This window comes from Syzygium oleosum, unplaced genomic scaffold (genome assembly GCF_021117445.2).
Source record: "Syzygium oleosum isolate NSW1041296 unplaced genomic scaffold, Sole_v2.1 Sole_v2.16, whole genome shotgun sequence".
Taxonomy (NCBI): domain Eukaryota; kingdom Viridiplantae; phylum Streptophyta; class Magnoliopsida; order Myrtales; family Myrtaceae; genus Syzygium; species Syzygium oleosum.
The window spans coordinates 3,889,469-4,033,647 of record NW_026607500.1 but is presented as its reverse complement, the minus strand read 5'-3'; the positions used below and the strand labels follow the sequence as shown (position 1 = coordinate 4,033,647).

The 144,179-nt window shown below is 40.4% G+C and overlaps 5 protein-coding genes, 1 long non-coding RNA gene and 2 pseudogenes across 7 annotated transcripts; 7 read left to right on the top strand and 1 right to left on the bottom strand.

Moving 5' to 3' along the window:
* Positions 1-39,765: 39,765 nt before the first annotated feature.
* LOC130140118 (TMV resistance protein N-like) lies at positions 39,766-41,522 on the top strand (the record flags this gene model as incomplete). Its single annotated transcript, XM_056318663.1, has 2 exons — positions 39,766-40,350; positions 40,997-41,522. Coding segments are annotated over exons 1-2 (1,014 nt in total), but the record flags the coding sequence as incomplete, so codon positions are not given.
* On the top strand, positions 41,509-70,854 carry LOC115663376 (serine/threonine-protein kinase/endoribonuclease IRE1a-like). The gene is made up of 9 exons (XM_056318884.1): positions 41,509-42,074; positions 42,727-43,011; positions 43,094-43,474; positions 44,124-44,190; positions 45,972-46,473; positions 47,274-47,446; positions 69,106-69,358; positions 70,149-70,452; positions 70,544-70,854. The coding sequence occupies exons 1-9, from the start codon at positions 41,541-41,543 to the stop codon at positions 70,733-70,735; spliced, it is 2,691 nt and encodes an 896-aa protein (XP_056174859.1). The 5' UTR covers positions 41,509-41,540; the 3' UTR covers positions 70,736-70,854.
* On the top strand, positions 61,082-61,945 carry LOC130140186 (disease resistance protein Roq1-like). Its single transcript, XM_056318883.1, has one exon. The coding sequence runs from the start codon at positions 61,184-61,186 to the stop codon at positions 61,670-61,672; it is 489 nt and encodes a 162-aa protein (XP_056174858.1). The 5' UTR covers positions 61,082-61,183; the 3' UTR covers positions 61,673-61,945.
* Positions 64,046-67,119, top strand: LOC130140185 (disease resistance protein Roq1-like). Of its 2 annotated transcripts, none has more exons than XM_056318881.1 (4): positions 64,046-64,328; positions 64,411-64,791; positions 65,438-65,503; positions 66,872-67,119. In XM_056318881.1, the coding sequence occupies exons 1-4, from the start codon at positions 64,125-64,127 to the stop codon at positions 66,923-66,925; spliced, it is 705 nt and encodes a 234-aa protein (XP_056174856.1). In that variant the 5' UTR covers positions 64,046-64,124; the 3' UTR covers positions 66,926-67,119. The 2 variants fall into 2 exon arrangements, with proteins under 2 accessions (XP_056174856.1, XP_056174857.1); XM_056318882.1 differs by lacking the exon at positions 66,872-67,119 and adding an exon at positions 66,441-66,861.
* Positions 70,855-83,585: 12,731 nt separating the features above from the next.
* On the top strand, positions 83,586-106,135 carry LOC115666282 (disease resistance protein RPV1-like; annotated as a pseudogene).
* A 7,436-nt stretch (positions 106,136-113,571) lies between these two features.
* Positions 113,572-118,038, top strand: LOC115671578 (disease resistance protein RPV1-like). The gene is made up of 4 exons (XM_030593210.2): positions 113,572-114,153; positions 114,506-115,598; positions 115,754-116,065; positions 116,150-118,038. Exons 1-4 carry the CDS (start codon positions 113,639-113,641, stop codon positions 117,623-117,625), a joined length of 3,396 nt encoding a protein of 1,131 aa, XP_030449070.1. The 5' UTR covers positions 113,572-113,638; the 3' UTR covers positions 117,626-118,038.
* A 3,536-nt stretch (positions 118,039-121,574) lies between these two features.
* Positions 121,575-122,427, bottom strand: LOC115671552 (uncharacterized). The gene is made up of 2 exons (XR_004004618.2): positions 122,291-122,427; positions 121,575-122,035 (listed from the first exon to the last, which is right to left on the bottom strand). It is a non-coding gene; the product is annotated as an uncharacterized LOC115671552 (long non-coding RNA).
* Positions 122,428-135,982: 13,555 nt separating this feature from the next.
* LOC115665831 (disease resistance protein RPV1-like) lies at positions 135,983-142,119 on the top strand (annotated as a pseudogene).
* Positions 142,120-144,179: the final 2,060 nt, after the last annotated feature.

Here is a 144,179-nt window from a genome sequence, read left to right as displayed (position 1 = left end):
ATTGTTCCAGTGATTGTCCTCGTCGTAGAATGGCCAATATCGTTGAACATGACGAAGATGTGTATGAGGAAGATTGGGAAAATGAAGAAGAAGTGGGAGTGGAAGATGAAGTGGGTGAGCAAGTTAATTGTGCTGTGCGTCGTCTATTGCTTGCTTTGCGGATAGAAGATACCCAGCGGAATCAGCTTTTCCGCGCTCGCTGTACTGTCAACGGCAAAGTATGCGATATCATTATTGACAGCGGAAGTTGCGAGAACATAGTGTCAAAGGCCTTGGTGGATCACTTGCAACTAAAGACGGAGCCGCATCCCGCGCCCTACACGATCGGGTGGATACGCAAGGGAGCAGAACTTAAGGTAAACCAATTATGCCGTTTACCTATTTCGATCGGAAAATCATATCAAGATATTATTGTCTGTGATGTTGTGGATGTGACATCCTGAAAAATAGTCCATTTGGGATTTATAAAATACTGAGTTTTACGAATGTACTCGCAGTTAGTTCTCGCCCGGAACTGATCATTCCTGGGATGCTAACCATTAGGGAAAGGCTAATCGGGGAATTAAATTCGTACGACTAAAGAAAATTCGATCTTGGATTGACTTTCAACCATTAAATCGTCGAGGTGATTTTTTGAGCCAGCGTTGGCCGACCTAAGGATAGTCAGAGGTCAGTTCGCCACTGTCATAGTAGTGGATCGCGGGTGATACCGCTGGACCACGAAATGAATTGACGAACGATCCTGAACCTATACCGAACGATCGTGCCCCACGGATCTAGTAATTGATCCTTGCGATTTTATTGACAACTGAAGTCGTGACGGTCTGAATAAATTGCACGTGACTCGATTTAGTGTCAGTCACGGGTCGAATAAGCGAATTTCCCCAACAAGCCGCCCGTTAGTTTGAGAAACGCTCGAGTTACGTTTAATAGAATTTAATTATTTAATTTAGCCCAAATCGGACACCGGAAAAATTTGGAAGTCACAACGGGACGTTAGGACGACGTTGCGGTTGTAACGTGCAATTTTTGTTGTGCCCGAATCCTTCAGAAAAACTTGATTTTGATGTGAAACGGAGAAACGGACCATTTTACCCTTGAGAATTATCAAAGGGCATGTTTTAGGGGTAAAGGGCATTTTGGTAATTTTGCCCTAAAAGTTGGAAAAGACAATTTTGCCCTTGGACTTTTTGAGAAATTACAAGAGTACCCTTGGATATTTTTGGTAAGATTCGATCTGGACCGTCGATTTCAAGATTAGATCGAATCTGGACAGTCGGATCAAAAATGTGAGAGAGGGGCATTTTGGTAAATTGCCAAAAAGGGGTCAATTGCACTATTTAGGTCAAGAAGACCCTTTCTCTCTCCTCCATTTCTCTCCCTCTCCATCGTGAATTCCCCCCTTTGGCCGTGAAGCCCCCCACCGTATACTCTCTCTCTCTCTCTCTCTCCCTTGCCGTCGCCGCCGCCGGACCGCCGATCGCCGGTCACGCCCGCAAGCCGCCGCCGTCCGCTCGCCGAACCACACCACGCCACCCCCCATCCCGCCGTTTTCTCTCTCTCTCTCCCGATCTCTTCTCTCCCTGGCCGTGAGCCCCACCGGCCACCGCCCAAGCCGCGTTGTCGCCACCCAAGCGGATCGCCGCCACCCGGGAGCCGTACACCGTCGCCGCCGTTCCCGATTAAGTACCGCCGCTTTCCGTTCTAGCCGCGATAGTCTAGAACGCGGGTAAGTCGCGCTCTAAACCCAACTTAGGACTTCGGGTATCGGCGGGCGATTTTTGGGCGAAATCTGGTAAAAGTTAGGTGCGGAATTACATGATTTAGGAGTGGAAATTTTGTGGTGGGCCTTAGGATTTAATTCGAGCAATATTTATTGGAAATTCGAGAATAACAGTGGCTGTGGTCTACTGTTCATGGGGCCATGATGGGCCGATCAGGACGCAATTTTGGATTTTTAGAACCGAGAAATTATGGTGAAAAAGTCCCGTGAAGGACCGGAATCGATTTGGCGTCGTTTGGTGGGAGAAAAATAATGATTTCTGTGTTTTACGTGCGTTTGAAAATAATTAGACTGTGGTGGTGAAATTAAATGTGTGATTGTGCAATTGGTTGAGTTAATTATGTTTGTTGGGTGCACGCGTGGGCCAGATTATTTTAATTACTATTATTGGCCGTGTTGACTGCTGGGTGAGCATGGTTTGTGTATAATTGATGCGTGCACGGGCCATGTGTGATTGGCCAGTTGTGTGTGGTAAATGCTTGTTGAGCATGCGCCTGAGTGGGAAGGAAATGTGGCGTGATATGTATTCGTGGAAATTGTGCCGTCCTGAGGCGTGTACGTTTACGCGGGACGATGCCCGGTTTTACCGGAAGACTGCCAGCCTGAGGCGTGTACTTCAACGCGGGTTGCGCAGTGGGTGGTAGATGTTGAGCCTGAGGCATGTACGTTTACGCGGGCAAGAAACATGGCCTGAGGCGTGTACGTTTACGCGGGCCTGGAAGTGTTGTGGAAAGAGGTCGCAGTGTACCTGAGGCGTGTACGTGTACGCGGGTCACTGGCGAGGAATGTGGATGAGATATGATGAGAACGGAACGAGTGTATGACATGAGAATTGTGCGTGCTTGCGATTGTGTTGATGTGCCTGCTGTGTGACAATGGTATGTGTGTGATTGCGTGTTTGGGTGATTGTCTGGAGGTACGTGATAGCCTAGGTGGGGTTTAGGGGTGAACTTGCTGAGAAGTGTTCTCATGGTTGTTTCAACCAACAAATTTCAGAACCCCGACTGGATCCATGAATCCTCCGCCACCGCCACCAGAACGTTTTGGAGTACCTGTGCACACCGAGCTAGAAGTCTTAGAGTTTCCGATGGGAGATGGTATGACCTGGATTAAGCACACTACTACCGTTTTCGTAGACGTAGGTTTACCCCTTTGGGAGGAGCAGAAGTACACTGCCTGGTTCTTCCGGGATGCTGACGGGGCTGAGTTCGGGCCCGTTAGAGGATTCGATGTTCCTTTTGATCTTGTTGGGGATTGGGACCCGACTGCCGTACCCCCGATTGATGGAGAGTTGACCAGTACGGAGGTTAGCGTAGCGCAGTCTGGGATGCATTCAGCACCCGCCGCTCAGGGATCTTCGGAGGCTGAGTATGAGCCCGAGCCTGAAGCATCGCAAGCTGAGGATGACCCGATGGGCATAGATTTAGAACCAATCCCCGAAGAGGAACCAGAGGAAGAGGAACCGGAGGAGGAGGAACCAGAAGAGGTGGAGCCCGAGGTAGAGCCTAATGACGAGTCTGAGGAGTCGGATGAGCCGGCAGGAGACCCGGAGTATATACTCCCGTTTGAGGAATACATGGATCCCAATTTCGTGCTAGAATATAATTTCTTTGATTTCCTAGCCGAGGAGTACCAGAACGCTGTTCCAGCTGAGTCGGGTGACATTGATCATCCGATTGTGATTGAGGCGGAGCCGGAGTCTTCGGAGGAGCAATCGGATCAGGGGAGCTCAGACTCCGGTGATGATGAATCAGACTCTGAATGGACGCCTAGCAAGGGGCGTAGGGGTTAGTTCAGGGGTTCCTAGTAGGTTTTTGGAAAGTATCATTTTTGGGGATAGAAAGCCAGGTCATCGATCTTTTTGGTATATCGATGGTTTGTAATGCGGTGTGCAAGTGTATGCGATGGTTGTAAATTGTGGTGGTTGTAAGTTGTGAATATTTTATAAGTGGGTAATGAAAAGAAATATGTGTATTCTTCTTGAATATTCTTCCCAGTTTAATTGTCCGGGTTAATTGTGGTTTCCGTTGTGAATTTAAATATCTGATGATTATAATTGAGGTCGGCGATAATTCCTGGGTTGTTGCATAAATCGACCAGAGGTGGATGTCGCGAGCTCGATAGGGTTCGGGGCGTGACAGTGGAGATGGATGCGTGTCATGTTTTACTGGGTCGGCCATGGCAATATGATGTTGATGCTACACATCGAGCTAGGGAGAATACGTATTCTTTTGTATGGAAAAGGACTAAAATTACTTTGAGACCGAAGAGTAATTCCCCTCAGATTGTGAAGAAGCAGAATGCAGGAGTTGTGATGAACATCTGAAAGCGTGAAGGGATGTATATGATTGTGGACAAAGGCGACCAGCAAGTTGTGATTCGTGTTCCCGACATTCTTAAGCCCTTATTAAAAGTATTCAGTGATGTTATGCCTGAGGATTTACCTGACGGATTACCTCCTTTGAGGGATATCCAGCATGAGATTGATTTTCTTCTAGGTGCTAGTCTTCCTAATTTGCCGCATTATCGGATGAATCCGAAGGAGAATCAGATTCTATAGGAGCAGGTGGGAGAGCTCCTTCGAAAGGGCTTCTTGCTTGAAAGCAAAAGTCCATGTGCAGTTCCTGTGCTTCTCACCCCAAAGAAAGATGGCACCATGTGTATGTGTGTAGACAGTCGTGCCATTAACCGGATTACTGTCAAGTATAGGTTTCCGATTCCACGACTTGATGATATGCTAGACAGACTTGCTGGATCACAGGTTTTTACGAAGATCGACCTTCGAAGCAGATACCACCAAGTTCGCATCCGTCCTGGCGACGAATGGAAAACGGCCTTCAAGAAAAGTGCAGGTTTGTATGAATGGCTTGTCATGCCGTTTGGACTCACTAACGCGCCTAGTACTTTCATGCGTTTGATGACTCAGGTTCTCAAACCTTTTATTGGCAAGTTTGTGGTAGTTTTCTTTGATGATATACTCATATATAGTCCGGATGGTTGTCAACACGTGGAGCACTTGAGGGATGTCCTACTAACCTTGCAGCAAAATAAATTGTTCATTAATCTGAAAAAGTGCAGCTTCATGACAGAATGCCTCTTGTTTTTGGGTTTTGTTGTTGGCGCGGATGGACTTCACGTTGATGCAGATAAGGTGGCCGTAATTCGCAATTGGCCAGTTCCGAAGAATGTTGGCGAGGCTCGAAGTTTCCATGGCCTTGCAACATTCTATAGGCTTTTCATTCGAGATTTCAGTACTATTATGGCCTCGATCACTGACTGTTTAAAAAAGGGCAAATTCCATTGGGGAGATGAAGTTTCGGAAAGCTCTCCACGGCACCGATATTGATGCTCCCTAATTTTGAGAAAGTGTTCGACCTGGACTGTGATGCTTCCGGCGTCGGGATTGGCGCCGTCCTTTCCCAAGGAGGTAAGCCTATAGCCTTCTTTAGTGAAAAACTTAATGAAGTTCACTAGCGTTGGTCGATGTATGAGCAGGAATATTATGCTGTCGTGCGAGCTATAAAGCATTGGCAGTCCTATCTTTATCAGCAGGAATTTGTTCTTAACACCGATCATCAGGCTCTTAAATATATCAAGAGTCAGAAGCACTTAAATCGAATGCATGCACGATGGGTTTCTTTTCTGGAGCAATTTAATTTTGTGCTTCGTCACAAAGCAGGCCATTTAAATAAAGTGGCAGATGCGCTGAGTCGACGTGCTGCGACATTCGTGACCATGCACACTGATGTTGTCGGTTTTGATCACTTATGTTCTCTTTATCCTGAGGATGATGATTTTGGTGAGATATGGGAGAAGTGTTCTGAAACAGGTTGTCATGGCGATATGATAATTCAAGAAAAATTCTTGCTCTTTGGCAATAGATTATGCATTCCTCGTGGTTCCTTGCGTGAACAACTCATTCGAGAGATTCATGGTGGTACTCTCGGCGGACATTTGGGGCGAGATAAAACTGTAGCCTTGATGGAGGAGCGGTACTATTGGCCTCAACTGAAGCGAGACGTGGGGCGATTTGTCAATAAATGTTACATTTGTCAGACCGCTAAGGGCCACTCTCAGAACACTGGTCTTTATACTCCATTGCCTATTCCTTCATGTCCTTGGGTAGACATATCGATGGACTTTGTGTTGGGACTTCCTCGCACTCAACGGAGTTTAGATTCTGTTTTCGTGATGGTTGACCGGTTTTCGAAGATAGCGTACTTCATCCCTTGTAAGAAATCTTCGGATGCTTCGCATGTGGCAAGTTTATTCTTTCGTGAAGTAGTCCGTCTCCATGGTGTGCCGAAGACAATCACTTCCGATCGTGACACGAAATTTCTGAGCCATTTTTGGCGTACTTTATGGCATTTTTTTGGGACTGATTTATAGTATAGTAGTTCTTTTCATCCCCAAACAAATGGTCAGACGGAAGTTGTGAATCGTACTATGGCGGATATCATTCGATGCCTCTGCAGTGATATGCCCAAGCAGTGGGACCGGTATCTTGCTCCTGCTAAGTTCTCCTTCAACAACTCGGTTAACCGCTCTACCGGTACATCTCCCTTTCAGGTTGTTTATGGGCGTACACCACAGCATACTCTGGATTTGGTTCCCTTGCCCAAGATTCCTGGTTATAGTGTCGCGGCGGAGAATTTGGCGATCGGAATTAATGAAGTCCAAGCTGCTGTTGCTAGTCAATTGGCTGCTTCTAATTCAAAGTATAAGGATGATGCTGACAAACGGCGACGTTCGAAAATTTTTGAGGTAGGCGATAAGGTAATGGTTTTCCTGCGAAAGGAGCGTTTTCCTGTAGGTACCTATAATAAACTGAAGCACAAGAAGATTGGTTCTTGCCGCATCCTGAAGAAGATCAACGACAATGCCTATGTAGTTGACCTTCCTGGTGATCTCAACATTTCCCCTACATTTAATGTGGCAGACTTATTTGAGTATCATGCTCCCGATACACCCCTCTATCCTAATCATAACTCGAGGGCGAGTTTTCCCGAAGAGGGAGGGAATGATGTAGAACAGCTAGTATGTGATTATCTTGAAAAATGTGATCGCCGTAATCGCCGGAAATCTCGGTAGTTTTTCTGTTTAGGCAGTTTTTTTTTTTTTTTACTTTAGGCAATTTCGAATTATCAATATTTCGTTTGATTTTATTAGATAAGATTAGATTTAATTTTATTAGATAAGATTAGATTTGATTTTATTAGATAAGATTAGATTTGATTTGCTTTGATGTTATCTTCATTAATTCGGATATCTTTAGGAGTCCTATCATTATAAAAGGACGTCCAGCTTTGTATTCAGGGATTATGAAATTGAATTGAATTCCAGTCGAATCGTGGAAGAGTTTCCCAAGTTATCGCTTCTATCTGCGTCAATTTTATATAAGCTTTCACATTCTTGAACTTGCTACGGATACTTCAATTGAGAAAGGTCCAACTATCCAACACTTCCAAGAAATCCACTTTATCAAGGCCTTGAATTTCAAGTAAATTTTCGCATTCTTTAGCATTTAATTGCTTCAGACAATCCAACTATGAAAGATCCAGCCTAATAATAAAATTGCACTAAGAGATATCCAACACTTTTGACCACTTCAACGTGGCAATTGCTTGAATTTCAACTAGGTTTTCGCAATTTTCCATAGCCAACCTCCTTATACCATTGACTTGTATAAAATATCTAGCCTTTTGATAGATATGCATGAAAATATCCAACTCTTACGAGAACCCGGACTTATCATGGCCTCGAATTCCAACAAGTTTTGCACAAGAGCATGCCTTCAATAGCTTCGAATAATCTAATTGTGAAAGGTCTAGCCCTTCAATGGACTTGCATTACGACTCATCTAACGTTTCCAAGAACCCCATAGGACCTCAGATTTCAGCTAGATTTTCGCAAGAAGAAGCCTTCAATTGCTTTAGATAATAAAATTGTGAAAGGTCTAGCCTTTTAATGGATTTGCATAAGGAGATATCCGACTCTTTCAAGAACTCTAACCTATGAAAGCCTCGAATTTCAACTAGATTTTCGCGACGGCTAGTGTTTACTTTGTTCAAATATTTCAATTGAGAAAGATCCAGCACTTTAATGTAATAGCGTCAGTCGATGCTCAACTCGTCCAAGAACTTGGATCAATCAAGACCTCGAACTTCAATAAGATCATCGTTTTTTTCTTTCTTAATTTCGATGGAGCATTCATTCCATCTAAATATTCAGGGTCATCAAGACCAGGCGAATTTGTACACCCTGCTCCGTCTAGTTTTATTGTTTCACGTATTTCATGGGTTCATATTGGGAATCTAGAGATGCCTTCAAATTTTTACTAAAAAATTGATTGTTAATTGACTAAAAACAAATCTCGAGTGGTTGCCTTCTCGTGGTCCTCGATGTATGTTTCCTAGTGGCCTTAACAACAATACCCACTATTACAACTAACCCACTATTAGAGAAGTAATTAGAGTGAACTCAAATAATTGATGCAATAAAGAAATTAGAGTTAACAACAATACCCACTATTATTGACTTACGGACTTTAATAAAGAAAATAACAATAGAATTAATTATGGGACGCTCATGTTCTTACTTATTTTCTTTAATTATGCTTTAGTTTTACTTTATAGTGTATATTTCCCATTAAGGTAAAGAAGAGTACTAAGTACATTTTGTTCAATTAATCGAATAAGCCATAATATTCAATTGTTAGAACTACAAAATTTTCATCCATTGTTTGAAGTATGTGCAAATTTTCCATCCAATGAACTTTTTTTTTTAAATCAACGTTTTTTGAAAAGAAAAAGGAAAGAATTTCTCTTACCATCGAATTAATGGGAATGCATAAAATCATCTTCACAATAAGAGTGTTTTACTGTTAATCTATGTATAAATGTAATTTGGCTTCTAATCTTTCTAACTAATTAGTCTAAGGATTGACGTTGGCTTTTTAATCAGGATATATACATTTGTAGCGATACTAAAATTCCAAATGTCAATTTGAACTATGATGAATAGAGTAATACGAATGCCGATTGCAAATATTTAGTTTATTTTGCATGTGTTGCGCGGGGTGATGGATTTTTTGGTCACCGACCCACTTTCAAGACAAATAATTTTGAGAAAAATCCATATGAGCGTTTTCCAAATGCATATTGCTTTTTGCCTCATTAGCTTTCGGAGGCTCTTACAAATGCAGATTTCCTATGTCTCACATCTGCTTTAAAAATGTCCACATCAGAGCCGGCCGTGCCACGTCGGACGATCGGCGTCCACGTCAGTAATTTCTAGTTAAAATTGGTCGGATGGATTCAATGGGTAAGAAGTGAAAAGGTTTAGAACTCAATTGGCAAAACTGAAAGATTTAGAACTGAATTGGTAAAAGTACAATAAGTTCAGGGTTTTTTGGACAATTTTCTCTAATTAAGCAGAGTTAAGACTTGAAGTTTTGGTTTTCGATATTTTGTTTTGGACTGAACTCGCGCTTGAATTCACCTACTCACCTTTTTTCCATTTCTCCTTTTTTTTTTCAATTTTTCCCCTCAATTTTCTTCTGTTTCGCCCTCTTTTTAATGCATGAATAGATACCATTGTATACTCAGAGCAGTTGACTTTCAACAAACACATTTCCAGATTGGTTATAATAGAGCCCATTGCTCATTTGTTTCTATTTTTTTCTTACGTGGGACTCTTTTTTTTTTGGCTAGAAATTAAACTATATATTGCAAAGAAAGCAATTACAAAAAGGAAGCATTACCTACATTAGAGCGAAATATAAAAGAAGACTCTATTAGTACAATATTTTTAACTCTAGAAGGGAGATCATGATAAAGAAAAGAGGATGTGGTGCCTATATGATTAGAGGCCCAATTTGCAAGTGCATGAGCAGCTCCATTCTTGGATCTACGGGTCCAGTCCAAGCTCCAACCTGGATTGTGCTGAAATTGAAAGCAAGAATCTGTAACGAAACGTTGAATACTCCAAGGGCAAAGACCCTTTTGTTGGATGGCATCAATTAAGATCTTACAAGCGCTTTCAAAGATCGCTTTTTGAATGCCCAGGGACTGGGCATAATTACAGGCGAGAAGGAGAGCTACTGCTTCCACTTCCATAGGCGAGTTCCAACGACCTCTCCTTGTCCAAGCTTGGACTACTAATCTGCTAGCCGATCATGCAATGATACGTATAGTTCCTTTGTTATCTTTCCACGCACCATCTACATTAAATTTGAGCTCTTGATCTAATGGTGGGAGCTAGGTGTCTATTCCTACTCCAATTGAATCGGCTTCTGGACTTGGTGCGACTGTGTTTTCTTCCTTGAACTTGTTCGAGAATTCCATGAACTCCTGTAAAACCAACTTAATTGCCTGGGAAGGATTTGGCATAGCTTGATCATGTAAAATGGAATTCCTATAAAACCACATTCTAGTACATAGAATCGCTACATAGAGAGTGAAGAGTTTGCAATCGAATCCCATTATCTCTGCAATTTGTCCTGGGTCAAGGAAGTGGTTTATCATTTCCTTTGGTGATGTGAAGTTCCAAACAGATGAGATGATATCCCATGGGCTCTGTCTCCATAAAATCTAGGCCAAAGGACATGCTGTGAATAGATGGACCGGAGTTTCTTCTGAATTTCCACACAACGGGCATGAAGGGTCTGGAATGTGAAATAACCTACCCAGGTTAGCTCTATAGGGCAAGACATTGGCCGTTGTCCTCCAAAACATCATCTTGTGCCTCTCATGAACTCTAGCTTTCCAAATTTTGGTCCAAATTCCAAAGTTAGAGCCATTTGCTGTAGGCTCTTTGATGAGCTTATAAGCGGATTTAACGGTAAAAATTCCATCAATAGCTGGCTGCCAAATCGGTTTATCCATCCAAATGGAGGATGGAACTTGAATATGAAGAATGTTTTGGACCGAGGTTGGGCAAAACACCTGAGTTAGACTGTTTACATCCCAAGATTTTGTCCCTAGGATAAAGAAGCTTGCTACTTTCCTTTGCTTTAATATCGGATCAGGATCAATAAAAGAAGGGACATGGTTTGGTACGTGTGGAATCCAAGGGTGATTACCAACCTCAATTGACTTACCATCTCCTACCTGATAAAGAGTGCCAAGTTTGAGTATTTCTCTAGTGTCCATGATTGCCTTCCATAACCGAGATGCCGATGCCGTAACCTCATGGTTCCAAAAATTGGATCTCCGTAAATATTTTCCTTCAAGAAGTCGAACCCATAACTTGCCTCTATCTTGTATCAGTCCCCAGCCGAGTTTGAGGATCAAAGCATTGTTGAAATCCCTGATATGTCTAAAACCCAGTCCACCACTTTTCTTGTTTCTACACAAAGAGTACGTGGGACTCTTTTTCCATTACAAATTCTCCAACAATCCCCGCAAGTTTGGGGGGGCAACTTGTTCTTGGCAATGGTACTTCATTTAAAACAAAATCATGAAAAAGACTATTTCTTCGAGCCTTTGTTTGGTTGCATCATTTAATTCTTTTTTTGAATGAAATGGGCGTCCCTCACCTTGGTGGAGGAATCATGGTTCCATTCCCCTTTTTTACCCTAACTTGATGCTTTAAATGCTATAAATATATGAATAATGAATAAATATTCTACTACTAAATGTAAATAATTATTAGATGCTGAACTAAAAATAAAAACCACATTAACATATACTTATAGATTAACGTAAAGTTAAACCAATATACCATAAAAAATGATAAACTAATATAATATGACATCAAACTAATTATGGATATTAAATCTAAAGCAGGTTATACAATTAAAAATGCTTTATAACTGTGCTTTTCGTTCATCAATCTAAAATAATGACAATAATAAGTATTCTATAATATAACAGTGATTTTTAACAACTTAGTCAATGATATTTTTAATTATTATCATGACTTTTGATTAGTTTGCCGTGATTTTATAATATTTTTTAAAATCAACTAGTTGATCACCAAATAGCTTCAAACGAGTCGATTGAGGAAGGTCCAAGCCTTGAGGGGACTTGCACCGAGAGATATCTGATAACTACAGCTTACAAGGCCTTGACATATAGGCTTTCGCATTCTCGAACCATCACTTGCTTTAGACATTTTGATTATGAAAGGTTCAACCTTTCAAGGTTTTTGACCAAAGAGATATCCAACACTTCCAAGTGATGTAGCTAGCAAGGATCACTTAGAGGGGGTGAATAGGTGATCTTAAACAATTTTGATAAATTTAAGCGGAAATGATTGACCACAGTTGAGTCTGAATAAAATTCAGATTCAAAACAATTTATATAGACAGTGCTCTTAATGTGCAGTATGTAAAATGACATATAAGGGATAGAAAAACTGCACATAAGTTTATAGTGGTTCGGCTTATAGCAAGCCTACGTCCACTCTCCCATGCTAACAGCCTACTGGCTGGATTTCACTATGTAATCAAGAGGAATTACAGATTCTGAGTGACAACACTCTTGTGTATGATAGGACTCTCTATCTCACACAATCATTCTTACAAAGTGTCCCTCAAGATCTTAATATTTAGCTCAGAAAGACAAGAAAAAGGATCAGAATATGCTCAGACTTTGGACTTGTTAATTCTCGATTTCATTCTTATTTTCTGCTCCTCGTAGATCTCCTTTTATACTCCTCCACTACCAAACTAGCCGTTGGTCAGTCTTCAGAGGATCATCTTCCAATCTTCATCTTGGACAGATTTGTATAAAATGGATTGAGTAGCCGTTGGTCAACAAAATCTAAATCCCGCTGATTCTAGTTGCCCATACAATCAGAATCTTATTTTTCATAAATAGAGCTTTATCCATTATAATGCATACTTGTCATAATATTTGATTGTCAATCAATTGATTAAGATTGAGTCAATCAAAACTTCCCTTTTGTGAAATCCATGCCAGATCACTAACTGTTGTGATTCGTTCTGAATGAGTTTTGCTTCTGCATCTAAAAAACTTCTGCGTCTGCATCTGCAAAACTTCTGCATTTGAAGAATTTCTGATTCTTGCTTGACATTCAGAACCTGAGTCTACGTAGGTCTTTAGTAAAATTTGTGTCTTTCAAAATTAGAGTCTGAATGACTTTTATGGTAAAGTTTCAACTTTTAGTTCTAAAAACTTGTAAAGTCTGATATTTCCTTCTGAACTTCCAGAATGTATTAACCTGAAATGGAATGCATGTCAGATTCATAAAAAGTTTTGTCAGCTTCAAAATTCATTAGGAGTTTTTCTCAACAATCTCTCCCTTTTTTATGGTGACAAAACTTCCATGCAAATTCAATCAATGTCAAATAAATTTGAAGAAAATAATCATATTAGGCGCATGAAACACAGATAAGAAAATAAACGTGCAAGCTCTTAAGATCTGTGTATTTCTCTTTTTTTGAATATAACCTACATATTGAAAAATTAGTACGATAATATCTGCATAATCTCTTTCCCTTTTTGTCATCATAAAAAAGAATAATAAATTAATAATAAGAGGAATAATGTATTGATATAAGCCATCCAAACAGTCTAACAAAGGCAAATGTTAAGAATACAGAACCAGTTTGGAAATAAGAATGGTTTAAAAGAGGGTATGAAAAGCAGGTTATTTCTTTGATGGGGTTCGAACAAGTTGAAAGTTCTCCAGGATAAAAGCAGCTTCCTCAATCTTGATAGAACATTGATCCATAGCTTTCTCCATATTTGTTGAACATAGAGCAATAGCTTCCCCAATCTCTGTTTTGTCTTTTTTTGCCTAAAGACGTTGAGTCTGATTGTTTACCTCAATAATTTTTTGAAGATTCTTCACGTCCTTTTTAAGTGCATCTTGTTTTTCTTTTATTTCTAGTAGAAGGGTCAGAATGGTCATATTTTCTGAAGTTTGTCCGTAAACATTTTCCGGTGCATGCTGTTCAAACTTATCCCCTGTCTCTGTTGGAATCTCCCCCTGAAAATCTGTCTATCCAGCATTATTATTTTCATTCAAAGTCTCTTTAGGATTAAGTGGAGATTGACTTACATCTATCCTCTGTGGAATATCATACTGTTGATGCAGATGTGAGTCTCCATATACTGGTTCTGAAACCTTTTCAGTAGGTTCTGAAACATGTTTTGGACCAACATTCTATCCTGTTTCAAGGTGTTCTGATTCATCATCTTCATCTCGGAGAAGAATTCTTCTCGTCTTACTGTACACTTGAATGGACTTGAAGACATAGTTTGCTTTCTTGCTTTTTCTTTTCCTTTTCTTTCTTCTTTGTCTTTGTTGTTTTTCTTGCCAACAGATTTTGCTCCTGACTGCTGAGCACCCTTTCCTCTGTCTGTACTTGCTCTTTCCTTTTTATCATCAAAATGCTTAAGATTCATCTTGGTAAGCATCTTTTCTCCAACAAACATCAAAGGAATAAAGGTTTTGCACAAATCATCAGGAATAGTTATGTGTAAAAAGATAAAGATTTGAGAGATGAGTGTACCATATGGAAGTTGACCCTTGTCCTTTTGGAGAGTTCTGTACATGTGGAAAATGATGATGTGTGGAAGAGAGAAAGACTTTCCATTGAAAATGACCCAAATAAACTTGATTGCAGACTTGGACAAGTCAATTTTGGAAGCAGCTTTAGGCCTCAAGCAATTGATAATGATCTTATGCAAGATCATAGTTCTTCTGGTCAGATCAGAATATGAAATATGGCGTTTAGAGCCTCTAGCAAAATTCTGATTTTCTGAAGCCGCTTTTGAAGCATCTTCTAGGCTCACTTCTAATGGAGTAAACTTGTAATTTTTCGCTCCAATAATCAGAGCCAGATCTTCCACTTTCAAATCATTCTTTTTATCATTAATAGTGAATTGAAGCCAATTTGGCGACAGAATTAAAAGATTTGAGTAAAAATAAGCGGTCAGTTCTGTATATACATGTGCAGATTGCAGACAGAATTCATAAATGCCTAATCTTTCAAAAAGATGTTTCGCAGAAATACCAGCGTTTTCCAGATAGTCGAAATCCATACTACGATAATTCATAATCCTTCTAGCAAGTAGAGACTGATAGTATACATTGTGCTCTGTATTTCTGAATAAACTGTCATTACCTTGAACACCAGATGCAATTCCAACCTTTATCTCAAAGTTATGAAACAGCCTAGCATCATTATCAGGAATTGTAAATTTAGATGCACTGGTAAACTTAGGGCTTATGCGAATAGATTTCTTGTCAGAGGGAGTGGATGGTTCCCCGACTTTTTTTTTCCCATTCTGGAAGCAGTCCCCTTTGGAGTAGAACTAGCCTGATCATGATCAATTCTGGAGGAAAATTGAGAATAACTTCACACAAGGCTTTCTTCAGTGTGAAAGTTGTTATCTTTCAAAATTGACGAAGAACCGATGCAGAAGCATTGCTGCGTTTCAACCTTTCATATGCTTTCCACACAAGCTTGATATTACTGAAATGAAAATCAGTTTTACCCATAGTTTTTGGTAGAGACGAAGGTTGTGGTTCATGTCGTGTCGCTTCTGAAGGATTTTGGTGGTGGTCCGATTCTGTGTTTGATATCTCCATGAATTCTGCTGGTCCTGCTTTGCTTCCAAAAGTAACATGTACGAAAATATCCTACCAGAAATGCCAAAAATATACCTGCCAAAATTTGAATTAAGGATGTACCTTTCTTTTGAGTCTGAAATGGACATTCAGACGGAACATTTGAGTCTAAAAAATTCCTGTCTAACAAATACTTCAAGAAAATGGGTAAGTAATGCATAGTTTATTTCTAATATATTCAAATGAAGACTTATCAAGAGATTTTGTGAATATATCAGCTAATTGATTCTTAGAATCTATAAATTGAATATTACATCACCATTATAAACATGGTCTCTAATAAAGTGATGCTTGATTTCAATGTGCTTAGTTCGTGAATGAAGAATTGGGTTCTTGGTCAAATTGATAGCACTTGTGTTGTCACATTTGATTACAACACTTGAATCTTCAATAGCAAAGTCTTGCAACTATTGTTTCATCCACAAAATATGTGCACAACAACTTCCCAAAGCTACATATTCTCTACTGTCGAAAGTGCAACTGTGTTTTATTTCTTTGAGTACGAGGACACCAACATATTTCTAAGTAGTTGACATATTCCTGTAGTACTTTTCCTATCCACTTTACATCCAGCAAAATCAGCATCAGAATAACTATTAAGAGTAAAATCTGATTCTTTGGAATACCAAAGATCTAACATTGGATAAGTTCCAATGTATTTGATTATTCTTTTAACTGTAGAGAGATGTGATTCCTTTGGGTTAATTGAAATCTTGCACACATACAGACACTAAACAATATGTCGGTCGAGATGCAGTAAGATATAACAATGATCCTATCATGCTTCTATATACCTTCTGATCAACATTTTTACCGTTTTCATCTTTGTCCAGTTTGGATGAATAAGACATAGGAATGTCTGTTTTCTTGCAGTTCTGCAATCCAAACTTCTTGACAATCTCCTTTGCATATTTTTCTTGGCAAATGAAGGTTGTATCCTTGGTTTGTTTCACTTGTAGTCTAAGAAAGAATGTCAATTCACCCATCATACTCATCTCGAACTCATTCTGCATATTTTTAGAAAATTCTTTGCAAAGTAGTTCATTAGATGATCCAAAATGATATCATCAACATAAATTTAAACAAGAAAAAAATCCTTGCCTTTTCTTTTAATAAACAAGGTTGTATCAACCTTACCTTTTGTGAAGTCATTTTGCAGAAGAAAATTACTTAACCTTTCATACCAGGCACGAGGTGCTTATTTTAGACCATAAAAGGCCTTTTTGAGTTTATAGACATAATCAGTCTTCCTTGGTTCTTCAAAACTAGGTGGTTGTTCCACATATACTTCTTCTTTGATATAGCTATTCAAGAAAACACTTTTCACATCCACCTGAAATAATTTAAAGTCATGAAAATAAGCATAAGCTAATAGTAGCCTAATGGCTTCTAACCTGGCAATCGGTGCATAGGTTTCATCATAATCTATGCCTTCTTCTTGTGAGTAGCCTTTTGCTACAAGTCTTGTTTTATTTCTTGTAACTTTCCCTTTATAATCTAGTTTGTTTCTGAATACTCATTTTGTTCCAATTACTAGATGATTTTTGAGTCTTGGCACAAGTTCCCATACTTTATTGATTCTGAGTTGCTGAAGTTCCTCCTACATAGCTTCAATCCAGCTTTCATCTGATAATGCTTCTCCAATATTTTTGATATCAACGCTAAGTTGCTAATATTTTTCTTGTGTTTAGATATAGTCTTGATGCCATCTTCTATTTCTCCAATGATGAGGTTCTTCGGATGACTGGATTTATGCTTCCAGTTTCTATCGAATCTCTCCTTCTAAATATTATTAGATTCTAAAAGTTCTGATTGAGTCTGGATTGAATCTTCTTTTCCTTCTTCTACAGATTCAACGATTTTTGGAAATTCTTGTTGAGCTTCAGATAACTCTTGAATATTGGGAGATGATTTAGAGTCATCTTTGTGAGTCTGAATATTTTCATCAAACCTCATATTCATTGTTTCTTCCATAGTCTGAGAATTCTTGTTGAAGACTCTGTATGCTTTACTTGCAGTAGAATATCCAAAGAAAAATCCTCTATCTGCTTTCTCATCAAACTTACCAGAGCGGTCATTTGGATTTTTGAGTGTAAAGCATTTACAACCAAATACACGAAAATATGAAATACTGGATTTTCTACCTTTGTAAAGCTCATAGGGGGTTTTCTCAAGAATGAGCCTGAGAAAAACTCTGTTAATGATATAACAAGTTGTAAAAACTGCTTTTGCCCAAAAATGAAAAGGAATCTTGCTTTCAATTAAAATAATTCTTGCCATTTCTTGCAAAGAACGATTTTTCCTTTCCACAACACCATTTTGTTTTGGTGTATAAGGAGTAGAAAAATTGTGTTGAAAGCCATTTTCCTCACAAAAATCTGAAAAACTTTGATTTTCAAATTCTTCCCCATGATCAATTTTAATGCAAGAAATGGTATAACCCTTTTCATTCTAAACTCTTCTTGCAAATCTTGAAAAATATGAAAATGCTTCATTTTTATGAGCAAGGAAGAACACCCAAGTAAATCTTGTAAAGTCATCAACAATAACTAAACAATATTTCTTACCACCAATACTTTATGTTCTGATTGATCCAAATAGATCCATATGAAGAAGCTGTAAAGCACGATTAGTGAAAACATGATGTATAGACTTAAAAGAGCTTCTTACTTGTTTTCCTAGAGTGCAGGCATTGCATATACTCTGTTTTTTTGTACTTCAAGTCTAGCAGACCTTGAACCAATTTCTTGTTTGAGATTTTTGAGATTTGTTTCATACTAATATGCCCCAATCTTTTGTGCCATAGATATCCATCCTCTTTGATTGAGATCAAGCAATGAGTGGAGTTTGGATTGACATCTAAAAGATAAATATTGCCATGTATTCTTCCTGTGAATATTTGAGAAGAATCTTTGCTCGTTCCTGAGCATGTATTTTCTTGAAAGTTGATTCTAAAACCTATATCACATAGTTGACTTATGCTTATTAAGTTGTAGTTGAGTCCTTTTATCAATGATACATCATTGATTGTGAGACCTCCAATTTTAACTGTTCCTTTGCCAACTATTTTTCCTTTGTTATTTCCTCCAAAAGAAATTTTTCCACTATTCAGACTTTGTAGTTTAACGAATATGCTTGAATCTCCTGTCATGTGTCTAGAATATCCACTGTTTAGGTACCACTTTCTTGTTCTTTTTGTGGAAACCTGCAAAAATTACAACCACTCAAGTTTTCTTTGGTACCCAAATTTGTTTGGATCTTTGAGAATTAGTATAGGCTGTCTTAATAAAGTCTCTTTGAATTGGTCTCAAGACCTTAGGACATTCATTCTCAAAGTGCTGTGGATTTTCACATTTTGAGCACTTGAGTGCACTTCGGCCAACAGGTTTGACAAAATTCATTTTGAAATGATTTTTATAAACTTGTCGAGGAGGTCTTTGCTTTAATCTCTCCTTGACTTTTGGAAAATCAATTAAATTGTCACTTTCCTTCACAAATCCAAGACTAGATTTGTTGTAGTAAGGAATTTATATAGAAAGAATATGCTTCAACGTTTCTGAACCTTTTGAAAATTTGGAAGTAATTTTTGAAAATTTCTTTTTCAAAATAGCATTTTCTTTGGAAAGTAAATCTCGATTTTCCTTGACTTGATGAAATTCTTTTTGAAGGAAATCGATTTTTTCTTTTTGTGAAACATCATGTTGCCTCAGTGATGAATTTTTCTTTTTTAATGAAGAGATTCTTTCAAGAGCAGCCTTAAATTCAAAGCATAATTCATCAATGTAATTTGACACTTCAATTGGCATTTTAGGATACTTTACCTCAATCTCAACTTTAGCATCAGAATCAGAATCTGAGTCTGAGTCTGACTTGGCCATCAGACAGAAGTTTAAGATATCTTCATCACTGTCTTCACACTCTGTATCACTCCAAGTTTATGCTTTTAAGGCTTTCTTTGCTTTCTCAAATTTGGTCTTCTTTTTCAGAAGTGGACAATTTGGCTTGATATGTCCACGTTTCCTACAATGAAAGCATATTACTTCCTTTGATTTTTCTGTTTCATCAAGAGTCTTCTTCTTCTCAAAAGGCTTCTTCCCTTTGAGATTTCTTCCTTTGATTTTCATCTTCTTGTACTTCTTTATGAAGAGAGCAAGTTCTTCATCGTCAACATCTTCATCTTCAGAATCTGCATCATCAGAATCAATATTAGACTTTAATGCAATTGACTTTTTACCTCTGGATTCATTCTCCTTATTCAGTTGTTCAGTCTCATATGATTGAAGAGTTCCGATTAGCTCATTCACTGATAGAGGCATGATCTTTTGAGTCTCTCGAAGAGATGTTTTGATATTATCCCACTGCTTTGATAGTCCTCTCAAAAGTTTGTTGACTTTCATCGCATCTAAGATTGGTTGTCTTTGATATGCAAGATCGTTTACTATGTCAGCAAATTTGTCATACATATCAGCAACTGATTCTCTAGACTTCATTATGAAGGATTCATATTGACCAAGCAGTAGATTGATTTGAGTTTCCTTGGCTTAATCTGTTCCTTCATAAGTAGTGTAGAGAGTATCCTAGATATCCTTAGCTGATTCACAAGAAGCAATTTTTTTATATTCAATAGGTGTTAAGGCATAATAGAAAGAATAAATTGCTTTGGAATATAAGGCTTCTCTTTTTGATATCTTAGTTTGAGATAATGGAGGATCTGCTGGTATGCTTCCTTCTGTCTTTTCTTTTGAATCAGAAGGTCTTGGTTTGACTCCTCTGATGATGACATCCCATTGCATGTGATTAATTGACTTTATAAATGCCTTCATTTTATTCTTCCAGACACTATATTCCTTGCCATCGAAATATGGTGGTCTGTTGTTGCTTTGTCTTTCAATGAGACCTAAAACACTCAAGCTAGCCATATAGATCGTTAGCTCAGAAGTAATACACTTCAATAAATGAGCAACCTGCTCTGATACCAATTGATGTAGCTAGCAAGGATCACCTAGAGGGGATGAATAGGTAATCTTAAACAATTTTGATCAATTCAAGCGAAAATGATTGACCACAGTTGAGTCTGAATAAAATTCAGATTCAAAACAGTTTATATAAACGGTGCTCTTGATGTGTAGTATATAAAGTAAGAGATAAGAGATAGAAAAACTACACACAAGTTTATAGTGGGTCGGCTTATAGCAAGCCTACGTCCACTCTCCCACGCTAACAGCCTACTGGCTGGATTTCACTATGTAATCAAGAGGAATTATAGATTCTGAGTGATAGCACTCTTGTGTATGATAGGACTCTCTATCTCACACAATCACTCTTACAAAGTGTCCCTCAAGATCTTAATGTTAGCTTAGAAAGACAAAAAAAAGGATCAGAGTATGCTCAGACTTTGAACTTGTTGATTCTCGATTTCGTTCTTGTCTTCTACTCCTCGTAGATCTCCTTTTATACTCCTCTACTACCAAACTAGCCGTTAGTCAGTCTTCAGAGGATCATCTTCCAATCTTCATCTTGGACAAATTTGTATAAAATGCATTGAGTAGTCGTTGGTCAACAAAATCTGAATCCCGCTGATTTTGGTCGCCCATACAATCAGAATCTTGATTTCCATAAGTAGAGCTTTATCCGTTATAATGCATACTTGTCATAATATTTGATTGTCAATCAATTTGATTAAGATTGAGTCAATCAAAATTGTTCTTTTTGTGAAATTCGTGCCAGATTACTAGCTGTTATGATTTGTTCTGAATGAGTTTTACTTCCACATCTGAAAAACTTCTGCGTCTGTATCTGTAAAACTTCTGCGTCTGAAGAATTTTTTATTCTTGCTTTACATTCAGAACCTGAGTCTGGGTAGGTCTTCAGTAAAATTCGAGTCTTTCAAATTAGAGTCTGAATGACTTTTATGGTAAAGTCTGAACTTTTAGTTCTGAGTCTGAGCTTTTAGTTCTGAAAACTTGTAAAGTCTGATATTTCCTTATGAATTTCCAGAATGTATTAACCTGGAATGGAATGCATGTCAGATTTATAGAAAGTTTTGTCAGCTTCAAAATTCATTAGGAGTTTTCCTCAACACCAAGAACTCCAAGGTCTTGACTTTCAAAGTAAAATTTTTCATTCTTTAGTATTTAATTGCTTCAGACAATCTTAACAATGAAAAATCCAGCCTTATAATAGAATTGCACTAAGAGATATCCGACAGTTTTGACCACTTCAATCTAACAATTGTTTGAATTTCAAGTAGGTTTTTGCAATTTGCAATAGCCAACCTCCTTATACCATTGATTTGTGGGATCACTAGCCTTTTGATGGATATGCATGAAAATATCCAACTCTTCCAAGACCCCGGACTTATCATGGCCTCGAATTCCAACAAGATAGGCACAAGAGCATGCCTTCAATAGCTTCAAATGATCTAATTGTGAAAGATCCAGCCCTTCAATGGACTTGCATTACGACACATCTAACATTTCCAAGAATCCCATATGGTCTTAGATTTCAACTAGATTTTCGCAAGAAGTTGCCTTCAACTGCTTTAGATAATTAATTTGTGAAAGGTCTAGCCTTTTAATGGATTTGCACTAGGAGATATCCAATTCTTTCAAGAACTCTGACCTATGAAGGCCTTGAATTTCAACTACATTTTCACTACAGCTAGCATTTACTTTCTTCAAATTTTTCAATTGAGAAAGATCTAGCATTTCAATGCAATTGCAATCGATTCTCAACTCTTCCAAGCACTTGGATCTATCAAGACCTTAAACTTCAACATGATCATCATTTTTTTAAATTTCGATGGAGCATTTATTCCATCTAATATTCAAGGTTATCAAGACCAGATGAATTTGTACCCCTTACTCTGTCCATTGTTATCATTTCATATATTTCATACGTTCACATGGATGGGAATTTAGAGATGCCTTCAAATTTTTACTAAAAAATTGATTGTTGATCGACTAAAAACAAATGTTTAGTCGTTCCCAAGGGGATAACAACTAACGCACTAATATTTCTTTATTGAGAAGTAATGACAGTGAACTCATATAATTGATGTAATAAAATAGACTGGTTAATAGACCTTGACTTAGAAAAGTGATGAGCCGTTGCCTTCCAGCTGTAGGCATTATCCGGTGAATGTCTCTTCATTCCCAGCTCCAAGAGAGCCTTTCTTTTTCATTTCTAGTAGAAGTCTTCCTCTGCGTGTGTTTAGCCGTTGCCTGTTTGGCGTTATCCTATGGCGGTTCTATCTTGGTGCCGAATGGGGTCAGACCAACATGAGCTGATTTTATTGTCATTTATACACTTGCAACTTGGTTAGCCTGTGCTATGCATAGGAGGATCGTTTAACGTTTATGTTGTTTTCCTCCTTGGCCACGACATTAATATTGTATCTAAAAGCAAGGAGAAAAAGAGAAAGAAAAGGACTTAATAGTTACGTTTTCACTATAATTAAATTACCATTATACCATTATCTAGACCTGCGCTATGCACGCGAAAAAAACATGTGAAATAGATTACAGGAAATAATAATTCTAGAAGTATACTTGATCATCATGAGAATAAGAAAATTTTGAAATATTGAAAAAAAAGAAGGGTTAATATCACGAAAAACCCCAAAGTGGTACACCTGTGATAATGTTACCCCAAACTATTTTTTTTTACCACCAAAAATCTTAAATTGGTACACATGTGATAAATTTATCCAGAACTATTTTTTTGATCATCAAAAGCCCCATACTGGTATATCAGTGATAATTTTAACCTGAACTAATTTTTTGATCATTAAAAACCTCAAACTGGTACACCTGTGATAATTTTACTCAAAATTAATTTTTTGACCACTAAAAACCCCAAACTGGTATATTTGTGATAAATTTACCCTCAGTTAGTGTCCATTAAATTGGATTAATATCATGAAAAATCACAAATTGGTAAACTTGTGACAAACAGAGGGGTAAAACCCCAAATTGGTACATCCGTAAACTACCACGTGTCATCAAACTTAGCAATTTGATAATAAAATTTAACGGAAACTAACGGAGGGTAAATTTGTCACAGGTGTACCAGTTTGGGATTTTTGGTGATAAAAAAATTAGTTCAGAGTAAAATTATTACAGATGTATCAGTGTGGGATTTTTTATGGTCAAAAAAATAGTTCGGGGCAAAATTATCACAGGTGTACCAGTTTGGGGTTTTTTATGATTAAAAAAATAGTTCGGGGTAAAATTGTCATAGGTGTACTAGTTTGGAATTTTTGGTGGTATTAATCCAAAAGGAATTATATGTCTCTTAAACTCAAACGGTAAAAATTTTAGTTCGATTAAAGAGGAAAAATAAAAGAAATTTTTTTCAATAGAATGGGAAGATAAATGTCACTCGTGGATAATGTCACATGTCAGCCATCCATTCAAAATGCTTTAGTGCACCACTTTACATTTATCAAATAAGATAGATTTAGTATATTGATTTAGGTCGATAATGAGACATGTAATTTTATAAGTGTAACGTCCTGAATTCGACCCACTTTCGTAATCAATAAAATAGATGGTTATTTCTCATTTCGTTTTAGTAAGTCTCGTCCGCAACTGATCATTCTCGGGATACTGACCAATAGGGAATGGTTAACTAGGAAAACGGTACGTGGACCCGAGAATTCGACCGTGAATTGAGTCCGATCCCGAGAAACGACGAGGAAATATTTTATGCCAATGTGGACCGATTCGAGGAGAGTGACAGATTTATTTTAGCCAACGACGTACGATCGGATCGCGGGTGATTCCGTACAACCGAGAGTGCGCGTGGCGAACGATTCCAAAATTAATCCGAACGATCGTGACCATCAGAACTAGCGATAAATCCTCGTGTTCTCTGGGAGATCGACATCGTCACGACTCGAGTGACCCTAGGTCGATACGCGTAACCCCTAAACAGCCGCCCGTTAGTGAGAGACGCTAAAATCGCAAATTGAGCGAAATCGATCGTGGAATTGAGTCCGGACTTCAGTGTCGAATTTCGTGGGCGTACGCGACTATTTTGCAAGGACGACGTCATTTTTATGTGGCCAATTATATTTGGGATCAATAGAGCCGAAAATTGGAAATTTGACCCGGGACCGGAAAATTACCGTTTTGCCCTTGTGCCCTAAGCTTGTATTCCGAATTTTGGGATTATTTGGGGAATATTTTAGGGTTTTATATTAGTTTGTTTCAGCTCAATAATGCTGATAATAGAGGTCCATAATGCCCCCAAGTTATTTAGCAAGTCTTGATCATGGCCATTGAAATAAGGACTTGATAGTCATTTGTTGGATAGTTTGGTCACCAACCCCACTCATCAATTTGGTTAAGCTCTCCACTCACTCTCTCTCCTCTCATTTTTCTCACCATTTCATCCGGCCATTTCCTCTCCCCCACGACAACTCCCTCCTCTTCATCTTCCTTCTTGCTCGGCCGTGAAGCCCCTCGCTGGAGCAAGTCGCCGCTCGCCGGAGCCGGAGCCATCGCCGTCCGCCCATTCTCGCCTAGCACCACCACCATCCAGCCGTCCCATTCTCTCTCTCCCTCCCTTTCCCAGCCGTGTGAGCAGTCCCCGCCGTGGACCGCCGTCCGCAAGGCGCCGCCACTCGCGCCGCCGTGAAGGCCGCTCGTCGCCGCCGCTTGCACCGCTGTGGAACCAGCTTGATCCGCCCACTTCCCCAGCCCTGTTCAGCTTAGTTTGGAGCTTAGGAATCCAAGTGAGTACAACCCTAAACCATAATTAGGCTAATGTACATTTCTAGATGAGTTTTAGGGGTTAATTAGGGTAATTTAGGGGTTAACTTATGGAGGATGTTAGGGGCTAATATTGTGGCTGATTTGGTGGCTTAGCATGAAACTTTTAATGAGGTATAGCGGCCTAGAATGTGCTGTGTGATGGCTGGAAATGTCGATTGAATTCGCCCGAGTTCGGTTAAGTTCGGGTTCAATTGTGGAATCTCGAGCGTGCCTCGCATTGTCCTCTTGGTGACTTATTTGGGTGACATCTTGGGGAGCCTAATGGAGTATTTTGAGGATATTTATTGGCCTAGAGTGACCTGTTTGGTGGCTGTCCATACCGGGACTGAATTGGACTAAGATTGATCAATTTGGGGTTTAATTGTGTAATTACCGGGAAGGTTTAGATTGACTGGTTGGGTCGCTGAATTGTCCTTGGTTGTGATCAATTTTGTGATGCCATGTCATATGCCTAGTGTGACCAAGAATGGAGTAGCTTGGCGGGCCTCGAGTGCGCGAATTCATGTTGATCTAATTGTGTGATTTATATGTGTGGATTATGTACCATGCAAGAGTGATTTGAATTGCTTAAATGGGCGTGCTATTATGTTGGTTGGGCATATTGAAATGTGAATTGAGTATGTGGTGGCGTTATTGAATAAATAGCCGAATCATGTTGAGTGCCCAGTGTGAATTTCACAAATGCCGAGTGTGGATATGGTGACCATGAGCGTGCATACTGAGTATGGGCATAACATGTGCATTATGCGTGTGTGCACGAAAGGCATGAGCATGTGATCACCTAATCACCCTGATGCATTTTACGCGGGGTACAGATAATAACTGGTGTATGTGAACGTGTGATCACATAAATCCCTGATGCGTTTTATGCGGGGTATTGAACCCGTCCTAATGCGTTTTACGCGGGACGATGCCCGGACTACCGGAAGATGACAAACCTGATGCGTTTTACGCGGGTTGTGTCATGAGCCTGATGCGTTTTGCGCGGGCCAGAGATCGATCTCAAAGTGATAGACTTGATGCGTTTTACGCGGGTCGGACCTGATGCGTTTTATGCGAGTCGGTGAATTTGGTAAATTGCAAGTGTGCAAGAGTGCAAGTGTGCGAAAGTGCATTGATGAGACATGAGCACGAGTATGAGCACGAGCATATGCATGACATGCGTTGTGACCAAGTGATGTGTGCATGTGCCACAATTGGGTTCTGTGTTATTATTGTGATTTATAAAGTGCCTAACCTGCAGGGCCAAGTAAGTATTGGATTTGGGTCTAAGGGCCTAAGTCTTTTATATTCTAGATTGTGTGTTGTTTGGTGCTCGTCAGGAGGTGCATGTTAGCCTAGTTTAGGTTTAGGGGGCCTACTCGCTGAGATTTATTCTCACTGTTGTATAAACCAAAATTTTCAGACCCCCGGCCTTGAGATGTCCGCAATACCGATTCGTTTTGGGATCCCTTACCGGATAGATTGGGAGGAAACAGAGTACCCCGCAGGGAATGGGGATACATATGTTAGATATTTGATTACAGTTTGGGTTGATGCGGGCGAGCAGCTGAACCAGGCCCACATGTACATAGGGTGGTGTATCGGGGACCTTACCGGGACTTACGGGCCCCTTCGATCTTTTGAGGTCCTGTATAACGAGTTAGGGGATGTCGACCCTCAGTGTCCCGATGGGGACTTGGTGAGTCCTGACCGTGCGCCTGAGGAGAGCTCTAGTGTGAACTTAGGGCACGGGCCGGATGTTTGGGAGATGGACGAACCAGAGCATATGGAGGAGGAGCCGGAGGATGGGCACTCAAACTCGGAGCCGATGGATTCGGAGGATGAGCCAGAATCGATGGAGCAGGATCTCGAGCTGGAGGTAGCACCAGAGGAGGACGGTTCAGACGAAGAGTCATCCGGGATCGATACCGAGTTGGAGTCCATGGGGTCCGAGCCGGAGTCGTCCGAGAGTTTTTCTGACTCGTCGAGTTCTGACCCTGACTGGGAGCCCTAGAGTAGACCTTAGACCCTAATTAGGTCGGGCCAGTACCTTTTTGACCGGAGCCCCACCTAGTACTAGTACCCCTGACCGCCCGGGCCACTTACCCATTTTTGTCAGCAGTGACCATTGACCCGCTTTTGATTTTTGAGCGTATGCTGTATATGAATATTGTATATGTTCTCCCTATCAATGCAAGTGTATATTTGTTCATGTTGGTTGTTGGGTGGCTATCCTTGGTTATGTGGTTTTAGATTGTTCGGGTGTTGTATTGCTTCCACATGTGCCTGGTACTCTGTTTGGGCGTTGGGTCGGCGACGCGTCCTGGGACGTTGCACTCGAATCGACCGCGGTAGGGATGTGGCGCGCCGTAGGGTGCAGGGCGTGACATCTCCGTTTGATTTGGTATTAGAGCAAGGTCAGCTCGGTCCAATTCGGCCGAAGCCTGGAGTAATAAAGACTGATGACCTTGGGTAGCCAGTAGGGTGACCTCGTGTCCTACGTGTACCTCCTGACTGTTTGTGTATTGATTGACTGGTTGTCGAACTGACCCGGAAAGTGCAGGTGCGGCAGGACCCGAGGTAAGTACGTGTATCTCCTTGGTTGAGGTCTTGTGCTATTTATGCTTAATCGCATGCTGAGTGATTGACTGCTATAGTGTTAAGTTCCCTGCCTAGGACCTTAGACCGGTTTAGCTTGGTTTAGGTCTCTGATTTCTGTATGGGATTATAGCAGGTATGTGAGCGTGCGAGTTGAAAAGATGAGTAGCCATGGAAGAGGTAGAGGACGAGGCCGTGGTAGAGATAGAGGTAGAGGTCGAGGTCGTGAGCAGGACCGTGTAGAACCGCAAGTAAGGGTTGCCGAGGATACAAGGGTAGATGGAATTTTAAGGGCTCTCGAGGAAGCTGGAATTCTGGGAGGTAGGTTAGCCCAAGAGAGAGATGCCACTATTGCCGCTACTATTGAGGTTGCCGTTGCTGCTGCCAATAGGGCCAATGGGAACAACGGAAATAATGGAAATCAGGGGAATTAGGAGAATCCAATTCCAGGACCGGCGAATGTGATCAAGCCGATGTCTAAGTTGGTAGAGCAGTTCTTGAAATTGAAACCGCCGAAGTTCAACGGGAAGGGTGACCCCGAGGTTGCACCACGTTGGGTGGAGGAGTTGGAGAAAGCCTTTGATGTGCTGGGGTGAACCGATACTGAAAGGGTAACTTTAGCGGTGTATCAGCTGTAGGAGAATGCAAATGACTGGTGGAAGGCCACCAAGGGCAGGGTGTTTCCAGAAGGTACCGCCCAGACTTGGGCCATGTTTACCGAAAATTTCTATGGAAAGTACTTCTCAGAGAGCGCCTAGGAAAGAAAACTGGCTGAATTTATGCGACTCCGCCAAAGGGCAGATGACCGTGGATCAGTACGAAGTGGAGTTCGCCAGATTATCGAGATTTGCACCGAGAATGGTGGAGAACCCGCAAGACAAGGTTCGGAGATTTCGAGATGGGCTAAAGCCGGACCTTAGGAGTCAGATGATATCGCTCAATATTCGAGATTATGGTGAGATGTACGAGCGGGCGCAGGCTATTGAGCGGGATCAAGTAGACAGGGCAGCCGCTTCTGGATCGCGGTTCGCCCCGGCTAGGGACAACCACCGTCTGGGGAAGAAGCCGATGGCGGGAAACAGGCGATTTGTCCTACCGATCAAGAAGAATATCAGAAAACCGAGCCACCGGCAGAACAGATTTAGGGCTTGCTTCAAATGCGGGAGTATGGACCATCAAATCAGGAATTGCCCCCAGCAACGCCCAGTAGGTCCCCCGATGCAACAACAACCCCGAGTTGGGAATCAGGCTGGGAATCCCCCGCCGGCTAATCTGAACAGGCCGCCGGCACAAGGACAGGTGTATGCCATGGCGCGAAAAGAAGTAGAGAATGCGCTAGGCGTGGTCACAGGTATGGTTTCTCTGTGTCATCATGTAGCATATGCTTTGTTTGATCCGGGGGCGTCGCACTCCTTTGTGTCTCCTCAGTTTGTTGAATTGGCTGGATTAAAACCTGTCTTGTTAGAAGTGCGGTTGTGTGTGACTACGCCATTAATGGATAAGATATGTATATCGTTAGGATGCCCGGATTGTGAGATAGTAATCGGTGGCGTAGAAAGCAGGATAGACCTAGCGGTTTTGCCAATGTATGATTTTGATTTGATTATAGGCATAGATTGGTTAGTCAAGCATAATGCCGTAACGTATTGCAGTAGCAGGGTGATCCAGTTTAGCCTGACTGGACACCCTAGATTCGAGTTTGTAGGGAGTCGAGGAGGAATCTCGATCACTTGGGTTTCATCTGTAGAAGCAACTAAGTTGTTGGATGAGGGCTATCAAGGTTATCTGGCAAGTGTGGTTGATTCAACGGCGGGAGAAGTGCGGCTAGAAGATATAGCTGTGGTGTGCAACTTTCCCGATGTCTTTCCCCAGGAATTGCAGGGATTGCCACCAAAAAGAGAAGTGGAATTCGTTATCGAGTTGGCACCTGGGACTGAGCCAATCTCGAAGCCGCCTTATAGGATGTTATTGTCAGAGTTGAAAGAATTAAAGGTTCAGATGCAGGAACTACTAGACAAAGGTTTTATCCGACCGAGTGCGTCTCCGTGGGGAGCGCCGGTATTATTTGTCAGGAAGAAGGATGGGTCGTTGAGGCTGTGTATCGACTACCGTCAACTAAATCAAGTGACAATCAAGAATAAGTATCCTCTCCCAAGGATCGACGACCTATTCGATCAGCTACAAGGAGCCTCGGTATTTTCTAAGATTGATCTGAGGACAGGGTATCACCAGTTAAGAGTCTAAAAGGAGGATATCCCAAAGACGGCATTCAAGACGAGGGCGGTGATGGATTGGCCGAGACCGACGACAGTTATTGAGGTTCGGAGCTTCTTAGGACTGGCAGGTTATTATCGACGATTCGTGGAAGGATTCTCAGCGATAGCCACTTCATTGACAAGGTTGCTTAAGAAGGAAACGAAGTTTGAATGGACGGGAAAGTGCGAAGAGAGTTTTCAGGAATTGAAGCAGAAATTGACGACTGTGCCAGTGCTGACGATCCCTTCAGGACCGGGAGGATATGAGATTTATAGTGATGCTTCGCTTAAGGGATTGGGATGCGTGCTAATGCAACATGGGAGAGTAGTTGCTTATGCATTGCGACAGTTAAGGCCTCATGAAATGAACTACCCGACCCACGACTTGGAACTGGTAGCAATCATTTTTGCGCTCAAGATTTGGAGGTATTAATTATGTGGAGAAAGATTCCAGATCTACACAGACCATCAGAGCCTCAAGTATCTATTCTCGCAGAAGGAATTGAATATGAGGTAAAGGCGTTGGATGGAGTTGCTGAAGGACTATGACTGTGACATTTTGTATCATCCCGGGAAAGCCAACCGGGTAGCGGATGCCGTAAGTCGAAAATCGAGCATTGCGCATTTAATGGTCAAAGAGTGGATTTTATTGGAAAGAGCGCAAGATTCAGAATTTAAGTTCGAGGTAGGATACCTCTCCCGTCTGATGGCGACGTTGAGGGTTGAACCAGAAGTGCAAACCAAGATTAAGGCGTTGCAGTCTATGGACCCTGAGATTCAAAAGATTCTGGAGATGGATAGTACTAAGAGGAAACCGGACTTCCAAGTGTCCGAGGATAGAATTCTTAAGTTTCGAGGACGGTTGTGCGTGCCCGATGATTTAGAGCTTAAGGAGGAGATTTTGTTGGAGGCTCATAGAAGCAATTATAGCATTCACCCGGGCAGCACGAAGATATACCAGAACCTTCGACAGCACTATTGGTGAAACGGAATGAAAGGGGATGTAGCCAAGCATGTGGCCAAGTGCTTGACGTGCCAACAAGTGAAGGCACAGCATTGTAAACCTGGTGGAATGTTGCAGCCGTTGGAAATCCCAGAATGGAAATGGGAGCATATTACAATGGATTTTGTAACGGGATTGCCAAGAAGCCAGAGGGGACACGACTCTATTTGGGTGATAGTGGACAGATTGACCAAGTCAGCGCACTTCCTGGCAGTGCGAAAGGACTTCGAGCTAGAAAGGTACGCAGAGTTGTATGTGCGGTAGATAGTCCGTCTTCATGGAGTACTGGTATCAATCACTTCGGACCGTGATCCCCGGTTTACTGCGAATTTTTGGAAAAGTCTGCAATCAGCCATGGGAACTAAGTTGCAATTCAGTACGACCTATCATCCGCAGACGGATGGCCAATCTGAGAGGACTATTCAGACTTTAGAGGATATGCTGAGAGCGTGTGTACTAGATTTTCAAGGCAAGTGGGAAGAGCAGTTACATTTGGTGGAATTTGCCTACAATAACAGCTTTCAGCAGAGTATTGGAATGGCACCGTTTGAAGCACTGTATGGCAGAGCATGTAGGACACCTTTGTGTTGGGATGAAGTGGGAGAAAGAAGTATAACGGGTCCAGAGCTAGTTCAGCAGTTGATGGAAACGGTAAGGATTATCCGGGAAAGGCTAAGAACAGCTCAGAGCCGTCAGAAGAGTTACGCGGACCGAAGGCGTAGACCGTTGGAGTTTTAGGTTGGCGACCATGTATTCCTTAAGATCTCACCGATGATAGGACTGTCTCGGTTTGGCAAGAAAGGAAAGCTGAGTCTAAGGTATATAGGCCCGTTCGAGATTTTGGAAAGGATTAGAACGTTGGCTTATCGTCTTGCCTTGCCGCCGAACTTGTCGCAGGTTCATAACGTCTTCCACGTGTCAATGTTAAGGAAGTACGAACCGAATCCGATCCACATGCTGAATCATGAAGTAATAGACGTGGACGACAGGGTGTCGTACATGGAGAGACCGGTGCGAATAGAGGACAGGAAGGAGCAGGTTTTGAGGACTAAGATGATCCCGTTAGTCAAAGTTATTTGGGAACATCACGGGACAGAAAGCGCCACCTAGGAAAGCGAGGAAGTAATGCGACGTCAGCACCCCCTTTTATTTGAGTAGTCGGAATTTGGATTGTAAATTTCGAGGACGAAATTTTTGTAAGGGGGGCAGAGTTGTAACGTCCTGAATTCGACTCACTTTCGTAATCAATAAAATAGATGGTTATTTCTCATTTCGTTTTAGTAAGTCTCACCCGGAACTGATCGTTCTCGGGATACTGACCAATAGGGAATAGCTAACTAGGAAAACGGTACGTGGACCCAAGAACTCGACCGTGAATTGAGTCCGATCTCGAGAAACGATGAGGAAATATTTTATGCCAATGTGGACCGATCCGAGGAGAGTGACGGATTTATTTTAGCCAACGACATACGATCGGATCGCGGGTGATTCCGTACAACCGAGAGTGCGAGTGGCGAATGATTCCGAAATTAATCCGAATGATCGCGACCCCCGGAACTAGCAATAAATCCTCGTGTTATCTGGGAGATCGACATCGTCACGACTGGAGTGACCCTAGGTCGATACGCGTAACCCCTAAACAGCCGCATGTTAGTGAGAGACGCTAAAATCACAAATTGAGCGAAATTGATCGTGGAATTGAGTCCGGACTTCGGTGTCGAATTTCATGGGCGTACGCAACTATTTTGCAAGGACGACGTCATTTTTATGTGGCCAATTATATTTGGGATCAATAGAGCCGAAAATTGGAAATTTGATCCGGGACCGGAGAATTACCGTTTTGCCCTTGTGCCCTAAGCTTGTATCCCAAATTTTGGGATTATTTGGGGAATACTTTAGAGTTTTATATTAGTTTGTTTCAGCTCAATAATGCTGAAAATAGAGGTCCATAATGCCCCCAAGTTATTTAGCAAGTCTTGATCATGGCCATTGAAATAAGGACTTAATAGTCATTTGTTGGATAGTTTGGTCACCAACCCCACTCACCAATTTGGTTAAGCTCTCCACTCACTCTCTCTCCTCTCATTTTTCTCACCATTTCATCCGGCCATTTCCTCTCCCCCACGACAACCCCCTCCTCTTCATCTTCCTTTTTGCTCGGCCGTGAGGCCCCTCGCCGAAGCAAGCCACCACTCGCCGGAGCCGGAGCCATCGCCGTCCGCCTATTCTCGCCTAGCACCACCACCATCCAGCCGTCCCATTCTTTCTCTCCCTCCCTTTCCCAGGCGCGTGAGCGGCCCCCGCCGTGGACCGCCGTCCGCAAGCTGCCGCCGCTCGCGCCGCCGTGAAGGCCGCCCGTCGCCGCCGCTTGCGCCGCTGTGGAACCAGCTTGGTCCGCCCACTTCCCCAGCCCTGTTCAGCTTAGTTTGGAGCTTAGGAATCCAAGTGAGTACAACCCTAAACCCTAATTAGGCTAATGTACATTTCTAGATGAGTTTTAGGGGTTAATTAGGGTAACTTAGGGGTTAACTTATGGAGGATGTTAGGGGCTAATATTGTGGCTGATTTGATGGCTTAGCGTGAAAATTTTAATGAGGTTTAGCGGCCTAGAATGTGCTGTGTGATGGCTGGAAATGTTGGATTGAATTGGCCCGAGTTCGGTTAAGTTCGGGTTCAATTGTGGAATCTCGAGCATGCCTCGCATTGTCCTCTTGGTGACTGATTTGGGTGACGTCTTGGGGAGCCTAATGGAGTATTTTGAGGATATTTATTGGCCTAGAGTGACCTGTTTGGTGGCTGTCCATACCGGGACTGAATTGGACTAAGAGCGATCAATTTGGTGTTTAATTGTGTAATTACCGGGAAGGTTTAGATTGACTGGTTGGGTGGCTGAATTGTCCTTGGTTGTGATCAATTTTGTGATGCCATGTCATATGCCTAGTGTGACCAAGAATGGAGTAGCTTGGCGGGCCTCGAGTGCGCGAATTCATGTTGATCTAATTGTGTGATTTATATGTGTGGATTATGTACCATGCAAGAGTGATTTGAATTGCTTAAATGGGCGTGCTATTATGTTGGTTGGGCATATTGAAATGTGAATTGAGTATGTGGTGGCGTTATTGAATAAATAGCCGAATCATGTTGAGTGCCCAGTGTGAATTTCATGAATGCCGAGTGTGGATATGGTGACCATGAGCGTGCATACTGAGTATGGACATAAAATGTGCATTATGCGTGTGTGCACAAAAGACATGAGCATGTGATCACCTAATCGCCCTGATGCGTTTTATGCGGGGTACAGATAATAACTGGTGTATGTGAACGTGTGATCACATAAAGCCTTGATGCGTTTTATGCGGGGTATTGAATCCATCCTGATGCGTTTTACGCGGGACGATGCCCGGACTATCGGAAGATGACAAACCTTATGCGTTTAATCGGGGTTGTGTCATGAGCCTGATGCGTTTTACGCGGGCCGGAGATCGATCTCAAAGTGATAGACCTGATGCGTTTTACGCGGGTCGGACCTGATGCGTTTTACGCGGGTCGGTGAATTTGGTAAATTGCAAGTGTGCAAGAGTGCAAGTGTGCGAAAGTGCATTGATGAGACATGAGCACGAGTATGAGCACGAGTATGAGCACGAGCATATGCATGACATGCGTTGTGACCAAGTGATGTGTGCATGTGCCACAATTGGGTTCTGTGTTATTATTGTGATTTATAAAGTGCCTAACCTGCAGGGCCAAGTAAGTATTGGATTTGGGCCTAAGGGCCTAAGTCTTTTATATTCTAGATTGTGTGTTGTTTGGTGCTCGTCAGGAGGTGCATGTTAGCCTAGTTTAGGTTTAGGGGGCCTACTCGCTGAGATTTATTCTCACTGTTGTATAAACCAAAATTTTCAGACCCCCGGCCTTGAGATGTCCGCAATACCGATTCGTTTTGGGATCCCTTACCGGATAGATTGGGAGGAAACAGAGTACCCCGCAGGGAATGGGGATACATATGTTAGATATTTGATTACAGTTTGGGTTGATGCGGGCGAGCAGCTGAACCAGGCCCACATGTACATAGGGTGGTGTATCAGGGACCTTACCGTGACTTACGGGCCCCTTCGATCTTTTGAGGTCCCGTATAACGAGTCGGGAGATGTCGACCCTCAGTGTCCCGATGGGGACTTGGTGAGTCCTGACCGTGCGCCCGAGGGGAGCTCTAGTGCGGACTTAGGGCATGAGCCGGATGTTTGGGAGATGGACGAACCAGAGCATATGGAGGAGGAGCCGGAGGATGGGCACTCAAACTCGGAGCCGATGGATTCGGAGGATGAGCCAGAATCGATGGAGCAGGATCTCGAGCTGGAGGTAGCACCAGAGGAGGACGGTTCAGACGAAGAGTCATCCGGGATCGATACCGAGTTGGAGTCCATGGGGTCCGAGCCGGAGTCGTCCGAGAGTTCTTCTGACTCGTCGAGTTCTGACCTTGACTGGGAGCTCTAGAGTAGACCTTAGACCCTAATTAGATCGGGCTAGTACCTTTTTGACCGGAGCCCCACCTAGAACTAGTACCCCTGACCGCTCGGGCTACTTACCCCTTTTTGTCAGTAGTGACCATTGATCCGCTTTTGATTTTTGAGCGTATGCTGTATATGAATATTGTATATGTTCTCCCTATCAATGCAAGTGTATATTTGTTCATGTTGGTTGTTGGGTGGCTATCCTTGGTTATGTGGTTTTAGATTGTTCAGGTGTTGTATTGCTTCCGCATGTGCCTGGTACTCTGTTTGGGCGTTGGGTCGGCGACGCGTCCTGGGACGTCGCACTCGCATCAACCGCGGCAGGGATGTGGTGTGCCGTAGGGTGCGGGGCGTGACAATAAGCTTAACTCTAAGCTCTAAGAAATTATGCTTTCTCTAAAGTCCTAAATTTATTCACTTGTGTTAATTTAGTCCCAAACCTTTTACTTGTGCCAATTGTCCTAAACCTTTTCATATTTTGCCAATTGAGTTCATCTGGCCAATTTAACTAGAAATTGCTGACATGGATGCCGACCGTCCTACATGGTACAGCCAGCTGACATGAACAATTTTAATATTATTTTTTCGAATATTTATTTAATTTTTTCCTTTTCCTTCCTTTTTTTTCCTCACATGGGCCATGCAGCACGGCCAGTCGTTGGCCACGAGGGCTAGCCTGGCTTGGGCAAGGCCAAGCGCCAACAAGGGCCCCCTAGCCAGATTTGCCGAGGCCGACCCTTGCCCAGGCCAAGGCGGCCTCACTGGACATCGCTTGGGTAGGGTTGGCCTCGTCGGGCCTTGCCTAGGGAAGGGCAAGGCCGAGCAAGGCCTGGCGAGCCTTTCCTTGGCCAAGTTGAGGGCCACCCTTGCCGGCGATGGTCATCAATTGTCATCACCCTAGGACTTGAGGCCAACGATGGTCGCTACCTTATATCGTAGTTGAGCGACATGTTTAGGAACAAATCGAGCCTTGTCTTCCATGGCCGCTACCATGGGAGATCTGCGAGCCTTGTGATAGAGCTCCCATGATTGTTGTGAACTGTATCACAAAACTTGCCGAGCTCGCCTTGTAGCTCGTCTGTGAAACAGGTCATAAATATATTTTCTCTATGAAAAAATTAAAAATAAAAAACCATTGATACCGAATAGAAACGCCGACCTTTATTGTCGTGACAATCTCAGCATGAACTTTCAAATGTCCCTAATAAAAACACAAACTTTCATCTACGTGACAAATATAGCATCCGCTAGACTCCGTCCAAAAACTATCTTTTAATTACCCTTTAGAATTTCAACAATATTCACAGAATTGCTATTAAGGCTATATTTTGTTGAAGGGCTTAGTTTTTTATTCTTTCTTCTTATAGAAAATAAACAAACATTTCTAACAAATGAAAATGGTTGATAAAAAGGTGGATATATCTTCACCTTTGTTTTGTATATATGTTAGTGGATTACAAAGTGAAGTAATTAAGCTCTTGACAAAATTATTTTTCCAAGGAAGTGATTATCCGGAAACAAGAGAAGCGAGAGATGCTCTTGGGAGAGAGGTGGCCTCATTGGCCGATGAAAGGGTTGACGTTATTAAAGAAGAGAATCGTTAGAAAAAAAAATTAAGGGAAAAGCTTCAAATCAAGTCCCTGGAGTTCAAAAGATTGTAGCAAGAAAAGTAGTACCACTGATATTATATCTTGTAAAAAGGGGCAGACAATCTTAATGGATGATACTGGTAAATTAGCCCAAGATCCTAGGCAATCTTTACGGTTAATTGACGGAGCCCCAATGCATAGATAATAGAACATTTAATGAGCTTCTATCAGCGAAAAGAACTCTCTATATAAAGCCCTGTTTGGCAGACGAGCTACAGGGCTCCAAACAACTTTTTGCCATTTTCCCCCTTTCCTTTTAATTTTTTTCTCAAAATTTTCTGCAATTTTCTTCTGTTTCACCTTTTTTTTTTGGAGACAAATACACTACAAGTCCTAAAACTTATCACAAAAATGCATTTTCGTCCTAAAACTTACAAAAGGTGCAATTGAGTCCTAAAACTTGAATTTACGATTCTCTCGGGTAAAATCCACATAAGTCTCACAGAATCAAGGTTTGTGATTGATCCCGTATAGCTGACTTCATTTTAGGGAACAAATATCGCAACCCTAGAGTAGCTGAGCAAGGCGAGTCACTTTATTTTTCAACTCCAACAGGCCTCAATCACTCGGTAATAGACCTGTTAAACGGGTGGGTCGGGTCGGGTTTGGGTCGGGTCATAAATGGTCCGACCCAAATTGACCCATTAACCCGTTTATGACCCATTTATTCATAGTGTAAATATCTCGACCCATACCCGACCCAACCCATACCCGACCCATACCCAGCCCGACCCATATTGCTAAAACACTTTTATATTTAACCTAATCTAGGAATACTTGTTTCTTATGATTTTTTTTTTAAAATTATATTGCTAAAACATTTTATGCAATACAAAGTTAGTGAAAAAATTTTATAATTTTTTTAAAATTGAGGTTCTGTTTGTTTTACGAAAAATGCGACATTTCTAAAAAATATTTTCCATAAAGTCATTATCCAAGAAAATAAAAAAAATAATATTTTTTTATTTTTTAAATCGAATTTTTAATTATTTTTTTTTTATTTTTTTCTTTTTCCTTTATTTTTGGCCGATCGCCGGCCGCCGTGGCCGGCGACCGACCACAGGCGAGGCCTCGGCCTCGCCGGCCTCAGGCGAGCTCGAGTCTCGCCAGATCGGCGAGGCTGGAGCCTCGCCACAGGTCGGCGAGGCTCCAGCCTCGCCGGGATCGGGCGAGCCTCGAGGTCGCCGGGATCGGGCGAGCCTCGAGGTCGCCGGAATCGGGCGAGCTTGCGGCTCGCCAGATCGGCGAGGCTCGAGCCTCGCCCGAGGCCGGCGAGCTCGAGCTTCGTTGGCCTCCGGCGAGGTCGTCCCACCCCGATGGCCGGTCGCCGTGGCCGACCAGTGGCCGGAATAAAAAAAAAAGAAAAAGAAAGAAGAGAAAAGAAAAAAGAAAAAGCAAAAGAAAAAGAGAAAAAAAAATTAAATTTCGATTTTTTTAAACATTTTTGTAAAGAAGGAGAAAGTGTGTGGATGAGTCTAGTAGGTGGGATGGATATGGGTTCCAAACTCAACCCATTTAGACCCATTTATCTTTAAGTTTTAAAATTTAAAACCCATTTAAGGTTGACTCTTTAAAATTAAAGTGACACATATATGACCCATTTATTTTTAAATGGGTCATATATGAGTTTAAGACCCATTTTGACACCTCTACTCAGTAATGACAAAGTGCTGATTGTATCCATGGTGCCTTTCGAGTAAAGAACTGGGAAAGGTTTCTTGTTTTATGACAAAACTAATTGGTTACTCGTCAAGATCCACTTGTAACCCAGTAAATTACTTTTATAGACGTTGTTACCATTTATCATGATCCAGTTTTCCCCAAGTTTTGTAATATCACCAAAAACTCATAAATTGGTACACTCGTACCACATTTACTTTTGTGATATAAAAATTAGGTTAGGGTAAATATTACGGATATACTAGTTTGAGATTTTTGATGGCATTGGCCCAAAAAATTTAATTTTTAGTTTATATTTTGAAATAGCTGTCTAGGGCCGCACAGATTAATGGCATGTTTGTTAACCATCTTTTTTTTTAATTATTTTTCTATACTTTTGTTCCCTAGAACAGAAAAAATACAAAAATCCGTTTGATAACATCAGTTAATTTTTCTATTCCCCTGAATAGAAAAGGAGCTAGGGAATAGATTTGGAACAGAAATAAGAAGTAAAAAAATTTTTAGAGTTATACCAAACGCTTTTATGTTATTTTTTTATTTCGAGATTAGAAATTTTGTACAGTTATCGAACGCGTTCTTTTGTTCAGAAACTCATTCAGAATATAGAAATAGAAAATACTAATTTTGTAAATAAATTATTTTCGAGAACAAAAATGTTACTGAGCGCACACCCTAAATGACCATGTGAGCATTTCCAGATCAGTTCGAACAAAAAAAAACATTTAATTCGAAGACTGAATTGGTAAGGAAAAGTCTAAGCACGCGGTCGTACATATTGCAAAAGTCAAAGGTCATTGGTGTTTTCGTTTTCGTTTTTAATTTTCTTTTTATATTTTTACAACCGTCTTGCAATAATGGTCGGCCGGTTAAAGAGGCCCCTGTCCGCCTACTCCCGCACTTTGAAACTGGGAGGTGGATCTTTGAAATAAGAGTGAGGAAGAGAGACGAAACTGAGAGAAGGCGGCCCCCCAACACGAAAACCGATTTCATTTTGAGAGTAAGAAGGAGGCGGTGGACATGGAGAATTCTCACAACCGTGGAGGAGGATCCACCGAAACAAGAGAAACGAGTTTCGATGTGTGTTTGAGCTTCAGAGGATCAGATACTCGCCGCGGCTCTGTGGATCATCTCTACCGTAGCCTCCACCAAGCGGGGATCCGCGTGTTCACGGATGAAGAGAGTCTCACCCCGGGAGAGAGTTTTGAGCAGTCGCTTACCGCGATCAGGCATTTCACGATCGCCATTCCGATCCTGTCAGAGAACTATGCGTCGAGCACAAGGTGCCTCCGAGAGCTGGCTGTGATTGTGGATTGCCACAGGACGATGGGCCTGCTCATCATGCCCGTCTTCCTCGACGTCACGCCATCAGTCGTGAGGGACAGATCCCACGTTTATGCCGGGGCTTTCGCCGCGCATAGATGGAGAAGAGAAAACACAAACACCCTCCGGGAATGGGAGGAAGCTCTCATCCGTGTGGGATCCATCCCAGGGCTGGAGAGTGATGGGTAAGTGTAATTGAGTAAGTTCGATTGAGTAACCTAGCATCCAAATGCCAAGTAGCGCTTAGTTCAATTTAGTTAATCTAATTAGACTAACGCTAGGTGTATCAATACCTGATGTAGCTCGCTCTGATCTGGTTCTCAATATGATCCACTTGTTTACATTCTTGCTCCCAGCTCGCCACATTACTTAATGTTTTGGTTTTGTTGATAAATTTCAGTATTCCTATGTTACACACATCTTTGCAAGCACATGACTCAGTTTTTCGGTTAACTTAGAGGCAGCAATTATGGTTGTGATTTTATATTAAGATGGGTCCAGGAAAATGTTCTTCCTCTTGGAATCTGCATCTACAGGAAATCTACCTCTTGCGAGAAAATGCCAGTGTAGAGCGATACCGATTTGCTTAATTTCTGTCGATGCAACTGACAACCTTTGCATCTCATCCTACCGTGCTTTGTCTCTGCTGATTCAGTACAAATATGTGCCACTAATTGCGTGGCCTGTTTGTCTAAAGCTGATTGCTGTTTGATAGTTTTTGAAAGGAGAGCGTGAATTTTTTTCTTGCAAACTACTTCAGAGTTCAGACATTGTTGGACTTACGTTAATCTTTGTGCATGTGCCTCGTGCACACGTGCACGCATGATATAGCCCACGCACACATGCTTCAATCATCGAAGTACTTGTCGCAAATGTGTTGAGGGTATTGAACAGATACTTCGTTGGCATCGAGCATCATGTGGAAAGAGTTATGAAATTACTAAATATGGAATCTAGCGAAGTTCGTGGAGTTGGAATACATGGCATAGGGGGCACCGGGAAGACAACAATTGGAAAGTTAATTTACAAAAGAATATTTCGTCTCTTTGATGGCTGTAGCTTTCTGGAAAGCGTTACAGAAAATGCCAAAAAACCCGGAGGCTTAGTAAATTTGCGACGTCAGTTGATTTCTGACCTTCTAGGTAAAATGCATGGACAAATTGATTCTGTTGATGATGGGATTAGATCCATCAGAAGCAGATTCTTTCACAAGAAAGTTCTCATTGTTCTCGATGATATTGAACCAAGCTTTGGACTTACATCAATTTTAGGAAATCTTGATTGGTTAGGCTCTGGAAGCAGGATCGTAATTACCACCAGAGATGAACGAGCTTCAAATGAGTTTAAAGTGTTCCTGAAATATAAGGTCGGGGGAATGGAACGAGATGAAGCCCTTAAACTTTTCCACGTCCATGCCTTCAGGGAGAAACCTGCTCCAGATGACTTTGCTACTCTGTCCGAAAATATAGTATCAACTATTGACCGGCTTCCTTTGACTATTGAGGTTGTCGGGTCGTATCTATTTTCTAAAAGCAAGGACGTGTGGAAGAAAACCTTGGACGAGTTGGAAAAAGTACCTGAGCTACATGTTAAACAGAATTTGATGGTAATCATCAAAGCATTACCTGACAAGCAAAGAAAGATATTTCTGGACATTGCTTGTTTCTTCATCGGAGAGGACGAAAGTGTTGCATGCTACCTGTGGTCCGACTGTGATGCCACAAGCCAATTGGAATTAAAAGTGCTCGTCCTCTCATCTATTGTTAAGATTGAGAACAACAAACTGTGGATGCATGATCAACTTCGAGACCTAGGTAGGGATATCGTCAAATTGGAACATCGTGAACTTGGAAAGCGCAGTAGATTGTGGATGCACGAGGATGCCTTGGATGTGCTGACAAATGAAAAAGTAAGATACAAGTTCATCACTGTTTTTTACCTATTGATTGTATGCCTTACAACTTGTTTTCCTTTTTTCATAGAGGAAAGACACTTATGGTCAACCCACCCATCGGTGGCCGCGTTGGTTTGTGCTCAGTTCCTTTCACGAGAGGTCCTGGGTTCAAACTCGCCCATCGGTGATTTAAGTGAGGGGTCGTGGCGGTGGGATGCTGCGCTAGCCCCCCTCGAGGACTAGTCGGGCATCACCGCCGGTTTGAGCCCTAGCTCGCCGGCCGCGCGGACACCTCGATTGTCAAAAAAAAAAAAAGACACTTATGGTCCGTTTGTTTCGCGGAAAATGACTGATTTAAAACATTTTCTCAAAAATGATCACTTTTATATCTTGGAATAATTAGTTGATTAAAATTTTTCTTTATTGATAACAATTGATGTTTACATATTTTTATGGACGATGAAAATATTTTTTGTTCATTTATTTTTGTAAGAGATACGAGCGATCATATTTAGGAAGTTATTTTCCAAATCATTCACTTTCCACGAAACAAAAGACCCGTAATAAAAATGACTTCTTTAGTTTGAAGTCTCTAAGCATTTATCATCTTCACATATTTTTCCGGGGAAATGCTAAGTCCCTTGGCAATCCTATATTTCACGTGTAGGGAACGAAACGCGTTGAAGGTGTTCTTCTCAAATTTGACAGTGGGTCAGAATGGAGTTTTGGACCAGCACATTTTGAGAATATGTCGAACATAAGATTCCTTCGATTGGATCAGGCGAACCTCGAAGGAAATTTTAAGGGGCTTCTGTCAAGTTTAAGATGGCTCCATTGGCAAGGTTGTCCTCGGAATCTTGGTGCTCAAAATTTGGATTTGGAAAAGTTGGTTATTCTAGATCTTTCCTGGAGCAAGGTCCATGAAAAATGGAATGGTTGGAGTGAAATCGAGGTAGAGAAGTATATTATTTTTAATTTCATTTTTCAAATTGTTGCGGAAAAATTAACTCTTTTGTTATTCTACCCTTTGACAGAAAGCCGGGAATTTGAAAGTTTTGAACCTCACCGGTTGTGTTGACTTGATCAGAACTCCAGACTTATCTCATTACAAACGTCTAGAGAGATTGATTCTTGAAAAGTGCAATCGATTGGTTGAAATCGGTTCAGTAAAAAGTCTGGAGAGCTTGGTTTCACTGAACTTGAGGTTTTGCACTGAACTCAATAAGTTGCCTGAAGAGCTGGGTTTCCTCATGTCCTTGGAAGAGATTCTTATAGATGGAACTGCTGTTCAAGAAATTCCTGCCTCCGTCGGTCATTTGAAAAATCTTACAAGATTCAGTGCCCGCAACTGTCTTTCATCGATCCAGCTGCCCGATTCAATTAGCCGTTTAATTGAAGCGGAAAGCTCATCCGAGGTAACCAACACTACTGATTTTCCTACTGGACCGCATAGATGGAGGATGGCACTTGATAAGCACGTGTCATGTCTCCCATTAACGCATTCAGAATATTTTTTTCTTTTGGTCTGTTATAATTTTTCCTCTTTCAAAAGGGCCTTCTTTTTTTTTTTTTAAACTGTTTTCAGTATTTTTCTGCGATATACAAGCAAAGAACTTTTATTTGTGCCAGTTAGTTTAATCATGCTTTCCAGAGGTGTTGTTACATATTCAATCCAGAGCGTTGAACGTTGTATTGGTATCTTAAATCTATGATGTGGTGCGAAAAAGTGCTGACCGCCGTACCGATATCTTAAATTTCTGATGTGGTGCTTCCTTCATGTTCAAGTTAATTCTTAATCCAAAGTGCTGTGAATAAATTGGGATGAGTGGCTCATAGAAGGTATTCCATTCTCCAAACTGTTCTCTTGTAATTCAGACTCGTTTGACAAGCTACTCATACAAGGCCATACTCTGATCAATACTGTAAATGAAATCTCAAAACTCGTTTGGTCTCTTTTCACGTTCAGTCAGTTTGAATCTAAGCATCAACCTCTATAACCGTTTGACACATGGTAGAAATCTTATTTGATGCACTGAATACATGCTTACACAAGTTTTGTCACAGGTGGAGGTTAGCAAACCAGATAATACCGAACATTCTTCCTCTAAGGGTGTCGACCGCAAATACGAAGGTATGCTCTCTACATTGAGATTGTCAAATCTGAGTTGTTCTATAAGATAAAGTATGAGTTCAACCTTGAAATGTAGAACACTGAAAGGGGTCATGGCTAGAAAGCTGCCAGACCATAAGGATAGGTGGTTAAGGGATTATTTCAAGCTATGCTGTATTGTTGGAACTGGTTAGATTTTTTACCAACTTTTTTGGGCCATATAGAAAATCTTACACATTAGCTATTGCTCCTCTTGCTATAGTAAGCACATACGATCCTTAAGAATATAGTCTACAAGCACTGAAAAACGTCATCAGCCTCATTTATTCTTGTTTCGCAAAAAATGGTCGCCGAAGAAAGACCTTTCACCAAAGGTTGAATCTTTGGTTCTTAAAGTAAATTGGATTCTGTGGCGATTCGGACAAGAAACAATGAATATGAGACAAACTATGAATGCTAAATAAAAGATAAAGAACAAAGAATTGCAAGTACGAATATATAATCGATGAATTAAAACTGCAGAAAAATTTGATAAGTGTTGTTGATCGCGGATGCTTTACATTGATTCTGCTCCGCCTTATATAGCCTTGTACAAAGTGTAACCATCGAAAGCGGTTATCTTCTAAGTCAAGAACTTCAATTGCCTCTGACATTCTTGGCTCCGCTCTCGCGATCTTTAACTGCATATTCTTGTCCACAAGCAGTTGTGATCTTTTGGCTTCCTCTCGATTTGACTTCCTTCAAACGTGGTTTACCGGTCGTTGTTGTACGTCGACAACTGCCTCAATCTCCCTTTCATCAATGGCATCATTAATTGTCCGATGCCAATCTTGCAATGGGTGCTCACCGATTTGACCACATAACTTAATTCTTTGTTGATGATAGGTTGTTTTTGGATGTCAACGTATGTCCTCTTCTAAACGAATTAAAAGTTCTTCTAATTCTTTGAAATTTATAGGAATGTTATAAGTCAACCCTTTCACGATCCCGGCAGAACGCCGGTATAGCTGCTCCATTATCCAGACAATCGCTTTACCTTCTCCAGTCTAATTTGGACACGTAGAGAGATTGGCGGGATTTGCCTTCCACCACTATCACCTGCCAGCCTTATAGAGCCACTACTCGGGATCTGCTCCTTCCTTCTTAAGATTGTATTTTTACCTCTCTTCTTCACCACAATCCTCTGGAGAACATTTACCTATTCCTGGACTTGGATCTCCTTCTGCTCGTTGAACTTGCAATTCGCCCAAGAATCAATCTCCAACGTATTCACCTTCCGCGTTTCTATCTGGCTTTGATAAACTCCGGGAAGATGAGGATAACGGCAATTATCCTTGCTTAATGCTGACTAATTATGGATGATATTTTTAATCGGCATGTTATCAAAGAGTTTCGACCCCATCCCGGAGTTACCAGCGAATTCACCAACCAGTGGGTTTTTTACCAAGCGGACATGTTCATGGAGGACTTCAGCTCCGTCATCAAAAGAGTGAAAGTTAACAACCTTTTACTCCCTGCCTTCGTGGAATTGAGTTATTACAAGACCACTTGCTTCCGTGTGGTTCGTCCTCGAACCACACACCTACTAGAGGGGGTCTCGCTTTGTTATTGCCCCTTAATTAGCTCACTTGAGGTATTAGCTTCCGTGTGGTTTGTCATTTGAGGAATTGCTTGTTTTAGCACGTTCCATACCAAGTCTCACGGTTTTGTCTTTCGATGTACACGTAGGCACTTTCTCAAGAGATTATAAAAGAAAATCAATTATAGAGTTTTTGACAGATAAGTGGAATATGTCTTTTCAGAAAATGAAGGCAGGATTGTCAATATCAGGAGCAACGATGACGAATTGATGAAGCTCAATAGCCTTCCTGATGGTGGCATTGGATGGCGTAAAATTGGTAAAATCTTCGTATCAAGGAATGAAATCGCTAAGGGAAGTAATGGGACCATTGTCTTCGAGGGCATGTATGAAGATCGACATGTTGCAGTGAAACGCCTTGTCCGGGCTCATCGTGAGTTTGCCTCCAACGAGATTCGGATTTTGATAGCATCTGACCGACATGAAAATATTGTTCGGTATTATGGAGTGGAGTACGACGAGGATTTCGTGTATCTTGCACTGGAGCACTGTACTTGTAGCTTAGATGATTTAATGCAAGCACATTCAGATTCTTTAAATAACCATGGTCCAGCATCATTGGATAATTATAAAATCAAATTGGATTCCGTTAGGGGTATGATGCAGGATGTTAACTTGTGGAGGGCAGATGGTTATCCCTCGCCTCAGTTGCTGAAACTAATGAGGTAATTTTTACGTTTTGACGTGCCAAAAGGGTATGATTTGAGAGATCATTGCAGTATCTTGCTTATTGCCACACTCCTAAAATCAATTGTCACATATTTGTAGTTGTAGCAAGCTTGTTTACATATATTTTACATGACTCAGAAGCATCTCATAGAGATCACTACCTTCATGTACTCCTCTTTGCTGGCCCAAGTGGGTATCAGGTGCTAGTCGAAGGACTTAATAGCTCTCCTGCAAAAACTTCAAAGTGATGTATGTTACAGGGAATTATTAGGCCACTACCTTGACTATGGTGAGCCTAATGCAATCAACATCATGGGCTGAGTTTTGAACCTTGCAACTTCGTTTCTAGAGTTATAGGCTATGTTCAGTCTCACTATCAAGGCTAAACTCTTAGTTTTCTTCTCATGGAAATCAATTAGGTATTATCGATTACATAGTGATAAATCCATTGATTTTTCCATTTTGGTAAAATCAGTATACCTTCTTCTTTTTGATTCGTGAATGCTGCAGAATCCTCATGCACTCAAATTGGTAAATGTTGATGTGATTGATTCGGCAATCAAATTATGTACCGAGTTTTTCATTGTAGAGTTTACGTAAACAACCTGTAACAGTTTTTTTCTCTAGTGTACTTCTGGCATCCTTACTAGGTCTTAGTGTGTTAGAGAAATTCCTTAATTTCCAACAGGATATGGCTTAGTATATGTATCCGATGCCTTCGAGTGGCCGGGATACTATTTGGTTCCAGCTACATTGTTGATTTAATTCATGATGTCTTCTCTATATTATAATACAGGGATGTGGTATTAGGACTCGGCCAATTGCATGACTTGGGAATAATCCATCGGGACTTAAAACCTCAAAATGTCTTGATTACTAAGAATCGATTGTTTGGTGCTCAGCTATGTGATATGGGCATTAGTGAATACCTTCCTGAAGATAGATCTTCCTTGGGATATCATGCCACTGGTAAGTGCTCATGATAGCTTTCTCCAAACCTTTGATCTTCTTTTCGTCAAGATTGATCCATGCATAATCTGAATCTATACAGTGGTAATCACTTTAGATTCCCGGCTAAAAAATTCAGAACTGTAATTTTACTTGTTAGAGCAATCTCCTCTTTCAAAGAAGACTGTTATGTTGGAAGTAAGGTTGCTTTGTATTGCTTCTTATGCTGTGGTATAGTTTGTGGAGATTTAATAGTCTTTGCCATGGTCTTCCTTCGTTGATTGGTGAATCTATCATATCCGTCTATACATTGTCCTAGTGATGAGGGCTCTTCTGTTGATCTTCGATGTTTATCTTACAGGTTGTGGAACTTCAGGATGGCGAGCACGTGAATTGCTTCTTCATGGTGGGCGCCAAACACGGCAAATGGATTTGTTTAGTTTAGGTTGTGTCTTGTTCTTTTGCATCACTCGTGGACGACATCCATTTGGTGAAAATGTAGAACGTGACTACAATGTTGTTAACAACAAAATGGACCTATCCTTGGTGGAATTCATAACAGAAGCTCACGATCTATTTAAGCGTTTGCTAAACCAAGATTCCAAGTTGAGGTGAGTGTACTGTAATCCTTAATTTGAATCACTACCGTTTTCATTCTGCCATTTGATAGATTTTGTAACCATTGTTAGTTTCCATTTTACTGCATCACTTAATGTCATGAGTATTAAAGGTGGCCTGAAATTCGTTGAACATGGCTTAAATATTTGTCCTGCTCGTGGGGCTCTACTTGATAAGCAAAATATGTGTAGATCAAACTCCTTTCTTTTGGCAATTGACAATAAAAGTCGGAGAAAAGGTTGACCATGTGATAGCCTAAATGCATTTGACAATTGCGATATTCCAATGGAAGATGATCATTGTCCAGAAGCCTAGTATTAGGGCTATAAGTTTGTTACCCACCCACAAACATACAAATTCCAATCATTCCTGGCACGGTATTAAGAGAAGATTTGTTATACATACACCGAAGAGGATTTCATATGAAGATTCAGAGGGTTTAGCATATGGTGCTTACAATGAAAGAAGAATCCTAGGGACTAAATGATTAAATTGCTAATTTAAGGTAGTTAGGAGTAAATAATTCATGGGTTCTTATTGTAGTAAATAATTTGATTAAATGCTAACTATTGTAGCCTAAATGATTAAATTGCTAATCCGAGGATCTCCTGCCTTCATATGAAGGTTCTTGTTGTGAAGTGTATCAAAGTTTTCAGACATTTTGGTTTTCTCTTTTGTTGAGCTAATGCAATTTTAATTGTTTTAGAGATTGCACGAATGCCAAACTTGTGATGCTTTTAAACTTGGGAAATCGGTGTATCTCAGTGTTGTTCGTGTAATTAATTTCTTTGAGCATGTTGGATCAATAGTAAATTGCTTTTAATGACTAGCAGGCCAAAGGCATCGGAGGTGCTTCACCATCCATTTTTTTGGAATTCAGAGATGAGACTGTCCTTTCTTGGTGATGTCAGCGATAAAGTAGAATTGGAAGCTAGGGCACCCAATTCAGATCTTCTGAAAGCATTGAAGAACACTGCACAACTGGTTTTTGATGGGAATTGGGGCGACAAAATAGAGCCTGAAGTTATGGCCGACCTACGCAAACGTAGGAAATATGATGGTAGCCGTGTCAAAGACTTATTGAGAGCCGTGCGAAATAAGTGTAGCCACTACATAGAAGCTCCAAAAGAAATTAAGGTACTCTCTCGCTCTCTCTCTGGAATTGTGATGATATTTGCAGCTGCATGCATACAAGGCTCATGTTTGTTGTTGCTGTGATGATTCTGGCAGGCGATCCTCGGATCGGTTCCTGATGGTTTGGACACTTACTTCGCTAGACGATTTCCGAGACTCTTGATTGAGTCATACCGAGTGGTGTCCCGGATCTGCAAAGAGGAGGAATGCTTTCAGAAGTACTCGCTTTTCCCCCCCTGGCCAACTCCCACGGAGATTCCTTCTTCAAGCCAGCAGGATCGGCCATGAAACAGAGATTCATTGAATACTACAGAACATTCCACCTGTCTTTTTCTTTTTAAATGTTTAATGTATTGTTCTTGATATTTCGTAAACAAGTATTATATTTCAATTTCATGCAATCTTTTTCAATATCGCAATTTTTAAAAGTACCTTTCATTCCGTTGGTAGTTTAACAGCTTCTTCGCCTAGCTTGTAGTTCTTTTCAATATGCAATCTAAATATCTAAAGAAAAATATTTAGGTTGAGTAAATCTCAATGGAGTAGGTAACATTCTCAGTTATGAAAGAAATGTCACTCTACTTGCAAGTATTTACCTATGAAATAAACATCACTCTATTCTTTTAAAGTATTTATCCACACTGTTAATGATTTTTCTGTGTGATTTCTAACACATCTCGTATAGTTGATAAATTTCTCTCATTGGAGCTAGTGGCTTTGGGTATTAAAAGTATGGATCTACCTGTAATTAAAATATAAAAAAATAACATTCACGTATTTCAAAACCTCAAAAAAAAAAAATGGCAAGAAACTGCATTAACAGTTCTAAACCTCATATAAAGTGGGCGAAAAATCTTATGTATCCTCTACATACTCCAGGCTTTTTACTTATCAAATTTATGTACATTTAGTTTGTCCAATCAAGTTGTTCTAGCTTCACAAACTTTCGGATCAAGTCTATCCGACACAAAATCAGACCAAATTCGGTTGACGTGGAATCAAATGACCCCAAAGTATGATGTGAAAAAAATGTATGAATGCACACATGGGTGTGTGCGTGAAAAAATAGCCGACATAGACAGTATTGAAGTTTGACTTGTTACCCAATGTTGACGCTCATGTGGACGATATCACTCGACAGTCATGTTAGCTGGATTTGGCAGAATTTGATGTCGAAGGAACTTGATTAAAAAATTTGTGAAAAAGTAGAAGGAGCTCATTAGACAAATTAAAAGTATAAGGAATTGATTAGAAAATAAAGCAAAACTGAAAGTATAGGGATGGCAAGTAGAACTTTTTGTAAAATAATATTCATCAGTGTGGTGATCTTTTTCTACGGACACTTATATGCTACTATTTTTCACCTCCGACATACAATGATCGCTTTCGTGCCAAAAGTTGCGTACGATGCTCACTTTAGTGCCAAAAGTTTTTTTTTTAGATCACTTAAATGACACTTTTTTTAATAAAACGATCACTTAAGTGCTAACTCCGATCTGAATCGACGGAAATCCGACGTGGCCATATTTTATTAGTTTCTCAGTCCTACGTGGCTCGTCGGCATGCCCAATCAGTATATAACTCCTAAACGACGTTGTTGTTTAAAGTGATTACTTCAGTGCCAATCGTTGTTGAAAAAGGATCACTTCAGTGTTAGTCGGATTGTGCGATGTCGTTTTGGAAGTCTACGTGGACTGAATTTTTTAAAAATATGCCAAGTCATATTACAAATTTTAATTATAAATGCTACGTAATCAATTTAACCGGAATTGGCACTTAAGCGATCATTTTTTCTCCAATTTGGCACTTAAGCGATCATTTTTCTCCGATTTGACACATAAGTGATCCAAAAAAAAACTTGTGGCACTAAAGTGAGTGTCGTACACAACTTTTAGCACTTCTAGCGTTCTTCTCCTGGCTTTATACTTTCTTTTCTTTTATTGGTATTTGGCTTTATAATTTTACTTCACGGTAAGAGTGGAGATTTCGATATGTTGGAATCTATGGGGCCATAGGACCTCTCCGCCGTAATTTTCCAGCAATGTAATAACATTTTTGTATTTGTCTTTTTCATGTCTTGTGAACAATTACTTATTCTGGCTTGTTAGAAATTATAGTATTTGTCCGGCAATCTGGAAATGTTAATTCTTTATCTTACCTGAACAAGTTCAGCTTTTTGTTTCATCTTTATAAGCAGGATCCACCTCATACATAGCTAATGCTATTGTATTGACAGAAGGTCACATTCTTCTTTCTTTTCCCTCCAACGTGTACGGCGACGTTGTGTGGATTCAAATTATACAAAAGCACAGACATCAGATGAAAATTTCACTTTCACAAATTCGATTCTGTCCCAACAAATTGTAAAAAGTGAAAGATCAACCTCAACCCGCAACAGAAAGGAGGACTTATTCCATCACATAGTGGTAGTCACATTTCAACGGGGAGGCAAGCTCTAGTCCATGCAAAATATCATCTGGTGTTCAAAAAGAATTTTTATTTCGTTCATTGCAAGTAGAGAAATCACTTTCACATATTGTGTTTGCATATTATCATGCGTGTGCATCCATTAAAAGTCTGTTTTTTTTCGTCATAAATAGAATTTCCTTAGACTACAGTTACACACACAATAGTACGCTAGCTCTGCTCCACCAGCGTTGCATATAAGCTCTTCAAGAAAGTCAGGCCCATGAAATAATATATGAATATCATGGACCAGGTATAGTGCGAACCAACACCCGAGTGAGTTCCCGGAAAACAAGAAAATCAATCATGAAAATAGTTAGAGAAGAATGAAGGTCACTTAATAACAAGAAAAATTTTCATGATCAGACACTCGATAACAAGATTTAAAATTGCTATACCATGGATTATGCTCTTCTTGTGATTGAGGTGAGTCCATTTTGGCATGTAATATTAGCTGTCATCACCAAGCAGGACCAGTTTAAAAAGCAGAAACAAGAGCTGCAATAACCATCCTGATCCGTAGCTTCTGAAGCTCATGATTGAAGATTACTTGAGAACTCTAGATGAGCAAATCGAGTCCCAGTGAGCTACTTCCACGTTGAACAGACTCCGTCTTATCACATTCCAAGTCACTCTGGTATATAATTCGGAGGCGTTTCAATGGGAGCTTTCAGCACCAACCTGTATCTGGTGTTTGGTTAAGTGCGAGTTTTTATTGCAGTTGTTGCATCTGCTTGTGCTTAAGTGACATTGTTCGCAACATTGCAGTTCCCCCTGCTTGTGAAGATGATTACGGCAGTAGCATTTTTAGGAAGCAAAGCAAACGTCCTTTGTTCTACATGCAATTTTTGATGATTTTTGTTTTCAGCGATTTAAATTGGTAGGCATTGTAGATATGAGTATTCTCCTCTTTATCATGAATGTTTTCTGCTACTTCGAAGAGAAATTAACCTTCCCTTTCTTTCTGCCTTTTCTGGATAAGTATTGTGAAGGTTTTCTATCAATTTCAAAGTCACTGACAGTAGACTTGCTTCCTCGATGTCTTAATGAGGATATTGGTGTTCTCTCCTTGATGTCTAAATCGAGACCCATCTCTTCGACCAAAAAAAGTTTTGAGACCCATCTCCATTATCGTCATCGTCCTCTCTGCTTAGCCCAGTTTTCTCTTGCCTGTTTTTTCAATGCCTTCACGCTAACATCAATGGCCCGAAACTTCAGCATAATATCCCAGTGAGGATTTCAGTTTAGGGGGCAGATTCGCCAACCACACTTCTACACAGACACACGAGTCCCTTCTACATTATCTCCTTCATTAGGATCACATGCTCAGTGTGGTGTCCATACATCACCCATTGGAAACATTTTAGCCTTATTCCTTCCTGTGACACCCTTCTAATTCTTGGTGTCAACCCGACCAGTTAAATTAACCTTTCACACACATCATCATGCACAGGTCCCCCTCTCAGTGACGAGCACGATTATGTGACTTGTGTCTGCTCGCAGAGTTCTTGCCAACACCAAACCAAGTTCCATCAAGAAAAAGAAAGAAAGCTGCTGAAAGATTGTCTCACATCGCATGACAATGGGTCTTAAAGGCTTTTCATATTCATGTTGTCTTCCACCACCTATCCGCTTAAGCTTATGGGTTGGACTTTCTAACATAGTATCAGAGCTAGTGTTATCCCTTTCGCGAATGTGCATGGTCAATATTTAAAATTCCATGTGAACGTGCATAGTCAAATTTTCACAAATGTGAAAATGATACAATTGAAATTATCAAGGCCTCGAGGGGCATGTTTATGTTCCAGGAATATATATTATCATCACATTTCTAGTTTATCTAAACCTGAGTGAATTCATCCTATCTATACTTGCTCTTGCAAATTGATTTGCTGAAATTGCATAAAATGAATCTGCCTCTGCTCTCTCAAAACTCAGAGAAACATTTCAATGAGTTCCACAATATCATCGTCTTATCTTAAACAGACCACTCCCTGAGAATCGACCACGACGAGATGGCAGCGTTTAAAGTTCGCCCTCTCATCATTATTAAGGATTTAGGAACCTTGACTATGTCGTTGCCAGAACGACCACAATCCATAAATGATTCTTGATCCAATGGTTTCCCAAAATTCTTAGATCTATTAAAAGAATATTCACTAGAGCAACTACAAGACAATCCCATCAGATTCATCCCCAAAAAATTGGGGAAAAATACCAACAGCCCTACAGTATTGTTGAATGGAATTAGCCAAACCCAATCTTCGGAATTTGACTTGATTATGCCTCATGTAAAGCATATAACATTGGGAACCAAACCAGATTCACTGATTAACATGCGTATGGCAACCTATGGAAGCAGAAGTTCTTGTAAAAGAGCCCCTGGCAGGCATTGAACCGATCAAATGAAAAATCTATAAACCAGATTCACTGATATAACAGTGGTTTCCATTGTCCTAAAAAATGAAAGCTCCATATGCTTATTCGTCACCATCTTAAGACTCCTTTCCATTTCTCACAATATAATCCCCTCTGCTTTAAATGCAACGCCTTTCAAAATCTGTAATGTTGCTGAATGGAATCGATGCCCAAGCCTTTCAGCTTGACCACTGATTCAACATGCCCTTTCAGAGTATGCGACTCGCCAAGCCTGCAACGACAGAGTCTATTTGCCTTACCATCACATGTAGGACTAAAATAGCATAAACGAACTGCTGGCAGCAAATGTTTTAGACTTTGTATTTACTATTTAGGAATATGCTCCTATGCCTCGTAATACACAGCATGGCCTTTAAACATCAATTACCAGGCCAACCTCAGCATGTTGTTTGGCTTATTGTGCAATCTTGGAAAGCTTCCTGTAACTACTCTTGTCAGGAGAAAAGATCGCTGGTCTCAGGAAGCTGAGGCCCTGCAGAGTCCTCTGCGCACTTGCTCACTGAGCTTCTCCCTTTCTTTTCTGTGGTGCATTTTGGTAGCGAAGGCGGTCTGTGTGATAAAATTGGCCAAATTACACAACGTAAATATTTCTTAACAAAATTCAAGGTGTTGCCTCTTGCTCAAAGGAAATATCAGTTTGCAAAGGCATGTTACCTTGTTTTCCAAAAAGAGTATTCCATGCTCTCCTGCTCAGAATGTAGCCGGAGTTTCAGAAAATCAACAGAACATATGCCACTACGCTGTTATGCCAAATGACACTGGCCCGCCCCCATCCAGTTCCATTGATCCTCGCAAAGGCTCAATTTGCATAAACTGCTACAAGCAATGCGACCTGCTCATCAAATATTTTTGCATCAGGGAAGAATATTGGTGATTGTTGACTGATTTATTTATTGTCCAAATTTTTCTGTGGACTTTTGACCATTCACCATTGGTGAAAAGCTAGTGGATTTGCAGTTCTTACTTTGAACCTGACTCTGGTGAAATTAGTCAGTAGAAAGTGCCATGGCAAACTTGACCTCCTAGCTGAGCAACTACGAATGCGCTGACCGAAAGAAGTACAGGGCTAACCATACTCACTAAACAAAGATTAGGGCCTGGCAAACTATACTCACTTGCAAGTACAGGGCTGCCATCATTTCACCAGGGTTATTTCTAACTATATTACTTCTTTCCAACAGTTTTAAGAATGCTATATAGGAGAGGCATAAAATTAGAAAACCACACAAGAAACAGATTCTCACTGAGTCAGCATCTTTCATGGCCCAAAAGAATGTTACAGTCATCAGTGCCAAGGTGAGAACAATTCTGGCAGCAAAAGTTTCTTTCAACTGCCAGCTATCTGGCCTGGGAGATGGCTCACTCAATCTTTGGAGCTTGTCATGATCGTTCCTGAGATTGGTATAAAAAATTAGTCAAACTGATCTTTCTTGACCTGCTATGTTCAAAAGGGGGAGTACAAGAATCAAAAACTATCATCTTACCATTGTTTAATATGGCAATGATCAAAACCATAAAGGATGCAAGGTCAAACTTCCAGTTCAAAGCAATGAACATAAAGCCAAACTGCAAAAGCAAAATGATGCGACTGGATGCATGAAATTTCATCAGCGAATTCTTTTTATAATCTTGAGTCTACATTTAAGGGAGGACACTTACCACAATACGGATCGTAATGGAGATGGCATATATCTGCAAAGTTTCAGTCAACTCCTACTAAGCTAGGAACACAATTGGCAATATGCAGAGATTTGGTGCATAATTAATTGGAAAAACAATCCAAATCACTAGCGGTGCAATCCCTCTTTCTTAGAAATACAGCCCAGCTGATAAGCACAGCGCCTATAATGACACTCAAGCTTGTTTCAGTGAGGACAATGTCCAAGCACTTCTAGCTGCATCAGTGGCATCAGCAACTGCAATCCAACGTCTGCCTTCTTCAAAGCAGAGGCTTCATTCATGCCATTTCCAGTCATACCACACAAGTGCTTGCTCTCCTGTAGCTTCTTTTCAATTTTGTACTTGTGTCATGACGTGTGCCATTCACAACTTCAGTGAATAAAATAATGTGGATCTCTTTAAGCATGATTTCACGAATCCATAAGGTGAACCAAAATAGTTGCAGTTCTTGATTGATCTGAGTAACTTTTCAATTGTCTCTGCTTGGGTTTTTTCTTGATGTACTCACAACTATGCCACATGAAGAAGACAATTCTGGAACAGTAAATTGTGTTGTACACAATGGTCCGTCAAGGAATTCTCGCCTCAGAGGACATGTATGCTCCGTCATAGTATGATTAGGTCTATGTTTCGTTGATCAAGAGGACCAAAGTATTATCAAGTATAACATGAAATGATAACTTGCTAATTGGGATATCCAAATTGAGCACCAATGGAACAAATCTACCTTGCCTGGAATAAAATTTCCACGCTTGAATAATCATGACAAAAAAGAATATGATTGTCTGAAACAGGTAGAACTGAATCAACATTCTTCTACTGGTCCAATTTGACACAGAAAAACCTTGCTAAGGAATTAAAAGTTCCCCCGGAATAATGTGAAGAGAATTTTGAGTCGTGCTTCTTTCAATATCCTTTCTCGAAAAAAGTGTGGCAGAGAATTTTATGTCTCCTGAAAATACAAAGACAAGCTGAAGACTAGGATCAAGAGTTTTCATGGACCCTGCAGACGATGAAATGGAAAAGCTTGAAAGTTGCTCTGTTGAAACTTGGGTGGAATGCTACAATAGGCAACATCTGGAAGGAGAGAAATAAGTGGATACACGAGCTAGTTAACCCCCAAATGAATAGAGTTGTTGCTGCTATACTCTTCTCAGTGAAAACTATGTTCGAGTCATTAATTCAGGAAGGGAAAAAAGAAGTTCCTGATGAGGTCAAAAGCATCTGTAACAGATGGAGGATTGCTTGTTCGTTGTATGTTCTTGCTCGACCAAGACTGCTTTGAAGCCATGATTGAGGACCGGGTGCTCGATAGTGAGTTACTGGTTTTTACTTGTATGATTCATTCTGTTCTAATGTTTGTTTCCAATGTAAGAGTGGGCTTTGTTGTCACATGCTAAGTAGCACGGACACGTTATTTGTGCTTCCGAATCGGTGTCCGACACGTGTCGCGTGTCCGACACGCTCCAACAAGCCGCCGACACGCACTCAACGCGTGTCGGAGATCCGACACGCGGTCAACGCGCCGGACACGCCGGCGACACGCGAGTCCGGAGCAAAAGGGAGATAGAAGAAAGAAAAGCCCCCTCTCGTCAGATCTCTCGATCGCCAAATCGAGGCTCGGATGCTGCGAACCCCACCACGAATCCTCTCGGAGAAATGGGGAACGGGGAGGTGGGGGATCTGAGAATCGGTCAGGATGGGGGGAGAGAATTTGCCCGGGGGGAGGGAGGATCTGGAAATCTAGGTCGGGAAGGGTCTTGAGAACTCACCAACGACCCCCGATCCTCCCGAGCCGAGCGTCATGGATGAGCGAGCTGAGCGAATCGGAGTATTCGCGGCGAGAACTGCCGGAGATCTGATCGGAGAAGAGGGAGGGAGAGAGAGAGAGAGCGCGAGAGATTGATACAGAAATGAGAGATAGAGAGATAGAGTCAAAAGACGAGAAAATTTAGGGAAAGAAAAGGAAAGTGGGCTGGCTGCTTTTTTTTATTTTTTATCTTGTACTTTCCTTTTTTCAAATTTAATTATTTACTTTTAGTTTCTTAACTAATATATTTATTTATATATAATTATTTTTTGAAAACTTTTTTTTAAAAAACCTGGCTTTTTATTATTATTTATTTATTTATTTGAATCAAATTTAAAAATAACAATTTATCATATATATTTAATATACGTGTCCCAACGTGTCGGAATTCTCTATTTTTGAGAAATGACGTGTCGCGTGTCGTGTTGTGTCGTGTCGCATGTTGCATGTCGCGTGTCCGTGCTACTTAGGTCACATGGGTCATTGAGATTAAGGAGAGGTCTCAAACTAGGTTAAAGATCCACTTTTTAACTCATATTTAATATAAAAAAAAACTCATATTAAATGGGGGTATCGTAATTAGGTTAGCCAAAATTTAAAGAATGGGTTGTTGTAGGTTTAGAGTAGCAAAGCCCAACTAAATATGGATTTTAATTGGTTTGAACTAAACCCACATGCCACCTACCAAACAATGCCTCCTCTTGTTTGGGCTGACTGATGCAGTTTGGGCTGTTATTGGGCAGAGCTTACAAATTCACACGTGACTTACAGATTTCGGACAACATCGATCATGCGCATCACATTGTCGGGGGATCTCGCAAAGTGTGCACCTAGAGATATCAAACTCTTCCAAGAATCCAATCTATCAAGTCCTTATTTCAACTAGATCTTGGCAAACTCCAGCAATCAATAGCTCCAGAGATTAAATCTGAAAGATCTAGCCGCTCAATGGACTTGCATCCAGCCATATTCCACTTTTCCACGCATGCCTCTACCTATTATGGCCATGAATTTTCTAACAAGATATTGCAATTCGTAGCAGTCAAAAGCTTCATACAACTAAATTATGGTTAACGCCTTTCAACGGACTTGCACTAAGAGATATCGAACTCTTCTAAGAACTAGGATCAAATTGCGACTAGATAATGACAACCTGCAACATCCAACAGCTTCCTTCATATGATCACCACGGCCTCCAATTTCAACTAGTTGATGGCCAAATAGCTTCAAAAGAGTTGATTGCGGAAGGTCCAGCCTTCGAGGGTCTTGCACCGAGAGACATCCGATAACTCCAACATACCAAGCCCCTGAATTTCATGTAGGCTTTCGCATTCTCAAACCATCACTTGCTTCAGACATTTTAATTGACAAAGGTCCACCCTTTCAAGGGACTTGCTCAATGAGATATCCAACATTTCCAAGAACTCCAGTTTATCAATGCCTTGAATTTCAAGTAAATTTTTGCATTCTTTAACAGCTCCCATCTAACAACCGCTTGAATTTCGACCACATTTTGGGAATATGCAATAGTCAATCTCCTTAGACCATTGACTTGTGGGATCTTTAGCCTTTTGATGGCTATGCAAGAAATATCCAACTCTTCCAAGAACCCAAACTTATCATGGCCTCGAATGCCCACAAGATTTGCACAAGAGTATGCCTTCAATAGCTTCAAACGATCTAATTGTGAAGGATCCAGTCCTTCAATGGACTTGCATTACGACACATCTAACGTTTCCAAGAAACTCATATACCCTTGGATTTCGACAAGATTTTCCCAAGCAAAAGCTTTCAATTGCTTTAGATAATGAAATTGTGAAAGGTCTAGCCTTTCAATGAATTTGGATTAGGAGATATCCAGATCTAGCCTTTCAATGATTTTAGACTAGGAGATATCTGACTCTTTCAAGAACTCTGACCTATGAAGGCCTTGAACTTCAATTAGATTTTCGCAACGATTAGCATTTACTTTCTTCAAATGTTTCAATTGAGAAAGATCCATCGTTTCAATGGAATTGCATGAGTTGATGCTCAACTTGTCCAAGAACTTGGATCTACCAAGACCTCGAACTTCAACAAGATCATCATTTTTTTTAGTTTCGATGGAGTATTCATTCCCTCTAAATATTCAAGGTCATCAAGAACAAAATCTGTACCCCCTTCTCCGTCCAATGTTGTTGTTTCATATATTTCATATGCTCATATGGGGAATTTAGAGATGCCTTTAAATATTGACTAAAAATTTAATTGTTAATTGACTAAAAACAAATCCCGAGTCGTCGCCTTCTTGTGCTCCTTGATGTATGCTCCCTAGTGTCCTTAACAAGTGAGAAAATATTGGGTATGACTGTGATTCCAGGTCAGCAAAAAACAAGTCCATTCTTCGTGCGCCACGTGTCCCTTGCAGGCCCACCTACTAGAAAAATCTCTCTCTTCTGCACTTGCTTTCTCCCCTCTCTTCTCTCTCTTTACTGCGGTTTCTTCTCGGCTATGGCCGTTAGCTCAAGTTCGAACTCCACGTCCATGGCCGCTGCAAGTTTTCAAATCAAGTATCCATGGCCACGAGACTCTGGGTCTAACTGCCATAGCCGCAAGCTCGAAGCTCCATCTACACGGCTTTTGTGAGCTTGAGCATCCATGGCCGCCAGCTCAATATATGGCAGCCATGGTCGAAAGGTTGTGCTAGAGCTCACGCTCTAGGCTCGAATCCGAGCTCTGCGGCTATGGCGATGGCTAGACTACGGATTGAGCATCTTTGGCCATAAGTCTCTGGATCTAGCAGTTATGGACGGGATTCAAAACTCGAGTGACCATGGCCAGCTAGCCATGGCCGCGAGCTTGAAGCTCAAACATGCTTGCAACCGCGAGCCCGAGCTATATGGCCATGGAGGCTGAGATGTTGGGCTCAAGCTCAAGCTCTAGAGCAATGGTGAACGCAAAGAAGAGAGACGAAAAGTAAGTGCAGAAGAGAGAAATTTTTCTGACAAGTGGACCTGCGAGGGACACGTGACGCACGAAGAATGGATTTTTTTTTTTCTGACCTGGAATCACAGTGATACCCAATATTTTCTCACCCACTATCACTTCTTTATTGAAAAGTAATTACAGTCAACTCATATATAATTGATGTATTCAAATAGACTGGTTAATTGACCTTGACTTAGAAAAGTACTGAGCCATTGGCTTCTAGCCCTAGACTTTATCCTGTGAATGTCCGCTCCATTCACAGATCCAAGAGGGCCTTTCCTTTTCACTTCTAGAAGTCTTCCTCTGTACGTGTCGAACAAAAAATAAAAAAAATAAAGGCATTTAATTCGAAGACTGAATTGGTAAGGAAAAGTTTAAGCACGCGGTTGTCCATATTGCAAAAGTCAAAGGTCATTGGTGTTTTTGTTTTTTATTTTTTTTAAATTTTTCTTTTTATATTTTTACATCCGTCTTGCAATAATGGTCGGCCGGTTAAAGACCCCCTTATGCACCTAACTCCCGTACTATGAAACTGGTAGGTGGATCTTTGAAATAAGAGTAAGGAAGAGAGACGTAACTGAGAGAAGCAGGCCCCCCAACACGAAAACCGATTTCATTTTGAGAGTAAGAAGGAGGCGCTGGAAATGGAGAATTCTCACAACCGTGGAGGAGGATCCTCCGAAACAAGAGAAACGAGTTTCGATGTTGTTTTGAGCTTCGGATCGGATACTCGCCGCGACTTTGTGGATCATCTCTACCGTAGCCTCCACCAAGCGGGGATCCGCGTGTTCACGGATGAAGAGGGTCTCACCCTGGGAGAGAGTTTTGAGCGGTCGCTTACCGCGATCAGGCATTCCAAGATCGCCATTCCGATCCTGTCAGAGAAATCTGCGTCGAGCACAAGGTGCCTCCGACAGCTGGCTCTGATTGTGGATTGCCATAAGACGATGGGCCTGCTCATCATGCCCGTCTTCCTCGACGTCACGCCATCGGTCGTGAGGCGCAGATCCCAGGTTTACGCCGGGGCTATCGCCGAGTATAGATGGAGAGGAGTCAACCCATACACCATCGGGGAATGGGAGGAAGCTCTCATCCGTGTGGGATCCATCCCAGGGCTGGAGAGTGATGGGTAAGTGTAATTGAGTAAGTTCGATTGAGTAACCTAGCATCCAAATGCCAAGTAGCGCTTAGTTCAATTTAGTTAATCTAATTAGACTAACGCTAGGTGTATCAATACCTGATGTAGCTCGCTCTGATCTGGTTCTCAATATGATCCACTTGTTTACATTCTTGCTCCCAGCTCGCCACATTACTTAATGTTTTGGTTTTGTTGATAAATTTCAGTATTCCTATGTTACACACATCTTTGCAAGCACATGACTCAGTTTTTCGGTTAACTTAGAGGCAGCAATTATGGTTGTGATTTTATATTAAGATGGGTCCAGGAAAATGTTCTTCCTCTTGGAATCTGCATCTACTGGAAATCTACCTCTTGCGAGAAAATGCCAGTGTAGAGCGATACCGATTTGCTTAATTTCTGTCGATGCAACTGACAACCTTTGCATCTCATCCTACCGTGCTTTGTCTCTGCTGATTCAGTACAAATATGTGCCACTAATTGCGTGGCCTGTTTGTCTAAAGCTGATTGCTGTTTGATAGTTTTTGAAAGGAGAGCGTGAATTTTTTTCTTGCAAACTACTTCAGAGTTCAGACATTGTTGGACTTACGTTAATCTTTGTGCATGTGCCTCGTGCACACGTGCACGCATGATATAGCCCACGCACACATGCTTCAATCATCGAAGTACTTGTCGCAAATGTGTTGAGGGTATTGAACAGATACTTCGTTGGCATCGAGCATCATGTGGAAAGAGTTATGAAATTACTAAATATGGAATCTAGCGAAGTTCGTGGAGTTGGAATACATGGCATAGGGGGCACCGGGAAGACAACAATTGGAAAGTTAATTTACAAAAGAATATTTCGTCTCTTTGATGGCTGTAGCTTTCTGGAAAGCGTTACAGAAAATGCCAAAAAACCCGGAGGCTTAGTAAATTTGCGACGTCAGTTGATTTCTGACCTTCTAGGTAAAATGCATGGACAAATTGATTCTGTTGATGATGGGATTAGATCCATCAGAAGCAGATTCTTTCACAAGAAAGTTCTCATTGTTCTCGATGATATTGAACCAAGCTTTGGACTTACATCAATTTTAGGAAATCTTGATTGGTTAGGCTCTGGAAGCAGGATCGTAATTACCACCAGAGATGAACGAGCTTCAAATGAGTTTAAAGTGTTCCTGAAATATAAGGTCGGGGGAATGGAACGAGATGAAGCCCTTAAACTTTTCCACGTCCATGCCTTCAGGGAGAAACCTGCTCCAGATGACTTTGCTACTCTGTCCGAAAATATAGTATCAACTATTGACCGGCTTCCTTTGACTATTGAGGTTGTCGGGTCGTATCTATTTTCTAAAAGCAAGGACGTGTGGAAGAAAACCTTGGACGAGTTGGAAAAAGTACCTGAGCTACATGTTAAACAGAATTTGATGGTAATCATCAAAGCATTACCTGACAAGCAAAGAAAGATATTTCTGGACATTGCTTGTTTCTTCATAGGAGAGGACGAAAGTGTTGCATGCTACCTGTGGTCCGACTGTGATGCCACAAGCCAATTGGAATTAAAAGTGCTCGTCCTCTCATCTATTGTTAAGATTGAGAACAACAAACTGTGGATGCATGATCAACTTCGAGACCTAGGTAGGGATATCGTCAAATTGGAACATCGTGAACTTGGAAAGCGCAGATGATTGTGGATGCACGAGGATGCCTTGGATGTGCGACAAATGAAAAAGTAAGATACAAGTTCATCACTGTTTTTTACCTATTGATTGTATGCCTTACAACTTGTTTTCCTTTTTTCATAGAGGAAAGACACTTATGGTCAACCCACCCATCGGTGGCCGCGTTGGTTTGTGCTCAGTTCCTTTCACGAGAGGTCCTGGGTTCAAACTCGCCCATCGGTGATTTAAGTGAGGGGTCGTGGCGGTGGGATGCTGCGCTAGCCCCCCTCGAGGACTAGTCGGGCATCACCGCCGGTTTGAGCCCTAGCTCGCCGGCCGCGCGGACACCTCGATTGTCAAAAAAAAAAAAAGACACTTATGGTCCGTTTGTTTCGCGGAAAATGACTGATTTAAAACATTTTCTCAAAAATGATCACTTTTATATCTTGGAATAATTAGTTGATTAAAATTTTTCTTTATTGATAACAATTGATGTTTACATATTTTTATGGACGATGAAAATATTTTTTGTTCATTTATTTTTGTAAGAGATACGAGCGATCATATTTAGGAAGTTATTTTCCAAATCATTCACTTTCCACGAAACAAAAGACCCGTAATAAAAATGACTTCTTTAGTTTGAAGTCTCTAAGCATTTATCATCTTCACATATTTTTCCGGGGAAATGCTAAGTCCCTTGGCAATCCTATATTTCACGTGTAGGGAACGAAACGCGTTGAAGGTGTTCTTCTCAAATTTGACAGTGGGTCAGAATGGAGTTTTGGACCAGCACATTTTGAGAATATGTCGAACATAAGATTCCTTCGATTGGATCAGGCGAACCTCGAAGGAAATTTTAAGGGGCTTCTGTCAAGTTTAAGATGGCTCCATTGGCAAGGTTGTCCTCGGAATCTTGGTGCTCAAAATTTGGATTTGGAAAAGTTGGTTATTCTAGATCTTTCCTGGAGCAAGGTCCATGAAAAATGGAATGGTTGGAGTGAAATCGAGGTAGAGAAGTATATTATTTTTAATTTCATTTTTCAAATTGTTGCGGAAAAATTAACTCTTTTGTTATTCTACCCTTTGACAGAAAGCCGGGAATTTGAAAGTTTTGAACCTCACCGGTTGTGTTGACTTGATCAGAACTCCAGACTTATCTCATTACAAACGTCTAGAGAGATTGATTCTTGAAAAGTGCAATCGATTGGTTGAAATCGGTTCAGTAAAAAGTCTGGAGAGCTTGGTTTCACTGAACTTGAGGTTTTGCACTGAACTCAATAAGTTGCCTGAAGAGCTGGGTTTCCTCATGTCCTTGGAAGAGATTCTTATAGATGGAACTGCTGTTCAAGAAATTCCTGCCTCCGTCGGTCATTTGAAAAATCTTACAAGATTCAGTGCCCGCAACTGTCTTTCATCGATCCAGCTGCCCGATTCAATTAGCCGTTTAATTGAAGCGGAAAGCTCATCCGAGGTAACCAACACTACTGATTTTCCTACTGGACCGCATAGATGGAGGATGGCACTTGATAAGCACGTGTCATGTCTCCCATTAACGCATTCAGAATATTTTTTTCTTTTGGTCTGTTATAATTTTTCCTCTTTCAAAAGGGCCTTCTTTTTTTTTTTTTAAACTGTTTTCAGTATTTTTCTGCGATATACAAGCAAAGAACTTTTATTTGTGCCAGTTAGTTTAATCATGCTTTCCAGAGGTGTTGTTACATATTCAATCCGGAGCGTTGAACGTTGTATTGGTATCTTAAATCTATGATGTGGTGCGAAAAAGTGCTGACCGCCGTACCGATATCTTAAATTTCTGATGTGGTGCTTCCTTCATGTTCAAGTTAATTCTTAATCCAAAGTGCTGTGAATAAATTGGGATGAGTGGCTCATAGAAGGTATTCCATTCTCCAAACTGTTCTCTTGTAATTCAGACTCGTTTGACAAGCTACTCATACAAGGCCATACTCGATCAATACGTAAATGAAATCTCAAAACTCGTTTGGTCTCTTTTCACGTTCGGCGGTTTGAATCTAAGCATCAACCTCTATAACCGTTTGACACATGGTAGAAATCTTATTTGATGCACTGAATACATGCTTACACAAGTTTTGTCACAGGTGGAGGTTAGCAAACCGATAATACCGAACATTCTTCCTCTAAGGGTGTCGACCGCAAATACGAAGGTATGCTCTCTACATTGAGATTGTCAAATCTGAGTTGTTCTATAAGATAAAGTATGAGTTCAACCTTGAAATGTAGAACACTGAAAGGGGTCATGGCTAGAAAGCTGCCAGACCATAAGGATAGGTGGTTAAGGGATTATTTCAAGCTATGCTGTATTGTTGGAACTGGTTAGATTTTTTACCAACTTTTTTGGGCCATATAGAAAATCTTACACATTAGCTATTGCTCCTCTTGCTATAGTAAGCACATACGATCCTTAAGAATATAGTCTACAAGCACTGAAAAACGTCATCAGCCTCATTTATTCTTGTTTCGCAAAAAATGGTCGCCGAAGAAAGACCTTTCACCAAAGGTTGAATCTTTGGTTCTTAAAGTAAATTGGATTCTGTGGCGATTCGGACAAGAAACAATGAATATGAGACAAACTATGAATGCTAAATAAAAGATAAAGAACAAAGAATTGCAAGTACGAATATATAATCGATGAATTAAAACTGCAGAAAAATTTGATAAGTGTTGTTGATCGCGGATGCTTTACATTGATTCTGCTCCGCCTTATATAGCCTTGTACAAAGTGTAACCATCGAAAGCGGTTATCTTCTAAGTCAAGAACTTCAATTGCCTCTGACATTCTTGGCTCCGCTCTCGCGATCTTTAACTGCATATTCTTGTCCACAAGCAGTTGTGATCTTTTGGCTTCCTCTCGATTTGACTTCCTTCAAACGTGGTTTACCGGTCGTTGTTGTACGTCGACAACTGCCTCAATCTCCCTTTCATCAATGGCATCATTAATTGTCCGACGCCAATCTTGCAATGGGTGCTCACCGATTTGACCACATAACTTAATTCTTTGTCGATGATAGGTTATTTTTGGGTGTCAATGTATGTCATCTTTTAAACGAAGTAAAAGTTCTTCTAATTCTTTGAAATGTATAGGAATGTTATAAGTCACCCTTTCACGATCCCGGCAGAACGCCGGTATAGCTACTCCATCATCCAGACAATCGCTTTACCTTCTCCAGTCTAATTTGGACACGTAGAGAGATTGGCGGGATTTGCCTTCCACCACTATCACCTGCCAGCCTTATAGAGCCACTACTCGGGATCTGCTCCTTCCTTCTTAAGATTGTATTTTTACCTCTCTTCTTCACCACAATCCTCTGGAGAACATTTACCTATTCCTGGACTTGGATCTCCTTCTGCTCGTTGAACTTGCAATTCGCCCAAGAATCAATCTCCAACGTATTCACCTTCCGCGTTTCTATCTGGCTTTGATCAACTCCGGGAAGATGAGGATAACGGCAATTATCCTTGCTTAATGTTGACTAATTATGGATGATATTTTTAATCGGCATGTCATCAAAGAGTTTCGACCCCATCCCGGAGTTACCAGCGAATTCACCAACCAGTGGGTTTTTTAACAAGCGGACATGTTCATGGAGGACTTCAGCTCCGTCATCAAAAGAGTGAAAGTTAACAACCTTTTACTCCCTGCCTTCGTGGAATTGAGTTATTACAAGACCACTCGCTTCCGTGTGGTTCGTCCTCGAACCACACACCTACTAGAGGGGGTCTCGCTTTGTTACCACATTGCCCCTTAATTAGCTCACTTGAGGTATTAGCTTCCGTGTGGTTTGTCATTTGACGAATTGCTTGTTTAAGCACGTTCCATACCAAGTCTCACGGTTTTGTCTTTCGATGTACACGTAGGCACTTTCTCAAGAGATTATAAAAGAAAATCAATTATAGAGTTTTTGACAGATAAGTGGAATATGTCTTTTCAGGAAATGAAGGCAGGATTGTCAATATCAGGAGCAACGATGACGAATTGATGAAGCCCAATAGCCTTCCTGATGGTGGCATTGGATGGCGTAAAATTGGTAAAATCTCCGTATCAAGGAATGAAATCGCTAAGGGAAATAATGGGACCATTGTCCTCGAGGGCATGTATGAAGATCGACATGTTGCAGTGAAACGCCTTGTCCAGGCTCATGGTGAGTTTGCCTCCAAGGAGATTCAGATTTTGATAGCATCTGACCGACATGAAAATATTGTTCGGTATTATGGAGTGGAGTACGACGAGGATTTCGTGTATCTTGCACTGGAGCACTGTACTTGTAGCTTAGATGATTTAATTCAAGCACAGTCAGTTTCTTTAAATAACCATGATCCAGCATCATTGGATAATTATAAAATCAAATTGGATTCCGTTAGGGGTATGATGCAGGATGTTAACTTGTGGCGGGCAGATAGTTATCCCTCGCCTCAGTTGCTGAAACTAATGAGGTAATTTTTACGTTTTGACATGCCAAAAGGGTATGATTTGAGAGATAATTGCAGTATCTTGCTTATTGCCACACTCCTAAAATCAATTGTCACATATTTGTATTTGTAGTGAGCTTGTTTACATATATTTTACATGACTCAGAAGCATCTCATAGAGATCACTACCTTCATGTACTCCTCTTTGCTGGCTCAAGTGGGTATCAGGAGCTAGTCGAAGGACTTAATAGTTCTTCTGAGAAAACTTCAAAGTGATGCATGTTACAGGGAATTATTCGGTCACTACCTTGACTGTGGTGAGCCTAATGCAATCAACATCGTGAGCTGAGTTTTGAACCTTGCAGTTTCCTTTCTAGAGTAATAGGCTATGTTCAATCTCACTATCAAGGCTAAACTCTTAGCTTTCTTCTCATAGAAATCAATTAGGTTTTATCAATTACATAGTGAAAAATCCATTGATTTTCCCATCTTGGGAAAATCAGTATACCTTCTTTCTTTTTGATTCATGAATGCTGCAGAATCCTCATGCACTCAAATCGGTAAATGTTGATGTGATTGATTCGGCAATCAAATTATGTACCGAGTTTTTCGTTGGAGAGTTTACATAAAGAACCTGTGACCATTTTTTTCTCTAGTGTACTTATGGCATCCTTACTAGGTCTTAATGTGTTAGAGAAATTCCTTAATTTTCAACAGGATATGGCTTAGTTTATGTATCCAATGCCTTCAAGTGGCCGGGATACTATTTGGTTCCAGCTACATTGTTGATTTAAGTCATGATGTCTTCTTTATATTATGATACAGGGATGTGGTATCAGGACTCGGCCATTTGCATGACTTGGAAATAATCCATCGGGACTTAAAACCTCAAAATGTCTTGATTACTAAGAATCCATTGTTTGGCGCTCAGCTTTGTGATATGGGCATTAGTGAAAGACTTCCTAAAGATAGATCTTCCTTGGGATATCGTGCCACTGGTAAGTGTTCATGATAGCTTTCTCCAGACCTTTGATCTTCTTTTCCTCAAGATTGATCCGTGCATAATCTGAATCTATACAGTGGTAATCACTTTAGATTCCCGGCAAAAAATTTCAAAACTATAATTTTACTTGTTAGAGCAATCTCTTCTTTTAAAGAAGACTGTTATGTTGGAAGTCAGGTTGCTTTGTATTGCTTTTTCTGCTGTGGTAGAGTTTGTGGAAATTTAATAGTCTTTGCCATGGTCTTCCTTCGTTGATTGGTGAATATATCATATCGACCTTTTACATGGTCCTAGTGATGAGGGCTCTTCTATTGATATTCGATGTTTGTCTTGCAGGTTGTGGAACTTCAGGATGGCTAGCACCTGAACAGCTTCTTCATGGTGGTGGGCGCCAGACACGGCAAATGGATTTGTTTAGTTTAGGTTGTGTCTTGTTCTTCTGCGTCACTCGTGGAAGACATCCATTTGGTGAACATCTAGAACGTGACTTAAATATTGCTTGCAACAAAATGAACCTGTCCTTGGTGGAATTCATACCAGAAGCTCACGATCTGTTTTCACGTTTGCTAAACAAAGATCCCGAATTGAGGTGAGTGTGCTGTCGTCCTTAATTTGCATCTCTATCGTTTTCATTCTACCATTTGATAGATTTTGTACTCATTGTTAGTTGACTGATTTCCATTTTCTTGCATCACTTAATCTCATGAGTATTAAAGGTGGCCCGAAATTGGTCGAACATGGCTTAAATATCTGTCCTGCTGGTGGGGCTCTACTTGATGAGCAAAAAATGTGCAGATTCCATTCATTTCTTCCTGCAATTGACAATAGAAGCCGGAGAAAAGGTTGACCGTGTTGTAGCCTAAATGCCTTTGAAAATTGTGAATTCCAATGGAAGATGATCATTGTCGGAAGCCTGGTTGTTAGGGTCATAAGTTTGTTACCCACCCACGAACGTATAAATTCCAATTATTCCTAGGGCAATGTTAGGAGAAGATCTACTATACATACAATGAAGAGGATTTCGTACGAAGATTCTAGGGGTTTCGAATATAGCGCACGCTATGAAATAAAGAATCCTGGGGACTAAATGATTAGATTGCTAATTTAAGGTAGTCAGGCGTAAATAATTTCTGGGTTCTTGTCGTAGTCAAACTACTGCCTTCATCCCACACTCGCGAGTTGTGAAGTGCATGGAAGTTTTCAGACATTTTGGTTTCTCTTTCATTGAGCTAATGCAATTCTAATTGTTTTAGAGATTGCATATATGCCAAACTTGCAATGATGTTAAACTCGGGAAGTCGGTCCATCTCGGTGTTGTTCGTGTAATTGATTTGTTGAGCATGTTGGGTCAATAGTCAATTACTTTTAATGACTAGCAGGCCAAAGGCATCGGAGGTGCTTCACCATCCATTTTTTTGGAGTTCAGAGATGAGACTGTCCTTTCTTGGTGATGTCAGCGATAAAGTAGAATTGGAAGCTAGGGCACCCAATTCAGATCTTCTGAAAGCATTAGAGAACACTGCACAACTGGTTTTTGATGGGAATTGGGACGACAAAATAGAGCCTGAAGTTATGGCCGACCTACGCAAACGTAGGAAATATGATGGTAGCCGTGTCAGATACTTATTGAGAGCCGTGCGAAATAAGTGTAGCCACTACACAGAAGCTCCAAAAGAAATTAAGGTACTCTCTCGCTCTCTCTCAAATTGTGGTGATATTTGCAGCTGCATGCATACAAGGATCATGTTTGTTGTTGCTGTGATGATTCTGGCAGGAGATCCTCGGATCGTTTCCTGATGGCTTGGAAGCTTACTTCGCTAGACGATTTCCGAGACTCTTGATTGAGTCATACCGAGTGGTGTCCCGGATCTGCAAAGAGGAGGAATGCTTTCAGAAGTACTCGCTTTTCCCCCCTTGGCCAACTCCCACGGAGATTCCTTCTTCAAGCCAGCAGGATCGGCCATGAAACAGAGATTCATTGAATACTACAGAACATTCCACCTGTCTTTTTCTTTTTAAATGTTTAATGTATTGTTCTTGATATTTCATAAACAAGTATTATATTTCAATTTCATGCAATCTTTTTCAATATCACAATTTTTAAAAGTACCTTTCATTCCGTTGGTAGTTTAACAGCTTCTTCGCCTAGCTAGTAGTTCTTTTCCATATGCAATCTAAATATCTAAAGAAAAATATTTAGGTTGAGTAAATCTCAATGGAGTAGGTGACATTCTTAGTTATGAAAGAAATTAATGTCACTCTACTTGCAAGTATTTACCTATGAAATAAACATCACTCTATTCTTTTAAAGTATTTATCCACACTGTTAATGATTTTTCTGTGTGATTTCTAACACATCTCGTATAGTTGATAAATTTCTCTCATTGGAGCTAATGGCTTGGGTATTAAAAGTATGGATCTACCTGCAATTAAAATATAAAAAAATAACATTCACGTATTTCAAAACCTCAAAAAAAAAATGGCAAGAAAATGCATTAACTGTTCTAAACCTCATATAAAGTGGGCGAAAAATCTTATGTATCCTCTCCATACTCCAATGTTTGGCTTGTTACCCAATGTTGACGCTCATGTGGACGTCTGCATTGGAAAAAATTTAATTACGTCATACTCACTACAATATCACTCGACGGTCATGTTAGTTGGATTTGGCCGCATTTGATGTCGGAGGAACTTGATTAAAAAATTTGTGAAAAAGTAGAAGGAGCTCGTTAGACAAATTAAAAGTACAAGGAATTGATTAGAAAATAAAGTAAAACTGAAAGTATAGGGATGGCAAGTAGAACTTTTTGTAAACTAATATTCGTCAATGTGGTGATCTTTTTATACGGACACTTATATGCTATTATTTTTCACCTCCGACATACAGTGATCGCTTTAGTGCCAAAAGTTGTGCACGATGTTCACTTTAATGCCAAAAGTTTTTTTTTATCACTTAAGTTCCACTTTTTTTTAAGAAAACGATCACTTAAGTGCTAACTCTGATCTGAGTCGAAGGAAATCCGACGTGGCCATATTTTTTCAGTTTCCCAGCTCTATGTGGCTCGTCGGCATGCCCAATCAGTATATAACTCCTAAATGACGTTATTGTTTAAAGTGATTACTTCAGTGCCAGTTATTGTTGAAAAACGATCATTTCAGTGCTAGTCGGATTGTACGATGTCGTTTTGGAAGTCCATGTGGACTAAATTTTTTTTTTAAAAAAATTAATTATAAATGCTACGTAATCAATTTGGCCTGAATTGGCACTTAAATGATCGTTTTTTCTCCGATTTGGCACTTAAGCTATCGTTTTTTCTCCGATTTGGTACATAAGTGATCCAAAAAAAACTTGTGGCACTAAAGTGAGCGTCGTACATAACTTTTAGCACTTCGAACGTTCTTCTCCCTGCTTTATACTTTCTTTTCTTTTATTGGTATTTGGCTTTATAATTTTACTTCACGGTAAGAGTGGAGATTTCGATATGTTGGAATCTGTGGGGCCATAGGACCTCTCCACCGTAAATTTCCAGCAATCTAATAACATTTTTGTATTTGTCTTTTTCATGTCTTGTGAACAATTACTTATTCTGGCTTGTTAGAAATTATAGTATTTGTCCGGCAATCTGGAAATGTTAATTCTTTATCTTACCTGAACAAGTTCAGCTTTTTGTTTCATCTTTATAAGCAGGATCCACCTCATACATAGCTAATGCTATTGTATTGACAGAAGGTCACATTCTTCTTTCTTTTCTCCCCATCGTGTACGGCGACGTTGTGTGGATTCAAATTATACAAAAGCACAGACATCAGATGAAAATTTCACTTTCACAAATTCGATTCTGTCTCAACAAATTGTAAAAAGTGAAAGATCAACCTCAACCCACAACAGAAAGGAGGACTTATTCCATCACATAGTGGTAGTGACATTTCAACGGGGAGGCAAGGCTCTAGTCCATGCAAAATATCATCTGGTGTTCAAAAAGAATTTTTATTTCGTTCATTGCAAGTAGAGAAATCACTTTCACATATTGTGTTTGCATCTTATCATGCGTGTGCATCTATTAAAAGTCTGTTTTTTTTCGTCATAAATAGAATTTCCTTAGACGATAGTTACACACACAATAGTACGCTAGCTCTGCTCCACCAGCGTTGCATATAAGCTCTTCAAGAAAGTCAGGCCCATGAAATAATATATGAATATCATGGACCAGGTATAGTGCGAACCAACACCCGAGTGAGTTCCCGGAAAACAAGAAAATCAATCATGAAAATAGTTACAGAAGAATGAAGGTCACTTAATAACAAGAAAAATTTTCATGATCAGACACTCGACAACAAGATTTAAAATTGCTATACCATGGATTATGCCCTTCTTGTGATGGAGGTGAGTCCATTTTGGCATGTAATATTAGCTGTCATCACCAAGCAGGACCAGTTTAAAAAGCAGAAACCAGAGCTGCAATAACCATCCTGATCCGTAGCTTCTGAAGCTCATGATTGAAGATTACTTGAGAACTCTAGATGAGCAAATCGAGTCCCAGTGAGCTACTTCCACGTTGAACAGACTCCGCCTTATCAACAGTCCAAGTCTCTCTGGTATATAATTGGGAGGCGTTTCAATGGAAGCTTTCAACGCCACCCTGTATCTGGTGTTTGGTGAAAAGAAAGTGCAGGTTTTGATTGCAGTTGCTGCATCTGCTTGTGTTTAAGTGACCTTGTCCGTGACGTTGCAGTTCCCCCTGCTTGTGAAGATGATTACGGCAGGCATTTTTTAGGAAGCAAAGCAAACGTCCTTTGTTCTAAATGTAATTTTTGACGATTTTTGTTTTCAGCGATTTAAATTGGTAGGCATTGTAGATATGAGTATTCTCATCTTTATGATGAATGTTTTCTGCAACTTTGAAAAGAAATTGACCTTCCATTTCTTTCTGCCTTTTCTGGATAAGTATTGTGAAGGATTTCTATCAATTTCAAGTCACTGACAGTAGACTTGCTTCCTCGATGTCTTAGTGAGGATATTGGTGTTCTCTCCTTGCTGTCTAAATCGAGACCCATCTCTTCGACCAAAAAAAGTTTTGAGACCCATCTCCATTATCGTCATCGTCCTCTCTGCTTAGCCCAGTTTTCTCTTGCCTGTTTTTTCAATTCCTTCACGCTAACATCAATGGCCCGAAACTTCAGCATAATATCCCAGTGAGGATTTCAGTTTAGGGGGTAGATTCGCCAACCACACTTCTACACAGATACACGAGTCCCTTCTACATCATCTCCTTCATTAGAATCACATGCTCAGTGTGGTGTCCTTACATCACCCATTGGAAACATTTTAGCCTTATTCCTTCATGTGACACCCTTCTAATTCTTGGTGTCAACCCGACCAGTTAAATCCACCTTTCACACACATCATCATGCACAGGTCCCCCTCTCAGTGACGAGCACGGTTATGTGACTTGTGTCTGCTCGCAGAGTTCTTGCCAACACCAAACCAAGTTCCATCAAGAAAAAGAAAGAAAGCTGCTGAAAGATTGTCTCACATCGCATGACAATGGGTCTTAAAGGCTTTTCATATTCATGTGGTCTTCCACCACCTATCCGCTTAAGCTTATGGGTTGGACTTTCTAACATGGTATCAGAGCTAGTGTTATCCCTTTCGCGAATGTGCGTGGTCAATATTTAAAATTCCACGTGAATGTGCATTGTCAAATTTTCACAAATGTGAAAATGATACAATTGAAATTATCAAGGCCTCGAGGGGCATGTTTATGTTCCAGGAATATATATTATCATCACATTTCTAGTTTATCTAAACCTCAGTGAATTCATCCTATCTATACTTGCTCTAGCAATTTGATTTGCTGAAATTGCATAAAATGAATCTGCCTCTGCTGTCTCAAAACTCAGAGAAACATTTCAATGAGTTCCACAATATCATCGTCTTATCTTAAACAGACTACTCCCTGAGAATCGACCACGACGAGATGGCAGCGTTTAAAGTTTGCCCTCTCATCATTATTAAGGATTTAGGAGCCTTGACTATGTCGTTGCCAGAACGACCACAATCCATAAATGATTCTTGATCCAATGGTTTCCAAAAATTCTTAGATCTATTAAAAGAATATTTACTAGAGCAACTACAAGACAATCCCATCGGATTCATCCCCAAAAAATTGGGGAAAAATACCAACAGCCCTACAGTATTGTTGAATGGAATTAGCCAAACCCAATCTTCGGAATTTGACTTGATTATGCCTCATGTAAAACATATAACATTAGGAACCAAACCAGATTCACTGATTAACATGCGTATGGCAACCTATGGAAGCAGAAGTTCTTGTAAAAGAGCCCCTGGCAGGCATTGAACCGATCAAATGAAAAATCTATAAACCAGATTCACTGATATAACAGTGGTTTCCATTGTCCTAAAAAATGAAAGCTCCATATGCTTATTCGTCACCATCTTAAGACTCCTTTCCATTTCTCACAATATAATCCCTTCTGCTTTAAATGCAATGCCTTTCAAAATCTGTAATGTTGCTGAATGGAATCGATGTCCAAGCGTTTCAGCTTGACCACTGATTCAACATGCCCTTTCAGAGTATGCGACTCGCCAAGCCTGCAACGACAGAGTCTATTTGCCTTACCATCACATGTAGGACTAAAATAGCATAAACGAACTGCTGGCAGCAAATGTTTTAGACTTTGTATTTACTATTTGGGAATATGCTCCTATGCCTCGTAATACACAGCATGGCCTTTAAACATCAAATACCAGGCCAACCTCAGCATGTTGTTTGGCTTATTGTGCAATCTTGGAAAGCTCCCTGTAACTACTCTTGTCAGGAGAAAAGATCGCTGGTCTCAGGAAGCTGAGGCCCTGCAGAGTCCTCTGCGTACTTGCTCACTGAGCTTCTCCCTTTCTTTTCTGTGGTCCATTTTGGTAGTGAAGGCGGTCTGTGTGATAAAATTGGCCAAATTACACAACGTAAATATTTCTTAACAAAATTCAAGGTGTTGCCTCTTGCTCAAAGGAAATATCATTTTGCAAAGGCATGTTACCTTGTTTTCCAAAAAGAGTATTCCATGCTCTCCTGCTCAGAATATAGCCGGAGTTTCAGAAAATCAACAGAACATATGGCACTACGCTGTTATGCCAAATGACACTGGCCCGCCCCCATCCAGTTCCATTGATCCTCGCAAAGGCTCAATTTGCATAAACTGTTACAAGCAATGCGACCTGCTCATCAAATATTTTTGCATCAGGGAAGAATATTGGTGATTGTTGACTGATTTATTTATTGTCCAAATTTTTCTGAGGACTTTTGACCATTCACCATTGGTGAAAAGCTAGTGGATTTGCAGTTCTTACTTTGAACCTGACTCCGTTGAAATTAGTCAGTAGAAAGTGCCATAGCAAACTTGACCTCCTCGCTGTGCAACTACGAATGCGCTGACCAAAAGAAGTACAGGGCTAACCATACTCACAAAACAAAGATTAGGGCCTGGCAAACTATACTCACTTGCAAGTACAGGGCTGCCATCATTTCACCAGGGTTATTTCTAACTATATTACTTCTTTCCAACAGTTTTAAGAATGCTATATAGGAGAGGCATAAAATTAGAAAACCACACAAGAAACAGATTCTCACTGAGTCAGCATCTTTCATGGCCCAAAAGAATGTTACAGTCATCAGTGCCAAGGTGAGAACAATTCTGGCAGCAAAAGTTTCTTTCAACTGCCAGCTATCTGGCCTGGGAGATGGCTCACTCAATCTTTGGAGCTTGTCATGATCGTTCCTGAGATTGGTATAAAAAGTTAGTCAAACTTATCTTTCTTGACCTGCTATGTTCAAAAGGGGGAGTACAAGAATGAAAAACTATCATCTTACCATTGTTTAATATGGCAATGATCAAAACCATAAAGGATGCAAGGTCAAACTTCCAGATCAAAGCAATGAACATAAAGCCAAACTGCAAAAGCAAAATGATGTGACTGGATGCATGAAATTTCATCAGCGAATTCTTTTTATAATCTTGAGTCTACATTTAAGGGAGGACACTTACCGCAATACGGATCGTAATGGAGATGGCATATATCTGCAAAGTTTCAGTCAACTCATACTAAGCTAGGAACACAATTGGCAATATGCAGAGATTTGGTGCATAATTAATTGGAAAAACAATCCAAATCACTAACAGTGCGATCCCTCTTTCTTAGAAATGCAGCCCAGCAGATAAGCACAGCGCCTATAATGACACTCAAGCTTGTTTCAGTGAGGACAATGTCCAAGCACTTCTAGCTGCATCAGTGGCATCAGCAACTGCAATCCAACGTCTGCCTTCTTCAAAGCAGAGGCTTCATTCATGCCATTTCCAGTCATACCACACAAGTGCTTGCTCTCCTGTAGCTTCTTTTCAATTTTGTACTTGTGTCATGACATGTGCCATTCACAACTTCAGTGAATAAAATAATGTGGATCTCTTTAAGCATGATTTCACGAATCCATAAGGTGAATCAAAATAGTTGCAGTTCTTGATTGATCTGAGTAACTTTTCAATTGTCTCTGCTTGGGTTTTTTCTTGATGTACTCACAACTATGCCACATGAAGAAGACAATTCTGGAACAGTAAATTGTGTTGTACACAATGGTCCGTCAAGGAATTCTTGCCTCAGAGGACATGTATGCTCCGTCATAGTATGATTAGGTCTATGTTTCGTTGATCAAGAGGACCAAAGTATTATCAAGTATAACATGAAATGATAACTTGCTAATTGGGATATCCAAATTGAGCACCAATGGAACAAATCTACCTTGCCTGGAATAAAATTTCCATGCTTGAATAATCATGACAAAAAAGAATATGATTGTCTGAAACAGGTAGAACTGAATCAACATTCTTCTACTGGTCCAATTTGACACAGAAAAACCTTGCTAAGGAATTAAAAGTTCCCCCGGAATAATGTGAAGAGAATTTTGAGTTGTGCTTCTTTCAATATCCTTTCTCGAAAAAAGTGTGGCAGAGAATTTTATGTCTCCTGAAAATACAAAGACAAGCTGAAGCCTAGGATCAAGAGTTTTCATGGACCCTGCAGACGATGAAATGGAAAAGCTTGAACGTTGCTCTGTTGAAACTTGGGTGGAATGCTACAATATGCAACATCTGGAAGGAGAGAAATAAGGGGATACATGAGCTAGTTAACCCCCAAATGAATAGAGTTGTTGCTGCTATACTCTTCTCAGTGAAAACTATGTTCGAGTCATTAATTCAGGAAGGGAAAAAAGAAGTTCCTGATGAGGTCAAAAGCATCTGTAACAGATGGAGGATCGCTTGTTCGTTGTATGTTCTTGCTCGACCAAGACTGCTTTGAAGCCATGATTGAGGACTGGGTGCTCGATAGTGAGTTACTGGTTTTTACTTGTATGATTGTCGCGACCTAAAAAAAATCGGTTTTTCGATCTTAGGCTAATGGATTACTAGATCAATTAAATTAACTAACCTAGCTCGAGTTCTCCCAAACTCTACCAAATCACAACTTAGGTCCAATTGTGAGCATGCAAATATTTTCAATGGGAGTCGCCACTAATCATTTAAGGTAGGTTGATTAGAAACCTAAATAAAATAGCGGGAGTACTATTTTATTTCTGCGAACCAGAAATTATGGATTCGGGGACTTCGTTACGCTAGATTCCCTAACGCCCTTTCGGTACCAATTTCAAGAAAAATACTCAATTTGACAATTTTGATAAATCCTGACTTAGAGTTCAAAGGTGCAGAAATTTTCTTTTTTGATTTTTTATTTATTTAAATGAAAGCTAACTTATATGTAATGGCGTGCAAAAAATTGACATGCGATTAATGCAACCTAACATGCAAACTATATGTCATGCGACGACGTGACCTATTTCTAATGACGAGCATATTATTTTTTGTATTTTTTCTTTAATGAAATTCGGAATTAAAAAAATGCCAATTATCTAAACATGCAATTTTAAACTAAAGAAATTAACCTATTCTAGAGCAATCTTTTTGGTATTTTTTTTTATCGAAATTCGAAATTAAAATCGAGTAAAAAAAATAACCGCTAAATCTTTCGAATTAAGTTTCGATCTGAAACCTGACTGATCGATCCTAAAATTCGAAATACCCGCTATGGAAATAATTCTATCTAAAGCCTGATAGATAGATTTATTTCCACGTGTGCGGTTGCGGATTAGGAAATTTTCCTAATCGATCACATCTTGAAAAAATTTAAATATCTCAAATATCTTGGATATATTCAAAGGATTTTGAAAATTCTAAATTCTATCCAAATTTGATAAGATCAGATATCTAAGATTTCAAAAAGGAAATAAATCCTAATTGGGATAATGCCTATTATTTAAATATGCAAAGTTAGATATCAATAAGCGCAAATTAAGCAAAAATTATATAAATCGAATCAGGATAAGATATTTACCTGATTTGTGGATTTCTTTCCAAATTTGAATCACGCGGATCGGAATTGCGGATCGGATGACCGGCGATGCGTCGGGACTAGCGGCGGCGCGGTGTCGGGAACGATGGCGCTCACGGCGGTGACACGGCGGTGGATGATAGTCTCGGTGTGATGCTCGTTGGACAACCGGTTCGGTGAACTAGCGGTATGATGATTAGCAAAGGCAACAAGTCGGGGTGGCTCGGTTTGACGATCAACAACCTGCAAAAACAGAAACTTTGCGGGTCTGTTTTGGTGAGGACACGGCACAGCTCACAATGGACTCTTCTTCTCAATATGTTGCTCGAAGGTCACGTTAGGGGAGTCGCGGCTTGGTGTAGCTCGGAACTGGGCTGGACAGTGGCGTCTCGGTGCAGGTGGGTGTCGCGGTGCAGGAAGCCTTGCAATGTGGACAGCAACTCCGGCGTTTGTTGACAAACCAAGGGACTCGAGGTGATGAAGTCAGCGAGCACCAGTGGCGTTGAAGTTGCGACGCCGAAACAGCTTCGTGCGAAGGATACGAAAATCCTTCAAGTGGGCCTCTTGAATTTTCTCACAAGTGGATGCTTGACCAAGTCAAAACGCACTCACCAGAAAGACGCCCCTACATCCATGTTGGATCACCCTCTTCAATCTTTTTTCTCTCTCGTGTGTGTGTCAAATTTTGTGGCCGTGTATTGCCTTTGACCAAGAAAAATTTGTGCTTCAATAAGTGCCGACCTTCAGAACCTGCGGGAAGAATAGAAACTTTTTCTCTCTTACTCTTGCTTTCGCTCACGTGTGTCTCTCGTGCTCTCAAGAATTGTGTTATCAAAATTATGAGAGCCCACCTTTAATTATGACACATAACGATATATTTATAATGTAAACCTAGGTCAATTAGCCGGGCTTTCTAGTCCTAATGGGCTTAGGCTTGGGCTTAGGCTTTAATTATCATTTAATTTCAAGTGGACTGAATTAATGTGGGCTTTTATTTAATTAAGCATAATGGGCTAATTTTAGCTCAAATTAAGACAACCAAGCCCTTTTGTGTGTGATTTTCGGCCCATGCTTTCCGAGTGAGCCGAGCCTCGTTCGGTGCCCGAGCTCGATTTACGTGATGAATTTTAAGCTCGCTTACCACCGCCGATCCGATGCAAAATGCAGTTAATCTATATGAACCTAAACTTTATGCTATGCGATTTGTAATATTTTTGTTCAGGGATTAAAATTTAATCCCTAATTTTCTATGCAATTAATCACTAAATGATGCGCTGAAATTTAGGTGTCAACAATGATTCACTCTGTTCTAATGTTTGTTTCCAATGTAAGAGTGGGCTTTGTTGTCACAAACTAGGTTAAAGATCAACTTTTTAACTCATATTTAATATAAAAACAAAACTCATATTAAATGGGGGTATCGTAAATAGTTTAGCCAAAATTTAAAGAATGGGTTGTTATGGGTTTAGAGTAGCAAAGCCCAACTAAATATGGATTTTAATTGGTTTGAACTAAACCCACATGCCACCTACCAAACAATGCCTCCTCTTGTTTGGGCTGGCTGATGCAGTTTGGGCTGTTATTGGGCAGAGCTTACAAATTCACACGTGACTTGCAGATTTCGGACAACATCGATCATGCGCATCACATTGTCGGGGGATCTCGTAAAGTGTGCACCTAGAGATATCAAACTCTTCCAAGAATCCAATCTATCAAGTCCTTATTTCAACTAGATCTTGGCAAACTCCAGCAATCAATAGCTCCAGAGATTAAATCTGAAAGATCTAGCCGCTCAATGGACTTGCATCCAGCCATATTCTACTTTTCCACGCATGCCTCTACTTATTATGGCCATGAATTTTCTAACAAGATATTGCAATTCGTAGTAGTCAAAAACTTCATACAACTAAATTATGGTTAACGCCTTTCAACGGACTTGCACTAAGAGATATCGAACTCTTCTAAGAACTAGGATCAAATTGCGACTAGATAATGACAACCTGCAGCATCCAACAGCTTCCTTCATATGATCACCACGGCCTCCAATTTCAACTAGTTGATGGCCAAATAGCTTCAAAAGAGTTGATTGCGGAAGGTCCAGCCTTCGAGGGTCTTGCACCGAGAGACATCCGGTAACTCCAACATACCAAGCCCCTGAATTTCATGTAGGCTTTCGCATTCTCAAACCATCACTTGCTTCAGACATTTTAATTGACAAAGGTCCACCCTTTCAAGGGACTTGCTCAATGAGATATCCAACATTTCCAAGAACTCCAGTTTATCAATGCCTTGAATTTCAAGTAAATTTTTGCATTCTTTAACAGCTCCCATCTAACAACCGCTTGAATTTCGACCACATTTTGGGAATATGCAATAGTCAATCTCCTTAGACCATTGACTTGTGGGATCTTTAGCCTTTTGATGGCTATGCAAGAAATATCCAACTCTTCCAAGAACCCAAACTTATCATGGCCTCGAATGCCCACAAGATTTGCACAAGAGTATGCCTTCAATAGCTTCAAACGATCTAATTGTGAAAGATCCAATCCTTCAATGGACTTGCATTACGACACATCTAACGTTTCCAAGAAACTCATATACCCTTGGATTTCGACAAGATTTTCCCAAGCAAAAGCTTTCAATTGCTTTAGATAATGAAATTGTGAAAGGCCTAGCCTTTCAATGAATTTGGATTAGGAGATATCCAGATCTAGCCTTTCAATGCATTTAGACTAGGAGATATCTGACTCTTTCAAGAACTCTGACCTATGAAGGCCTTGAACTTCAATTAGATTTTTGCAACGATTAGCATTTACTTTCTTCAAATGTTTCAATTGAGAAAGATCCATCGTTTCAATGGAATTGCATGAGTTGATGCTCAACTCGTCCAAGAACTTGGATCTACCAAGACCTCGAACTTCAACAAGATCATCGTTTTTTTTAGTTTCGACGGAGCATTCATTCCCTCTAAATATTCAAGGTCATCAAGAACAAAATCTGTACCCCCTTCTCCGTCCAATATTGTTGTTTCATATATTTCATATGCTCATATGGGGAATTTAGAGATGCCTTTAAATATTGACTAAAAATTTAATTGTTAATTGACTAAAAACAAATCCCGAGTCGTCGCCTTCTTGTGCTCCTTGATGTATGCTCCCTAGTGTCCTTAACAAGTGAGAAAATATTGGGTATGACTGTGATTCCAGGTCAGCAAAAAACAAGTCCATTCTTCGTGCGCCACGTGTCCCTTGCAGGCCCACCTACTAGAAAAATCTCTCTCTTCTGCACTTGCTTTCTCTCCTCTCTTCTCTCTCTTTACTACGGTTTCTTCTCGGCTATGGCCGTTAGTTCAAGTTCGAACTCCACGTCCATGGCCGCTGCAAGTTTTCAAATCAAGTATCCATGGCCACGAGACTCTGGGTCTAACTGCCATAGCCGCAAGCTCGAAGCTCCATCTACACGGCTTTTGTGAGCTTGAGCATCCATGGCCGCCAGCTCAATATATGGCAGCCATGGTCGAAAGGTTGTGCTAGAGCTCACGCTCTAGGCTCGAATCCGAGCTCTGCGGCTATGGCGATGGCTAGACTACGGATTGAGCATCTTTGGCCATAAGTCTCTGGATCTAGCAGTTATGGACGGGATTCAAAACTCGAGTGACCATGGCCAGCTAGCCATGGCCGCGAGCTTGAAGCTCAAACATGCTTGCAACCGCGAGCCCGAGCTATATGGCCATGGAGGCTGAGATGTTGGGCTCAAGCTCAAGCTCTAGAGCAATGGTGAACGCAAAGAAGAGAGACGAAAAGTAAGTGCAGAAGAGAGAAATTTTTCTGACAAGTGGACCTGCGAGGGACACGTGACGCACGAAGAATGGATTTTTTTTTTTCTGACCTGGAATCACAGTGATACCCAATATTTTCTCACCCACTATCACTTCTTTATTGAAAAGTAATTACAGTCAACTCATATATAATTGATGTATTCAAATAGACTGGTTAATTAACCTTGACTTAGAAAAGTGCTGAGCCATTGGCTTCTACCTCTAGACTTTATCCTGTGAATGCCCGCTCCATTCACAGATCCAAGAGGGCCTTTCCTTTTCACTTCTAGAAGTCTTCCTCTGTACGTGTAGAACAAAAAATAAAAAAAAATGAAGGCATTTAATTCGACGACTGAATTGGTAAGGAAAAGTTTAAGCACGCGGTCGTACATATTGCAAAAGTCAAAGGTCATTGGTGTTTTTGTTTTTTGTTTTTTTTAAAATTTTTCTTTTTATATTTTTACATCCGTCTTGCAATAATGGTCGGCCGGTTAAAGAGGCCCTTATGCACCTGACTCCCGTACTATGAAACTGGTAGGTGGATCTTTGAAATAAGAGTAAGGAAGAGAGACGTAACTGAGAGAAGCAGGCCCCCCAACACGAAAACAGATTTCATTTTGAGAGTAAGAAGGAGGCGATGGACATGGAGAATCCTCACAACCGTGGAGGAGGATCCACCGAAACAAGAGAAAAGAGTTACGATGTGTATTTGAGCTTCAGGGGATCAGATACTCGGCGCGACTTTGTGGATCAACTCTACCGTAGCCTCCACCAAGCGGGGATCCGCGTGTTCAGGCGTGAAGAGGGTCTCACCCCGGAAGAGAGTTTTGGGTGGTCGCTTGTCCAAGCGATCAGGCATTCCAAGATCGCCATTCCGATCCTGTCAGAGAACTATGCGTCGAGCACAAGGTGCCTCCAAGAGCTGACTCTGATTGTGGAGTGCCACAAGACGATGAGCCAGATCATCATGCCCGTCTTCCTCGACGTCGAGCCATCGGTCGTGAGGCGCAGATGCCACGCTTACGCCGGGGCTTTCGCCGCGCATAGATGGAGCAGAGTCGACCCAAGCACCCTCCGGGAATGGGAGGAAGCTCTCACCCGTGTGGGATCCATCCCAGGGCTGGAGAGTGATGGGTAAGTGTAATTGAGTAAGTTCGATTGAGTAACCTAGCATCCAAATGCCAAGGTAGCGCTTAGTTCAATTTAGTTAATCTAATTAGACTAACGCTAGGTGTATCAATACCTGATGTAGCTCGCTCTGATCTGGTACTCAATATGATCCACTTGTTTACATTCTTACTCCCGGCTTGCCACATTACTTAATGTTTTGGTTTTGTTGATAAATTTCAGTATTCCTATGTTACACACATCTTTAAAAGCACGAGACTCAGTTTTTCCGTTAACTTAGAGGCAGCAATTATGGTTGTGATTTTGTATTAAGATGGGTCCAGGAGAATGTTCTTCCTCTTGGAATCTGCATCTACAGGAAATCTACCTCTTGCGAGAAAATGCTAGTGTAGAGTGATACCGATTTGCTTAATTTCTGTCGATGCAACTAACAACCTTTGCATCTCATCCTACCGTGCTTTGTCTCTGCTGATTTAGTAAAAATATGTGCCACTAATTGCGTGGCCTGTTTGTCTAAAGCTGATTGCTGTTTGATAGTTTTTGAAAGGAGAGCGTGAATTTTTTTCTTGCAAACTACTTCAGAGTTCAGACACTGTTGGACTTACGTTAATCTTTATGCATGTGCCTTGTGCACGCATGATACAGCTCACGCACACGTGCTTCATTCATCGAGGTACTTGTCGCAAATGTGTTGAGGGCATTGAACAGATACTTCGTTGGCATCGAGCATCATGTGGAAAGAGTAATGGAATTACTAAATGTGGAATCTAGCGATGTTCGTGGAGTTGGAATACATGGCATAGGGGGCACCGGGAAGACAACAATTGCAAAGTTAATCTACAAAAGAATATTTCATCTCTTTGATGGCTGTAGCTTTCTGGAAAGCGTTAGAGAAAATGCCAAAAAACCAGGAGGCTTAGTAAATTTGCGAGGTCAGTTGATTTCTGACCTTCTAGGTGCAATGCATATACAAATTCCTTCTGATGATGATGACGGGATTAAGTCCATCAGAAGCAGATTCTTCCACAAGAAAGTTCTAATTGTTCTCGATGATATTGAACCGAGCTTTGAACTTACATCAATTTTAGGAAGTCTTGATTGGTTAGGCTCTGGAAGCAGGATCGTAATTACCACCAGAGCCGAACAAGCTTTAGATAAGCTTGAAGTGTTCCTGAAATATAAGGTTGGAGGAATGCAACGAGATGAAGCCCTTAAACTTTTCCACGTCCATGCCTTCAGGGAGAAACCTGCTCCAGATGACTTTGCTACTCTGTCCGAAAATATAGTATCAACTATTGACCGGCTTCCTTTGACTGTTGAGGTTGTCGGGTCGTATCTATTTTCTAAAAGCAAGGACGTGTGGAAGCAAACCTTAGACGAGTTGGAAAAAGTACCTGAGCTACAAGTTAAACAGAATTTGATGGTAATCATCAAAGCATTACCTGACAAGCAAAGACAGATATTTCTGGACATTGCTTGTTTCTTCATCGGAGAGGACGAAAGTGTTGCATGCTACCTGTGGTCCGACCGTGATGCCACAAGCCAATTGGAATTAAAAGTGCTCGTCCTCTCATCTATTGTTAAGATTGAGAACAACAAACTGTGGATGCATGATCAACTTCGAGACCTAGGTAGGGATATCGTCAAATTGGAACATCGTGAACTTGGAAAGCGTAGTAGATTGTGGATGCACATGGATGCCGTGGATGTGCTGACGAATGAAAAAGTAAGATACAAGTTCATCACTGTTTTTTACCTTATGATTGTATGCCTTACAACTTGTGTTCCTTTTTTCGTAGAGGAAAGACACTTACGGTCCGTTTGTTTCGTTGAAAATGACTGATTTGTAAAACATTTTCTTAAAAAGGATCACTTTTATATCTTGGAATAATTAGTCAATGAAAATTTTTCTTTATTTATAGCAATTTATGTTTACATAATTTCATGAACAATGAAAATATTTTTTTTGTTCGTTTGTTTTTGTAAGAGATACGAGCGATCATTTTTAGGAAGTTATTTTCCAAATCATTCACTTTTCGTGAAACAAAAGACCCATAATAAAAATGATTTCTTTAGTTTGAAGTCTCTAAGCATTTATCATCTTCACATATTTTTGTGGGGAAATGCTAAGTCCCTTGGCAATCCTATATTCCACGTGTAGGGAACGAAACATGTTGAAGGTGTTCTTCTCAAATTTGACAGTAGGTCACAATACAGTTTTGGTCCAGCACATTTTGCGAGTATGTCAAACATAAGAATCCTTCGATTGGATCAGGCGAACCTTGAAGGAAATTTTGAGCGGCGTCTGTCAAGTTTAAGATGGCTCCATTGGCAAGGTTGTCCTCGGAATCTTCATGCTGAAAATTTGGATTTGAAGGAGTTGGTTATTCTAGATCTTTCCTGGAGCAAGGTCAATGAAAAATGGAATGGTTGGAGAGAAATCGAGGTACAGAAGTAAATTATTTTTAATTTCATTTGTCAAATTGTAGCGGAAAAGTTAACTGTTTTGTTATTCTACTTTCTGACAGAAAGCCCAGAAATTGAAAGTTTTGAACCTCACCGGTTGTGTTGACTTGATCAGAACTCCAGACTTATCTCATTACAATTGTTTAGAGAGGTTGATTCTTGAAAACTGCATTCGATTGGTTGAAATTGGTTCATCAGTAAAAAGTCTGAAGAGCTTGATTTCACTGAACTTGGGGTTTTGCATCGAACTCAATAAGTTGCCTGAAGAGCTGGGTTCCCTCATATCCTTGGAAGAGATTCTTCTAGATGGAACTGCTGTTCAAGAAATTCCTGCCTCCGTCGGTCTTTTGAAAAATCTTGGAAGAGTCAGTGCCCGCAACTGTCTTTCATTGATCCAGCTGCCCGATTCAATTAGCCAAGCAAAATCTCTGAGAGTCCTTGCACTGAATGGTACCAAAATAACTAAACTTCCCATGTCTATGGGAGAGTTAGAAGGGCTACAACACTTGTCAATAAGTCATTGTAGGTCGATATTGAAGTTACCAACGTCCTTGGGGACTTTGGCTTCATTGACCGAACTTGATGTATCAAGCACTGCAATTGTCGAATTACCTAATGATGTCAATAATTTAAATTTTTTAACAGTGCTCAAAATTGATTTTACTTTTGTAAGAGAGCTGCCTTGCGATATGGACGTTGAAGAGGCTGGAAGAGCTGCACGCTTCAAGATGTCGGAGTTTGGATGGGGAAATTCCTGGAGATATTGAGAAGCTTTCGGAATTGAGGGTCTTGAGGCTTGGATACTCTCGGATTCGTGGTCTACCAGATAGCATTTCTACACTTACCAATCTCCACATGCTGGATCTGCTTCATTGTGACAAGCTCCGTAAATTGCCCAAGCTTCCTTCCACTTTAATAAGCCTATCTGTCAGTTCTAAGTTGATGGATACAATCCCAGACATCCATCACCTGGTTAAGTTGGGAGAGTTATTCTTGGCTGAAGGATCCCAGGAACTGGTGTTACCTGTCCAAGATCAAATTGAGGCGAAAGGACGCACTGTTTTGCAGCTTAAGAGTTTGTCAGAGCTAAAGATATTGCAGCTATCTGTGTTAAAGATCCAACTACTACCTGTTGGGTTGCATCACCTTAAGAAGCTCAGGAAGCTTTCCCTTTGCTGCATTCACTTGAAAGAGATACCACAGCTTCCTTCAAGTTTATATACTCTATCACTTCGCCATTACAAATCGCGGACAGGATTGCCAGATCTTTCATATTTGAAGCTCCTTTCAGAATTCGAGCTTTTCGACTGTGCAGTAACAGAAGTTCCAGGCCTCGGGAAGTTCGAATCCTTGCGAGTTTTCAGAATATCTCACTGCAACCTGCAGCAGCTGGATGAGCTGGAGAACTTGATATTTTTAGCATCATTGAATGTTTCATACTGCTTAAATCTTGAGGAACGTCCCCATCTATCAAAACTGAAGAAGCTGAAACTGAAAGAAATTAAAATCAAGGGCTGTCCAAAGATTCACGATATTAAAAGCGTGGAACACCTGAATTCCTTCGAGAAACCAAGCAGTTCAATAATTGAGGTGGAAAGCTCATCCGAGGTAACCAACACCACTGATTTTCCCACTATACCGCATAAATTGAGGATGGCACTTGATAAGCACGTGTTATGTCTGGAATGTTTACAAACATGAATGAATTGCTTAATAACAACAAAAATGCATGACATGATAAATTACGATGTACAGGATATTCTCTCCCATCAACACACAGAATAATTTTTCAAATATAATTTGAGTCATGAAGACTTTATATTTCTTTCATCTTTTTTAATGGAAAGATGGGTTCAAATATGCAAGGACTCCACTTCTATTTCTTCTTTAAAAGGGCATTTTTTTATAATTTTGTTGTAGTATTTTTCTGTGATATACAACCAAAGAACTTCTATTTGTGTGGTGTTGTTACGTACACATTCCAGAGCATTGAACGTTGTATTGGTATCTTAAATCTTTGATGTGGTGCGGAAAAGTGCTGACCTCTGTGCCGGTATCTTAAGTTTTTGATGTGGCGCTTCCGTTATGTTCAAGTTAACTCTTTATCCGAAGTGCTGTGACTAAATTGGGATGAGTGGCTCATAGAAGGTATTCCATTCTCCAAACTGTTCTCTTGTAATTCAGACTTGTTTGACCAGCTACTCTTCCAAGGAGATAATCTGATTAATACTGTCGATGAAATCTCAAAACTCATTTGTTCTCTTTTCACGTTCAGTCAGTTTGAATCTAAGCATCAACCTTTATAACCATTTGACACACGGTAGAAATCTTATTTGATGCACTGAATACATGCTTACCCAAGGTTTGTCACAGGTGGAGTTCAGCAAACCAGCTGATACCGAACATTCTTCCTTTAAAGGGGTCAAATGCAAAGTCGAAGGTATGCTCTACATTGAGATTGCCAAATCTGAGTCGTTCTATAAGATTAAGTATGAGGTCAACCTTGAAATGTAGAACACTGAAAGAGGCCATGGCTAGAAAGCTGCCAGACCATAAGAATAGGCAGTTAAGGAATTATTTCAAGCTATACCATATTGTTGGAGCTGATCAGACATTGACTAATTTTATGGGCCATGTAGCAAATCTTACACCTGAACTTTTGCTCCTCTTGCTATAGTGTCACATATGATCCTTAAGAATATAGTCTATAAGAGCTGACAAACATCATCAGCCACTTTTTATCTCAATCTTTTTCTGCTTGGGAATGGCATTTTATCTATCCATCCAAAGAGGCGTGGTGAGTCGCTATTTGACACTTGTCTCCTTTCACAATAGAGGATTGACACACCTCTTTTGTCTGACAGCTGTTTTTCGTACCGATACTATTACATCAGAGAAGGATGATTGCTACACTTGTCAATAATGAAGACAAGGATGAAGATAACATTCCAGAAAGAACGAAGAAGAAAACTGGTAAAAGCATTGCCTTGGAGATTTCTGACAAGCCCACTCTTCCACCTATAGCACAAGCAATATCTTCCAAGTCTGACGAGTCAATCACTGAAACTATGGGCACTTATTCTAACTTGCAAATTTCTCCCTCTGTTGGAGGTTCATCAACCACAAGGGGTAGAGTGAAGGTAATATTACTGACGTCTTCCTTTCTATTCGATTGACTTTGTCAATGATTAATTCCATATTTCTTTCAGACTGTCGCTCCCGAATTCAGCGGGCTGTTGAATGTCGGAACCAAACCAAAGCCAGAGCATGTACCTCAACCAGTTGCTGCTGAGACTCAGAATGAGTCGGAACTGGTCTGTCTGCTAAAAGAAGTTAAGGCCAACCAAGAGATTCTGAAGGAGGAAGTTCGAGCTATAAAGGAAGAATTGAAGGGAGAAGTTAGCACTCTGAAGGATGGAATGGCCACCTTGCAAGCAGGATTGGGGAAACTACTTGGCCAGAATTGAGACCAATCTGAACACTTTGAAGTGCTATGATCCAGTGAGAGCTCCCTTGGACCCCTCATTCTTTTCAAACACCCCTTCTTCCTCAAAGTGATATTGAACCTGATAGTTTTTATGTAGTTTTTTAACTGGTTTGTAATTTTGTGGTTTAAATACTTTGACTACCTTGAACATTTTGTGGATTCTGATCTTTATATGATTATGATGATATTTGTATGTGATTTGGAATATTTTTTTCGTGACGATGATAAAAAGGGAGAGAAATACAATGCAGATATATGCTAGAGGAGAGCTGGTACTGACGCAGATATATGCTGGAGAACTAATACTCATGTGATCTTGAATACAGGATATATTTTGCAAAATACAAGATGTATGTGTACTGCAAATGTGTGAATACAGGATATCGTACCTTTTGCCTTGCATGAAGCACTGGATATATTTGGATCAAGTTAAACTAATACTATACACTTTGGCATATAGCAGTCTTTATACATCCAAATACTATAAGAAACTACTTTTACCTTGTTGCAAATCCTCTCATAGTTTTCTTATAGAAAATAGTCTTGCGCTTACTAATGTTATCCAAGTTAAGACTATATCAACTTGGTTGCTTAAACTCATGTTTCTAAGCCTTAATAGCTGCAAGCAATTTTAATTATTTCTGCACAAATCTTATCAAATCAATTATTTTGATATTTACATGGAAATTTTTATCACCATAAAAAAGTGGAAGATTGTTGAGAAAATCTCTTTATAAATTTTGAAGTTGACAAAACAATCTTTGATTTCTTACGAGCTTGATTTATGCAAGAGTTGTTTATGTTTCAGGTAATATCTGTGTAAAAGGGACTTGTAAGTACATAGTGAAAAGATTCGAGATAGCTAGAAGGACTTAAATTGTAAGGTGAACAAGTCTAGAAGAATGGAGAGTCCATTAAGACTTGGAGGTACCAAGGTGAATAGTCTATGAGATCTATATCATCGTCGTACTCGAAGTTCCTAGTGAGAAGCAGTTGGATATAATCGAGAAACATGATATAACAAGAGTCTAATATCACCCGGAAGTAAGATATAATCGGGAACTGCTAATGTAAATGGAGTGACTACACTACCTGGGACACCAACATTGTCACGTGCTCAAAGGATAATATCTTGAGATAAGTTATCTTATCTTTTGAAAGCTACTGATTTGGTATGGATTCTTATTTTAGAAGTAATTGATTGATCTAATATTATCTACACGGAAAATATCAATCACGCACGATATCTTGGTTAATTAACAATTATCTTGAAGACAAGTTACTTTCCATAGCCAAGCTACTCTATTTTTGAAAACTAAAGATTTGGTTATATAGGCGACCAAATCTACAGGAACTTGGATTGATTGACTTTAATGGCTAAATTGATCTACTCAACAATTGTCCAACGGTCAGCTTGGAGATTGATACTAGTGAAGATTGTCCAAAGGGAAGATTCGATACTGAGGAGTATAAAAGGAGATCAACAAAACACCGGAGAGAGAGAGAGAGAAGAGAGTACAAAAATTTAAATACGGAGAAAGCTTTACATTTGTTCATTGTCTTTTCGAGCATATTGAAATTGTAATCTCTTGAGAAGTGTGTTAGTGTTATAGTTTGTGTTTAGGTATGAGATAGTGAGATCTATCTGCTTGAATATAAGCAACACCAACTTTGGGAAGAAGTACTTGGGTATAAGCAGCACATTCTACCGTAACTACTCAAAGATTGCTAGTGGAATCTAGCAAGTAGACTGTTAGTCTAGGAGAGTAGATGTAGGCTTACATTAAGCTAAACCACTATAAAGCTTTGTGGGCGGCGTTCTCTATCTCTCTACTTATACTCATTACTTCTTGATAGAATCGCTTTGCACTATTTGATATAACATGTTCCTATGTATATAAACACACTATTTTTACCCGATTTACCTTATATCAAATTTGACGCTTTCAGTTCCGCAATAATTAGTCAAGTTTCTTGAAATTACCTATTTATCCCCTCTATGTGATACTGTTAACCATGTTGAGAAAATCACCTATGTGTTGATTGTTGAAAAATCTCCTATGTTGTTTTGACAATAACAAAAACAATCGAAAGCTATCAATGTATATATTGGTGATATATGCACAAACCAATATGCAGATGGTGTCATAATCAGCACCAGTTGATTTTGATATAAGGAGTGCTCTGCCGCTGTCATGAATATTCTGCGATATTGAGGGATCGCTACCGATATTTAAGGTGAACGAGATATTAGGTGTTAAAGATGTCTACAAGTTGGAAGGATTTTCAGATAAGGTGAATATTTGGAAAGACCTTGATCGAGGGTGAGCAAGTCGAGAAGAACGTGAATGTTCGTAATGATTTGGAGGTACAAAAATCGGATCAACAGTTTGATGGACTTAGTGATGGTGAACAAGCATAAAACTACCCTTACCAAAAAAAAACAAGCATAAAACTAGGATGTTCGCTAAAACTTGAAAGGACCATGGAGATGAACAGGTTGATAGAGTTGAAATTACCAATATGCTTGGAAGGACTAGAAGAAGGATCGACATCATTATCAGGTGCAACATATTATTATTGGAGCAGTAGATTGTTGGCAATGAGCAGCTACTTTATATAGATGAGGTGGAAGATAATGATGATATCAATGACCTATGTGAGTTCAACAAAGACTAGGTATAAGGCTGACACTACAAAAAAACATGTTTTTTCCGACGAAATTTCCAACGAAAAATTTGGAAAAATTCGTTGGAAAACGAATTTCCAACGAATTTTCCAACGAAAAAAAATTCGTTGGTAATAAGTCGTCGGAAATTTTTCCAACGAAAAATTTCAATTTTCGTTGGAAATTTGCGATAAATTTTTTTTCGTTGGAAAATTCGTTGGAAAACTCGTGGCTAAATTCGTTGGAAACGAATTTTTTTTCCGACGAATTTTTTTTCGTTGGAAATTACAAATTTTTTTTTGGTCGAGTTAAAAATCGTGGAAATTTTTTTTCCATCGAAAAATAATTTTTTTTTGGTCAAATTTTTTTTTTTTTTTATCGAAAAATAGCCCTCGCCGGCGGCGAGGGCCAGCCTCGTCGCCGGTGAGGGCCAGCCTCGTCGCCGGCGAGGGTCGAGCTCGCCGGCCATGCTCGGCCCTCGCCATGGCCGGCGAGGGCTAGCCTCGTCGCCGGCGAGGGCAAGCCTCGTCACCGGCGAGGGCCAAAGATGAAGAAGAAGCAGCAGCAGCAGCAGGGGCGGGAGCAGGCTTCGGGGCCGCCGCCCGTCAAGTCCGTCGTCGTCTCCTAGCCTCGCCGGCCATGGCGAGGGCCGAGCTCGCCATGGCCGGCGAGCTCGAGCTCGCCCAAATCCGGGCGAGCTCGGCCCTCGCCGGCGACGAGGCTTGGTGGCGTCAGGGGCGTCGGGGCCGTCGGGGGCGTCGGAGGCTTGGTGTCCATGGCGCCGGAGCCGGAGGAGGAGGGGGGGCGGCGGGGGAGGCGGAGGGGGAGACGGAGGGAGAAGGTGAAGGCGAAGGAGAGAGAGAGAGAGAGAGTGAATGTCGAAATTGAAAGTTGTGGGAATAACGAGCGCGAAAATAAGGAACAAGTAGGGTTTTCGTTGCAAAATTCGTGGGAAATTTCCCACGAATTTTGCAACGAAAATTGTACATACTAAAATAATTGCCCGGAAAATTGAAATTCGTTGGAAAATTCGTTGGAAATTTCCAACGAAAATTATACACACTGAAGTAATTGCCCGGAAAATTGAAATTCGTTGGAAAATTCGTTGGAAATTTTCAACGAATTTTCCAACGAATATAAAAAATACCGAACAGTACCGGGTTTTTTTTGGAATTCGTTGGAAATTTTCAACGAATTTTCCAACGAATATAAAAAATACCGAACAGTACCGGGTTTTTTTTGGAATTCGTTGGAAAATTCGTTGGAAATTTTCAACGAATTTTCCAACGAATATAAAAAATGCCGAACAGTAACTGGTTTTTTTGTAATTCGTTGGAAAATTCATTGGAAATTTCCAATGAAAAAAAATTCGTTGGAAATTTCCAACGAATTTTCCAACGAAAATTGTAAACACTGAAATAATGGCCCGGAAAATGGAAATTCGTTGGAAAATTTGTTGGAAATTTCCAACGAATTTTCCAACGAATATAAAAAATGCCGAACAATACCGTGTTTTTTTGAATTCGTCGCAAAATTTGTTGAAAATTTCCAACGAATTTTTTTTCGTTGGAAATTTCCAACGAACTTTGCGACGAAAATTTTTTCGTTGGAAATTTCCAATGAAATTTGCAACGAAAAATTTTTCGTTGGAAATTTCCAACGAATTTTACTTTTCGTTGGAAAATTTGTCGCAAATTTGCAACGAAAATTTTTTCGTCGCAAATTTTCGTGGCAAAAATCCAGTTTTTTTGTAGTGTGAGGATCTTGACAGGAAGGAAAACAAGTTAAAGATGACGAGGAGTTCATGATGACTTAGAAGTACCGTGGTCAATCTTTCATCAAGGTGATGTCTTTAGAAGCTGAGATACTCAAGAGGATTATTGGATGATTGATCACTAGTCATCCACACAGTTTGTTAGTGGATAGCATTAGCAGACTACTAATAATCTACACGTCCTGATTATGGGTAAGGGATCATGCTAATATTTAGTCCTGGAAGATGCTGGTCACTTGATCATCTAAGTATATAAGAAGCAGTTGTAATGCCCCGGACCCCACCGAGCCCGCGACATCCCTCTGTGGTCGTATTTCGAATGTGACGTCTCAGGACTTGTCGCCGACCCAAACGAAACTTCGAAACATAGAATGCACGCGGAAGCAATCGTAACACCCAGACAAGTTTTAAAGACCAAGGGTAGTAGGAGAACACTTGAACAAATCAACCATATAATTCATTCAACGGCATGTACTTACAAAATCCAACCTTCCATACAAAAGGCCACTAGGATTAAAACTACCATTATAAAAAACGGACAAGTGGTCGGGTAGGCTAGCCCAGCTATACAAAAAGGGTCCACCATGTAACATCCCGAATTTCGACTCGTTTCCGGGATCAATAATATTGATATTATTCCTCATTTAATTTTAGTAAGTCTCGCCCGAAATTGAGCTCTCTCGGGATACTAACCGATAGGGAATGGCTAATTAGGAAACGGTACGTGGACCAGGGACCCGATCGCGATTCGGACACCGATTCCGAGAAACGACAAGGAAATATTTTGGGCCAATGTGGGCCGATCCTACGAGGGTGACAGATTTAGTTTGGCCAATGACGTACGATCGGATCGCGGGTGATTCCGCACGACCGAGAGTACACGTGACCAACTAGTCCCGAACTTAACCCGAGCGATCGTGACCTCTGAAACTAGTGATAATTCCTCTCTCTCTCTCTCTCTCTCTATGATCGGAACCGTCATGATTCGGATAACCCTAGGTTGATACGCGTAATCCCTAAACAGCCGCTCGTTAGTGACAGACCTTGAAATTGGAAATTGAGCGAGTTTTGGTCACGAAATTGGACCCGGACTTCGATGTCGATTTTCGAGGGCTTGTGCGACTATTTTTGCGAATCCGACGTCATATTATGTTGGCCACACACATTTGGGGTTGGTACAGTCGAAAAATGGAATTTCGACCCGGGACCGGAAAAATGACCGTTTTGCCCCTGGCCTATTTTGGGCTCCGAATTTTTGGAATAATTTGGGGAAATTAATATTTGGTTTTCAGCCCAATAATGCATCAAGGTGATTGACCAAAATGCCCCTCAATTATTGGATAGAGATTAGTGTGGGCCAAGTCTTCAAGGGCAAAATTGGAATTTTGAAAATGTTGGTCAAATCCCTTTGACCCATTAATATATTTGTTTTGCTCTCATTCATCCCCCATTTTCCCCGGCCAATTCTCTCTTCTCTCCCTCTCCCTCCCGAAATCTCTCTCTTTCCCTTCCTCTCGGCCGAGACACCGCCCGCCGTGCACGTCGCCGCCGGACCGCCGTCCGGCCACCGCCGTTCACCCCCACCGTCACCCCACCGTTCCACCTCACCCTCACCGTCCCTTTCTCTCTCTCGTTTGGGCCAAAGGACCGCCGGATCAGCCACCGCCGCCGAGCAAGCCGCCCTCGCCGGTCCGCCGTTCTAGCTGCCATAGACGCCGCTGGGACGCCGCCGCCGATTCCACCGCACGTCGGTGATTGGCCGCTCGTTTCCCCGCCGGTTTAGTGCTGGTTGGAGCCTAGTTAGTGTGAGTAATTAACTCCTAAACCTCATTTAGGATTAATGTGCATTTCTAGACGGATTAGGGTAATTTTTGGGGTTAACTAGGTTAGAATTAAGCATAATTAAGGTCCAATTGTTAGTGGCTGATTATGTGGGGTATTTGGAAGTAAATAGGCTGATTAGGAGGTGGATTTATGCCTTAATGTTGGCTGTTTGGTGGCAGTCCTCCTTGGATCCGAATTTGAATAAGTTTGGCTAAGTGGAGATTTAGTGGAATTGTTGCCATGGTTATTGAATTAAACGATTTGATGACCGATTGGTACTTAATTGGGTTCAATTGTGTGATGCCACGTATATATATTTAATGGCCGAGAAATAGATTGGAAGTCGGGCCTCGAATGCGTGGTTTTATGTTGAACTAATTATGTGAATTGTGTGCCGTGCCGATTTGTGTTTAATTGAAATTGGGCATGCTGATGAAATGCTGATTGACTATATTATGGCACAATTGAACATGTTGGCATTATTGGAGTGCATGCCCGTGATTGAAATTGGTGCTCATTATGCATCGTGTGATCACCCGAGTGTAGGAATTTGCATGGCCATGCATTTTGTGTGCTGAGAATGGGCATGAGACGAGAATTGTGCAAGTGTGCAAGCATGGCATGCACGTGTGATCGCTAGTGGCTTTCGGGTCGTGCCGTCCTGAAGCGTTTACGCGGGACGATGCCCGGTTCGTCCGGAAGATTAAGGAGATCGGTGTTGGGCCTGAGGCGTTTTACGCGGGCTAGAGACACTGGGCCATATGTGCTTCGGCACGGACCGCGGAGTGTTGTGGGCTTTCGGGTCGTGGCCTTCGGGTAGGAATATTTGTTGGCCTTCGGGTCGGAATATTTGTTGGCCTTCGAGTCGTGGCCTTCGGGTCAGAATATTTGTTGGCCTTCAGGTCGTGGCCTTCGGATCGGTTTATAAATTGCTAAAATGAGCCGTATGCCAGAGTGCATCATTTGAGCTGAATCATGAGCATGGCAAATGTGTGCCGGAGTATATTGGCTATTGTGCGTATCCGGTGATTCGTGTATGAGACCGGCATTTTTTAGCATGAGCATGCGTTTGGCGTACGTGTGACTAAGTGTGTCGTGTATGTGCCATGGATATTATATTGAATTGCCTAACCTGCAGGGTCAATTGTATGCTCGATCTGGGCCCGAGGGCCTAGGTCAATTGTTTGGCAATATGTATTGTGTGATTCGTTTGTCTGTTAGGAGGTGCATGTTAGCCTAGTTTTCGGTCTAGGGGTTTTTACTCGCTGAGACTTGTCTCACTGTTGTATAAACTCACTCCTTTCAGACCCCCAGCTTTGAGGATGGCAAGTATGCCGATTTGATTTGGGAGGAGCCCCGGATAGATTCGGTGTTCGACCGCCGAGCCACGTTCCCTCTTTTGATGATTGGCGGCCGTTGTACCGTCTTGGCTTTTATAAGCGTATCTGGTGTAAGAAATAGATTTTGTAAATATTTTGTTAATAATGAAATGTATATGTTTTTAATCATATTGAATTGTGATGCATGCTATCCTTGGTTGTCTTGTATATTTGTACGGGTGTATATACATTTTTATATACGTCGCTTCCGCATGTGAAATGATTCTCTGTGTGTTGGGCGTTGGGTCGGCGACGCGTCCTGGGACGTCGCAGGAAACTCGGCCTTTGCGTGGGATGCTCTCGCTTCGTGAGGTACGGGGCGTGACACACCAACTTCATGGGCTCCTCTTTGGGGTTTTGCTCCATCGGCTCTTCCTTGGGATCCCAAAATGCTTTGACGGACCATTCATGGTCGAGGGTTTGGAATAGTTATATAATAACCATGAGATGAGTCTCAATAAGCAAGTACCCTAAATCCCACCTAGGCTAACGCGTACCTCCAGACAAATAGAATAACACCCAACATATTCAATAAACATGCAATAACATTCAAAGGCACTTGCTAGCCTTACCTCGATGCACATATAACCCTGCATGTTAGTTGGATCGCAACAACATAACCAACTTCTCATTGCACATGCACTCCAAGATACAACCAATTTCCTACACATGCATTCATAATAACATTCCAACCCATTCCAATCTCAATCTCTACACATGCTCACATCTTTCAACTTCCGACACACACTTGTCCACTTCGATCAATACCGACCCGCGTAACACACCTCAGGCCCACCTCATCGTACGACTCGCGTAACACTCATCAAGTCTACGGCACGACTCGCGTAAAGATGCATCAAGTCGACGATCCTCCGGTTTATTCGGGCATTGTCTCGCGTAACACGCCTCAAGACAAATCCAATTCCTCGCGTAAACACTCCTTAAGGATTATAGGATCAAACGTGCATCCTCATTTAATTTCATGCCTTTTTCCCGCGTCAACACGCCTCAGGGCCTATCGATCATATGCGATGTACATCTCATTCCCTTCACACAACATCCATATGCCCTAATCACACACAAACATGCTCAATTCCAAATCAACAACTCAGCCACTTCGTTACACTTCAATCTTTGTCGGATCTGCTGAGATTCCAACCCTAGAGATTATGTGTTCAAGGAACGCCACTCGATTGAGCCAGAACTCGCACTTACTAAACATAGCGTATAATGCGTGTTCTCTTAAGGTCCGTAGAACTTTACTTAAATGCATCTCATGCTCTTCTGGACTCTTCGAATAAATCAATATGTTGTCTATGAAGACTATGACGAACTGATCCAAGAACTCCTTAAATACTCGATTCATTAGATCCATAAAGGCAGTAGGGACATTAGTTAATCCAAACGACATCACCGTGAACTCATAATGTCCATATCTTGTCCAAAATGAAGTCTTCGGCACATCTTCCTTCTTGATCCTCAATTGGTAATACCCAGTCCTTAAGTCAATCTTAGAAAACATCGATGCTCCTTGTAACTAATCGAACAGATTGTCTATCCTCGGTAGTGGATACTTATTCTTGATAGTTACCTGATTCAACTGTCTGTAGTCGATACACAATCTCAAAGTCCCATCTTTCTTTCTTACGAATAAGACTGACGCTCCCCACGGAGATGCACTTGGACGAATGAAACCTTTGTCTAGCAATTCTTGCATTTGAACCTTTAATTCCTTCAACTCAGATAATGACATCTTGTAAGGCGCATTCAAGATTGGCTCAGTCCCAGGGGCCAACTCAATTACAAATTCCACTTCTCTTTCTGGTGGCAATCCCGGCAATTCCTGAGGAAAGACTTCAGGAAAGTTGCATACCACGGCTATATCTTCCAACTTTGGATTCTCCGCCGTTGAATCAACCACAATTGCTAGAAACCCTTCGTACCCTTTGTCCATCAACTTTGTCACCTCAAGTGACGAAATCCAAGGGATCGAGATTCCTCCTCGGCTTCCCATAAACTCGAATCTAGGATGCCCAACCGGATTAAATTGGATCACCCTGTTACCACAATCTATTATAGCTTTCTTTTTAACCAACCAATCCATACCCACAATCACATCAAAATCAAACATAGATAAGACTGTCAAATCTATCATTTCCTCTCTATCTTCAATAACTATCTTACAATCCGGACATCCTAACGAAATCATCACTTTATCATCCAAAGGCATGGTAACACATAGTATAACTTCTAGTAGATTCGGTTCAATTCCAGTCAATGTAACGAATTGCTCAGATATAAATGAGTGCGACGCCCCCGGATCAAATAAAGCATATGCAGCATGATCACAGAGAGAGACTGTACCTGTAACCATGCCAGGCATGTCCTTAGCTTCCCTTCTCGCCATCGCATATACTTGTCCTTGAGCTGGCGGCCTATTCTGAATGGCCAACACGGCAGCTCCCATCTGATTTCCATTCTGGGGCGGCTGCGGTAGCACAGGCGGCCTAGCCTATCTATTGTTGGGGCAGTTCCTCATTTGGTGGCCCGTTACACCGCATCTGAAACACGCTTCGTTCTTATTTTGAAAGTGGCTCGGCTTCCCGATGTTCTTCTTGACGAGAGGGATAAAGCGTCGATTCCTCGCCATCGGCCTCTTGCCGAAGTGGCGGTTATCCCTAGCCGAGGTATACCGCGATCCAGAGGCGGTAGCCCATTCCTTCTGATCTCGCTCAATAGCCTAAGCCCACTCATATAACTCGTTGTAGTCCCTCAGGTTCAATGAAATCATCTGGCTGTGAAGGTCCGACTTTAGTCCATCTCGGAACCTCTAGGCTTTGTCCAATGAGTCCTCCACCATCCTTGGAGCATACTTAGACAATCTTGCAAACTCGGCCTCATACTGGTCCATTGATAGTTGGCCTTGGCGAAGTCTGAGAAATTTAGTCATCTTCTGTTCCCGGGTACTCTCAGAGAAGTACTTGCCATTGAAGGCCTCCTTGAAAGCGGTCCAAGTTGGTGCCGTACTTGCAGGGAAAACCCTTCTACTGGTGGCTCTCCACCAATCACTGGCATTTCCTTATAGTTGATACACTGCCAGGGTCACCTTCTCGCCTTCTGTGTATCCCAGCACGGCAAAGGCCTTTTCCACTTCTTCCACCCAGATCGATGTAGCCTCGGGATCACCTTTCCCATCAAACTTAGGAGGCTTTAGTTTTAAAAACTATTCCACCAATTGATGCATTTGACGATTTCCATTATTCCCATTGTTTCTAGGATTCCCATTATTTCCGTTATTTCCATTAGCCATGTTGGCGGCGGCAACAGCGGCCTTCGCAGCAGCAGTAGTAGCTCGTTTTTGGGTCTATCTACCCATTAAAATTCCAACCTTCTCAAGTGCCCTCAATATTCCATCCACTTTGGGGTCCTCCGCAACTCTAGCTCGCGAACCCAATCGGCCTGCTATCCCTCTTCCTCGGTTACTCATTGTTACAAGGTTCTCACCACTCACATACCTGCTATAATTCCTCTCAGGAATTAGAGACCTAGGCCAACTATTTAAGTTTATAATCCTAGGCAATGAATCACAACAACAATTCACAAAGCAGGTAACCATCCACAAGCAGCATAAGGTCACAATCAACAGGGTTCGTGCACTTACCTTAAGTCCTACTGAACCTACAGTTCAAATGTTATTGCACCCAATCACTCAGCAATTACAGTCAAACAGTCTGAAGGCACGCATAGCACACAAGTCTCCCCAACTATCTATTCCAAGGTCGTCGCTCCTTATCAGTCCAGGTTTCGACGAACTTGGGTCGAGCTGACCTTGCCTTGATGCCAAATCAACTGGGATGTAACGCCTTGGACCCTACCGAGCCCGCGACATCCGTCCGTAGTCGTATTTCGAATGCGACGTCCCAGGACTTGTCGCCGACCCAAACGAAACTTCAAAACATAGAATACACACGGAAGCAATTATAACACCTAGACAAGTTTTAAAGACCAAGGGTAGTAGGAGAACACTTGAACAAATCAACTACATAATTCATTCAACGACACGTACTTATAAAATCCAACCTTACATACAAAAGGCCACTAGGGTTAAAACCACTATCATAAAAAAAGGGACAAGTGGTCGGGTAGGCTAATCGAGCTATACAAAAAGGGTCCACCAACTCCATGGGCTCCTCTTCGGGGTCTTGCTCCATCAGCTCTTCCTTGGGATCCCAAAATGCTATGACAGACCATTCATGGCCAGGGTCGGGGGTCTGGAATGATTATATAATAACCATGAGACGAGTCTCAATAAGCAAACACCCTAAACCTCACCTAGGCTAACGTGTACCTCCAGACAAATAGAATAACGTCCAACACATTCAATCAACATGCAGTAACATTCAAAGGCACTCTCTAGCCTTACCTCGATGCACATATAACCCTACATGTTAGTTGGATCACAATAACATAACCAACTTCTCATTGCACATGCACTCTAAGATACAACCAATTTCCTACACATGCATTCATAATAACATTCCAACCCATTCCAATCTCAATCTCTACACATGCTCACATCTTTTAACTTCCGACACACACATGTGTCCACTTCGATCAATACTGACCCGCGTAACACACCTCAGGCCCACCTCATTGTACGACTCGGGTAACACGCATCAAGTCTACGGCACGACTCGCGTAAAGACGCATCAAGTCGACGGTCCTCCGATTTATCCGGGCATTGTCTCGCGTAACACGCCTCAAGACAAATCCAATTCATCGCGTAAACACTCCTCAAGGATTATAGGATCAAACGTACATCCTCATTTAATTTCATGTCTTTTCCCCGCATCAACACGCCTCAGGGCCTATTGATCATACTCGATACACTTCTCATTCCCTTCACACAATATCCATATGCCCTAATAACACACAAACATGCTCAATTCCAAATCAACAACTCAGCCTAACCATATCACCCAATCATTCCAACACCTTTCAAACCACAATTCAAGCTATACACTCAATGGCATAAATCCACACATCACAACATTCAACTCAGCCACCAAGCATCACCGCAATCAACTCAGCCACAAGAAACAAGGGAAAACCGAATACACAGATTCGGAGCAATTTCGGGCCAGCGCACAGTTTTGGGATTCCTTTTAAAATAAATATTAATTCAACTCCAAAAATTATGAATTTCGGAGATATTCTAAAAGATATCTTGATGAACATTTTTCATGAAAAACACAAAACCCAGTTCTGCCTATAACCATCTCTTTTTGTCATCCAAAAGTCGGACATAAAACATTTCATTCGGACTGGCCATCTGGCTTTCAAAATGCATTTCAAGCAGTAACAAAATCTCCTTAGAAAGCTTTGAAATTTTTATATGTTATAGCCACAAATGTCCCCAACAAGTTTTGTGAAGAAGGAATTTTGAAAATAGGTCTAGAAAAATTTATAAAAATTTGAACTGACCCGAAGGTCGGAGGAACAATATTTCCGGCAGACTAATTTCGGTCAAAAGATGGACTTCCGAATGGCCTCAAATGACTTCCAAAAATTCCCAAATAAAAATATGTTATACTCCAAGATGCTTTGAACAACTTTCATGAAGAACATTACCCCAGATTCGGCCCACACAGGTCTCGGAAAAAAATAGCAAAACTCGGTGACATAGCAGTAACGAAATCTGAGAACACAATAAACAAGCAAATCTACTTGCCTTACCCTTAAACCAACTAACCACAGCCACTAATCAACCCCTAATATGCCCATTGGTAACCCCTTAGCTTAGACAAAGTTTAGAATGCCACTTACTAGGGAAAAACCTAAGCAAATCCAAGCAAGGAGGGCAGCACCAAGCCTAGAACAGCAGCAGCAGAGCAGAAGCCAATGGAAGAAGCAGAAGCAGAAGCTAAAAGCAGAAGAAACCAACACAGGAAGCAGCAGTAGAAGGAAGAAGCAGAAGGAAAAGAAGAAGAAGAAGAAGAAGAGAGAGAGAGAGAATGAATGAGAGAGAGACTTCGTCAGATTTTTCTCTACTAATCCCACTAAAAACCCCATCACCCACTCCTACTCACACATCCAAGGGCTCACATTACATCTTGTTGGGCAAGACAAGATCTTAGGGCTCACAAAATTCCTCCCAACCAATTACCCAAAATAATAAATGACAAGAAAAAGAAATATGCAAGGAGGGAGGGGCACAATGGTCCTCTAGCTTTGGCCATGGAGGGAAAATGCCAATTTCCAATTTGCCCTTCAACCTTTCAAAGGAATTCAAATATCCCAAGGGTAAAATGGTCTTTTTCCAATTCCCGGTCCAAATTTCACTTTTCGATAAATCCAATAAACCTTAAAGTTGGCCACGCTTATGTGACGTCGTCCAAATAAATTAGTCGTGACACTTCGAGAAATTCGACATCCCAGTTCGGATTCAAATGACGGCCAATTTCACTCATACGCGACTTTAGTGTATCTCTGACTAACGAGTGGCTTTTTAGGGTTTACGCATATCGACCTTCGTTTACTCAAGTCATGGCGACCTCGATCATCACCGAAGGTCGACTCATGGTCGAGTTCTTAGGTCCACGTACATTTCCCTAGGTAGCCATTTCCTAAAGGTTAATATCCCGATAATGATCTGTTCCAGGCAAGATTTAACTACAAATGCATTGAAGAATATATACATTTCATTTATCTCAAAAGTGAGTCGAAATTCAGAATGTCATAGCAGTAATGCTGAGAAGAAGAGTTAGAGAAAAAAAGGATAGAATACTTATAATACTGCTATTATCTTCTGAGCTAGAAATTGTCACTAATCCTGATATGTAAATCTCTTTGTATTTGGTTTAACACTGTAATAGCTTATAGTCAAGTGTACAAGAGTAAGTGCAGTGTTCTTGTATCCCGATAGTATGACTGATTAAGTGAAGGGAACTACATTAGCCAATTGTAACTTGTACAGCTGATTACTAGTGAAATCCAGCTGCTGTGAACATTGTTTGTTTGAGAGTGGATTTAGGCTTGGTCATAAGCCGAACCACTATACACCATTATGTGATTTGCTTACTTCTAATCATGGTGATGCAGGTGAACCTACAACATCAGATGACGATGATCTTGACAAGAAGGTTCAAAAGCATGATGAGAAAGGAAATGACTACAAAGGAAAGAGGTAAGCAAAATACTGAAATGAGAAGAAACACCATAAAGCCAAAGATGAGTCCAAATTAAAAGAAGTAGTCTACTACGAATGTCGAAAGCTCGGACACATCAAGCCCGACTGTCCTCTTCAGAAAAAGAAGAAAGGAAAGTTTGAGAAGAAGAAGCGTGCCCTCAATGCTAAAACCTGGAGTGACATCGAGTGCAAAAGCAGCGATGAAGATGCTAATCACACCAACCTATGTCTCATGGGTAATTTTGAAGTCAACGAGGAAATTGAGGTAGAATCCCTATAACTCACTTATGAAGAACTGCAAGATTTTCTAAAGGAAACTTTTGAAAGACTAAAAAAATCTTCAAAAGAATTTCAGATTTGAAAAAGGAAGTTTCGACGTTGACAATTGAAAACCCTTCTCAAAGAGTGGCTCTTGAAGAGATGAGAGAGGAACTACATGTTCTAAGGAAAGAGCAAAGTCTCTCTTAAGACAAGAATTACTCTCTAAAGAAAGAGATTTCAAAATCACTACAAGGTTCTCTCTTGGTTCCAAAACACTTGAGCATATCCTTTCAATTCAAATTCCTTATTATAACAAGTCTAGTTTAGGATGTGAAGAAAATGAAGGAGAAAATGATCCTTCTCCGCTTTAGTCATCAGTTTCTCTTTCCAATCCATGCACACATTTGTTTTTATTACCCCCAATCTAAAGGGATGTCCAGATATTTTCCCATTTTATCTATTAGATGTTAGCGTGGTGAGTCGCTATTTGACGCTTGTCTCCTTTTTCTCAATTGAGGATTGACGAACCCCTTTTGTCTGACAGCTATTTTTCTGACCGATATGACTACATCAGCGAAGGATGATGGCAATGCTTTCCCTATCAATGACGAAGATAAGGATGAATATAACATTCCTGAAGGGGAGAAGAATAAATCTGCTAAAAGCATTGCCTTGGAGGTTTCTGACGAGCCCACTCTTCCACCTAAGCACAAGCAAAATCTTCCAAGTCTGATCAGTCAATCACTAAAACTATGGGCGCTTCTTCTAACTTGCTAAGTTCTCCCTCCATTAGAGGTTCATCAACCACAACAGGTAGAGTGAAGGTAATACTATTGACGACTTCCTTTTCTATATAATTGACTCTGTCATTGATTAATTCCATATTTCTTTCAGACCATCGATTCCAAATTCAGCAGTCAGATGAGTGTCAAAACCAAACCAACACACTCTTTTTCATATAAAACAAACTTAAGTGATGTTGAGCCTCATAAGGATTCTAGTTTGTCTGTGGATCTGATAGAGACCGAAACTAGCGGCATCTCTCCAACGACAGATGCAATGAGGTCCGAGACAACGGATGCATCTATCATTCCTAGTACGGACAATCAATTGGAAGGGATCACCGATGGCATCCATCAGACGCTGTCGATTCAAACTCCTTCTGCAGTTTTGCTTCTCCCAGCGCCAAGACAAGGTATTAACTTTGCTTTGCTTCGCATCATAATCCATTCCATTAGTATTATCAAATTAGATCTTGTGAAGGGGTTTCATTATCCGTTCCATCGCCTCCAGTGAGTCAAAGCTGTTGATTCGAGGTCCTCTCTGGCAAGGCAAAATGAAAACATTAACAAGCCTGTGATCGTTGGCATTCAGGAGCCCTCGCCGATGCATGTTTCTGCTGCTAATTTGTCGCCATCATCTCCTTGGCATTCATTGTCACAACCAGTGGATCAAACTGACGTTGGGGAATCTTCAAGTTCTGCCCAAGCCAAGGTTGCTCTTGAACAGGTCACAAGGATACAAAAGTCCAGGGTCACTAACTCCAGTAATGTTACATCTGAATCCTCGTTAGCATCTATCATTATTGACGAAGTGATTGAGGCTAAATGGACCGAGTTTCTCGAACTCTCCTAGGGTGGTTTTCCTTCGATTGCAAGTAACCCGATAATCACCAAGCGGCTTCTTTAGCGAATGAACTATGTGGTGGTGAAATCCGTTTCACAAAGTCTCCCAGGTCAAGAAACAATGTGAAGATCTCTTGGCTGACTTTCTTCATGGGATAGATACTTATCAACAAAACTGCGAAAGAATTGCTGTTCTGGTAGTCTCTGAAAAAACCATCGATATTTGAAAGAAAGCAAGATCGAAGATAGGAAGAAAAGGGTTTGGGAGAAATTCAATGTGTATTTTTTTATATTGTTCGATACTCAAAGTACATACTTATAATACAATGTGAAAAAGAATAATGGAAACAATATATTTTACAAATCAAATCCAATCCCATTGATCCTTGCGTAGCAATCGCAATCAATATAATATCGAAGATATCGCACATCTTCCAACAATATTTTCATAATTCCATCGAGGAAGTCTGTCATAGCTTGAAGATCAAACAAGATGCCCAGCAGACTTTGGTGAATGATCGGGTTGGTCTTGATGCTGAAGAGGCAGACCTTGAGAGACAATTGGCCGAAGTTCGAAATCAACAAAGACTCGTAGACATCCAGATGGCGAGAAAATATTGCATACCACTGTGATTTCACGCTGGCAAAATCCGAATCACTCATCGGGCAACACGTGTCGCCCGGGCCCCACTGCGTTAGAATTGAAATTTTGGAAAAAAAGCAAGGCTCTCTCTCTCTCTATCTCCTGTCTCCACTTTGTGCTTCTATTCTAGATTTTGGACTCTCGCACTGCTCACTCTCCCTCCTCCCGACTCACGCCTCCGACGAGTAGACTCCGTCGCCTCCGATGCTGACGCCTGTACCTCTCGACGCCAATGCTGACACCCTCCGCCTCGACTCGCTTTGTACCTCTCAACGCCTTGGCCCTAGCCGACACTGACGCCTCTGCCTCCACCTCCACCTTGACGCTATGTAGTTCTTGCCGTCTCCGCCGTCCGACGAACCACGTGGCCACCTCCGACGAAGTTGTACCATGTTGTCGCCTCCGACAAAGCGTACAGATTTGCTCCATATTTAGTGTAATTTTTGAAAGGTTAATATGAACTACATTGTGATATAAAATCTTAGTGCGTACATTGATTTGTTCCTTTGCTCCAAATTTTTGCTAACGTGGAATCACGGTGATATGCAATGTTTTCTCCCAAGATGACTCAGGTTGAAGGGGCTTTGGGGCAGGATACTGGTTCTTTTAATACACTGATGGGCAAGAAAAATCCACTCAACGAGGAGATGGCCAAGAAGCGACGCATCATAAATCAGCTTTTACTTGAAAATAGTCAGTTTGACCATATCATGTTAGCTTTCCAAAGAGAAGTCAGGGTATTTGTAAATAACATGTAATCATGATGCTGCCTTAATGAAATATCTCTTTGGTTTGTTCCTCTGTCTGACATTGATTTTTCAATTCGAGTATACATACTCATCCGATCAATCCCATCGTCGATCTTCTGCTCCGGTGCATGTAACTTCCCTTAACCCACATTAGTTACTAGTGGGATGCCGTAATCAATAAGACACTTCACGTTTTTCAAACGCCTGAAAGCCATCATTATATTGAAGCGGTAAATTTTGTGCTTTTAAAGACCATACCTTTCAACTTTTAAATTATCAATCATTTTGAAGAAACGTGTTACTGGAAATCTTTCAACTGATGACATCGTCCTCTGAGCAAAGACAGGTAATCATTGCGTCCATACATCCTCTGCCAATTGCTTTGAACTCAAAAGATAACTTCTTTGTATAGCTTGCTACATGGTCTTTTTTTTTCTATAAAGCATTGGGAAAATTTTAAATAAAAATTCGAAATGTACTCATTTTTTTAAATAAAGATTTAAAGTAGACTTTATTTTAAATAAAAGTATGAAGTGTCCTTATTTTCTCAAATAAGAGCCTAAAGTGGACTTTGTGTCAAATAAGAGTCTAAAGTGGCCCTGTTAATATCAAAGAACGGTTTGACCTCATTAGTTGTCAAAGGCATTTTCGTCTTTTAATTTTTTGATTTTTCCCTTTTTTCTTTCCTTTTTTTCCTTTTTCTGTTTTTTTCTTTCCATAAAAAAGCAGACTCAAAAAAGAAAAAGAAAAGCTAAACTTTAAAAAAAAAAAAAAAACTTGCACACAGGCCCTCCGCCCGTGCCAATCGCCCCGTCGCCGGTGGGGCGGCGATGATGGCCGGTGACCCTCGCTGACCAGAGGGGTTGGCCAGCAGGCCCTTGCCAGAATTAGGAGAGGGCCGCGACCCTCTCCCAGATTTGGACGAGGGCTGCTAGACTTGCGCAAGGTCAGTGGCCCTCTCTTGGTTCTGGCGGGGGCCTACTGGCCTTTGCTCTGGTCAGCGAGGGTCGTTGGCCCTCGCCGAGGTGCTGGCGACCCTACCAGCCATCGTCGTCGCCCTACCGGCGCCTTTTTGCCTGATTTTTTCTTTAAAAAAAACTTTTATCTTTTTTTTTTTTAATTTTTAATCTAATTTAACTAAAATTTATGTTAAAATTATCTTTGGATGAAAATGCCCTTGACCAACCCGAATATTTAGTCGGCCGGCGAGGCTAGGCCCTTATTTAAAACTGTTATAACTACTTCAAGCCGTTGAAAAAATGAGAGCATTTCAAGCCCTTATTTAAAAATTTTCCTAAAGCATTTAATAATGGCCGCCTATTGGCATGCTTCGACATGGAGGGACGTGCGTTCAAAGACACCTTTCCATTTCTCATTCGTCGGGGGTCTTATTGCTCCTATTCATGCACTTATTTTTACGAGGCACTATGTCGCTCTATCTCTCATTGATGCGGTTTGCCATCGAATTTATGTTACTTATTCATGCACATACCTCGATGCAGCATCATGTTTCCACTAGGGTTGTGCAAAAGAATCGGGAACCACCCGGAGCCGGACCGGACCGGCCCAAAACCGGCAATTCTCATGGGAACCAGTCCAATTTCCAGTTCCAATTTACTAGAACCGATGAGTATTGATCTGGTTCCCGGTTCTAAGCGTGGAACTGCCTACCCGTCCACCAGGAACGGACCGGACTGAACCTATATATAAATAGGGCAGGGCAAGTAAGGTTATGAAGGAAATGCAAGTTTTATTTGTTCTTTTTCCTTTTACTATTGCCAAGTTTGATGTGCTTCTTAGTGGACAAAGATCCACACTGAAAGTCATTAGACCCATTTGTGTTTAGCATATTGGGATTTGACCTAAGCATCTTGATATCCTGCTTACCAGCAAACTAAAATGGATTCATTGCTTCCATGTTTGGGGAAGAAGCAATCTTCGGAAGAAATAATATGGCAGACTAGTTCCATGGACCCACATCAAACATGGGACCAGTTCCATGGACCCACTTGGAAATCCGACCGGACCGACGGTCCAATTCTCAGGTGGATCCATGGAACTAACAAGCGGTTCTCAGTTCCAATTTTTTGGAATCGGTCCTAAGTGAGTGGTTCCAGATTTCAAGGTGGGAATTGCCCACCTAGACCATGCTCATCCCGAGTTTCCAAGTCGCCACAATTCTTCCTTAACTTCTTTTCCGGACACACGATCACCTCTCACTCATGGCTTCCTCTCCTTCTCAATCTGCTTTGTCAACTCCTCCTTCACTGAGGAATTTGTGGCAAACTGGAAAAGGTTGCTCGAACTTCTTTGCATCAAATATTACTATATTATTTCCAACCCTGATGCGGAGGAGGAAATCCTGGTGTTGCTAAAGGCAGTGGAGCTGATTGGTCTTCCTGTGCAATAGTTGGGCTTGAATGTTAAAACAAAAGCCCAAAGTCCAAAATATTATTTTGTCAAGCCCAGCCCAAACAAGTTACAAGAGAGGTCTTCTTCTTTCTTTCGGCAGTTGACGTCCGTGGAATAGAAGAAGGAAAAGAAAAAGGCGCCTGAGACAGAAGAGAAGAAAATGAGAAAAAGGGGAAGAAGAAATGGTTTCTCGCGTGCGCGCTCCAAGGATCTTGGCGAGTCAAATTAACTCCGTTTCACAGTGTTTAATAAGGATTCGAGCCCTTTGTTCGTTTAATCGGGGTGATTTTCAGAATTAGGGAATAAATTCGGGATTGTGTGAAATTTAAACTGCGAAATCCGATTTTGAAATTGTTAAGCTATGGAATTTCATGCATATCATGGATTAGGGCGTTGTGGAGTCTTGGGATTTGACGGGAGTTGATTTGAAATAATGATATGTTTTACTAGGAGATATCCGACTCTTTCAAGAACTCTTCCTATGAAGGCCTGGAAACTAGATTTTGACGATGGCTAACATTTACTTTATTCAAATGTTTCAATTGAGAAAGATCCATTATTTTACTGGAATTCCATGAGTCGATGCTCAACGCATCCAAGATCTTGGATCTATCAAGACTTTGAACTTCAACAAGATCATCGTTTTGTTTTTTAATTTCGATGGAACATTCATTCCATCTAAATATTCCAGGTCATCGAAAACAAACAAATTTGTACCCCTTGCTCCATCCAATGTTGTCCTTTCATATGTTTCATATGTTCATATAGGGAAGCTAGAGATGCGTTTCAAATATTCACTAAAAATTTGATTTGTTAATTGACTAAAAACAATTCTCTAGTCATTGCCTTCTTGTGGTCCTCGATGTATGTTCCCTAGTGGCCTTAACAGCTAACCCACTATTACTTCTTTATTGAAAAGTAATTACAGTGAACTCATATAATTGACGTAATAAAATAAACTGATTAATTGACCTTGACTTAGAAAAGTGCTGAGCCATTGCCATCTAATTCACAGCTTCTTCGACCAAAAATAAAATAAAATTCACAGTTCCAAGAGGGCCTTTCCTTTTCACTTCAAGAGGTCTTCCTCTACGCGCCCTTGGTCGTTGCATTTTAGGCATTATTCGGTGGCGGTTCTATCTTGGTGTTGAATGGAGTCGACCGACATGAGCTGATTTTATTAATCATTTATGCACCGGCAGTTTAGTTAGCACATGCTACGCATGAGACGATCGTTTAATGTTTATATTGTTGTCTTTTTGGGCCACGACATAAATATTGTATCTAAAAGTAAGGGGAAAAAGAAAGAAAGAAAAGGACGTAATACCTATGTTTCCACTATAATTAGATCACCATTATACTAGTCTCTAGATGCCAGGGACTCGAAAAAGACTTGTGAAATAGATTATCGGAAATAATATTTCTAGGAGTATACTTGATCATCGTGAGAATAGGAGATTTTCGTAATATTAAAAAAAATTACATGTCCCTTGAAGTAAAAGGGAAAAATTTTAGTTTCAATTAAAGTAGAAAAATAAAAGAAAACTTTTTCAAAAGAACGGGAAGATAAATGTCACTCATGGAGAGTGTCACATGTCAGCCATCCATTGAAAGTGCTTTAGTGCACTACTGTACGTTTATCAAATAAGATATATTTAGTGTATCTGATTTAGATCGATAACGAGACATATTTGATTTTACAAGCTTAACTCTAAGCTCTTAGAAATTGTGCTTTCAATTTTTTATCTAGCACGTCAAAAAATTCCTTTCCATTAACTTCTGAATTTTAATAAAGAAAATAACAATAGATTTAATCATGGGACGCTCATGTTCTTACTTATTTTCTTTAACTTTTGGTCTTACTATTTGTTAAATTAGACAACTTACCGGTCTTTGATGTATCTAACGGCAAGTCTAACTACGGCTAGTTTTGTCCTTTGGATGAGAATATGGACTTTTTTACGAGACATTTGTGCCACAAATGAAAGCTGGGGGCTTTTTTGGGAAAAGGCCTATGCCATAAAAATCATCTTTTATTTTTAAAGGGAAATGATATATTGATAATAAAAGAAGTATCTGGTCTCAATTTTTTTCAAAATCTTAATTTTAATAAGATATGTCGTTGTAATGTTATTATCTTTATTTTTACTTTATTGTGCATTTTTCCCATTAATATAAAGAACAGTACTAAGTACATTTTGTTCAATTAATCAAATAAGCCATAATATTCAATTTTTAGAGCTTCAAATTTTTATCCAAAATTTTTTATCCATTGTTTGAAGTATGAGCAAATTTTCCATCCAATGAACTTTTTATGTTGTTTTTCTTTCAAATCCGCATTTTAGGAAAAGAAAAAGGAAAGAATTTCTCTTACCATCAAATTAATAAGAATGCATAAAATCATCTTCACAACAGAAATATTTCACTATTAATCCATCAAATAATCGCTTGTACCGCTTGAAATGATTAGTAAATGAAAAATATTTTCATTATCGACAATAATTTATGTCTAAATATTTACGTAGCGATGTAAATATTTTTCGTTTATTTTAAAAAGTGGTCGATCGATTATTTCTAAGAAATTTTTTTTAAATAATTTATTTTTCGTAAAAGAAATTGAACTTTTAGCATGGAACACATGAATTAGCTATTATTAGTTGAAGGCTAGGAGCAGTGCCTCGTCCCGATTCTGGTGAATTTTATAATCAAATAGTTAATGAACCATTGAATAGAATAGGAATAAAACCGCGACTGAGGTGTGGAAAGTGACATGGTTTGACTCACCCAACAGTCATTGTTATCTGTTTATCGTCCGGTGGTTCTACTTGGAAGCCTCAACGGATCTGGTCCAGTCCAAGGAACCCTTTAACAGTAGAAATTCCGCACAGACGGAGCGTCTACTTCTCCAATAATCAACCGGGCCAGAGTGTGGCATCGTCAAGAGTCTGTCCGAGGAAATCTTCCGTGCATTTGTCGTCTGCTTTCCGGCTGCAAATGTCGAAAGAAGGTCCTCACGGCAGTTGGAGCTCAGCATCATCGGCTCCGGTGACAGGAAACAACTTTGACGTGTTCCTGAGCTTCAGAGGAAGCGACACCCGATATGGATTCACCGATGTTCTCTACAACAGCCTCACTGGTGCCGGGGTTCGCACCTTCAGAGACGAAGAAGAGCTTTTCGAGGGAGAGTACATCAAGAAGCAGCTTCCTGAGGCAATCAAGCTGTCGAAGATCGGCATCCCCATCCTGTCTAAGGGCTATGCCTCGAGTAAATGGTGCCTCCGAGAGCTGGCTCAGATGGTCGAGTGGCTCAAAGATGGAATGATCATCATGCCGGTCTTCTTCCACATCTCGGCATGGGATGTGAAAATGAAGAATGAGGAGGGAATCTACGCCGCTGACATAAAGGCACACGAGAAGAAAGGAGTTGACCAGGATACGATCCAGAAATGGGTGGATGCCCTCAAAGAAGTGACATCTTTGAAAGGGCGGCAACTGAACGATGATAATGGGTAAGGTTTAAGGATCTGTAACTAATTCTGCTTTCTTTCCTTTTCTGCATCCCGAACCAATAATTTTAATGGACAATCCTCCATTTGGTCTCGAAACGGCACCATCACTGTTCCAGAATAAGGGTCTGTCAAGGGTTGTGATGGGCATGGCCCAGGGTCAATCTGAGTTTTTCTTTTGGGGGTTGGCTGATGGGTCACTCTGAATTGACTGGGAGACACTCTGTTGCATATGTGCCAAGCGTTCGACATTTCAGTCACATTCACCTTTCATCAGTTTCAGATCCTTATCCACAGTTAGTGTCCATAACGTCGTGTTCTTTCCTTCTTTCTGAAACTTTTGACTGTTTTCTAGGCAAGGAGAATTCGCAACAATGATGGTCTCAAAAGTTATGAAGAAATTGAGAAAGGCTAAGCTCAATCTGTCCGACAAATTAGTCGGGATTGAAGACCACTTGACTAAGCTGAGAAGAATGTTGGATACTGACTCTAGTGACGTGCTGATGATTGTCATCTCCGGCATTCCGGGCATTGGCAAGACAACCCTCGCAAAGTCTCTCTACAATGATATCTGCCACCTCTTTGATCGTTGCAGTTTTCTTGGCGATATTCAAGAAACTTCTGCAAAAAAGGGTCTTGTAGCTTTGCAAAATCAGTTGGTTTCTGACATCATCCGAAGGGACTTGGCAAACTTCTACTCGGTGGAGGAAGGAGTTAGCTTCCTCAAAGATAGATTCAGCACACTGAAAGTCCTCATCCTTCTGGATGACTTGCATGAGAAGACGCAGCTTGAAGCATTGGTTGGAAGTCTCAATTGGTTCGGTTCAGGGAGTAGGATCATTATCACAACCAAATATAAATTAGTTCTCAGTGGGCGTGAAGTAACAGAAACTTATGATGTCACAGAGATGAATCATGGCGACGCTCTAAAACTTTTCTGTAGACACACCTTTGCAAAGGATTGTCCAGAACATGACTATGATGATCTCTCTGAAAGAATTGTGTCCGCTACTGGAAGACTTCCATTAGCTCTTGAGCTCGCAGGTTCACACTTGTCTCTGTTTCGGGATAAAAAAGAAGTATGGGAAGCTCTGCTGGAAAAGTTAGAAAAACTACCTGACGATGATGTCCAGAAGAAGTTGAAGATTCATTATGAACTATTAAGCAGTTCCCAACAGCATATTTTGCTCGACATAGCTTGTTTTCTTGTAGGAGAGGATAAAAGAATAGCATCTTACATGTGGAAGGAACTTGACTTGTTCCCTTCTCTAGAACTCGAGAAGCTCTGTCTCATGTCCATGGTAAAGATTGGAGATGACAATAGGATGTGGATGCATGATCAGCTGAGGAAGCTTGGCAGGCAAATTGTTCAAGACAATCGCACGAAACATGGGAACAACAGTAGACTATGGACCACTGAAGCTCGGAAGATTTTTAAACAAGATGAGGTAAGATTTGACATTTCTTTTTTAGTCTGTCTATTGAATATTTAACTCTCCTTGTTTTGATCCCTTTAGGAAAGAGCAAAACACATATGTTCCTCAGTTCACTTCTGTATCGGGGTTACACTGGCTTCTGTCTAACAATGGTGTTTGACCAACAGAGCCAAACGAATGTTGAAGCTCTGTGTCTTGACATGGTTAATACTAAACAAAAACACATGGATGATCGATCACAGACCTGTTTGACTGCTGACGAATTTAAAAGAGTACCAAATCTCCGTCTCCTCATTTTGGATCACTTTGATAGTAAGGAGGAGGATTTTAGGAATCTTCTTTCGAAGTTACTTTGGCTCCGTTGGCACGGTTGTCCGAGAGCTTTTAATGTAAAAAATTTGAATTTGGAGGACTTGGTCATTCTCGATTTATCGTGGAGCAAGGTAACTGAAGGTTGGGAGGGTTGGAAAAGTATAAAGGTAGCTCAAATACTTTGCATTTCCGTTTTCACTTGAACACTTACTGCAACATTAACAGTTTCTGTCTACTTGTATTGTTTGCAGTTGTCAAGGAATTTGAAAGTCTTAATTCTCAGAGGCTGCGTTGACTTAATACAAACTCCAAACTTCTCTAATTTCAAGGCTTTGGAGATGCTGATTTTAGAATATTGCTCTCATTTGGTTCGAATTGACCCATCGATTGGTCAGTTGCAACGTTTGCAAATTTTAGATTTGAAATTCTGCACTGACCTCAGTAACTTGCCCAGAGAACTTGATTCTCTGGAAGCTTTGAGAGAGCTCCGACTTGACGGAACTTGTATAGAAGATATTCCGGTCTCCGAAGATATGAAGCATCTGAAAACTCTCAGCGCCTGCAACTATAAATCATTGGCACAAGTATCTAGTGAAATTGGTGATATAAAATCTCTAGAATTTCTTTCGATGGATGGCTCTGAACTTACCACGCTCCCAGATTCGATTGCAAGGCTAGAAAAGTTGAAACAACTGTCTTTGAGGGATTGTCGGTTGATGTGGAAACTTCCAGACGCCATTGGAAAATTGACATCATTAGAGAAGCTGAATCTCTCGAGTACAGGAATAGATAAATTACCACGTGCCATTGGTAATATGCAAAATTTGAAGATGCTGAAAATGGACGGAAGTTTCATTAGAAAGTTCCCTCAATCTATTGGAAAACTGGAGAAGCTTGAGGAGATTCATGCGTCACGCTGTAGGAGTTTGGAAAAAATTCCTGAGGAGATCAAAGACTTGTCTCGTTTGAGAATTTTGGTGTTGTCACATACCAATATTCGCAGCCTACCAGAGAGCATCTGTAGTCTTTCCCATCTCCAAAACCTTGATTTATATGGCTGTGACAATCTTCATAAGGTTCCTCTGCTTCCCTCTAGTTTAGCCGCTTTGCGTCTCACTTATGACTCAAGTAAATTGAAGTCTTTGGATATTTCGAATCTGACCAATCTCAAAGAGTTGCACCTTGCCAATTATTTGGAGGAGGCATCTCCCGGCACAGACGGAAATTTGATGGTGGAGCCGCTCAGCCTTTCTGGGATTGGCGAAGTGACAAAAGTTGAGACCTTGAAATTGTGCCTCTCGGGCTTCACTGCACTACCGGAAATGGGTGCTCTTTCACAGCTAAGGAAGCTTGATCTTCAATGTCCAGACCTGCAACATCTCCCACAACTACCCAAAAGTTTGAAAAAACTGACCCTTCATGGCTGCAAATCCTTAAAGACATTGCCGGAGCTTATGTATCTCAAGTCTTTATCTGGATTGGAGCTCCTCTCATGTTCAGTAATGGAAATCCAAGGACTTGGAAATCTCTCATCCTTGGTAGCCTTGCTTATTTCTCACTGCGAGCTGGTAAAGTTAGACGGCCTCGAATGCTTGACATCCTTGAGAACATTGACCATCTCACACTGTGATTCCCTTCGAGGACTGCCAGATTTGTCGAACTTGAAGCAGCTGAGAACACGTAATATCCAACATTGCAAGAACATACCTCAAAAGGACAGGCTCTAGTATTCGAACTCTCTAGAAAGGCCAGATATTTGTGAAGTTTGTGGTAGGCCATTGATCTAAATCAGGACTCGAGAGAGATCCATTTTATGCTTCCTCGAGCAAGTCTGAAGTTTCTGAGGCTGATGTGCATTCTAAAAGTTCGTGCATGTTTACAATTTAATGATGATCCATGAGTTCCACTTCCGTTGTTCAGACTTCCTTGTAACTGGAATGCTTTCTTCTCTAATGTTTCTTTTTTTCTTTTTCCTTCTTTAGAGAATGCAATATCTTTCCTTCATGAAGTAATTCTCAACAAGGCCCAGCAATTGCTTGGTTTACTTTTCTTGCCATGAAGAGAATATGTACTGTTTCTGATGACTTAGAATGCAATGCATACTACTTAACAGTTCAACTTCATTGTCCCGTTTCACAAATATTCAAATAAGTGCATGAATCAGCATTTCTGAACTTCCAAATCATTCTGGTCATTGGTGTTCTTAATTTCTTCCATCTACCTGACCGATTATTGTTGATAAGATAATATGCTCATATATTCAATATACATGGAGTATTCGCTAGCGGGAGTATTGAAATGGAAGAAATAACTGGATGGGCAGTAATCTCTGGCCAATTTTTCTGCCCAGTGATGATGAATAGAATAGTCATCTGCGAATGCGATGCAGAAAGTCCAGATATATGCTCGTACACCCCATAAATAGACATTACTGGAAATAAAAAAGTCACCATGGCATGCACTTTTTATGTGAGTTATTTATGCGATTAATGAGAGGCACCCGACAACCCTGATGATCTATATGATCATAGGATGGAAAATTTCAAAAAGAATGATGAGGTGATGTTACTGAACATCATCTGGCATTAGTTTGTCTTTTCTTTTTCTCTTGAAAAATTTTGTATACAAAGTATTTCATCTACTCAGATGAATATCGTTTGACTAGCTTGAGTGCTTTTCGGGTACTCTGAAATATCACTGCAACCTAATGTCTTGGGCTAAACGGCCGACTTAGGCTGAGCAGCAGGTAAAAATGCCGCATCATGAATTGCCCCGGATTATGATAGCAGATTCCACGATGGTCCTGCCTTCCAGAATCAAATAAAATGCGTCCCTTTGTTGCCAGGCTAGATCAAACAGAAGATTCAGATGCTGTGAAGGGACTTGCATACATCACAGTACCCGATTACTACAGTTTCCTTCTTGGCCTCGAGTTCCCGATACTGAAGACCGCCCTGCGAAATCTTATTTTGACATTGATAGTGGTTTAAGGAGCGAGGCTCAGCTTCACTCAAAGTACATCTCTTTGTCACATAGTTGATCTTTACTTGGGCCTTTGCATGATTCAGGCATCTGCGTTTGATATTCACATCTGTCTTGTTTCATTGGATGATCCAAGCCTAAGAATGTAGCATCTCTGGATTTTTATTTTTCGTTTTTGGATACAACCATCATCAAGTATCATAACTTTTTCTATCCTTCGATTATCTGCTTAGCGAAAATTTGGAAGTTTTTTTTTTGGCCTTTTTTTCCTCTGTTCTCGTTATAATAGATTAGAAAAGTTGCACATATATTGCATGCAAAAAAAAATATGAATTCCATTCCAAGTATATGTTTCTGTGAGGATAGAGTTTTACTCTGGCTCTATTCGTTTCACAGAAAACAACTTCCACGAAAATGTTTTCCGTATTTTCTCGCGTTCTATTCACGGAAAATAAATCAGTCAAGGAAAATATTTTCCACCAATGGAAAAAACACATTCAAAAGTGAGGAAAATATTTTCCGCTTTCCCGAATGTGGAAAACATTTCCCTTCATTATTCTTTTACCTCTAGACCAAGTACTTTCTTTCACCAAACACCTTTTCCTTTTATTTTTTTTTCTTTTCTTTTTTTAGAAAAATTCGAGTTTTTAATTATTTTTACTTTTATTTTTAAATATTTTAACTTTTCTTCTTTTTTTTTCCTTTTCTTTCTTTTTTTTTTCTTCTTCCTCAGCCGGTCGCTGGCCATGGGGAAGTTCGAGCCTCGTCTAGCTTGCCAGATGTAGTGAGGCCCAAGCTTGCCCAACCGGCCACGGGCGAGCTTGGGCCTTGCCAAATCCGGCAAGCTGGGCAAGGCTCCTTGAGGTCGCAAAGCCTCATCAACCTCTGGCAACCTCGGGCGAGGCTCAAGTTTGCCTATGGCCAATCGCCAACTATGTCGTGGCCGGCGACTGGCTAAGAAAGAAGCAAAAAGAAAAAGAAAGAAAAGAAAAGAAAAATAATTAAAAAATTTGAATTTTTTGGTAATTTTTCCCAGAAAATAAAATCAGATACCAAACGATGGAAAATATTTTCTAGTTTATTTTCAAATTTCAGCCGAACAATAGAAAATATTGTCATTTTCTTTGAAAATGGCTTCATGAAAATAATTTTCCACAAACGTCATATTTTCAACGAGGACGAAGCCTTTCTTTCTACAAAATTTACTCACACACTCATTGGGCTTGCTTGAAGGGGCTCCGTCATAGTATGATTATGTGTTAAATTTTAGTGTTTCATCATGTGCTTAAAGTATTAGTATTCGTTTTATTAATAAGAATTATTTCTCTTTGATTTTTTAGGATTGTTAATTTTCGAATTTATATCAATATTACTTTATATACTACGATGGACGATTCTCTTATGTAAGATATCATGAATATATTTTTGAAAATATGCTACTTTATGGACACATGATTATGTAACTATTTGGTTGTAAATTATGTAGCTTTGACATTACAAATTCAAAATCTGTTTTAGGAAATACGTGGTTGGATATATAACTATATATGTAATTACACATGACTAAGTACAACAATCTTTTTTGCGATGGTAAGTTTGAATTCTATAGTTAATCTAATTGCCTATTTCAAATTGGATACTTCTCCGAAATAAAAGGATGGAAAATGTTTTTCTTAAAATATTTAATGTAACACGTATTATATATTGTCATAATTAATATGTAAAACCAAATGAGTTAGCTAAAGCACAATTAAGGGATCATCTTGAACAGATAGCCGCCACAATGACAAAACATTGGATGGTCACAGGTGATTTTAATGATGTTATGTTTCCAGACGAAAAGAAAGGGGTGCACCAGTCCATGCTGCAAAATGTGCTAGGTTTAGAGAGTGGGTTGACAAATGTTGTCCAATTGATCTTGATTGGGTGGGAATGAAATTTGCATGGCGTGGGCCCAAGGGGAATGGATACAATCGACTATTCAAGCTCCTTAACAGAACATCATGTAATCTTTCTTGACGTTTTTTATTTGTTGATGCGATAGTACTCGTACTACCAAAAGTTAAATCTGACCATCATCTAATCTTGATTGATCTGTACTGGGAGAGGACTCCTAAGGTAAATCGGCCTTTTCGATTTGAAACAGCTTGATTGACTCATACTTCTTCGAATGAGTTTGCTCTAACTTAATTGGAATCATAATGTCTTTGGAACATTTTCAGAAGAAAAGAATTTGCTCTCCAGATTAAGAGGCATCCAAAGGCACTTGAGAAAGGTACAAATCCTTTTTTTGTTGAAACTTGAAGCAAAACTACAAAAAGAGTTTGTTGATGTCTAACAGATTTCAAAAACCTTTTCACTGAAGATGACCCAACCCTAACCACGATTTCGCAGCCTAACAGATTTCAAGTCCTGAGTTCTTGTTAGAAGGGGAAGCCATTTTTTTAAAAATTATTTACAACAAAAAATAGCTAGTTTTCATTTATTTGGTGACTCAAGGAAAGTGATTTCCTTCTTGTTAGAAGGGGAATTCATTTTTCCCAAATCTAAGTTTGTTGTTTTTAGTTTATGGATAATGTTTTTCGTCGATCGATTAGTTTTCCGTCGTACAAACACTAGAAAGTCGGAAGGCAATTTCCCGAAAACAGTTCTCTTTCAAACAAACGGACCCTATAACTTATTTAACAAAAATCATTCGCCATACGCCTAACCTTTTGTTTTTCCTTTTCTTTTACCAGGCAGACCACTCTTGAGAACTGTGGACAAGATTATGCTTCAAGCAAAAACATAATCATTAAGATCCAAACAAGATTCAATAAATTACTTGAACATGGCTACTTTGAAAGGAAGAGTTAAATCTCATTCTGTCAAAGAGAAAGCAGCATCCATGCATTAAACTGGTCACAGCAGAAACCTACGACCCTGACCGCTAGCGACATCGTTTTCTGTTGTCCTATAGACTAATAAAAGCTCCATACGCTTCTTCGTCATCATAGACCTTAAGACTACTATCCATTTCTCCACGATATGATCTCCTCTGCTTCGGATGAAAAGCCCCTCAGAATGTGTAATGCTGCTGAATGGAATCGATGTCCAAGCCTTTGAGCTTGACCACGGATTCAACATGGCCCTTCAGAGTATGTAGGTCGCGCAGCCTGCAACAACAGATTCAGGTTGCCTTACCATCGCATGTAGGACTTAAATGGTGAAAAGGAACTGCTAGCAGCGAAAGGATTATACTCTGTATTGAGAAAGTAAGGCTCCTAAGCTCCGTTAAATACAGCATGGCCTTTGAACTTCCGTTATCAGACCAGCAAACAGGTACGGAAGCGAAGTAGGTGGAACTATGTTTTTCAGTAAATAACTTCGTTTTATCACAAGCATTTATGTATGAGAATTAACATGCTCACCTTGCAACCTCAGCTCGTTGCTTGGCTTGCTCTGCAATCTCTGAAAGCTCCCTGTAGCTGCTCTTATCAGAAAAAAGGTTGGTGGTTTCAGGAGGCTGAAGGCCGTGCATAGTCCTCTGTGCAGTTCCCCACTGAGATTCTCGCTCTGTCTATTTTTGCTGTTCAATCGCTTGCTTCCGCATCAATTAATAATTTGATTTTGGCCTTTGGTCTATGTTTCGTTGATCAAGAGGACCAAGATATTATTTAAGTATAACATGAGATAATAACTTGCTAACCAATGAAACGAATCTACCTTGCCAAGCATAAAATTGCCATGCTTGAATAATCATGACGAAAAAGAATGAGATCGTCTGAAGCAGGTAAAACTGAATCAATATTCTTCTACTGGTCCAATTTGACACAGGAAAACCTCACTAAGGAATTAAAAGTTGCCCGGGAATAATGTGAAGAGAATTTTGAGTTACAATTCTTTCAATATCCTTTCTCCGAACAAGTGTGGCAGAGAATTTTAAGTAGAAAATACAAAGACAAGCTGAAGACTGGGATCAAGAGTTTTCATGAGCCCTGCATATGATGAAAGGGAAAAGCTCGAAAGTTGTTCCGTTGCAACTTGGGTGGAATGCTTCAATATACAATATCTTAAAGGAAGGGAATAAGGCGATACATGAGCAAGTTAACCCCCGAATGAATAGGGTTGCTGCTGCTGTAATTTTCAGTGAAAATTATCTTCGAGTCATTAATTCTGAAGAGAAAAAAAGCAGTTCCGGATGAGATTAAAAGCGTCTGTAACAGATGGAGGATTGCTTGTTAGTTGTACGTTCTTGCTCGACCATGACTGCTTTGAGACCATGATTGAGGCCATGATTGAGGACTGGTGTGCTCGATAGTGAGTGAGTTACTGGTTTTTACTTGTACGATTGTTTCTATTCTAATGTTTATTGTGACATGGGTCATTGAGTTTAAGGAGAGGTGTCAAAGACCCATTTTTTAATTCATATTTAATGGGTTAAATTGTCCTTGGGTTAGCAGAAATTTTAAATTTTTTTTGTTATGGGTTTAGAGTAGTATATCCCGACTAGATATGAGTTTTAATTGGTCTGGACTTAACCCACGTGCAACCCACCAAACAATGCCTATTCTTGTTTGGGCTGGCTGATGCAGTTTGGGCTGTTGTCGGGCAGAGCTTACAAATTCACATGTATCTTGTAGATTTCGGACAATAGAGACCATGCACATCACATAGTCGGTTGGTCTCACAGAGTGTACACCAAGAGATATCAAACTCTTCCAATAATCCAATCTATCAAGTCCTGATTTCAACTAGATTTTAGCAAACTCCTACAATCAATAGCTCTGGAAGATTAAATCGGAAAGATCTAGCCTCTCATTGGACTTTCATCCAGCAATATTCCATCGTTCCACACATGCCCCTACCTATTATGGCCATGAATTCTAACTAGATTTTGCAATTTGTAGCGGTCAAAGCTTCATAAGCTTCGTTCAGGCCTTTCAACGTACTTGCACTAGGAGATGGGGGAAAGTGTCAGAAAAGTCTTAAACCTATTACTTTGGTGCCAATTTAGTCCTAAATCTTTTTTTTATGATAATTTAGTCATAAACCTTTTGAACTAGTGTCAATTCAGTCCTTACGCCTAATTTTGGCTGGATTTTTCTGACGTGAACATCAGTCAGCCTACGTGGCACCGTAAGAGTTGATGTGCACAATTTTTAATAATATTTTAATATTTTGTCGATTTTTTTAATTATTTTTTCTGATTTTTTTTTTCTTTCTTCCTCCTTCCTCCCTTTTTCGGTGACCGGCCACCAGCCATAGGTGATGGCCAACCACCGGCCATGGCCGGGCGGGCTACCCTCGCCTAGACGAGGGTCGCCATTGCCCGACCAAGCTAGGCGAGGCCTGGGTGAGCCCCGGCCCAGCTGGGCGAACCTCGGCAAGGGCTCCCCTCACTAGGTCTGGCGAGGTTAGCCCTTGAGCAGGCCAGGGCGAGGCCGACCCTCACTTGCGCGAGGGTGAGTCCCGACAAGGGCTTGAGCCTTGCGCTGGCCTGGGCGAGGGTCAAGTCTTACTAGCCATGGGTGAGACACGACCTCGCCACCGGCGAGGTCGTGCCTCGCCTAGCCCAACGTGAGGCTGCCCTTGCGGCCATCCGGCAAGGGCGAGCCTCGCCAGTGGTCGGCGAGGCTACCAGAGGCCCCTTGGCCTCCAGCCGATCGTCGGACCAGCGACCGGCTAAAGGAAGAAGAAAGGGAAAAAAAAAAGAAAGTAAAGAAAAAAATTAGAATAAAAAAATCGAAAAATATTAAAATATTATCAAAAGTTATCCACATCAGCACTGGCGATGCCACGTAGGCCAGCCGACGTCTACGTTAGCAAAATCTGACTAAAATTAGCTGAAATGACTAAATTGACACTAAAACAAAAGGTTTAGGACTGAATTAGTACGAAAAAAAGGTTTAAGACTAAATTGCCCCCAATGCAAAAGGTTTAGGACTTTTCTGACACTTTTCTCCCGGGAGATATCTAACTCTTTTAAGAACCAGGATCAAATAGCGACTAGATAATGACAACCTGCAACATCCAACAGCTTCGCATGATAACCACGACCTCCAATTTCAACTTGTTTATCACCAAATAGCTTCAAACGAATTGATTGTGGAAGGTCCAGCCTTCGAGGGACTTGCACCGAGAGACATCAGATAACTCCAATGTACCAAGCCCTTGAATTTCATATAGGCTTTCGCATTCTTGAACCATCACTTGCTTCCGTCATTTTGATTGAGAAAGGTCCAACCTGCCATGGAACTTGCACAAAGGTATATCCAACACTTCCAACAACTCCAATTTATCAAGGTCTTGAATTTCAATTAAATTTTCGCACTCTTTAACAAATCCAATCTAACAACCACTTGAATTTCAATTAAATTTTGGCATTCCTTAACAAATCCAATCTAACAACCACTTGAATTTCGACCACATTTTCATAATCTGCAATAGTCAATCTCCTCAGACCATTGATTTGTGGGATCTTTAGCCTTATGATGGATATGCAAGAAAATATCCAACTCTCCCAAGAACCAGGACTTATCATGGCCTTGAATTCCAATAAGATTTGCACAAGAGCATTGCCTTTAATAGCTTCAAAGGATCTAATCGTGAAAGATGTAGCCCCTCAATGGACTTGCATTACGACGAATCTAACATTTCCAAGAACCCCATATGGCTTCAGATGCTGGCTAGGTTTCGCAAGAAGAAGCCTCCAATTGCTTTAGATAATTAAATTGTGAAAGGTCTAGCCTTTTAATGGATTTGCACTAAGAGATATCTGACTCTATCAAGAACTCTGACCTTTGAAGGCCGTGAGTTTTATCTCAATTTTTGCAACTGCTAGCATTTAATTTCTTCAAATGATTCAATGGAGAAAGACCCATCGATTCAATGGGATTGCAAGAGTCGATGCTCTACTTGTCCAAGACCTTGGATCTATCAAGGCCTCGAACTTCAACGAGATCATCGTTTTTTTCTTTAATTTCGATGGAGCATTTATTCCATCTAAATATTCAAGGTCATCAAGACCAGATGAATTTGTACCCCCTGCTCTGTCCAATGTTATCGTTTCATATATTTCATTTGTTCACATGGGGAATCTAGAGATGCCTTCAAATTTTTACTAAAAAATTGATTGTTAATTGACTAAAAACAAATCTTTAATCGTTCCCTAGTGACATTAACAACTAACCCACTATTACTTCCTTATTGAAAAGTAATTACAGTGAACTCATATAATTGATGTAATAAAATAGACTGGTTAATTGACCTTGACTTGTTTTTCATTTTCATTTCGAATAGAAATTTAGAATTTTGACATGTCCTACCTTTGTATCCTCTCTTCTCGGAATAGCCCTTCTCTACCTTTTGGGATAGCTCAAAACCCTAACTAACCCTAAAACCCAAACCCTTTTCCACCCAATGCACAAACAAACCTTCAACCCTTTCCATCCACCTACCCCAAATCTTCCCTTTCTTTTTGGTTTGTCCGATTTCTAAGTTTGAATCCTCTTAGCTTGGCCGCCATGGATGAAGCGGAAGACTCAGAGCAAAGATTGCGTCCCTCTGCAAACGATTAGGGAGAATGTGGTCAGCCAACATCATCAAGCCAATGGAGAATATGGCCTCCATGGAAAAACTGAAGGAATGTGAACGCGCTCTTTCTGGACAGCTACATACAAACCCAACGATTAACTTCCAGGCGTTTCAAAATACAATGAGGAAAGAATGGAGGTTAGAAAGTGTGGACATCATCCAGCTATGACCTGGTATATTCTGTTTCACTTTTGATACTAAGATTGCCAAGAACAAGATACTGGACTTTGGTCCTTGGTCCTTTGCAAACCATCTGCTTGTCTTAAAACCATGGGAGCCGCATATTGCTCCCCAATGCTATGATTTTAGTTCATGTGATTTCTGGGTTCATATCCATGGGCTGCTATGTGAATGCATTACGGAAGATGCGGTTCGCTGGATAGCAAACGATATTGGAGTGCTCTCGGTTGTTAAAATCGAAACGAAAGGAAATGCCTCTGTCAAAATAGGAAAAGCTATAGTGAAACTGAACCTATTGTTTCCTCTGTAGTTGGGCTTTATTATCAGCAACGAAGGGAAGAAAGTCTATCTTGACTTTAAGTATGAGAGGTTCCCACACTATTGTTACTCTTGCGGCAAGATAGGTCACTATGCTATCTACTGTGAGGAGGTGCCGTACAACGAAAAAAATTTCGCTTTAGAGAATGGATGTATTTTTGGCTCATGGTTAAAGACCGAGGATCAAGAAAATAGCCCTTTCTGGAAGATTTTTTTTAATGAGAGAAAGGAAAAAGCTAGCAGTGAAGAAGAAGAGGTCTCAGGTACTCTGGCAAACCCGAGACAGATGGTGCTATATGAACCAGGGACCTCCAGCCAACTGAAGCAACCAAACAGCAGCAAAGTGGGGAAGGGAAAAGAGGTACTTACTAGAGATCACAATTTTGAAGTGCAGGATAGCCAAATGACTGAAGTAATCCCACCTTATGTCACGAATCTTGCACAAACAGAGGTAATTAAGACCCTAGTCCTAGTTTATCAGAAGAAAAAGCTTTGCGAAAAGAAAATTCCAGTTGGCAAGAAAGCAAGGAGGTACAATCCCTACAATACTCAACAATCTAACATGTCGGTACTTGATGAAACCCAGTTACTTGATACCCCTGTCCAATTGGCAGTAGAGAATGAACAATGGGCTCTGGTGGCTAGCCCGAACAAGCCACCAGGTTACACGTGAAATTCCTATGTTGGAATTGTCAGGGGTTGGGCACACCCCTCATAATTCAAGCCATCCAAGCCCTAGTGGCTGAGGAGAGGCCCAGTTTGCTGTTCTTAATGGAAACAAAAAACCAAGAAGAACTGGTTTTTCGTTTAAAGCAACGTTTGCAGTATCAGAACTTTTTTATGGTGAATCTAGTAGGGATCGCGAGGGGTTGGCACTCATTTGGGATGATAGAATCTCAGTTAAAGTGCAGTCACACTCTCCACACTTTGTGGATGTGGTTGGGGACTAGATAGAAAGCGGGCAGAGAATGCGTATCACCTTTGTTTATGCACCAAATGACTTTCAAGCAAGACTTCACCTTTGGGGGGAATTGTACCAGATAAGTTACTCCAACAACCTTTTTATGGGTTTGTGCTAGGGATTTCAATGAAGTTCTTTACCTCTAGGAAAAAGTTGGAAAGCGTTTGGTGGAGAAGTACAGAATGATGGCTTTTCAGGATTTCTTAGATTCTTGCTGCCTCATGAACCTAGAGAGCAAAGGGTGTGCATATACATGGGCTAACAATAGGAAAGGGATGCATATGTGAAGGAAAGACTAGATCGAGCAGTATGTTCTATGGAGTGGAGAGTCACTTTTTCGAAAGCAGAGGTTTATGCATTACCGGCTATTGGGTCCGACCATAGCCCGCTATTAATTTCTCTATCCCCAGGACACGCCAAAAGGAGAAAGGAATTTAAGTTTGAAGCTTTTTGGCTAGAAGAGGTTGAATGTGGGGAAATAGTAAGAGATGCTTGGCTGAAGGCAGAAGATACAAACCAGAACTTGTTGACAAAGCTAAAAAGAGTTTCATGTGAACTAGAAGTTTGGAGTAAAAGCAAGTTCACGAATGCTCATAAACGAATCAAGAGCCTGAAGAAGGAAATCCAGCAACTTACAAACCATTCAAGCGGAGGACGGGACCGACAAAGAGTTCAATCACTAAAGGAAGAAATCGAAAAATTGTGGAGGCATGAAGAAATGTACTGGGGATTAAGATCGAGAATAAATTGATTAAAGTGGGGAGACAAAAATACAAGGTATTTTCATGCTACCACCATACAGAGACAGTAGAGGAATAGAATTACAATGCTGAAATCTGAAAATGAGGAATGGATACGAGATGTTGATCAATTAAAGCAATCAAAGGAGAATTTCTTTCAGAACCTTTACACTACGAAGGGCCCCCGCAGTTTTCAACTAGTGTTAGAAAATTGTCACGGCTTGGTTGGAGAAGAAATAAACTGTTGTCTAACAACTGAAGTGACATTAGAGGAAGTAAAGGCAGCAGTTTTCCACTTGGGATCCACTAAGGCACTAGGGCCGGATGGACTATATGGGCAATTCTATCAACACTTTTGGGAAGAGGTTCAGAAGGATGTATTCAAGGAGGTGCAGAATTTCTTTACGTCTAGAATGTTAAATCCAAATTTAAACAAGACTCATATCTCCCTTATTCCCAAAGTACCTAACCCGGAGAGATTGGAACAGTATCGCCCTATAAGTTTGTGCAATTTCATTTATAAAATCATCTCAAAAGTCTTGGCTAACAGACTAAAGCCTTGACTTCCAGATTTGATATGTGAAGAGCAAAGTGCTTTTGTTAGTGGACGACAAATCTAAGACAATATCCTAATTGTCCAAGAGGTGCTTCATCAGCTAAGGGTGAGAAAGAGAAAGAGAGTTCCAGGCGGTGCTAAAACTAGATATGAAAAAAGCATATGATCGAATAGAATGAGATTTCCTGGAAGCTTGCTTGCTAAAATTTGGTTTTTGCACAAAATGGGTAAACTGGATAATACAATGTGTTTCCACGGTGACTTTCAGTGTTAAATTAAATGGAGAGCCCTTACCCTACTTTCAACCTTCGAGGGGTATCCGACAAGGTGATCCGTTATCCCCCTATCTATTTATATTGGTTGCCAATGTACTATCTTTGCTAATGAAAACAGCTGTGGGGGATGAAAACATCAAAGGAATACGTTTCAACAGTTATTGCCCCACTTTATCCCACTTGTTATTCACGGATGACTCGATATTCTTTCTAGATGGGACAATCACTGAATGCCAAAATATTGCTTTAGTTCTGAACCAATACTACTTTGTTTCAGGCCAAGTAGTCAATTTAAACAAGTCGAGAATCTTTTTCAGTAAGGAGTGCCCGCAGAATTTAAGAAGAAATATGGCAGAACAACTGATGGTCCCCGAGATAGAAAAAATGGGCAAATATTTAGGCATTCCATCTGATTGGGGGGAATCGAAAAAACAAATATTTGTTTGGATTACCGCGAGAGTGAACAAGAAGCTTGAAGGTTGGAAGGAAAATCTGATATTGAAAGCGGGAAAGGAAGTCCTCATTAAATCAGTAGTACAAGCATTACCTCAGTATGCGATGTCAATTTTCAAAATTCCAGTCTCCATTTGCCGAGCTATCGAGAAAAAGATAGCTACATTCCGGTGGAAAAACAACATAAAGCAAATGGGCTTGCATTGGAAAAGGTGGGAAATCTTGAAGTATAGAAAGGATGCCGGAGGCCTTGGGTTTCGAGATCTATTAACTTTCAACAAGGCTATGTTGGGAAAACAAGCGTGGAGGATATCACAAGATCCTTCGTCTTTGTGAAGTCATTTTCTAAAAGGAATATATTTCCCAGGAGAGAATTTCTATCGCGCTAGGAAAGGAAGCAGACCTTCATGGAGATGGCAAAGCCTTGTTATTAGAAGAGATGCCACACAACCATCGATTAGATGGGTAGTCGGTAATGGGGAAAAGATTAATATTAGAGAAGACAGATGGCTTAAAAGAGGTTTGATTGGGGGACCCTCAAACAGAAACGAATCTAGAATGGTGTCAGATCTAATTATAAAAGAAGAGGAATGCTAGAATGAGCAACTGGTACCGGAACTTGTTGATCCAGATACCAGCAATGAAATCTTAGCTACTGCCTTGGGGAGCTAGGAAATGGAAGATAGAATGGCGTGGACACCTTTAAAATCAAGAAGTTTTACAGTAAAGAGTGCATATAACTGTAGTAGCGAGGAAACAACCAAGCAAGCTTCAGAAAAAGCATCGTCCTTTTATCAAATCCCCAAATCACTATGGATGAAGATATGGCAATCTCACACCTATCCCAAAATAAAAAAATTTCTATAGAGTGCTTGCCAAAATGCCCTTGCTACCAAGGATAACCTATTCAGAAGGAAAATCTTACCTCACTCCCTCTGCAGCCTCTGTAATCAAAGCCCTGAAATGGTAGAACACGCTCTCCTTCTTTGTCCATGGAAGAGGAAAATCTGGAAAAATACTGCTATGAACATCAATGTCTCTGCCCAAGGTTTGACACGATTCGAAGTGTGGTTAGCTGAATTTAAACATACCTCGGTTACTTTTGAGCTTCTAATGTTTGTTCTTTGGCAAATTTGGAAAACTCGAAACCACTTTGTTTTTCGAGTGCAAAAGCCAAACCCAAAGGAAGTAATGGATGAAGCAACTGCAATGCAACGAAATCTTGATTGGTGGCTCCTTGGGAAGAAGAAAATTACAACAGTAGCAAGCTTCCGCCTCCATCAATGGCGGCCACCAGAATCGGAAGAACTAAAAATTAATATCGATGGAGCCTACTTGCTTGGAACAAATGAAGGTGCAGTGGTGGGTGTTTGCCGAGATAGCTCTAGGAAACTAATTGATGTCTTCGCGCGATCTATTAAGGCATCTTCAGCAGCTCAGGCGAAGGCACAAGCCATGGTGGAAACTCTAATGTATTTCTCCACGCGAACTGAAATCTCACTAAAAGTGGAGTCAGACCATTTTGATATGATAAGCACACTCACTAGTAGAGCGCAAATCAGCTGGGAAGTATAACGCCTTATCAAAAAAGCCCACCCGCTCCTCAAATCTTTCAAGGATTTAAAATTAGCCCATATTAATTGGGTGTCCAATAGAATTGTTAATTGGGTGGTTAAAGCTCAGAATAAAAATAGATTACCACGAAACTGGCTTTTGAACCCCCCCCCCCCCTCAGCCCTCTCAAAGCTTCTTTGTTATGAAGCAAACGAAGTGTATTCACGTACTTATTTCCAGTAATGAAAGTCGATTCCTTTTCTGACCAAAAAAAATAAAAAAATTTGACCTTGACTTAGAAAAGTGCTGAGCCGTTGCCTTCTAGTTCCAAAAGGGCCTTTCCTCTTCACTTCTGGAGGTCTTCCACTGCGCTTGCTTTGTCGTTGCGTTTTGGGCATTATCCGGTGGTGGTTCTATCTTGGTGTTGAATGGAGTCGACCGACATGAACTGATTTATTAATCATTTATCCACCAGCAGTTCAATTTGCCCGTGCTACGCATGGGAGGATCGTTTAACGTTTATATTGTTGTCCTCTTTGGCCACTACATTAATAATGTAACTACAAGTAAGGGAAAAAAAGAAAGAAAAGGACTTAATAGCTATGTTTCCACTATAATTAAATTACCATTAAACTAGTCTCTAGACTCGTGCTATGCACGCGAAAAAGTCTTATGAAATAGATTGCAGAAAATAATAATTCTAGAAGTATATTTGATCATCATGAGAATAAGAGATTTTTGTAATATTGAAAAAAAAAATTTACATGTCCCTTGAACTAAAGGGGAAACTTTTAGTTCAATAAAACTGGAAAAATAAAAGAAACTTTTTTCAATAGAATGGAAAGATAAATATCGCTCATGGAGAGTATCACATGTCAGCCATCCATTGAAAGTGCTTTAGTGCACCACTTTAGATTTATTAAATAAGATAGATTTGGCATATCTGATTTAGAACGATAATGAGAGATATTTATAATGAGAGATATTTAATTTAATAAGCTTAAATCTAAGCTCTAAGAAATTATGCTTTCTTTTTTTTCATCAAGCACATCAAAAATTTGCTTTTTATTAACTTATTTTAATTAAGGAAATAATAATAAATTTAATTATGGGACGCTCTTGTTCTTTCTTATTTTCTTTAACTTGTGGTCTTACTATTTGTTAAATTAGACAACCCATTGGTTTTGATGTATCTGACGGCAAATCTAAGGGTGGCTCGTTTTGTCTCTTGGGAGAAAATTTAGACTTTTTTACGAGACATTTGTCCCGTGAGTGAAACCTGGGGGCTTTTTTAGGGAAAAAGGCCTATGCCATAAAATCATCTTTTATTTTTCAAAGGAAATGATATATTGACAATAAAAGAAGTATCTGGTCACAATTTTTTCAAAATCTCTATTTTAATAAGACATGTGGTTTTAATGTTATTATCTTTACTTTTACTTTATAGTGTACTTTTCCCATTAATATAAAGAAAAGTACTAAGTACATTTTGTTCAGTTAATCAAAATAAGCCATAATATTCAATTGTTAAGAGCTGCAAATTTTTCATCCATTGTTTGAAGTATGTGCAAATTTTCCATCCAATGAACTTTTTATGTTTTTTTTTTTCAAATCAGCGTTTTAGGAAAAGAAAATGGAAATGATTTCTCTTACCATCAAATTCATGAGAACGCATAAAATCATCTTCACAATGAGAGTATTTTACTGTTAATCTATGTATGAAGGTAATTTGGCTTCTAATCTTTCTAAGTAATTATTCTAAGGACTGGCGTTGGCTTTTTAATCATGATATATACATTTCTATTGATACTAAAATTCCAATTGTCAATATGAACTGTTATGAATAGAGTAATATAATTATCTATAGCAAAATTTTAGTTTACTCTGCGCTTGTTGCACGGGGTGGTGGATTTTTTGGCCACCGACCCACTCTCAAGACAAATAAATTTGAGAAAAATCCAGATGAACGTTTCCAAATTCATGTTGCTTTTTGCCACATTAGCTTTTGGAGGCTCTTACAAATGCAGATTTTCTATGTCTCACGTCTGCTTTAAAGCTCATTCACTTTGTGCGATTTATTTCAGTGCAGCAAATGGAAGAGCACATCTTTCTCAACCAGTAATGAAAATGGAATCTGTTCATTAAACTAATCTTCTCGTGCTGGCTTAGAGAATGATTAACTGGTAATTCATTGACTGGGAGCAGTAAGCACGTGGTGGGTCATTGCCTTCCCTTGGACCTCGACCTCGATCCAATATATCATTTGGCCACATCCTCCAACAAGAATCCACCTCTATTTTCCACAAAAATAAACTAAAGGCGTGTTTTCATAGCGTGTGAGGGAGACTAGTCAGAGTATGATAATTAAAGGAGAATCAGACTTGAATTTTTAATTTTCAATATATTCTTTTGGACTGAAGTCGCACTTGAATTCACCTACTACCTTTTGCCATTTCTCCCCTTTTCCTTTTAATTTTTTTTGTCAATTATTTTTCCTCAATTTTCTTCTGTTTCGCCTTTTTTTTTAATGCATGAATAGATACCATTGTATACTCATAGCAATTAACTTTCCACAAACACATTTCGAGTTCCAGTCAAGATTGATTATAATAAAGCCCATCCACATGATGAGAGCCAATGCCTTTAGATATCATTTACTCTATCACTCTCATATTTAAACTCGTTAATTTTTTTTCTATTATTCTTACAATGGCACTCTTTTCCATTAGAAATTCTCTAACAATCCCAACAAGTTTGGGGGCAACTTTTTCTTGGCAACAGTACTTCATTTAAAACAAAAACCATGAAAAAGTACTATACTCACTTTTTGTTAGTGCTTAGTTATATACATTATATAAGATTCTATTTCTTCGAGCCATTGTTTGGTTGCCTCATTTTTCTTTTCGGATGAAATGGGCGTCCCTCACCTTGGTGGAGGAATCATGATTCCATTCCCCTTTTTTACCCTGACTTGATTCTTTAAATGCTATAAATATATGAATAATGAATAAATATTCTACTACTAAAAATAAACATTAGATGCTGAACTAAAAATAAACAACCACATTAACATATACTTATAGATTAACGTAAAATTAAACCAATGTACTATAAAAAAAATAATAAGTATTCTATAATATAACAGTGATTTTTAACAACTTGATCGATGATATTTTTTATTATCATCATGACTTTTGATTATTTAACTGTGATTTTAGAGTATTTTTTTAAAATGAATTATAATGTGTATTTGTAAATTCTAGTGCAAATACATATGTATTGGATACGTTAGGTTAGAGCTATCATAACCATTGAATTTACGATTCTCTCGCGTAAGACCCACATAAATTTCACGGAATCAAGGTTCATGATTGATCCCGTATTGCGGACTTCATTTTAGGGAAGAAATATCGCAACCCTAGACTAGATGAGCAAGGCGAGTCACTTTCCTTTTTTTTTCAACTCCAGGAGGCCTCAATCACTTTGTAATGACAAAGTGCTGATTGTATCCACGGTGCCTTCCGAGTAAAGAACTGGGAAAGGTTTCTTGTTTAATGTCAATCTAATTGGTCACTTATCAAGATCCACTTGTAACCCAGTAAATTACTTTTACAGATATTGTTACCATTTAACATGATCTGGCTTCCCCCAAGTTTTGTAATATCATCAAAAACTCATAAATTGGTACACTCGCATCACATTTACTTTTGTGATATAAAAATTAGGTTAGGGTAAATATTACGGATATACCAGTTTGAGATTCTTGGTAACATTAATCATAAAAATTCAATTTTTAGTGTATATTTTGCAATAGCTATCTATGGCCGCACAGATTAATGGCATGTTTGGTAACCATCCTTTTTTTTTAATTATTTTTCTATACTTTTGTTTCCTAGAACAGAAAAATACAAAAATCTATTTGGTAACATCAGTTTTTTTTTATTTCCCTGAATAGAAAAATAGCCAGGGAATAGATTTGAAATAGAAAGAAAAAGCAAAAAAAAATTTAGAGTCATACCAAATGCTTTTATGTTATGTTTCTATTTTGAGATTAGAAATTTCGTGCAGTTATCGAACGTGTTTTTCTGCTCAGAAACTCATTCAGAAAATAGAAATAAAAAAATACAAATTTTGTAAAGAAATTATTTCCGGGAATAAAAATATTACCGAGCGCACCCTAAATAACCATCTGAGCATCTCCATGTCAATTCGAACAAAAATAAATAAATAAAGGCATTTAATTCGAAGACTGAATTGGTAAGGAAAAGTTGTGAGTCATCGTGCTAGGGAGAATATTATGACATCTATTTTAATAAGACATGTGGTTTTAATGTCATCTATTTTCGTTTACGAAGGAAAATATTATGACATCTATTTTAATAAGACATGTGGTTTTAATGTTTTTTTTATGACATCTTCATTTAATTCGAAGACTGAATTATTTCCAATACACTTTGTGAGTCATCTCTACCATAGCCTCCACCAAGCGGGGATCCGCGTGTTCACGGATGAAGAGAGTCCCATCCCGGGAAAGAGTATTGGGCCGTCGCTTACCGCGATCAGGCATTCCAAGATCGCCATTCCGATCCTGTCAAAGAACTATACGTCGAGCAGATGGTGCCTCCAACAGCTGGCTCTGATTGTGGAGTGCCACAAGACGATGGGCCAGATCATCATGCCCATCTTCCTCGACGTCACGCCATCGGTCGTGAGGGACAGATCCCAAGTTTACGCCGGGCCTTTCGCCGCGCCTGGATGGAGAAGAGAAAACCCAAACACCCTCCGGGAATGGGAGGAAGCTCTCATCCGTGTGGGATCCATCCCAGGGCTGGAGAGTGATGGGTAAGTGTAATTGAGTAAGTTCAGTCGAGTAACCTAGCATCCAAATCCCAAGGTAGCGCTTAGTTCAATTTAGTTAATCTAATTAGACTAACGCTAGGTGTATCAACACCTGATGTGTAGCTCGCTCTGATCTGGTACTCAATATGATCTACTTGTTTACATTCTTACTCCCAGCTTGCCATATTACTTAATGTTTTGGTTTTGTTGATAAATTTCGGTATTCCTAGCGTTACACACATCTTTACAAGCACATGACTCTGTTTTTCGGTTAACTTAGAGGCAGCGATAATGGTTGTGATTTTAGATTAAGATGGTCCGGCAGAATGTTCTTCCTCTTGGAATCTGCATCTACACGAAATCTACCTCTTGCGAGAAAATGCCAGTGTAGAGTGATACCGATTTGCTTAATTTCTGTCGATGCAACTGACAACCTTTGCATCTCATCCTACCGTGCTTTGTCTTTGCTGATTTAGTAAAAATATGTGCCACTAATTGCGTGGCCTGTTTGTCTAAAGCTGATTGCTGTTTGATAGTTTTCGAAAGGAGAGCGTGAATTTTTTTCTTGCAAACTACTTCAGAGTTCAGACATTGTTAGACTTACGTTAATCTTTATGCATGTGCCTTGTGCACGCATGATACAGCTCACGCACACGTGCTTCAATCATCGAGGTACTTGTCGCAAATGTGTTGAGGGTATTGAACAGATACTTCGTTGGCATCGAGCATCATGTGGAAAGAGTTATGGAATTACTAAATGTGGAATCTAGCGATGTTCGTGGAGTTGGAATACATGGCATAGGGGGCACCGGGAAGACAACAATTGCAAAGTTAATCTACAAAAGAATATTTCATCTCTTTGATGGCTGTAGCTTTCTGGAAAGCGTTAGAGAAAATGCCAAAAAACCAGGAGGCTTAGTAAATTTGCGAGGTCAGTTGATTTCTGCCCTTCTAGGTGCAATTTATAGACAAATTCCTTCTGTTGATGACGGGATTAAGTCCATCAGAAGCAGATTCTTCCACAAGAAAGTTCTAATTGTTCTCGATGATATTGAACCAAGCTTTGAACTTACATCAATTTTAGGAAGTCTTGATTGGTTAGGCTCTGGAAGCAGGATCGTAATTACCACCAGAGCCGAACAAGCCTTAGATAAGCTTGAAGTGTTCCTGACATATAAGGTTGGAGGAATGCAACGAGATGAAGCCCTTAAACTTTTCCACGTCCATGCCTTCAGGGAGAAACCTGCTCCAGATGACTTGGCTACTCTGTCCGAAAATATAGTATCAACTATTGACCGACTTCCTTTGACTATTGAGGTTGTCGGGTCGTATCTATTTTCTAAAAGCAAGGACGTGTGGAAGCAAACCTTAGACGAGTTGGAAAAAGTACCTGAGCTACAAGTTAAACAGAATTTGATGGTAATCATCAAAGCATTACCTGACAAGCAAAGACAGATATTTCTGGACATTGCTTGTTTCTTCATCGGAGAGGACGAAAGTGTTGCATGCTACCTGTGGTCCGACCGTGATGCCACAAGCCAATTGGAATTAAAAGTGCTCGTCCTCTCATCTATTGTTAAGATTGAGAACAACAAACTGTGGATGCATGATCAACTTCGAGACCTAGGTAGGGATATCGTCAAATTGGAACATCGTGAACTTGGAAAGCGCAGTAGATTGTGGATGCACAATGATGCCTTGGATGTGCTAATGAATGAAAAAGTAAGATACAAGTTCATCACTGTTTTTTACCTTATGATTGTATGCCTTACGACTCGTGTTCCTTTTTTCATAGAGGAAAGACACTTACGGTCCATTTGTTTTGCGAAAAATGACTGATTTGGAAAACATTTTCTTAAAATTGATCACTTTTATATCTTGGAATAATTAGTCGATGAAAATTTTTCTTTATTGATAACAATTTATGTTTACATATTTTCATGGACGATGAAAATATTTTTTGTTCATTTGTTTTTGGAAGAGATACGAGCGATCATTTTTAGGAAGCTATTTTCCAAATCATTCACTTTCCGCGAAACAAAAAGACCCGTAATAAAAATGATTTCTTTAGTTTGAAGTCTCTAAGCATTTATCATCTTCACATGTTTTTGTGGGGAAATGCTAAGTCCCTTGGCAATCCAATATTTCACGTGTAGGGAACGAATCGTGTTGAAGGTGTTCTTCTCAAATTTGACAGTAGGTCACAATACAGTTTTGGACCAGCACATTTTGCGAGTATGTCGAACATAAGAATCCTTCGATTGGATCAGGCGAACCTCGAAAAAATTTTGAGCGGCGTCTGTCAAGTTTAAGATGGCTCCATTGGCAAGGTTGTCCTCGGAATCTTCGTGCTGAAAATTTGGATTTGAAGGAGTTGGTTATTCTAGATCTTTCCTGGAGCAAGGTCAATGAAAAATGGAATGGTTGGAGAGAAATCGAGGTATAGAAGTAAATTATTTTTAATTTCATTTGTCAAATTCTAGCGGAAAAGTTAACTCTTTTGTTATTCTACTTTCTGACAGAAAGCCGAGAAATTGAAAGTTTTGAACCTCACCGGTTGTGTTGACTTGATCAGAACTCCAAACTTATCGCATTACAATTGTTTAGAGAGGTTGATTCTTGAAAACTGCATTCGGTTGGTTGAAATTGGTTCATCGGTAAAAAGTCTGCGGCGCTTGGTTTCACTGAACTTGAGGTGTTGCACTGAACTCAATAAGTTGCCTGATGAGCTGGGTTTCCTCATGTCCTTGCAAGAGATTCTTATAGATGGAACTGCTGTTCAAGAAATTCCTGCCTCTGTCGGTCATTTGAAAAATCTTGGAAGATTCAGTGCCTGCAACTGTCTTTCATTGATCCAGCTGCCCGATTCAATTAGCCATGCAATATCTCTAAGAGTCCTTGCACTGAATGGTACTACAATAACTAAACTTCCCATGTCTATGGGAGAGTTAGAAGGGCTACAACACTTGTCAATAAGTCATTGTAGGTCGATATTGAAGTTACCAACGTCCTTGGGGACTTTGGCTTCATTGACCGAACTTGATCTATCAAGCACTGCAATTGTCGAATTACCTAATGATGTCAATAATTTAAATTTTTTAACAGTGCTCAAAATTGATTTTACTTTTGTAAGAGAGCTGCCTTGCGCTATATGGACGTTGAAGAGGCTGGAAGAGCTGCACGCTTCAAGATGTCGGAGTTTGGATGGGGAAATTCCTGGAGATATTGAGAAGCTTTCGGAATTGAGGGTCTTGAGGCTTGGATACTCTCGGATTCGTGGTCTACCAGATAGCATTTCTACACTTACCAATCTCCAAACGCTGGATCTGCTTCATTGTGACAAGCTCCGTAAGGTGCCCAAGCTTCCTTCCACTTTAATAAGCCTATCTGTCAGTTCTAAGTTGATGGATACAATCCCAGACATCCATCACCTGGTTAAGTTGGGAGAGTTGTTCTTGGCTGATGGATCCCAGGAACTGGTGTTACCTGTCCAAGATCAAATTGAGGTGAAAGAACGCATTGGTTTGCAGCTTAAGAGTTTGTCAGAGCTAAAGATATTGCAGCTATCTGTGTTAAAGATCCAACTACTACCTGTTGGGTTGCATAGCCTTAAGAAGCTCAGGAAACTCTCCCTTTGCTGCATTCACTTGAAAGAGCTACCCCAGCTTCCTTCAAGTTTATATACTCTATCACTTCGCCATTACAAATCGCAGACAGGATTGCCAGATCTTTCATATTTGAAGCTCCTGTCAGAATTCGAGCCTTTCGACTGTGCAGTAACAGAAGTTCCAGGCCTCGGGACGTTCGAATCCTTGCGAGTTTTCAGAATATCTCACTGCAACCTGCAGCAGCTGGATGAGCTGGAGAACTTGATATTTTTAGCATCATTGAATGTTTCATACTGCTTAAGTCTTGAGGAACGTCCCCATCTATCAAAACTGAAGAAGCTGAAACTGAAAGATATTAAAATCAAGGGCTGTCCGAAGATTCACGATATTAAAAGTGTGAAACACCTGAATTCCTTCGAGGAGCTATGCAGTTCAAAAATTGAGGCGGAAAGCTCATCCGAGGTAACCATCAATGCTGATTTTCCCACTGGACCGCATAAATGAAGGATGACACTTGATAAGCACGTGTTATGTCTGGAATGCAAAAATCAATGAATTGCTTAATAACAACAAAAATGTATGACACCATGAATTACGATGTACAGGATATTTTCTCCCATTAACACATGGGGAATCATTTTTTCAAATGAAATTTGAGTCATGAAGACTTTATATTTCTTTCATCTTCTTTAATGGGTAGATGGGTCCAATTATGTAAGGACTCCACTTCTATTTCTTCTTTAAACGGGCATTTTTTTTTTACTTTTTTTAGTATTTTTCTGCGATATACAGCCAAAGAACTTCTATTTGTGTGGTGCTGTTACGTACACAATCCAGAGCGTTGAATGTCGTATTGGTATCTTAAATCTTTGATGTGGTGCGGAAAAGTGCTGACCTGTACAAGTTAATTCTTTATCCAAAGTGCTGTGACTAAATTGGGCTGAGTGGCTCATAGAAGGTATTCCGTTCTCCAAACAGTTCTCTTGTAATTCAGACTTGTTTGACCAGCTACTCTTCCAAGGAGATAATCTGATCAATACTGTCGATGAAATCTCAAAACTCGTCTGTTCTCTTTTCACGTTCAGTCAGTTTGAATCTAAGCATCAACCTTTATAACCGTTTGACACACGGTAGAAATCTTATTTGATGCACTGAATACATGCTTACCCAAGTTTTGTCACAGGTGGAGTTCAGCAAACCAGCCGATACCGGACATTCTTCCTTTAAAGGGGTCAAATGCAAAGACGAAGGTATGCTCTACATTGAGATTGTCAAATCTGAGTTGTTCTATAAGATTAAGTATGAGGTCAACCTTGAAATGTAGACCACTGAAAGAGGTCATGGCTAGAAAGCTGCCAGACCATAAGAATAGGCAGTTAAGGAATTATTTCAAGCTATGCCATATTGTTGGAACTGATTAGACATTGACTAATTTGATGGGCCATGTAGTAAATCTTACACCTTAACTATTGCTCCTCTTGCTATAGTGTCACATATGATCCTTAAGAATATAGTCTATAAGAGCTGACAAACATCATCAGCCACTTTTTATCTCAATCTTTTTTTGCTTGGGAATGGCATTTTATCTGTCCATCCAAAGAGGCGTGGTGAGTCGCTATTTGACACTTGTCTCCTTTCACAATAGAGGATTGACACAGTCTTTTGTCTGACGGCTGTTTTTCGTACCGATATTATTACATCAGAGAAGGATGATTGCTACACTTTCCTTGTTGATAATGAAGATAAGGATGAAGATAACATTCGGGAAACCAAACCAAAGCCAGAGCATGTACCTCAACCAGTTGTTGCTGAGACTCACAATGAGTCGGAACTGGTCAGTCTGCTAAAAGAAGTTAATGCCAACCAAGAGATTCTGAAGGAGGAAGTTCGAGCTATAAAGGCAGAATTGAAGGGAGAAGTTAGCACTCTGAAGGATGGAATGGCCAGAATTGAGACCAAGCTGAACACTTTGAAGTGCTATGATCCAGTGAGAGCTCACTTGGACCCCTCATTCTTTTCGAACACCCCTTCTTCCTCAAAGTGATTTTGAACCTGATAGTTTTTATGTAGTTTTTTAACTGGTTTGTAATTTTGTGGTTTAAATACTTTGACTACCTTGAACATTTTGTGGATTCTGATCTTTATATGATTATGATGATATTTGTATGTGATTTGGAATATTTTTTTTGTGACAATGATAAAAAGGGAGAGAAATACGATGCAGATATATGTTAGAGGAGAGCTGGTACTGATGCAGATATATGCTGGAGAACTAATACTGATGTGATCTTGAATACAGGATATATTTTGCAAAATACAAGATGTATGTATACTGCAAATGTGTGAATACAGGATACTATACCTTTTGCCTTGCATGAAGCACTGGAGTATATGTGGATCAAGTTAAACTAATACTATACACTTTGGCATATACCAATCTTTATACATCCAAATACTATAAGACTCGGAGATACCAAGGTGAACAGTCTATAAGATCTACATCATCGTCGTACTCGAAGTTCCTAGTGAGAAGCAGTTGGATATAGTCGAGAAACATGATATAACGATAGTCTAATATCACCGGGAAGTTAGATATAATCGAGAACTGTTGATGTAAGCGGCGTAGGTACACTACCTGGGACACCAACATTGTCACGTGCTCAAAGGATAATATCTCAAGATAAGTTATCTTATCTTTCGAAAGCTAGTGATCTGGTATGGATTCTTATTTTAGAAGTAATTGATTGATCTAATATTATCTACATAGAAAATATCAATCACGCACGATATCTTGGTTAATTAACAATCTTCTTGAAGACAAGTTACTTTCCATAGCCAAGCTACTCTATTTTTGAAAACTAATGATTTTATTGTATGGGCAACCAAATCTACCGGAACTCGAATTGATTGACTTCAATGGCTAAATTGATCTGCTCAACAATTGTCCAAAGGTCAGCTTGGAGATTGATACTAGTGAAGATTATCCAAAGGGAAGATTCGATGCTGAGGAGTATAAAAGGAGATCAACAAAACACCGAAGAGAGAGAGAGAGAGAGAGAGAGAGAGAGAGAGAGAGAGAGAGAGAGAGAGAGAGAGAGAGAGAGAGAGAGTGTGTGTGTGTGTGTGCAAAAATTTAAATACAGAGAAAGCTTTACATTCGTTCATTGTCTTTTCGAGCATGCTGAAATTGTAATCTCTTAAGAAGTGTGTCATTGTTATAGTTTGTGCTTAGGTATGAAATAGTGATATCTATCTGCTTGCATATAAGCAACACCAGCTTTGAGAAGAAGTACTTGGGTATAAGCAACACATTCTATCATAACTACTCAAAGATTGCTAGTGGAATCTAGCTAGTAGACTGATAGTCTAAGAGAGTGGATGTAAGCTTATACTAAGCTAAACCACTATAAAGCTTTGTGGGCATCGTTCTCTTTCTCTCTACTTATATTTATTACTTCTTAATAGAAGCGCTTTGCTCTATCTGATATAACATGTTCCTACGTATATAAACACACTATTTTTACCTGATTTACCTTATATCAAACTTGACGCTTTTAGTTCTGCAATATTTAGTCAAGTTTCTTGAAATCACTTATTCATCCCCTCTATGTGATACTATTAGCCATGCTGGGAAAATCACCTATGTGTTGATTGTTGAAAAATCTCCTATGTTTTTTTGACAATAACAAAAACAATCAAAAGCTATCAATGTGTGTATTGGTGATATATAGACAAGCCAATATGCAGATGTTGTCATAATCAGCACCAGTTGATTCTGATATAAGGAGTGCTCTGCTGCTGTATGAATACTTTGCAATATCGAGGGATCGCTACCGATATTTAAGGTGAACGAGATATTAGGTGTTGAAGATGTCTACAAGTTGGAAGGATCTTCAGATAATGTGAATATTTGGAAAGACCTTGATCGAGGATGAGCAAGTCAAGAAGAATGTGGATGTTCGTAATGACTTTGAGGTACAAAGATCGAGTGAACAGTTTGATGGACTTGGTGATGGTGAACAAACGTAAAACAAAGATGTTCGATAAAACTTGGAAGGACCATAGAGATGAATAGGTTGATAGAGTTGAAATTACCAATATGCTTGGAAGGACCGGAAGAAAGATCAGCATCATTATCAGGTGCAGTGGATTGTTATTGGAGCAGTAGATTGTTAGCAATGAGCAGCTACTTTATACAGACAAGGTGGAAGACAATGATGATATCAATGACCTATGTGAG

Bases quoted from the DNA above. Each gene is read 5' to 3' on its own strand.
- LOC115663376 (XM_056318884.1), top strand. From the start codon at position 41,541: ATGGAACGAGATGAAGCCCTTAAACTTTTCCACGTCCATGCCTTCAGG. The intron at 42,075-42,726 runs GTAAGATACAAG...TTTCACGTGTAG, and splicing joins ATGTGCTGACAAATGAAAAA to GGAACGAAACGCGTTGAAGG. The intron at 70,453-70,543 runs GTACTCTCTCGC...TGATTCTGGCAG, and splicing joins AAGCTCCAAAAGAAATTAAG to GAGATCCTCGGATCGTTTCC.
- LOC130140186 (XM_056318883.1), top strand. From the start codon at position 61,184: ATGGAGAATTCTCACAACCGTGGAGGAGGATCCTCCGAAACAAGAGAA.
- LOC130140185 (XM_056318881.1), top strand. From the start codon at position 64,125: ATGTCGAACATAAGATTCCTTCGATTGGATCAGGCGAACCTCGAAGGA. The intron at 64,792-65,437 runs GTAACCAACACT...GTTTTGTCACAG, and splicing joins AAGCGGAAAGCTCATCCGAG to GTGGAGGTTAGCAAACCGAT. The intron at 65,504-66,871 runs GTATGCTCTCTA...GTCATCAAAGAG, and splicing joins TGTCGACCGCAAATACGAAG to TTTCGACCCCATCCCGGAGT.
- LOC115671578 (XM_030593210.2), top strand. From the start codon at position 113,639: ATGTCGAAAGAAGGTCCTCACGGCAGTTGGAGCTCAGCATCATCGGCT. The intron at 114,154-114,505 runs GTAAGGTTTAAG...ACTGTTTTCTAG, and splicing joins CAACTGAACGATGATAATGG to GCAAGGAGAATTCGCAACAA. The intron at 116,066-116,149 runs GTAGCTCAAATA...TATTGTTTGCAG, and splicing joins AGGGTTGGAAAAGTATAAAG to TTGTCAAGGAATTTGAAAGT.